This window comes from Diospyros lotus, chromosome 11 (genome assembly GCF_014633365.1).
Source record: "Diospyros lotus cultivar Yz01 chromosome 11, ASM1463336v1, whole genome shotgun sequence".
Classification (NCBI taxonomy): domain Eukaryota; kingdom Viridiplantae; phylum Streptophyta; class Magnoliopsida; order Ericales; family Ebenaceae; genus Diospyros; species Diospyros lotus.
Window position 1 is genome coordinate 18,153,874 of NC_068348.1, and position 144,179 is coordinate 18,298,052.

Below are 144,179 nucleotides of genomic sequence, written 5' to 3' on the forward strand. Positions count from 1 at the left end.
GTATTAAAACTTATTTTTTCATAATTCTTGCATTTTTTTTATTTTTCTCTCTATTTCTTCATATTTTTCATCAATAAAATCAAACTAAATATTTCTTAATTATTTTCTCAAATATCTCACTATAAAAATTCATAAAATAACATTTCTATTTTTTTTTTTAGAATTTCTAGAGAATTTTACTTACCTTAACTTAGCATCTCAGACTTTCTCGATATGTGTGCCCTGACCTCAAAACGCGTGACTGACCTCGATTGTCGAGCCTTGCTTCGATTTTCATACCCAACCTTGATTCTCGCACCCTACTTCGATTTTTGCACACCACATCAATTTTCGTGAGATATTTCAATTTTTCGTGCATCGCCTTGATTTTCATGCACCACCTCAAACAGCGTGCCCGAACCTTTTTTCTTACCAAAATTTTCAGAATATTAACGAAACATAGTTCCCTATTTTTCTAGGATTTTTCAGCATTTTTCAGAATTTTTTTTTATTTTCTTTCTTTTCTTTTCCTTTCTTTTCTTTTCTTTTCTTTTCGTTTTCGTTTTCGTTTTCGTTTTCTCCTCCTACTATTCATCTTCTTCTCCATCTTCTTCACGCGGCTGCCCCTGCAATTCCTTCTTCTTCTTCTTTTTTTCTTTTTCTTTTTTTTTTTCTTCTTTCTTCTTCTTCTTCTTCTTCTTCTTCTTCTTCTTCTTCTTCTTCTTCTTCTTCTTCTTCTTCTTCTTTTCCCTTATCCTTCTTCTCTTCCTCTTCTCCTTCCTCTGCTCTTCTTCTTCATGCGACCTGCGCGCAACCAGCCACACCGCCGCCTTGCCCAGCCGCCTCCCGCCTTCGTTGCCCGCCACCGGCCGCCCCAACGGCCACCACCATCGCCCCCGGCCTCCCGCGCACAGCAACGGTGCTGCTGGCCGCGCTCTGCCTCGCTGCAACGTCTCAGTAATGGCTGCCATGGCCGCCTGCAGCTCGCGGCTTATGGCCGCTTGCTGCTCGCTTCCTTCGGCCAGCCTCATCTCTCTTTCTATCCCTCATCCGATCTCTCACTCTCGGACTCTCCATCTCTTTCTTCCCCTCCTCTCGGCCATGCTCTCTCAATCCTCTCATATATATATATATATATATAGGCAAACCACCACGCTTGCAATTTGGCTGCCAGGAAGCTTCGTAGAAGCTTGCCACCATCACACCCGAACACACGACAATCGAATCCATCAAGCCGCAAATCTGCCCCCGACGCCTCCATTCGCATTCCCTTTCTGTGCACACATAGCACGCACACAGCACACACATAGTACACACACAGCACACACACAGCACACACACACACATATATATATATATATAATTTATATTATATTATAATAATAAAAGATTATACATTTAAATTTCACTTTTCGGCTCTATTTCACTTACCAATTTCCCTAATTGCACTTACATCCTCAAAGGACAAATTAATTTGTGTTACGATACATTAAATCTTAAATTAATAATTTTAAATTTATTTGATAAGGACAATTTCGTCCATGCGCCATTATCGAACCTTTATTTCATCTTAAAACCACTTAAAGTTGATCGATATGAAAAACTGGAGCCCCCAGGATTCCGTTGATTTTTCGAAAGTCTCTTATGATAATTCGGTATTTCAGCAAAAAACGAAACTGTAATTTAGCTGTACAGAAAATCATCTCAATTCCTATTTCTTTTACTTCCATAAATCCTATTTCGGAATGCTCGTCAAGACCATATTATTTTTCATAGCCAATTATACTCCGGGGCATTCCCTGCAGTTGATTCGATGATTTATTTTACTATCAAACCTATTTTTCGGTATTTTAATCTCACCAAAATTACGTGGCACCCTTATACTAAAACGGAATCTTACAATCCCGGGCCAGCTCATGGTCATTGGCACCAGATTGCCACTAGGCGACTTAACCTTCGGGAACGGTCTTATGCTAGAGCTATCCGGTGATCACTTCACTTCTTTTCCGCCTTCCTAGGGCCAGTCTACCTCAGGGAATCTGGGTTTGGCCAGTGGTCCAGCACGAAATTCCTACCAGACATCCGAGTTTGCCGAGAGACCTAGGCACCAGATCAACCAAGGGATCGAGTCTAGCCAAAAAGGCATAGCACCGAACTCAAACGAGGAATCTGGGTGAGTCTGCGGGTATAGGCATCGGATGTTCTGGTAATCCCGGGCCAACCCGTGGTCATCGACACCAGATTGCCGCTAGGTGACTTGACCTATTGGAAGCGAGCTGTGCTTGAGCGGCCATACCTACATGACACATACAAATAATCTGGGCTCATGCAGATTTTACGTGGTTCGGCTTATAGTTTTGCCTACTCCACGGGAATACATGGGATATATTCTTTTATTTATCGGGGGATGTTATTACAATAGAAAATTAAAGACAATTTCGGCCTCCAATCGGGTCGAGTAACGCTTCTGATGACAAGCTTGACTCTACGTCTCGTGCTCTGTCCCTTCCCCCGAGGCTAAAGCCGGGAAGTACCTCTCGAGGTGCACGGTGTTCCAAGCTTTTCCTTTCGCCTCGCTTCGTGGTGTCGGTAGTGTGCACTTGTTGGGATCTATTATCTTCTGGATTTTGTAAGGTCCTTCGCACTTCGGGTTGGGTTTCCCTTCCCCTTCTACTACCTTCCCCTGCGTCAAAAATTTCCATTTGGGTGACAAACTGTTCTGCTCGGTCGAACAACTCAATCATAGAATTTGACTCAGAGAAAGCTAAGGATCTTCTAAGGGGGGCATATGCCGTTCCGTTTAGTAGGGCTGACACCGCTAACCCGAATGGGAGTTCCCTTACTTCTTGTGTCGTGGCTCTGAATCGCTCGATGTATTGCTTTAGGGATTCGTTTGGCTTCTGCTGTAAGCTCATTAGATATATTGCACTCTTCTTCTTCAGGAGATAAACGGAGAATATATTTAGGAATTCTTTCTTTAACTATTCGAATGATCATATATGTCCTGCTGGTAATTCGGTGAACCACTGTTGAGCTTGTCCTATCAGGGAGAGTGGGAAAGCCCTACACCTCATGACCTCATTCCATCCATGTAGCACAGCTACTGCGACAAAATGTTGTAAATGCTTCTCGGGGTCCTCCCTTCCTGAGTATACTGAACGTTGTAGCAATTCAAACCCTGGTTGCACGAGTTGCCTCTAGAGTTCCTCTGATAGAGGGAACCCTTTTGAGAGAGTTATCTTTGACACCATCATTACCTGCTTTTGTTCTGACACCTTTTCTATGAGGCATTTGATGTCAGACACGCTGAGTGTTTCCTGTTTCACTTCATTTCAGCAAAGAGACGGGTCATAAGGGACTCTTGAGTGGATGCTTTCTGTTGCCTCTTTGTACATGGGAGGTTTCCTTACCCTTCTTCCATATTTCCTTCTCGAGTCTGTTACTTCCGGGACTTGTCTATTCCGCCCTAGAGTTCTGATTCTTATCCCCTGCCGAAGGGCCCTTGGAGGGTCATCTTGGGGTCTTCGATGTTCTGTTATCGTATCGATTTGTCCCATATGGGGAATGTGAATGCCCGGCATTAGTTCACGTAACAAAGCAGTGACTTCTTGTAGTCTTCTCATATTCTCCTCATTGGACATTTTGAGTTCATCATTCTGTTTCTTCAGTTCCTCAAAATTCTTCCGCAATAGTTCATAATCTGAGAGTAAAACCGTGGGTGGAACTATTCTTGAAGTCCCCACGAGGTTTTCATTTGGAATTGAAGATTGCCCATAGGAGTGTTGTTCCCGACTAGCGGGCGCTGCATGGGGGACTTGTTCCTCTCGTCCTATCGCGTATCTCCTCAATCCAGCTATGTGTGCTTCTCCTTGCTCTGAATGCTCCATGCCCCCCAGTTCGGTGGTATGGTTGCATTCGAGCACCAGGAAGTTCCCAGAATGCACTTCATTGTTAGGGTGATCTACTGAAAATTCTGGTACTGCGGAGTATGCCCGGTGGGGGCCTTTCGTGGCTCCTATCCAGGTACGAGCACTCTTTCGGGTGGGGTCAGGCGGGTTCGCCCAACTGGCTAATCTTGTCCCTCTCGGCATCTTGTGTTAAGATTGGCTTTTTGTTGCGTTTCCCACAGACAGCGCCAAATTGTTGTTGCCAAAATACAACAATTAAAATTTGTGATGTGGGGTCCACTCGAGCTTGTTGTCGGGTGAGGTTAGGTTTTCGTAAAAGATGTCACCTCAAGGGAGTTTGCCGCTAGGATGCTAGTCGCAAGGATTCGCCACTAACTCTTGCCACTAGCTCTTGCCACAAGTTCTTGCCACAAGCACTCGCCACTAGCTCTTGCCACTAGCTCTTGCCACAAGCTCTCGCCACTAGCTCTTGCCACAAGCTCTTTGCCTTCATCGCTAGGTCTCACCGCAAGCTATTTCCTTTGCCACGAGATCTCGCCACGAGGCTTTTTTCCTTCGTCGCTAGGTCTCGGCGCAAGCTTTTTTCTTTGCCTCTAGGTTTGCTGCAAGAATTTAACCCTGTTGATGCTCAAAAAATGGGTTAGAGGGCTCATGGGAATCTTCCCCCACGAAGACCCTCTGATGCCAAAGTCAATCTCAGATCCCAGTGAGTATTCACGAAAATAGTAAAAGTGTATTCAAAGTGACAAGATTTACCGACGTTGGAGGTCCCCATTAATGTCCTGTAGCTTGGTATTTATAGGGCATGATTCTCAAGAGTGGCTGGTGTCAACACGTTGGAGTTGCTAAACGGGTCAATGGCAAGCCAAAAAAGTGGGAGAGGTTGCTATGACACAGCCGTAGGGCAGTTGGGCCTCGCGGCAGTGTGCCTTGCGGCCAACACTGTAGCAAGACAGCTGCTCCTCACGGCATGCAGCCTCGAGGTTGCATCTCGCGGTGTGCAGCTGCGAGGCTGCTGCTCCTTGCGGCTACGAGGCAGCCACAAGGCTGCCAGCTGGCGACATCAGCCTTCTTCAATTTTTTTTTCTTTTTTTGATTTATTTTTATCCCCATTTTTTCCATGGCACCACAATATGTATTGAGGCATAAGCCTCTAGTAGCTTTTTTCAGTCTTTATTTTACAAAAGTTGTAAATGAAGATGGCGTCAAAGAGTTGATCGCAAAAGAAGCGGTGAAGCAGCAGTCCATCAAGGAGTTGATGTGTGGTGCATAGGTTAAACTCTAGAGGCTCGAGTTTATTTTATGATCAAGCCTTCGAGTTTATTCTATGAAGATGGCGTCAAAGAGTTTATTATTTATTTTATTATGTAATGGTTGTATGATGGAATGAATAATGGAATTTGATGAGACATTAAAATAAGAAGCCCAAAAATATTTCCATAAAATTAATATTAGATCTAAATGGTAAATTTGATTTATTGTGGTTTTCCACTGTTGTAAGGGTTTATCAGTCTGATTGGGTGTATCCAAAAACTAAAATGTGGGGTGCATTTCATGAAAGATTGTTTGATTTCTCCTATTAACCATGAGATGGGGCGGTGTTCAATAGGTCTTACTAAACCAAATAACTAAAATGTGAGGGAATGTGTTGTTCAACTCATTGCACTTAGCCAGATAATGGGTGGGATCTAACTAGTCCATCAGGCCAACAAACTGTAAATGTGAAGTTTATGATGAGTTAAAAGCCAAAGGTTGAAATCCACATATGATGTGGTGGAAAGTGTTGCCTACTCAATTATGAGAGTATTTCAAAAAACTAAAATGTGAGGGGTATTCTTATAAAAGAGAATTCAGCCACTCATTATTGGATTTTGTATAAGGATCACATTTTCTTCTTGAGAAGTGCAGGATTCAAAAAATTTAGTGGGAGTACCCATTTAATAAAAAATCCTTAATTAAATGGAGTTTTTACAAAGATGCAAGCTAATATATCTATTTATTTTTTGCAGATAAAATGTTAGGTTTAAATCCTTTAACTCGTATTCTAGAAATCAATAGAGTCATTGGTCCTAATTTTTCTAACTGGTTTCGAAGTCTAAAAATAGTGCTCAATATGGAAAAAATAGATGACACTTTGTCCTATATACTACCTACTGATATTCCTCTAACTACAACTGAGGAGGAGATTATCACTTGGAAGATTTTGAAAGAACATGATATGAGAGCCCGTAACTATATTCTCGCATCGATGTCTAACGATTTGCATCGTTAGGTTAAGCACTTCATGAGTGTTGCAAGCATGATACAGCATCTCAATGACCTCTTTGGCGAGCATAGTCGGACAACTCGGTATGAGATATCGAAGAAGTTGTTTCAGGCCTAGATGCTTGAGGGTTCAGATGTCGAAGACCATGTCATCAGCATAATCAATATGATTGGTCAGCTGGATGCCTTGGAATTCCTAATGAACACTCATCTCTGGACTGATCTTGTCCTACAATCATTGTCGAATTCTTTCTGCTCCTTTGTTACTTATTTCTATATGAATAAGATTGAGTGTTCTCTCCCTAAGTTATTAAATATGTTAATAACCGCCCAGTCATAAATGAAAGGAAAGGGTAAAGAAGGGGTTCTCGTTGTTACCTTGTTTTCTTCCCAGAAGAAACTTAAATCTAGGAAGAGGAAGATAAATGTTCTCTGAGCCAACAGGGGTGGTGGTCAAATAGAGACAAAGGGTAAGGAAGTTTAGGACAAGAGTAATTATTACTTTTGCGATAAAAAGAGACACTGGAAGATGAATTGTCTAGATTATCTAAGGAGCTTTAAGGGGAAACGCCCAGAGGGTCAAGGTATTTTTCGTTCTATGTGTGTTATTCAGACTAATCTTTCGATTGGTTGATACCCTACTTCTTATATTGTGGATTCTGGTGCTACTTCTCATATTTATTTGTCTGCGCAGGATCTCAGTTAAATTAGGGAGCTTGGGAAGCACAAAGTGGTTTTGCGTGTTGACAATGGGGCAAGCATTGTTGTATTAGCTATAGGAACTACGTCTGTTTCTTTACTTTCTAGGCATGTACAAGTTTTATATGACTGTTTACATATATCGAATGTGATTCGGAATATTGTTTCAATTCCACAGCTTGTAAGTCACGGTTATACATTTTCTTTTGCATATAATGAATGTTTGATTATATTTGATAACGTGTGTGTGGGAAAAGCTGTGATGATAAATAGTTTATATTTCTTGGAAACACATACATGTGAATATAGTCATCAAATAGTTGTCAGACCTAAAACCACATTAAAAGAGAAGCGTTATCGGGGTAATCAAATTAATTCCAAATAGTTGTGGCACCTTAAGCTGGGTCATATCAACGAGAGTAGGCTTATGAAGTTGGCTTATCAGGGTCTTATATGTGATTTGTGTGTTGAACCCAGGCCAACTTATGAATCATGTATTCTCAGGAAAATGACCAAGTCTCCGTTTGTTAGGCAAGAGGAAAGGGCTACTGAATTGTTAGGATTGGTACATTCAGATGTATGTGGGCTCATAAATATTATGGCCCAGGGTGGTTATGTCTACTTTGTAACTTTTACTGATGATTTGTCATGATATGGTTATATGTAGTTAATAAAGTACAAGTCTGAAGTACTTGAAAAGTTCAAAGAATTCAAGGCTAAAGTAGAAAACCAAACAAGAAAAAGTATCAAGATTCTTCGATCAAATCGAGGACATAGTTCGTTCAACCACACCATATGAGATATGAGTTGGGAAACCTCTGAGTCTTAAGCATGTTAGGATTTGGGGTTGCCTAGTTTTTCCGAAAAGGTTGAGAACAGAGAAGTTGGATTTTAAATCTGAGAAATGTCGTTTTATGGGATATCCTAAAGATAGTTTAGGGTATTATATTTATTTTCCACTTAACCCAAGAGTTGTGGTTTCCAGGCATGTTATCTTCTTAGAATAAGAGTTCATCCAGGAGGGTATAATGGGGAAGAAAATAGATCTAAAGAAAGAGGAGTTTTCTGTTCCACAAATACCTGATTGAATTATTAAGCAAGGAAAATCAAGTTAAGGAGATCATCCATAGGTTCCCCATAGGTTTAGTAGAGTGCTCCATCCTCTGAATAGATGGTATGGATTATCGGTAGAGGAGATACATGAATTGTTCTTGTATAGGGGCAGTGACAAGTTGGTTGACTCTACCACTTATGAAAAGGTGATATCTGATATGGATGTCTCAAAATGGCAGATAGCTATGGCATCTGAGATGGAGTCTATGTACTCCAAGTAAGTATGGGTCTTGGTAGATCTACCTGAGGGAATTTTTTATGTCGGGTGTAAATGGATCTTCAAGAGAAAGATCAGTTCAGATGGACATTTTTCGACCTATAAAGCTCGGTTGGTGGCAAAGGGTTATCATCAGCGTCAAGCCATTGACTATGATGATACTTTCTCACCTGTCGCTATGCTGAACTCCATTAAGATGATGTTAGCTATCATTGCACTATGACTATGAGATCTAGTAGATGGATGTCAAGATAGCTTTTTTGAATGAATTTCTTGAAGAATAGATAAATATGGAACAATCGAGTAAATTTGAGTTGTCGATCCATGTCATGTGTGTTTGCAGAAGAGATCAATATACGGTCTGAAGCAAGCATCAAGAAGTTAGAACATTCGTTTTGATCATGAGATCAAAGGGTTTGGTTTCGTGAGAAATCTGGATGGACCATGTGTATATAAGAAGGCTAGTGAGAGTAACATTGTGTTCCTAGTCTTGTATGTGGATGATATTTTAATTATGGGTAACTGTATGGACATGATGATGTCTACGAAAGTTTGGTTGTCTAGAGTATTCTCCATGAAGGATCTGGGAGATGTTACCTATATTTTGGGGATTAGACTTTATAGAGATAGAGTTAGGAAATTGATAGGTTTCTCCCAAAGCTTGTACATAGAGAAGATGCTAAAGAGGTTTAGCATGTTGAATTCCAAAAGGGGGTAGTTGTCTGTCCGGATTATAGTTTATCTCTTTAAGAAGATGTCCCCTAATACTTCTGAAAAGAGTGATCGTATGAGTAAGGTACCTTATGATTTGACGGTTGGGAGCCTTATGTATGCGATGATATGTACGAGGTCAGATATTGCATATGTTGTGAGTGTTGTAAGCCGATACCAGTTCGACCCTAGTGATAGTCACTGGATCGTAGTGAAGCATATTCTAAAGTACTTGCGAATGACTAAAAATATGCTACTGATTTATGGAGAGAGTGATTTCAATGTAAATGGATTCATTTATTCGAATTTTCAATCGGATGTTGATGATCACAAATCGACGTCTAGTTTTATATATCTCTTGACTGGTGGTGTTGTGAGTTGGAAAAGTTCCAAGCAGGAAATCACAACGGATTCAACCACAGAAGCTGAGTATGTTACGGCATGTAATGCTACTAAGGAAGTTGTTTGGATTTGGAAGTTTCTTTCGGAGGTTGATGTGGTTCCGACAATTTTGTCACCAGTACCTTTGTATTATGACAACAATGGAGTCATTGCGCAAGTAATGGAACCCAGGTCTCATTAGAAGTCCAAACACATTAAACGTCTGTTTCATTTAATTCGAGAGATTATAACACGTAGGGACGTGCAACTATAGAGAATAGATTCAGCAGATAATATAATTAACCCACTCACCAAGCCTCTGACTCAATCACAGCTGGATCGGCATATTGAGAATATGGGTATCTAATTCCTGCCAATGGTGAAGCACTAGATGTACATGTGATGTAAATTAACATTAGTGCAAGTGGGAGATTATTAGTGTTGTGTGCACTTATGCTAGATTTAGATGACATCTAGCGGGTTTGTTTTAATGCATTAATTATATTTTTGTATAAATCTAATAAAAGACAAGGTTTTCTTCAATCAATTATATGAATGAGTCTCTAGACACTACAAGAAAAAAGGGTATTGCCGACGAACTTTTCCCGGCGGTTTGAATAATCGTCAGGAAAACACTACAATCCCCGGCGGTTTGTAAATCAATGGTGATGTTGAGCCATCCCCTGCGGTTTTAATAAAACAGCCGGTGATGTTGATACATTACCGGCGGTTTTCTAAAACCGCCGATTATGTTGACACATCCCCGGCGGTTTTATTAAAACCGCCGGTGATGTTGATCCATTAGCGGTTTTAAAAATCACCGGTTATGTTGACACATCCCCGGCGGTTTTAATAAAATCGTCGGTGATGTTAATCCATTAACGGTAATGTTTGCCCATCCCCGGCGGTTTTTAAAATCGCCAGGGATATGATTTACATACGCACGGATATGATTTACATACGCACACGCCCCCGCCCCCGCCTAAATTAATCTTCCCCCCTCATATCTTCTCTTCCAAAATCCCCCCTGCAAACCTTAACCATCTCTCGCTCACCCTCGTTCGCTTGCCTTGCTCTCGCCCTCGCCAGTACTTGAAGGAGAACAGCTCCTTGGGCGATCTCAGTTTAGGTACGCTGCTGCTCCTTTTCATTTGTTCGGTTATCTCATTTTTTCGAGAAATCGCGTTATGTTTTCGGTTGAGATCCACAATTCTGAGTTCATTTTAAATCTTTGGATATCTTAATTCCTGATTTGTTGTTCAATTTTGGTCCGCATAATGTCTTCCAAACAGGCTCTTAGTTCAATTTTACCTTTGAAACTGATCCGTAATGTACCCTTTTTTGGCTTAATCTTCGAGTTCCTCTGGAATCTTTGGATACTTTCTTCCGGATTTATTCAATTTTGTTCTGCATTTTCTCCTCCAAACAGGCTCATAGTTGAATTTTTCCGTTGTAACTGATCCCAAATGTCTAGTTCCCTGCTTAATCTCCTAATTTTGTTACGGAATCGGTTTTACATATTCGAACTTCTACTTGTTATATATGCTCTGTTTTTGTTTTAGACATTAATTTGTTACTATGTGTCAATTAAGTTTGTTAGCAAAGTTATGGTGAAAGCAATGGATATGTGCATATCCAATTTAAATATATAGGGAATTTAAATGATGGATGGTATATGATCAGGGTCTTGCTATGCTAAAATTTGATTAAAAGTTGGGGCAGCCCTACATCCCATTTACCTCCAATTCCATGTTGTAGTAACTCTTATTTTTTTTATTCATTGTGAAACCTTTGAAATTTTGATAGGTCAAAACTATTAATCTAAACTAAAGTACAAAAGGAGAAAATTATATACTGTGTAATATTTGCAATTGTTCCTATACCATGTAATATTGGCACTGGAAACTTGTGTGTGTTGATAGTCCGTTCAACATTATACTTGCATACATTTAACCATTTCTGGTGGATGCTAGCCTTCAAATTAGAATCCAATGGTGCTTTTAGGTAATGCTGCCTTTAGTTGTTGCCTATTTCAGCTTGGATGCCACTTATTGTTGGTTATTTTGTCTTTGCCATGCAACAAAGAGCTTATCAAACCTGAATCTTATATATTCTCGAGTTTTAATTGTTGCAACTTATGATTTTTATGCAGATTATCAAGTTTCATTGCTTTGTGTTTGTTTCATATCTATTGCAACAGCATTATTGTTTGTGTGGTTGTGAACTAAATTCTTTTATTGCTTGCATTGAAGACTTTATGCACAATACTAACCTTCTAGCTGTACAGGACTGTTGTCTCTTTCATTTTACTTAATATCCTGATTTCATCTTGGATTCAGTTTGCCAACATGTTGTTTTAAGTGGCTTAACACTTTGTTACATGAGTGTGGCTACTTTTAATTTGATAGGTGTGCTGGTGAGACTGGATGCCAAAGCCTTCCTCCATATTTATGTTATCTTTCTTTATTTTGATAGATCACAACAACGTTCATATGATAGAACATAGGTATTGAATTGGCTTACTCTTAGGTACTCATTGGCCTTCAAATTTAACTATCATTTCATTCCTTTTCTGACTTTCACTAAAGTTATACTCGTGGGTGCGTGCACATATTTCAACTTTAGTTCTACTTAAACCTCTTGAGTCTGAAACTGCTCTTTGATGGTCTAATTTAGCATTTATCCCTTATTTTATTTCACCTAAAAAAATAATATTATCAATAATAATGTGCTCTATGGTTGTGGATTTATATCCAATTTGTTAGTTCAGCAATAGTTATTTCAGAAAGTTAATGGTTCAAAAAAGATTCTTCAAGGTTCACACCAAGAAAAAAAAATGATTCTTCACATAAACATACAGTAGTAGGAATATGTCTAGTCCCCATTTGGTGTTTCCTGTAGGTCATGGCTCTATCATCTATGCATCACTTTAATAGGTCTTTATGTGATGTACTTTGTTCCAAAATCCCACAATAGCTGATCTCTAGGTTTCCTGTTATACAATTTCCCAGTTTACATAAATTATAAGCTTTAGATCTATTGTTTTCCTGTGATCCCATTTTATGCAATTTCATAGTTAATGTGCATACTTAAATAGATCTATTGTTTTCCAATGCAGATCGAAAAACTATGATATGCAATTTTGGTTGGAGAATGGCATAGTGGCGTAATCAAGGATTGTTTGACGTTACTTGGACATTTTTTAGTTTAGGGTTGATTTGTATGTGCTTTTGAGTAGCATTGTGTAATGAGACGAGACAAGATCGATCTTTTTAAATGATCAAATGTATTGTACTTAAATAGATTTATTATATACAGTTGTTATATTTATTGTGTATAGCAGGTGAATCTTTTAAAATTGTTGATGGTTTTTTGTTATACAAGTTATTATTGATTGTTATATAGGTTATTATTAGTTATATAATTTTGAAAAATCTTGTTTTTTCAAATTGCCGGCGGTTTTTGATTTTTTGTCGGCGGTTGATCTTTGCCGGCGGTTTTCTCAACCAACTGCCGGCAATTATTTGACTTTGCCGGCGGTTTTTTAACCGCCGGCAATACTTTTCCCGGCGGTTTAATAACCGCCGAGAAAAGTAAAACCATTCCCGGCAGTTTAACAACCGCCGGGAAAAGTAAAACCTTTTCTGGCTATTTTTATAAACCGCCGGTAAATAGTCTTTTCTGGCGGTTTTAAACTGCCAGAAACCTTTTCCGACGAAGGTATTTCCAGCGGTTATAATTACCGCCGGTAAAACTTTTACCGACGGTTTTTCTACTTTTCCCGACGGTTTTCTCACCGCCGGAAAAAATCAGAACTCTTGTAGTGAGATATTATGTGTGAGAATCTTATTCTCAAGGTGTTAAGACTATGTGATAGGATTACCTGATAACAGAACTTCTTAAACTATTCATAATCTTTAGATTCTCTAGATGGGGACTCCAATTAATCGAGTATGGATTAACAAAAGAATTACTACCTTATTTGGTATAGGGATACCAATGGGAGAATGGTGTGTCACACGCTATATGACATGAGATGTCGCTAATAAACCTGTGGGTGATCGTTGGGGAACGATCAGCCGGATGTGACGTCGATTACTAACCACGTGGACTGGTAAGTAATGGTCATGTCATTAAGCTGTGATGGTGTGTTGATCCGTAAACTTGAACTGGCATGGTTGTTTTGTGTATTAGTGTGCAGGATTTACTAATAAGCCAAACTATCCAATTGGGAGGTGGAAACGTTCATTTATGTGGTTCTGTATTACTAATATATAGAGATAGGTATTAGGAATAGGATTCGTCACCCTTGTCGATATTTGATGGGGTGAACATCCTATATGATCTATTATTGATGTGACGGGGCAGTCCCTGGTTTGGGCAGATTGAAAGTGAAGAAAGGTGTTTCTTGATGTGTCATCTAGTCACATTAATGAGATTTGACACATAGTTACTGAGTTTGTGAGTTTGTCACTCCATGACTCTTGCTCAGTCAGGACGTTAGGTGATGGAAGTATTAAGCACGCAGTAATCGTCAATTGTAATAAGTTCACTTTAAGTGAGACTTCACTACCTCCTATACTGTCCTAAACTGCTTTTAGGTGCTATTCAGAAACTCTTGAAACGTCGTTGGGATTTAAAGAAATTCCAGTGATGGGTCAAGGGGTTGACCGATACCGAAAAAAGTTTCGGTGTTATCTGATTGCTAGCGGGTAGTGAATCTAGAAAGTCACACACCATATAATGTTGCGTTTGGTATCAACATCGTGTACTCAAAATGTCTCTGAAGTGATTGGTCAAAAGTTAACCCTTGGCCCTTGCCAACAATGCATAGTGCATAGTACATAGTAATAATGCATAGTAAAAATACATAGTGCATAGTGCATAATATAAGTGCATTGTAAAATTACATAGTAATCTCTGGATGATTGCAAAGAAATTATTGGATGTAGGGGAGGGTTGCGAGCATGAAAATTTATTAGAATTGAATTTGGGACAATGACGAAAAGAAAAGGGAAAATGAGGTTAGAAAAAAAGGCAAAGCCTTCTACTTTTTCTCTCTCACCCCCAGGTACTCTCTTATTTTTCTTTTTCTTTCTGCTTCCTTTGAAAATATCATAGAAATTACACGTATAATTTTCAGATATGGGCACCGGTGATACGCATATACTCTGTGTCTAGCACATGAAGAGATGACTGAAACAGTACCATTCAACATACTAGGTGTGGATCGACTAGAACCACCACATCTTGAGGTGGACTCTATCTCAATACATAAACCGATTTTGTATTTCATCCCTTCATCAGGCAGCAGATATACATTTATTTGTATTCAATTATTGAATATGCGTGTTGCTTAAATACTCAAACTATGTATGGCATATATATTATATTCCGCTACGTGTATCTGATATATGGTAAAAATAATTATTTTTGCTTGTACCACCGTACTAGTTATTCCTATCAGAAATGGCCATTTAATTTATTATAAAAATATAATACATGCATTTCTATTAGATACTAGATGTCATCGAATCCAACATTAAGGCGTACATCAGTAACAGAAACCAGATCAAGTCTTTAGGGGATGATTCTGCTTGCTAATATTTAGTCTCTCAAACACCTTAAGATAATACAATCCATCCTTCTCCTTAGCACGTCCAATCGTTATTCCCAAATCCTAGTCTTGAAATAAATAATGAGTTGGAAAAAATATGACTTTACAATTTAAATCACAAGAAATTTTGGTGATAGATACCAAGTTTATGGATAGTTTTGGAACATGATTTTTAATGGTGAGTTTTGGACTAATTTTTATGTCTCCTATTCTGGCTACTGTAGTTGGTGAACCATTTATAGTGGAAACTTTTATGTTACTAGGACAAGGAGTGTATGTGCTAAAGTTTTAAGAGGCATGGGCCATGTGATATGTGGCACTCGAATCAATAATCCATGAGTTTTTAAAGGACTTGTCTGAGGCATTTAAACCATGAGAGATTAGAAACTTACCTGAATATGCCAATGAACAGGTACTTGAAGGTTTCTCAAGAGTTTCCAAAAGGTTCCTCAGTTTCTTAATCTCCTCTTTGTTGAAGTCCTTTGGCTTTTCCCTCTCTCTGTTATGCTAATGCCTGGTGTGCTTACCCTTTTTGCTACTTATTCTATCCACCTTTGTTTCCCCACTCTTTGCTTGGTGGTTTCCCATGTAGCCTCTAGCACTTCTCTTGAGTATGTTTCGATTTGTTGTAGTAAGTGCACCACAAAGAATCCTTGTCATCTCCACTTGTAGACTTGGGTTCATTCTTCCTGTTTTCCTTACCTAAGTGCTCTTTTAGACCACGATTTGAAGCATTTGTCAGCATGGATGAAGCTTCCATTGGTTTTGGTTCCAACATCATTCCTATTTAACTCTCTTCGGCCAAAATGATTAACACCACCTCATTGAGTGATGACAAGTCATCCTTACCCAAGATTTGAATTCTCACATGTTCAAATTCTGCATTTAGTCGTACCAAAAAATTGTAGGTTCAATCCTTCTCAATAAATGCCTTCAACATGGATGCATCTTCATTATCTTTCATGGTTATCACTTGGTAGTGGTCCATCTCCTACCACAACCCCTTCAACAAATTAACATTCCCTACTTTGTTAACATTGTTTTGATCCTTAACTCATAAATTTGAGCTGCATCCTTTACTTTGGAGTAGGTTTTTCAAATTGATTCCCAAACCTTTATTGCAGTTGGTAGAAATATGCATGTGTCACTAATTTTAAGTGACATAGAGTTCTAGAGCCATGCCCTAATCATATAATCTTGCTCGTTCCATGAGATGAAATTTGGGTCTCCTTCCTTGGGTTTGATTCTAAGTATGTGATCGAGTTTACCTTTTCCCTTTAAAATGGTTTTGAGTAGTTGCGATCATTTTAAATAATTTTTTTCATTATGTCGATAGGCAGCACTAATTTGTTGTAGTTCTTTGAGTATTGAATTTGCTGGTGATTCTTTGGTGTTACGGGAGATGATTTTAGTAGAGGTGGAAGTAGTTGACATCCTTTATAAATAGGAATATGAAGGCAAGAAGGGAAAAAGAAAAAAAATGACTTCACAGGAAAAAAAAATGACTTTAATGGCAATGAAGGTCTTAATGGATGGCGGCGACAATGAAGACTGATGGAATAACGATGGCGACGAAGGCCGAAAAAAAAATTCCCATTGTTAGTATTCCTAGGGCTCTGATACCATATGACAGAATTTGAGAGGAAAATAATAATTTATTCATTCTTTACAATAATAGAAAAGGAAACCCTTTAATAATTAATGGAGAAAATCCCCCAAATGAGAGGTCCAGGAGAACTGGTAATTTCCATTAGTGGAGTACTGAATAAAAATCCCCAATCTGTGCATTAAATCTCTATACATTAGGAAACTAAAATATTATCCATAATCTTCGTTATTCATAGCATTCCCAAATTACTCGAGTAAGCCTGCTAATTACTCAAATCTCCCTATTTACTCAAGTAAGCTTTCTCATTACTCAAGTAATCTGTCCATTCTTACTCGAGTAAGCTTCCTCATTACTTGAGTAATCTATCTATTCTTACTCGAGTAAGCTATCTATTCTTCAACTTCAACATATCCTATTTTCTAACATTTTTTCATAAGTTGCTGGTTTGTTAGCTCCAGAATCTTTAACTACGGCTGCATTAGCATATCTTTGATTTGGTTTTTGTTATTTGCTTGATGTTCTCAATTATAGGTGAGGATTTTTTGAAAACTCCTTTAACTGACTTGGTTTTTCTCCTTCAGTAGATTGTGAATGCACCCTTGTTTTCCATTGACTATGTTCAATACATATTATAGAATTTCTTCATTATTCTCTTCCCTTGTTGACTCTAGAACTTCTTCTATTGTCTCTTGACTTAGCTAAACTTTATCAACCTCTTCTTGCTTTACCAATCTTTTTTTGTAGTTTTTCTTTAATCTCCCTTAAATCTAGTAATAACACTGATTGTGTTGACCACTATGATGATGCCTCATCAAACACCACATTTCAAGAAACATATAATCGTCTTGTTGTAGGATAGTTGCATTTCCATCCTTTCCTCTAGCTATTGTATCCCACAAAAATGTAGCAAATTGCCTTTTTATCAAACTTGCTCCACAAGTGATTTGGCACAAAAACACAGCATACACATCCACACACGGAAGTGGCTGATAGTTTGCTTGATCCCCCACAACTTTAAGAGTGATGAGACAAACCCAAGACTTGCTTATGGTAGCCTATTGATCAGATGGACTCTTGTTTTCATGCATTCAACCTAGAATCTTAGTGAGACATTATTTGCGTGCAGAATGCTCATGCATGTCTCTGCAAGGTGTCAATTATTTCTTTCTTCTATTCCATTTTGTTGTGGCTTCCTCACATGTTAGCTACCACTGTATCTTACTCTATTCTAAATATTGCATAAACTCTTTTAATGTATGTTCTTCTCCATTTTTTGTGAGCAAGCAGCATATCCTATGCCCTGTTTCCTTCTAAATTTGTTCCTTAAAATCTTTTAACCAAGATAATGCCTCTGACTTCTCCTTGAGAAAGTCTATCAAGGTGTATCTTTAAAAATCATCAATAAAGGTGATCATCATGTATTAAAAGTAGATAAGTGAAGGCTGTTTAACTAGCCTAAACATATATGAGTGTACTAACTCCAAGGGGTACTTAGCTCTGAATTTTGACACCTCATACTGTATTTGATGTGCTTTACCATACTGGCATATTGCACAAATAACCTCTTCTTAGACTAGTAGCTGGGAAAGACCTTTAACCAAAGACTTGATCATCATTACCTTTAGCTTATTATAACCTACATGCCCTAAATGAGCATGCCAGAGATCTACTGTCTCGTTTTTCCTTGTCTTATCTATGTATGCATCTTGAACTAACATCACATAAATAGACTCCAGTCACTTGCCTTCCAACATTGGTGCACTTATGGGTTTCAAGCTCCTATATACTTTGACATTCTCCAGACCAAACGACAAATAGTTTCCAACAAATGTTAGTTGGGACGCTGACAATAAATTCTTTTTCATCCCAAGCACATGAAGACATTCTACAGCTGCACTTTGTTAGGACTAAACTAAGGTTTTATCAATGCTTCACCAATATGAATGATTAGCAATGTTGAGTTGTTGGCAATCACCACAACTCGATTTCCACCATCTTTTCTTTGTCTCTAGTCATGTGGATGGAACATCCAGAGTCGACAATCCAGTCATCATTGTAATTGACTAAATTATCACTTATTGTGACAAGTGCTAATTCTTTTTCCATCTTTGAAACATTTGAAATCTCCTCTATGTCTTATTTTTGGATAAGGACTTGAATCTCCCCAGCATAGGAAGCTTGCAAATCCCATTCTAGCTGTAACATCCCAATAATTTGGGAGTAATTAGTAATTATTAAATTCTGTATTTAAAGTGATTTTTGATTTATTGGAATTGAATAATTTAGTGGACAATTGATAATTATTAATTATTGTACTTGTGGTGATTATTGAATATTTGTGGGTTAAATAGAAATATTAATTTATTTTGGTGTTAAAGAGATGGGCAAGTAATTGTTGAAAAATTCGGGGTATAGAGATTATTGTTAAGTTGGGTGTATGTGAGAATTTTTGGAAGTAGTGGGGTTTAAATGTAATTTCTAGAAACTATGTGACATTACTTTAAAATTAAATGTCTGCATATTAATGTTGAAGGAGCAGCTAAAACGGCTGGCGCACGTGCGCAAGGAGGAAAGCCCAGTCGCAAGTTTGAGGCTGGCTTGGTGCGCTCGCTGGAAGGAAATTTTGGCTGAGTTTTCAGCCAAAACCTCACCCAAAACGGCATCATTTTGGGTAAGGCGGTGGGGTGTGCTGGGCTGCCACGCGATAGCTTCTAGTAGCCTCTCCTTTGCCTTTTTAAATGCTAGTTTCAACGAGCTTCGACCGAAATTAAACAGCAAACAGAAAGGAGAAATTATAGAGAAGGAAATGGCATGCTGAGGCTATGAAAATGGGAGGAATTTGGGATTAAATGTGGTTTAATCGAGATTTAATTAGCCAGGTAAGTAAGGAAATATGTATTAATAATTCTATATGGTTTAAATTTAATTTTGGGTGCGATTTTGTTAATTTTTGGAGGTTATTTTAATTTGCAGCGTGTGTTGAAATAGTGGTGTATGGCATTGCAGTGCATGGGACTAGGTTTGCATTCATTGGGGATCATGCTTGTATGTATTGGGGGTGTGAGCATTGGCATGACACAGTTGGCCTGCTGAGTGCTGACTTATATATGTTTGGCGAGCATATGCATTTAGAGCATTCGCTTGTGTGAATTCCTACATGGGCGTAGCATGGCCTGATGCTTGGCTTATGGGGGCCTTATCATCATATTAATGCTACATAAGCCATTGCATTTATTACTTGTTGCATTACATGGTTACGATACTCTATATTTATGCCAGCCAGGGCCTCGGGCTCATTTATTTATGCTAGCTAGGGCCGCGGGCTCATCTATCTTTGCTAGCCAGGGCCTTGGGCTCATATATTTCTGCTAGCCAGGGCCTCGGGCTCATATGATTTATGCTAGGGCTTCAAACCCATATGGTGTGTGCTAGCTAGTTCATGGCAGCGACAGGTTTGTATGCGGACTTGGGTGCCAGGTTGTGCATTTCTTATGTGAGCCCCAAGGACTGCCACTGTGTGCATTGGTTTATTTATTTAGGTTGATGGCTGCATGTTATAATGCATGGCATGGCATGACATGGCACTTTGATTTCCATCACGACATTTGATGGGTGGTACTCAGTGTGAGAGATTTAGTCCCAACCATAGGGCTGAGCAAAATATCAATTTAACCAATTAAACCGAATCGAACCGGCCGGTTCGGTTGGTTCGGTTCGGTTCGATTATTAATGGTGGGCGGTTCGGGTTCGATTAGTGGTAGGCTAAATTTTCGGGTAATCGGTTCGGTTCGGTTATTTGGGTAAACATACCCAAAAAATCGAACCAACCCATGCTACTACCCGGCTACCCCCCAATCCCTCCCATTCTTTATGTCCATTCCTTTCTTCTTCAGTTCTTCCTTCTTGCGCATCATCACTCACTCACTTTCACTCTCACCCGATACCGATAGCCCGCCCAAGCCGAGAGAGACCGCCTCACCCATCGTCAACCTTCACCTCGCCCTCGTCGTCGGAGTCGCCGAACGCCTTCATCGTCGTTGGTTTCTTCCCCACCCAACCCAGCCAGCCCAGCCCAGCCCCCCCTCACTTGTCGTCGAAGCATTAACCCTAGGCCCCTAGCCCTAGATCATTGGCGGCTAACCCTCAGCTCGCCATCGGCCATCGTCGTCAAACGACTTAGACCCAAACGCCTTCAACTTCAAGGCTTCAAGCCCCTTCACAGCCGTCGACTTCTTCAATCTTCCCCACCCAACAACCAGCCCCCTTGGCCCCTGCACCCGACCAGATTGCCCGATACGGCGATACCTAGCCACCCTCCCCACGATCGTTGAAGCATATCGACCCTAGCCCTAGGTCACCGGGTAACCCTCACCTCGCCCTCAGACCCAAACACCTTCACCTGATAGTCCGAGACCCAGCCCACCCCCACCCTATTGAACACGATAGCAAACCCTAAGCCTATTTCTGTGATTTCTCACCCTCCTCAGTCCTCACCTCCTCACTATCAATGTCAAGGACTCAAGGTGTCAACAATCTGGTTTGGTTTTGGGCTTTCGGCAACTTAAGAGTGAACAATCTTGCGGGTATTTGAGAAGGTAAATGATTTCAACAACTTAATCGTCGTGTGGTTTTGATTGTAATGTCCGATCTGGTTGGTTTCCCTTGCTGTTTGTTTACTCTTTCGATGCTTTGACTTAGCTTTGCGAATTTGTTGTTTCTCTTTTGTGATTTGGTTTGTTGTTTCTGTTTTGTGTTTTATGTTTTATGTTTTGATTTCATCATTTCAGATGTGGTTCTGTTTTGTGATTTCATATCCTGATTGTTTAAGCTATAGATACATAATACATTCCATGTAATGTAATGTACATATTGGTTTTCTTTTGTTTTTTGTAATTAGAACAAAAAAACCCAAAAAAAAGATGTAATGATCGGGTATTGCTCTTCTTAAGCATTGTTCTTCGGTTGTGACTATGACGCTACGTTTTATTTTTCTAATATTATTGATTGTAATGTAACAGGACACTATGATTTCATTTAAAATGGCGTCAACGTCCTCATCTTGCAATGTAAGTAAATCAAATCATATAGGATTCCTATATGATTTGATTTTCTACAAGTTTGATTGGCAAACTGTAGTTTTTTAAAATGAAATAAAGGCTGAAAAGAATGTTACTTAATTGTTAAGATCTTACTTAGATTATCATATATGTTTTATTTATGATTGTGTTGTGTTTATTGTTTGGTTTTGTTTAAATTAGATTTGGATTTAAGACGAATTTGTTAGGTTTAACGACGACTTACATGCCCTTTCCAACTATATGTCATCACTCTTTAAATACAAAATTAATTACTTACAATTCTATTAAATTTAGATGGCTAGAGAAGAAGACACCGGTCCCACCACAAACATCCCTATGAATGATGATGATAGTTCAAGGCCTACACTAATAGTATCATCAAGCCAACCTCAAGATGATATAAGTGCAACATCACTAGGAAAATCTAAGAGAAAAGCAATAAGATCTAGGTCAGATGTATGGGATCACTTCACCAAATTTGTAAATGATGAGGGTCAGATTAAAGGAAAATGCAACTATTGTTCTAGGGAGTTCAATTGTGATCCCAAAAAAATGGGACAACAGCTTTAAGGAATCATATGGGAATTTGTAAGAAACACCCTCATGCTATAGAATCTCGTCAAATGGAATTAAATTTGCAATCATCTACAACAGGGGGTGAGAGAGAGGGTGGTGACAGTATTGGTGCAGTGGTGAATTGAAAATTTGATCAAGTGCTCACAAGAAAAGCTTTAGGTCGTATGCTGATAGTAGATGAGTTGCCTTTCAAGTTTGTTGAACGTGAGGGGTTTCGACACTTCGTGAATGTTATTTGTCCAAAATTTCAGTTTCCTTCACGTTGGACTATGGCTCGTGATTGTTGAGTTATTCAATAAAGAAAGGTTGAACATGATGAATGAGTTAAAAAATTCTTGTCAAAGAGTCTGCTTAACCACTGACACGTGGACCTCCATTCAAAGGATGAATTATATGTGTTTGAAGGCACATATATTGATAACACTTGGACGTTAAAGAAAAAAAATCATAAACTTTTGTCCAATATGTAGTCATAAGGGTGATGCCATTGCTATGGCAATTGAGAGATGTCTGATGGGATGGAAACTCGATAGAGTTTTTACTTTGACAATGGATAATGCTAGTTCAAATGATGTTCTGCGGGTAATTTCAAGAAAAAAATGGCAAAATGGGATGCTAGCATAATGAATGGACAATATTTGCATATGAGGTGTGTGGCTCACATAATAAATCTAGATGTACAACATGGGTTGAAAGATCTAAATGATTCAATAACAAGAGTTAGGGATGCAGTGAGATATGTTAGACAATCCCCAGCAAGATTGAGAAAATTCAAACAATGTGCTGAAGTAGAAAAAATTGAATATAAGGGCTTGTTATCCTTGGATGTTGCAACTAGATGGAATTCCACCTACTTGATGTTAGAAACTGCTCAAAAGTTTGAGAGGACTTTTGAGAGATTTGATGAGGAAGATCCTTGTTTTCAGCTTGATCTTAGTACAAGTAATTGGAATAATGATTTGTATCAAGTTATTACTATAGATGGGAGACCCAAGGCAGAAGATTGGACAAAGGTTAGAATGTTTGTCAAAGTGTTGAAACATTTTTATGAGCTAACTTTGCGAGTATCGAGTAACAAATATGTCACCTCCAAGACATTTTTCCATGAGCTTAGTAAAATGCGTTGTCTCTTACAGGGGTGGTTGGAGAGTGATGATTTTGAAATGGTGGAAATGGCTGTAAAAATGAAGAAAAAAATTCGATAAATATTGGGGGGATCCGCACAAAACAAATCACCTAATTTACATTGTTGTGGTGCTTGATCCTAGGTACAAGTTAGAGTATATGGAATATGTACTAAAAGAGATATATCTGGGTGAGAGAGGCGCAGGTGTAGTTTTGTTGTTAAAAAATACCCTACAAGCTTTATACGAGGAATATAAGAAACAGTTAGGACCTTAAGGTGATGCTGGAGAGTCATCTGGAGTGTCTACTCCAATTGTTGTGGCGGATGATGAGGACGACTCAGAAAACCCATTTTTTTATCGCTTCAAAAAGCATAAGTGTAGCAGTGGTAGTGGTTCTATAAATGTGCCTTCAGAATTGGATAAGTATTTCAGTGAAGTGTGTGAGCCTCCAAGTAAAGACTTTAAAATCTTAAAATGGTGGAAAGAAAATTGTCATCGGTTTCCTATCCTATCTTTTATGGCTCGAGATATATTGGCAATTTCAGTTTTCACTGTTGCATCCGAGTCTGCATTCAGCACTGGGGGTTGAGTACTTGATTCATTTAGGAGTTCTTTATCTCCTAAAGTGGTTGAAAGTTTGATTTATACGCAAGATAAGCTTCAGTCGTCTACCATGCCAATGAGTGTTGAAGATGATTTGGATCATGTTGAACAACTTGAAGAAGGTAAACTAAGTTGAGTTTTATTCTTTTTTTAAATTTACTTAAATTTTAGTTCAATACTTTGAAATTAACTAATTCATTTTGTGTATTGATTTTAGAATTGACAAAAATTATCTTAGACAACAGCAGTAGCACGACTTCCAAATCCAATATGGAAATATAGATTTTTGAAGATCCCGTGCATTTGTAAGTAATAAGTATTTATATTTTTTACTATCTAGTTTATGTTTTCAATTATTGTTTATGTTATTTTGCATTTTGGTTTGAATTATTGGATTGAATTCTTGTTTCAGCAGCACTATATCTTGGGGATGAGCTTCCAGTTTCAGGATTCAGGTTCCACTGACTAAACATTTGCTTGGCTACTGATGGAAAAAAACAGCTCGGATAGTAATATTATTTTATTCAAATCTGCCTTTGTCTTCTAATTGCAATATGATTGCAACTTTTGTGGTACACGAAAACAGAGATGTTGCATGAGACGTGCATAGGCCATGTAAGACCAAGTTTTTACTTATATTTTTGTTAAATAACAGTGACCTTTACAGTAGGAGTCATGGGTTAAGGGCTGCATAAAAATAACTAGTTGTTTTTCCCATTATTTCTAATTTTGTTAGTTGTGTTTGTTGTGGGAAATATCCACTTTTGATTCCTGTAATGCATGGCTGTTAAATAGCCACTTTTGAATTAAGGGAAATATCCACTTTTGTATGTTTTTGCTATACTGGTCCACTTGAGTGAATGAATAAATGAATTGTTAATTTTTTTTGTTGTGCAGCTCTAATTATGAGTGAATGCATGGTGATGTTTTTGTTGGTGTTATCTTTATTTGCTGGAATTTTTGTTCATGAATTGGTGTTAGCCTTTGTCGGTGTTAATTTGTTGGAATTTTCCTTCATGAATCACTGATTCATTATTAGATGAGTGTTATAATGTGAAACTATGAATTTGCTCCCAATTCCCATTATCAGGTGAGTGTATGAACTTTGTTGGTGTTATTAGTTTTGTTATAATGAATCTGCTCTCATAATTCCCAATCTATTGCCAATTCCCAATCTATTGCCAGGTTAGTAACTTAGTGTCAGTGTGTCACACGGACAATTTGATGTATTCAGTTTGGTTTTTTGTATTGTTTCTCGGTTTAATCACTGATTCGGTTAGTTTAAGTCAAAATCGGTTAATTCGGTTCGATTTTTTAGTTGTTTTATCGGTTCGGTTTACGGTTCGGTTAGCTACAACTCTAAATCGGTTAATTCGGTTTCGGTTATTTCGATTAGTGTATTTAGGCAGTTCGGTTCGATTAGGCAAAATGGGGCGATTCGGTTCGATTATAACCGAATGCACACCCCTACCCAGCCATACCATATTCCTTCTATTGTGCTTGCTGAGCCTTGTGGCTCACTTTGTTTTAGCATCATTCCAGGTTGAGAATAATGGTATTCGAGGAGGGTTATTATGGCGATTGTTATTATTTTTTTTGGATTCTGTGTGTACAAGGCAATCCCAGCCGAAAAGATCTTTGGGGTGAGTTGTGTTCAGGGGCTCTGATTATGTATATATGGTATTTGATTGATTGATACTTTATTGAGTAAAGAAGTGCCCCTGAGATGTATATTTATATTTAATTTGTTTTTGCTATTATATAATAATGGGACAAATTTTCAACCCATGCTTTTAAGTTATTACCCAGTTGTAAATAAAGATTCAAAAAATTCCGGGTCATTACACTAACTCTCTATCAACCTTTGTCGAGGTAGCAACATTTCCTTAAGTTCATTTGGACCAGCAATTTTGAGCAAAGTGACCCCTTCTTCCACAGTTGTAGCACTCGTTATTTTGTCGATGGTGCCTTTTGTCTCCCTTACTTGCTCTCATTTGCTATGAACCCCTACCTTATTGACCTTTTTACCACCCTCCTTGCTTTTTACCTGTATCTTCATTCTTTTATTTTCCCGTTGACACATCTCTTTGCTTGAAATTTTTATTTTTGTTAAAGAGGGCTCTCTCGTCATCCTTTATTGATGCTTCGGACATCTATTTAGCTAAAGCCTCTTGATTAGCTAATAGACTCTCCAACTTGGACAAAGTTGGTTCTTGAGTCCAGCCACAAGTAGTAGTCATGAGTGCGTTATATTCTAGTCTCAACCCATGAATAATAATTCTCCTCATCCTTGTTGCAATGATGGCGTTTTTGGATCTAGATTTGAAATTTCGAAACATAACATTTTAACTTTGTTGAAGTACTGACTAATTGTCAAATCACATTAAGAAACCATTCTTAACTCTTTCTAAAGCCACCGTAACTTTGCTTCGTTCGTTTTGGCGAACAATGTTGCTAGTGTCCTAAGCCTCCTTGGGTGTCTTAGCATCCTTGATATGTTGCAATAATTCATCCTCAACGGTTACTTAGAGGGGCCGGCCCAAGGCTTAATGGGCCCTAGGCCATATTAAATTTTGTAGCTCTCCAAAAAATAATAAAAATTATTAAAAATTTATTTTTCTTGTTTTTTCTTTTTGAGATGTAAAATCATTAATTAAATCAATGATCTGATGAGCTAATTAATTTTGCGACCCTTCAAAAAAATCGACGATTTTATGAGCTAATTAATTTATCCTCATTATTTTTCATTTCAAGCAAGAATAAATTTTGTTGTGTTTTGTCTTCTAAAATTAAATTATTAAAAGTTTATAATAGGAATTAGATACTATCAGCACAAGCAGAGAGACTTTGGCTCAAAGTTTCATCATTTGTTTCTTTTTCCAATTCTTTATTCTACTTTTCTCACTCTCTCTCTCTCTCTCTCTCTCACTCATGTTTTTCAAATGGTCAAACTTCAAATCACACCTCACAATTACATTTATTGCGCAACACTGTAGCGGAACGTTGCTTGTTGTCCATCTTGGTAAAGATGGCTACTGATGTACTTGTATTTTTTGAGGTCCCAACCAGCAATTGCCATATATTTTAGGGGCCCCAAAAATTTGGGGGCCCTAGGCATAGGCCTCGGTGGCCTATGCCTTGGGCCGGTGCGTGTACATGGCCTTGCCACATTTAATTTTAATTTTCTAAGCTCTTCCTAATCAATAGGTGGTGTAATTCCGCTGCCACCATTAACACTCTAAAGATCTTGCCCCCCAACAAGTAGCATTGCATACGAATGCTTTTGTTGCTATAGTCATTATGGTTGAGCTTTTTAATTAAACTAGATGAACTAGCAAGGTTCGCAATGATGACTTAGTCATTGGTCCTAGACCAACCAACTTTACAATCTTAGACTATTCACCAACACTACAGTCCTTAACTGCCTTTTTAAAATATCACACTTCAACCGCACAGACATCCCTACTCTGATACCACTTGTTGAAAACTAAACTTGGATTGAAGGCTTGGAAAATACCACAGACACTTTAGTTTATTATAATACTTAGTACAAGAGAATCATTCACTTGTTGATTACTTGGTACTCTCTCAAACACTCACACTAGTATTCCATACATCTATCTTCTTCTGTAATACTACTTTAACACCTCCAGAGCCATGTATTATGAGTACTCTCACAACCACAAAAATGGAAGTCCGCAGTTGAAGATGCTTGGGAGTATGTTGCAACTTGGGGTCAAATTTGGCCCTGAAAACTATGTGAATTTTATAGCCACAATTCGTAGCCGTCAGCTCCAAGTTCTTCTAGAATATGTTGGCTATGAATGCTTTTCTGCCAAGATGAGTAACCGTCAAGACATTCTAGAACAAGTCCTTCTGGAAGCTACCTATGTGGGCTTATTTTGGAATATTTTATTAGTGATCATGGCCTTGGGTTGGTGAACTTAATTTTAGACAAGAAATGGACACTAGTGTTGGGCTTTAACAGTTAGAATCACCAATTTCACCTTAATATATGAATCATATGACATGAGAGTATCAGAGCAAAAACGAGACTCGATACAACTCAAAGTCACAACTTTGAACTTACAAGGTGATGAGCTTGTTTTTCTTCACCAAGCACTGAACTATCATCTCTGAGTAGTCTTTCATCTTCTTCTTTTTTTTTCACACCTATATATTGTTTCTATGTTCATGACATCACTACATAATTCATAGATCAGCAAGTTTATACAGTCACAAAATGTCTACCAAAGATAAAATGTTAGAAAAGTTTATGTTGCCTAATCAAATCAAAGTAAAAATGCATCTCTATTGGAAGTAGCTGTAAAGAAACAGTTGGGTAAGGAGACCCTTTTTTTTTCCTTCTTTCTAGAGTGTCTCTGTACAAACAATTACACACTTACTCAATTTCATGAAGAGCACAGTCTTCTCTGGGTCTCTAGCACATCTTGAAGTCAAAATACTGTTACTTCTTTTCATCCACCTGCATCTGGAGAACATGAGTGAAGCCCCTGGGGAACAGAAAAACATAAGAAGGGGTGAATTTGTAAAACACTATTTATGCTATCACCACTTCTCTGATTGCACCACCATCATAATTAGATTGCTTCTCTTGAGTTTCAACCAGTTTCTAGTACTTACACATCAAATTTGGTAATCTTGCTAGAATTATGCAATTCTAGGCAATACAAGTAAGCAATCTACTGATACCTGCATCATCTTCATTGTTGTGGCTGCTCCCGTCTTCTATTAGATATGGAACCGTGTCTCAGTTCAGTAGGCACGAAGCTTACGGATACTATTGCATATTCCATAACCACATGGCACATGGTTGAGCAATGTCATAGGTATGGCTAATGTGGTTTCACTGGCATTCAAAGTAAGCTGTACTTCAAGGACTAATACAAAAGGAATCCCAAGAAGTTAGGATCGCTGTGGTAATTGGATCTGATTCAGCCTGGCATGCCAAATTGAATGCAAAATCATGTGGAACATATCGTATCTGATTGGTCTTGCGTTCCAATGGAAATGTTGCTGCAGCATCTTCACGTTAGTTTGCATCTTAATGTAACGGTTCAAAGGAATAGACAGAAGAATATCCTTCAGTTTGGGAATATCCTTCTCCTCAACAATCACAGAGAAAGAACTCCAATCTAGAACTTCATTCAATGGAGGGACAAAATTATCAGCAATAATCACTGGAACACACTCGTGATATATCGACTCCACAATCCTGGGACTGTTAACTTCATAACCCATAGGACAAATGCAATATTTGCTTGATTTCATATGCATAGGATAAGACATATTTCTGGAGACTCTATTGGGTAGAACCCTATAAATCCTCATATCTTCATCTTTGTCATTCCAGTACCTCAAAAGCGTTGGGCGGACCCTACCATGCATATGTCCAGCAAAAAAGGCAAGAATTGGGCGCTGTGATACTCTGTTCCCTCCGAGACCTCTAAGAGGTCTCTTGGGATTTCTTATGGTGGTTTCTGGAAGAGAAACATCCTTTCCCGCGACAAAAATTCCTTCAGAGGCATCTGCATTGCAGAGAGCTTTTATAGTGTTTTTGGTTAACTCCTCATGCTCAGTCAATGTGTAAGGGCCCTACAAAAATTGAGATTGAAATTGCGCACTAAGGTGACAATAAGAATATCTGATTAATTTAAATCTTTAACCCACAAAGATTCACTGTGTTTACGGGCTCATTTTTTAGGTAGCCGGTATCTTTGAAAAAGCAAAGGACTGCACAGAGTTCTGACTAGTCATGAAAGCGAGCTCCTCCAATAAAATAAATGATTTATATGTACAACAAATTTGGCTAATCCTCTTCTACTACACTCTTAAAACTTTAAAATGCTTGGTACTTCTCCTATTCTAAATAGACTCCACCGCTCATCTCTAAAGAATGGCGGCTTTAGTTCCTGACATATGAGAACTTCTTTGCCATGTAAATTTTTAAAGAGAAGGGAACGAAGCAAAGGAGATTTTCTTTTCTTTTCTATTTTGCGCCCCCCCCCCCCCCCCCCCCCCCCCCCCGGGGTGGGATGGAGCCTCAAGGAATAATGACTCCACTGGGTGGTCAAGAAGTTGCAATGAATCTTCTAGGACGAGATAATCGCGTAGGGGAGAGGAAATAAATTACCCATAGGTAGGTAGTTCACCTTGCAGTGAATATAATATGGCATAGCAGTGCACGAAGCAAGTTACTTCCATGACAAGGAACGGGGATCCTATTTCAAATGTTTCTCCCTAACACGGGATGCAGCATGCCTTTTCGTTTCTATATGTAACGTCATATATACCGCATTGACAGGAATCATCTATGCAATATTCTATTGACAACTTTCTGATCAGGTCTGAAATTTCTTTCTTTTGATATCTATTAAAAAATTAATTGATTTAATATGGTTTTCCAAGTGAATACAATGATATTCAACCTTAAAAAGCTGCAACCAACCTCACAAACCAAAGAAGCTTACTCAACATCTCAACATATATCCAAGTTAGTATCCACGGTCATTTCTAAGGTGTTAAATGGATGGGAGATGCAAAACTGAGAATAAGGAAAATCAAATTATAAAATGAAGGAATTTGAAAGGATTGGAGATTCACAACTATAAAAATTAGGATATTTACAATACCCACCCAATCATGGCAAGCAACTAGGAAGTGATCTGATCCACGAGTCCGGTTCCAAAATGGGTACTTTGCAGCAAGCATGTTCACGTGATCCCTCAGGAAGAATGATAATCGCCTTATATTATGTGAGTCGGGCACATAAAGTGCTGTCTGAAGTTGTTTTGCACTGTATGGAAGATAGAACAAGTGAGCTTTCTCAGGGTCCTGAGTTACAAATTGTCTGTTCTCCTCCATTAATTTCATAAACCATCCTTCGGATGAATAAATTCCTTGCAGGATGGGTACGTGGAAAATTGGTCTCTTCCCATCTTGGTAAATGTAAACTTTAAGCAAGAGTTCCATCAGCTCATAGCTCCTGGATATTAGAAATACTTAAAAATTTCAACACAATAGTCATGCTAGGAAATTGTCTATGATAGCATGTATGATGTGCATGATCTAATGTATGCAAGTACTTCATCAGCTAACATAAATAGCAAGCAAAAGAAGTGAGATCTTACATAGTGTAAATCTAACTACTAAAACTGCCTAGAATTTGTTGCTTCCTTCATCAGTGCTAATTGCTAAACCACAAGGAGTATCAATGCTTAACAAATAAATCAATTTGACAATGTTTTCCCATTTTGATCGCCATTATCTCTTACTTTCATTTCCCACGGAGAAAAATCTGTCAGAAGCAGAATGCAGTGGTGGGGAACTGACCACTCCCAAGCTGCAGTAGCAAACTTGCAATCTGTTAGACGCAACTTGGAAAACACCATGGATGGCAGGTTTAATGGACTCTTTTTATTTTTCTTTCTCTTGGTCTTCCAGCTGTTGAGTCATTAGGATAAGTTGCTTGATGAACAAATGTAAAACATAAAGAAACGTCCTTCAACTTTCACAGACATTGATGGATATTATAGTCTAAATTTTAGTAGGATATGCTCAGGACATTGACTGCTAAGAACTTTCCAGATTTTGATGATTAGTTACTGAATATGGATTACTTGGAAATATCATGGTTTCTCTCCCCCTATTTATCTGCTTTTCCCTCTGTTCTTTATCTTCCTTTTCCTTCTCCTTTTCCCCAAATATTCTCTCCCTATATTTAATTCAATACAGTGTATAAGTTACAAAAATTTTTTGCACATACTCCAGTAGTCACCATTTTTTCACTCCAATCAGAACTTCTTTTATGTTTCTCCTTCACTCAAAGGCTGGGATTTCTGCCTTCCGCAATACCCTGTGGTCTTTGCTGATTCTATGATTGTGTATATTCTGTCCCAATTTCTCTATTGTAGAAAGGCATCAGCTCATAATATTCCATAATGAAGTATTTTTCAGTTATCAATGCAACCTATATAAGTAAATAATAACACCAAGAGAAATGTTACTGATAATGTGTAGTAGATACAATGGACTTGAAGAATGGAAGAGTCTTACATTAATTACTTGATTCATTCACCTAGTTTCGTGTTCATTCATTATCTAAGTTCATGTATTTGATGAGTTAATGATAGGTATGTCAAGAGTAGTTGTGTAAGTCTATAAATTCAGATTGTAACAACTCAAAAAGGGTTAACACAAAAAATATGGATTGAAGTTTTATAAACATTTCTCTCCCCGTGGATCTGCTGCTAGTTTCCCAAGTTCTAGTTCATCTAACAAGAAACCTCCTATACCAACCTCAATAGTCTATACATCTAATCTTAGGCTGCTCCACAAGATTACTAGAAGTAAAACGAATCTCTAAATTGGCTTGTGAGTGGACATCATCAAATTTGGCATTAGAACCAGTGATAAATGAAACACTGCCTTTAAGACTCAATGAACTGTATGAATGGTCAGTTATGCCCTTTGGGAACTCTATTGCCCCTAGTACTTGTAGAAAAGTCATGAATCAAGTCCTATCTCGTTCCATAAAAAAAAACTTCCAATAGTCTATTTTGGTGATATCTTGATTCATACATAGTTCGTGGTTTGTCACTTTGGTCATCTTAGCCATATTCTTAAAACACTTAAAGCTAAGAAACTTAAACTCGATCTTAAGAAGTGTTCTTTTATACAAAATCAGGCGCTCTAACTAGAATCTATTAGGAGGTTTAATTCCATCACGGCTCCCATTTACTAGAGATGTCAAAAGGGCTGGGCCGACCCAGGTCAGCCCACGGGCTTCTTAAATGGGCTAGGCCGGCCCATTTACTAAAAGGGCCGGGCCCAGTCCAGCCCTTTTCCCGTGGGTAGGGCCCGGCCTAGCCCACGGCCCCCCTCCAGGCCCCTTTTTCTTTTTTTAAATAATTTTTTTTAAAAAATAATACATATATAAATATCAAAATAATGCATATATAAAAATTATTTTTTTTTCTTTTTAAACAATTTTCTATCTTAAGTTTTAAATATTATTTCATCATTTTATATTTCAAAATTCTATATGCCTTGTAAATTTTCTTGTGAATTGATATGAAAAATAATGCACATATAAAAAGAAGAATATTTATTTATAATTTAAATATATAAAAAATTTAGCTTAAAAACTTTAAATACATTGATGATTATTATTTATATATTGCGAAATGTAAATTTTCTTGTGAATTGATATGAAAAATAATGCACATATAAAAAGAAGAATATTTATTTATAATTTAAATATATAAAAAATTTAGCTTAAAAACTTTAAATATATTGATGATTATTATTTATATATTGCGAAATGTAAATTTTTTAGCATCCAATATCAATAATTAATAAAAAATAACATAGTTAAAAAAATAAATGAGCAAGGAACGTTGGGAATAACATAAGATCCCAACTGGTCGGGCCTAACTGGGCTGGCCCATAAGGTCCCAACGAGCTGGGCCCAGTGGGCCGGGCTGGGGCCTTAGACGGGCCGGGCTATGGGCCCAAATTTTTTGGCCCGGCCCATTTGAACAGTGACAGGTCGGGCCATAGCCCAGCCTATCCCGGGCTGGGCCGCTCGGCCCTTTTGACATCTCTACCATTTACTGATTGACTAAAATGGGGAATTCCAATGAACAAATGGTTGAAAACAATTATTGAGATCCATTTGTGCAACACCTAATTATTCTATAGTTTTTGAGGTTTCTGGTGATGCCTCAGAGGTAGGTATAAGATACCTTCATTGGCAAAGAAATTTTAATTCTATACATGCCAAGTGCATTGAATTCCAACAATAGTACATTTTTATTCTTTTTCTTTTCTTTGATAAAATATATATTTTTTTTTATCCTTTATCTTTGTACATGTGCTAAAAACTATTCTGCTGGTGCAATATGTAGAGTTGTTGCAATGCTACAGGTAGTCACTTTTAGAAAACACTTTTAAGAATTATTTGCAAGAAACTTGAATTTTTCTGCCTTTCATTGACAAACTAAGGTTATTAATCATCGTTTTGAGTGATTTATCTAGGAAAATCACTAGAAATGGATCTAGGAAAATGGATCTAGTTTACCAATAATATTCAGTCAATCAGTATACTGGAAAAAGTCCTTTTGAGATTGTCCATGGGTTTTGTCCTTCTTAGCCAATTAATTTTATTCCATTTCTCTTTTGACACTTAAATCTTTCACTCTGCTAAACTTTCCCAATATGTTCATGACCTACATGCGAATATTGAAAACTTTTCATTAAGTACTGAAAATTAAAGTCTTGGTACTAATGTGCATCATAGGAAACTCAATTTCAATGGAACAGAATATGTTTCGTGTGCATCATTGCTTTAAACATTCTTTCAAGAACTTTTGTTCCAGGCATTAGACATTTTCATGTTATCCAAAAACTTGGGAGTCAAAGTATATATAGGTACTTAATTGCCTTCAGATATGAATACTAATCATATTTTCAATGTAGAGGCACCTTTAAACCTCCTAGTCTGTCAACAGATTTTCCACAGGTGGAGATCCGTCTCCTTCATCCTCAGCACATGTTTCTCATCTCCTGTTTCTTCCTCCGCACATCATCTCTTTCATCTTTAGCACATGTTTCTCTTCTTCTACCTTTTTCTCCACTGCCTTGACTATCAGATGGATGAGGTTCTTGAGGAAGAAATTTCAATCCTTTTTGTTAAGGTTTAGTAATCATACAACTCTTAGCCTTTGACTTGAGAAAGATTGGCATCACTGGTAAAATTGAAGTAGAAAGCTAAATTCAAAAAGGGAAACACCCTTCAAGAATGGGGACTAGGAGCTTATTTATGTCTAGGTACTGGTTCTTTCCATAGGGATATTGTCACTTTCTTGTCGTTGGGGAAATCATCCCTGAGACAATTGGTTCTTGGATCACCCGAAATGAGCTTCACAATTTGGATCTCATATTTTTAGAGCAACATCTTATTCATCACTCTCTAAATGAAAGTTCTAAACCAAAGAGAATTGATAAGGATTAACAATATTGGAATCAGGAGGAAAAAGTTTTGGATCACTGAAAATAAGTTTCACTACTTGGAGCACAGCCTTGTTACTCTCAAGGAGAGAGTTCTTACAAGCCGAAGAGAATTGACAGGGATCAAGATTTTGCACTTATTTTAGGAGGAAAAGAATTGGAAGAGCAAAAACCTAAATAAATTAGGAATGTTTATTTGTATTTCCAGAATTTTAGTTATCTTATTTAGTTTTGAATTCTGTTTTCTTTTATTCCTAGTTGGATTATGACATCTTTGTGTGTGTGTGTGGGTGTGGGATACAAACATAGATTAGTTCATGCTGGATTACTTACATAAGTTACATTGGATATAAGACTCAGATTGATTTTCCTCTTTGTTTCTACTGGTCTAATATATTGTTTCTTCTTCTCCTCTTCTCTATTTCTTCTTCTTTTCTCCTCCTCCTCTTCTCCATGCTGTGCTTCATCAAAAAGCCTTTATTATATATTTGACAACTACTTAATGAACAAATGCTATGGACTGGTACGCCTTTCCCTCACATCCAATGGCATATGTTATTCTAGTTCTTTAAATAGTAAATAGCTGCCATGTGATATAATTTCCTTGCAACTGCCAGGAGAATGTAAAAACAAAAACAAAGAGAAAAGGTTAGTTCCCAAGGCACAAGGTTTTCTTTAAAAATAATATCTTAAATAGTGATGGGTTGTCCATGGTGTCCTTTCAACGTTCTGGCAACTGATGAAATCATATGCTCAGACCAACCAAAATAATATATCAAAATTCAGAATCCAAGCCTTCCGGCATAAGAAGGAAACTTACATATACTCCATAAACTTATCTTCTAGTGCATTTTTAAGATTATGAAGTTTGATCATATATTAATATAAAACTCAAACTAACAAAAAAAGTGCAGAATAATAAAAAGAGTGATTTAAAGGAAAAAGAATGAGATGAATTCATATTTTTATTAACTAATGGAGAACCTCAAACTTCTCTCTAATATTTGTCAAGCATGTATCAATCTTGTCTGTGGAACTAAAAAATAAGTCTAGACGTACCAATCATACATCTAAATCTCCTCTCTACTCTCTATTAAACTATAAATGCTACAATTTTTCATTTCCTACCATTTAATTGGTCAAGCTTGTCTCTAGCAACGGGCACGTACATATTGAAGAAACACAGAGATATTATGCCATATGACCTGGCTATTGATCAGCCATTAAAAAACAACTTCTATGGACCACTACTATAACTTTCTGGATCAAATTTGTACATGTAAAAAAAAAAAAAAAAACTAACTGCATGAGACCTAATAAGATTTTACCTTTGAAAAACAGAAACATTCCGGAATAAAGGAGCATAGAGTTCTGGATCTGGGTCGTTGATGACAGATGAGATGTTCTCCATCTCTTTCTTAGCATACACAAGCGCTTCATAAGGTGTCAATGACCGAACATACCTCTACAAAATTAAAAAGTGAAATGATAAAAAAGAAACGAGATTAGAAGAGAAAAAGATTAGGTAATAGTTGGCCAAAAAATTAGGTAAAAAGCTTTTCATATTACAAGTAGAGACTCAACAAACTTACCAGCAAGCGATGGGGCACAGGTCTAAGAGGAGGTGGAGGAGCAACTATATCCTCCGCCTTTCTATGCCGCTTTCTCCTTTTAGATGATTGACCTCTCTTCCTAGAGGATATAGGTCTCTCTTCCACAATTGACATTGATTGATTTAAGAAATTAGTAGAAGTATTTGTGGAGACAACATAATTAAAGACAGTAGGAGTATTTGTGGAGACAACGTGATTTAAGACAATAGAAGTATTTGTGGAGACAACATGATTAAAGACAGGAGGAGTATTTGTGGAGACAACATGATTTAAGACAGTAGAAGTATTTGTGGAGACAACATGATTTAAGACAGTTGAAGTATTTGTGGAGACAACATGATTTGAGACAGCAGAAGTATTCGTGGAGACAACAGGATCAACGAGATGGGTTTCAAACTGTTCAAGCCTCATCAAGCTATTCTTTTCATTCAAATGTACATTACTATTCATGGATTTGTACAACAGAGGCAAATCTGATGAAGAAAAGACCCATATGGTCAGTGGATAAGGAAGTGTAGAAATTTGAACAACAACGCCAACTATAGTAAAGATCGAACCAATAAGAAGCAGTTTTCTCCAATCAATCCTTAATATGAGGAAAATAATAATCTTCCTCAATAATTTCATCTTATTCACCAATCTGTGTACTTGCTTGCACTAAAAAAGTGGCAACCTCTCCAACCAAGATTGCAAATATCAAATCCAGTGGCTATAAATGTGAGCATATCTTCATTGCCTCTCCAAAAAGGAAGAAGCTTCTGAAATTATTACGAGTGCCTTCAATGCCTCTCCAAGAAGAACAGAACTTCAGAGATTAACATAATTTCACTCCATCCATGCTTTCCCGTGCTTCGTTCCTCCACACCTGCTTAGACCTAAAATATGAAACAGAAAAAAAAAAAGAAGGAAAAAACAGAATCACATAATTCATCTTTATGAAGCAAGTATGGTTCCTAGTTCCAAGTAATGGATGATGGCAAAATTGTGCAAATAATGGCCATGAAATTGGTACAGCTAGTCCACTACAAATTGGCAGGATGACACTCGTCAGTGGCCTGGTTTTTCTTTCTACATGCTATGGATGGTTATACGTGTTCATATACCAATCTGTATGTCATACTAATCGCCTATGTCAAGCCAGCCCCATGATTCAAAGACAGAATTAAGGAAATCAAGAATGCTCGGAAGAAAATAGCAACCAAGAAGGCCAACTATTATGGGTAAAAAACTACCCTCTGCTTGGTTGGCAGTATTACTCAGTAAATAAGAACAAATTATCCGAACTCCAACAACCAAAAAGACAAAACGGTCTAAACAGACCAAATTGGAGTTGTCATCACTGGATAAATTCGTCTATAAACAATATGAAAACAAAAACCACTTTCTTTTCCGTCTTTCCCGAAAACCGGACAACCGATGAGCTGAACTTCTACATAATCAAACGAATTAGTTAATTAAGTCTATTATCAATATTTTAGTCTTCCGTCCACAGTAGACACCAGCTGGACAACCTTCAAAAAGATGTACTCATTCAAGAATAGCACACCAAAAAGAAAAAAACAGGGCAAGAAAAAGATAATACGACATTCAAGTTGGGGGGCGACAAAATTGACCACAAAATAAACCAGAACCGCATCAAGCCATCAAGATAGATAAGATACTAAATTAATTATAATCAAGATAAAATCGTTAGACGGCCGGAAAGAAAAAACAAAAACAGAAAATTAGATGATACCTTCGCGTAAAGGAAGCTGGATATATAGTAAGATGAATTGGAGCGCTGCAAGAGACGGAGAAGAGCGGGAATTGAGTGTGAGGACGGTGAAGAATGAATAGAATCGAGACCGGTGCTAGATTCAGAGGTTAGAGAGAGAGAGAGAGAGAGATGAAGAAGGAAAAGAAGAGGAGAGAAGTAGAGAATGGAGGGAAGCAACAGGCTATCGCGACGGTGGCGCTAACTGATCCTATATTTATATACATAATTCTCTCTGTGCTGTTTCTGGCTTAAATTAAATTGATTGGACTTTTCTCTTCCCAACTGCTCCTTCGCTCTCTCTCTCTCTCTCTCTCTGCGCATGCTTGGGGCGTCACCTTCATCTTCATCAACATCGAATAAACAACCAGTTCCGCCGTCTTCGTCAACTTTTCGTTCTCATGGCCCTTAGTTTGATGGCGTGACTGTTTCCATGATTTCAATTTCCGTGCAATCCAAGTTAGGAAACGCCACCTGGACCTATATATAGATCCTACGCTCAGTTATTCAGAATTAAATATTTTTAGGATATGAGTGCGGAAAGTTTTAAGTTTGATTTATTTGATGTGTGTGATTTGTAGGTTATTATTATAAATAAAAAAATCATTATATTTATAAATAAATTTTCATAAATTGATAAAATTTTTAATTATTTAATTAATAATAATTTTATTTAAAATTAATAATAATTCATAACAAAAATCAAAAAAAAAATTAAATAAAATTATCATCACTTTTGTATATGATTTTCACACGTAAAAATTAGTAATTGTTAATTTCTCAAAAAAAGAAAACATAATAAGAGAGATAAGCTCATAATATAGACATACTAGTAAAAATTATAAGATTTTAAACAAAGGCTTACTTTGGAAGGGTGACACTTGGTGGCTATAATTTTGTTTTTATTTAGTATTTTTTATAAAGTTTAGATAAATATAAGTCTTGACATAATGCTAAGTTAAAAACATAATTATTATTTTGGCAATTGTGATTTTTAACAAAATATATAAATGGTATTTTGAGAAAGCGAGGACTTCAAACACCAAATTAAGTGTTTGTTTAAACAATAAGATCCATATTGAAATAGAAATTTAATTCAAAAATTTATTAATAGCTATAAATTAAGAAAAAGTTCATTTTAATAATTATGAATTATTAAACTATTATTAAGATCTTTTGATAGTATTTTTTAAGTAAATGATATATTTATTGAGGGGAGAGAATTTTAAGGTGTTGTACTAGTATGGTATGAATTATGGGCAAGTTATGGTTCAACGAAGAGAGCGACTTCTCTTCCTCTTCTTTACGAGGGCTTTTTTTAAAAAAATTAAAAAAGAAATTGTACATCTATATTTATATGTCTCTAACTTATGACAATATATATTATGTAAAATATAACTAATATAATGATCTCGTACAGTATTGTTCGGAGGACTCTTATATAATGAACTATTATTTTGGCCACTTTTGTTCAAGAATGACAATTCAACATTTATAGAAGTTGAATATGAATTATAAAATATAAACAAAATCGAGAAAATCTCTTTTAAAGTAAACGGATGTAATTATATTTATACGTCCTTTAAGTTAAAACAAATAATATGTGATGCAAAATTAACCTATATTTCGACCATGTCAATAATAAACAATAATGTGTTCATGCTTTGTAATTTGGCAAATTTGGTGATGAGAAATGGGCCAAACAAAAATAGAGGATCATTTAAATAAAAAATCATATATTGTCCTACAAATTTGATAAGAAAAAATATTTAAATAATCTATGTTTGTTAGCAAGAGTGGAGGATAAATCATACCAAATATCACCAAATTTTGCTGTCTTTTGCAATATGGTCATTAAATTTTAATTATTTGTAAAGTGATCATAAAAATTTGAAATATTTTGCAATTTGATCACATTTAAGATTTTCTAGTGTGTACTCACCGGACCTCTTGCCATGATGATGATGTGGTGCAAGCGTGACAATGACATGGCAAACAATCAAAGCCAAATGCTAAGTGTACAAAATTGTCAATAAAAATGTGCCACGTGACACAGCCCCCCAATCCCCACCAAACCCATTCTCCTTCTACTCTTTCTTTCTTTTTTATGCTTGACCAAAGCAGTTGGAAGTGGCGACGAAGCAATAGATGATCGGAGATGGCAACGAAGCAACGGTGATTAATAGATGAAGCAAAAGTGTTGATTTCAACGACAATGAACGAGGATAGAGGCGATGATGGTGGCTAATGGCAATGACCCTCTATCTCTTTCTTCTCCATGCATGCTCGAAGTAGTTAGAGGCAAAAGCGACAATGAAGCAACGCAAGATCAATGTGTGAAGCAACGACTGACAAAGCAGAAACAGTGACTCATGAGTCATGACCATTAAAAGTCATGCACCTTTTGCATCAATATATATATATATATATCACTTTTGTTTTTTTTTCCCACATATATACTTATCTTTTTGACCAATTTCTTGGTCAAGCACGCCACATCTTAATTTCTTATGTATATCTTTATATCTATATATTCAATCACTTAGTCAAATACACTACCATATTCAATAGTAACTTAATTTAATTTCATACTTAATCAAATAAATTTTGAAGTCTAATCGAATTTATCTTCGATCTAATATTTACTTAGAAAATAAATTTAAAAATGATTGCCCAAAAGAATTAATTTTCCAGACCACTCAATTATCAAAATTTTGAATAATCACACCAATACTTTGAATTGTCTAAATAATCATCAATCACGTCCATTTAATAATTTTTCCTAAAAAATTAATCGTCCAAAATTTTTATAAAATCTGATAATTACACTAGGGCCCAAATTTTCAAATATACCATTAGATCATTCATTTAATGATTTTTCCTCAAAATTTAATACTCAAAACCCCTAAAGAATTGTGGTAAATATCATTAGTATCATAATTTTCAGTTTATTTGTTCAATCAAACCTATTTCAATATTAGTTTATTCTCTTGCTTTATTTTATCTTGTCTTTTCTTTGCATTTGAGTGCTTTTTTGCTATTAGTTTATTCTCTCTAATAATTTACTTTTTTAAAATATTTATTAATTAAGTCCAACCAAAAGCCTTGACCCACCCGCCAATTACCGACCCAACAGCAACTCCGAGTCGAATTCAAAAGGGCTGAATTTATAATTGACCAAAGTCAAATGTATAAAATCATTTTTGTACTTTTCACAAAAAAAAAAAAACGTTTTTAACTATTCAAACAAACTAATTACATTCTATAGCCACTTTTATGTAAGATACCAAAAATACCCTTAATGAAATTTTAAAATAGAAAACTCTATTGTCCTTAGCCTCATTTACCAAAATACTCTTATCTCTTTCATATAACCTTTCTTCTCTCTCTTCTTCCCACATTCACGTTACTCTCTTTCTCTCCATTGTCAAACTATCCAAAATCAGTCATTCTTCATACATTCAATCTTTTTGCTTGTTGGGTCATTCAATCTTCTTTATCAATTGCAGCGACTTCACTGAAGTCCCATTCAACAATTTCTTTCTCTCCAACAAACAATTTCACCCCCACTAAGCCCGATTATGATTTTTGTTGCCCACAAACCCGATATGGTTTTTATATATATTATTTTTAAGATAATATGAGTATTTTGTTAAATAATTTAATATTATATATGAGTAAAATAATATAATTTAATATAATATATTTAATTTTATCATATTATTTAACAAAATTTGACTTCTTAAGCATTTGTGCCAAAATGTGTTATGTTAAAATCATCTAATTTTTTTCATAAAATTTTTAAATATTTTTCTTAAACTACATATGAAAAATAAAAATCATAACTTGGTTGTTGGTTTATAAGTAAAAAATCATGTTTAATTGTACAAATCATCTTTTTAGAAAAAGAAAATAAAATACAAATCTCAAAAAGCAAATAAACTTACTTACTTATAGTTATGACTTGGTTTAATGAGGAATTGAACCCGATTTGGGTGTGTGTGGGTCCGTTGCATCCATGGTAATGGTGAGTAATTTTTTCCTCCTTTCAATCTTGCAGCAATGGATTTAGTGCAGTTGGTCATCGTGTGGAACGAGGAATGGAATGATAATAAGTACATTGGGGGTAATAGGATGTGTGCGAGAATCTACAAAAATACGACTTTTACTCAATTGATTGAGATTGTGTACACGGTGACGGAAATTGATAAAACAATGTACGGCATCACTATTCATTTTATAACGGAACACTCAAGCGAACTTCCAGCTACCAAGTTCCCTATCAAGGATGACTATGGTGTCAGGTTTATTATGTGCGATGGCAGAAAATATAAAGTGATGTATGTTAATATGATTTGTAAAGATGTTGGAGTTTGTAACCTACGTAGTGGTGGTAATCAAGATTCAGGTGTTGCCATTCCATTTACATCCTCACATAGTCCACTGTAAAAATGATGATTTTGGTACATATGATATGGGTGGTATATCAGATGACGCTCCACACACGGATGATGATTGTGATAATGAAACTAATGATAATAGTGACGATAGCGATGGTGATAATAGTGATGGTGGTGGTGGTGGTGATGAAAGATGAGTCAGTCCGGAGTACCCAGAAGTAAGATTTTCAGGTTCACAATTTGAGGACAACCATTTACAAAGAAATTAGATTGTTCCTGGTGTAGAAAATTATGCAATTGAGAAAACAAGACCCGAAGTGTCGATTCCATACCAGGGTGATCTTTTACACATGGGTGCACTCTTTAAAAGTAAACAAGAACTAATTTTGCCATTTAGACAATATTGTGTTGATGTGAAGATGGACTATCGAGTCAGACGTTCGTGCACAATTCGATTTGAGGTTGGTTGCAAGGATGCGAACTGCAAATTTATGTTTCGTGCAAGATGCAGACCTGGTTGTGTTTTCGCATGTGGTAAAATTTATGTCGAGTCACACGTGTACTCCAGAACGTCTACGATTCACATTTTCAAAATGTGAAAGTTATTGTCATCGAAGTTTGTTCTTAGAAAAAGTGGCGAGTAGTGAATATACACCTAGAATGCTAATGGGGGAGTTACTAGAGCAACATGGTGTGCAGATTATGTATACTAAAGCTTGGAGGTCTTTACAACATGCAAAGAGACTTACTTATGGTAATGCGAATAAATCATATCAGCAACTACTCTCATATTTTCACATGTTAAAAGAAACAAATTCTGGCAGTATCACGGCAATAGAGACAAATGAAAATAATTGTTTTTTATATTCATTTTTTGCACTCGAGCTTGCCTTCATGGTTTCTTGCTGTTGATGCCACACATTTGAAAGGTGAACACAAATGGGTGATATTGGTTTCCACTTGCAAAGATAGGGAGGAAATGATTTATCTCATCGCTTTTGGATTTAGAGATGGTGAGTCTGATAGATCATGGATATGGTTTTTGACAAAATTGAGAGAGGCTATCGGAGTGCGAGAAGATTTAGTCATTGTTTCTAATCGTCACCAAAGCATTGCGAATGCGATGGGCCATATCTTCCCTTTTGCCCCACATGTCTTTTGTTTCTTCCACCTTAAGCAAAACTTGAAGAAACGTTGTAAACAACGAAAAGATGTGATGATTGTATTCTACCTTACAGCATACAGCTACACCACAATAGAGTGTGATACATACTTGGTAGAAATACAGTCGATGCATCCTCAGAGTCATTTGACATTGATGGAAGCAAAACCGAAAAAGTGGTCACGTGCATATTGTCCAAGAAGAAGACATTTCATGATGACCACCAACATTGCTGAGTCTTTCAATAAATGCATGATGAAAGCACGTTGATTGCCTATAACAAGTGCACATGAAATTTTGAGACATATACTTCAGAAATGGTTTAGTGATAGGCGTGTTGCAGCTGCCAGACTCGAAACCATTGTGACCTCCGCTGCAGTGGCACATGTCAACTTGGCCCATGCCAAAACATTAGACCGAGGATGTCGTGTAGTTCCTGTAATACAAGGGAACAAATACCTCGTGCAAGATGCAAAGGAAGATGATCGGATAGTTGACATTGTTGCGAGTACATGCAGTTGTCGCAAATGAGACATTGATCAAATGCCATGTCTTCATGCAATTGCTGCTAGCAGGTATCATGATTTGACTTTTATTAGTGTATTATGTTCGTAATTTAGTGTGATATGTTAACACTATGTGTTTCTTTGCCCTATGTGACAGTTTCATGAGGGTGCACTACCATATGCTTTGTCATTCATATTACATCACAGATTGGGTCAAACGTGCATATGCATTTCCATCAATCATCTCCCTAACAAGGTCGCTTGACTTCTTCCAGCGTACGTCAGACAGATGGTTATACTCCCACCTGTATAAAAAAGACAACTGGGTAGACCAAGAAATGGTCGGATTCCTTCTATAAGGGAAGCTCGTTGAAGAAAAAAATGTGAAAAATGCGGTGAACTAGGACACAATAGTCTTGGTTGCCCTAATGAATGGACTTCCTCCATTGGAGAGTCAAGTACAACCACTACTCCGAAATCTAGGGATGTTGCTGGGCCTTTGCAATGGCAAGTCGAAAATGTAGCATTTGCAAAGAGACTGGACACACTCGTTGTCGATGCCCTGTACAATTGTCAATTCTATGTGATGATAATATTGGCAATGATGAAAACAATCAATAGACATGAACCCATCAGGTATGATATAATGTTATCACATATGTTATCAATAGTTGTTAGATCATTTGTGCAAAAAAAAATATGTTTTTTACTCACAAAGTGTTAATGGAATTTTTACTGACCATGTATCCTCTGTGTTTTAACAGTGCTCAAAAATCACTGGCACGATACAAAAAGGATGACAACATCAATCAAATCTCTTTTTTGTCGGAGGTTCAGAAATGAATATTATTTTTTACATTAATCTTTGAATTGATATTTATTCATATTTGTAATCTTTCAGTTTCCTTCACCTAAACTCATAATTAATGATTGACAACTTGTGTTGTAGTATGTTGTTGAGCAAGGAACTGAGTATATAATGCAATTTTAATGGCCCAGAAACACGGGAGACTTTGCTAGAAATTTTTGAAATATAAATTACTAACAACATTAGACTAAGATGATGCAATGATAATACTCAAAAATTAGAGTGTAATTTCTTAATAATCATTATTATTTGAGACTACTAGTGGGAAACTTAAAAAAAAAAATCAATTGCAACAAAAAAAAAAAAAAAATCGGACTTTGTGGGCCACAAAACCCGATCGGGCTTTGTGGCCCACAAAGCCCAAAAATGATTTTTTTTAACTTTTCTTGATTTTTCTTCAAATTAGTGTGTTCCATTAGCACTAAAATAATGTCTTTTTATATTTCTTAGGTAAGCCCGAATGTATATATCACAACAACGTCATTATTTTTCACTTTGTATGAGGATATCCATCCACCATCAACACAACCAACACATGATCAATTGTTTTCTAGCTACTAATAATATTAAACAAAGTAAGATAATAACGCTATAATAATAAAGTTACTAAAAAATTAGAGTGTAATTTTTTAACAATCATTATTATTTGAGACTATTAGTGGGAAACTTCAAAAAAATTTGATTGCAAAAAAAAAAAAGAAAAAAAATTAGGCTTTGTGGGTCACAAAACCTGGCCATCGGGTTTTGTCGGCCACAAAACCCGGCCATCGGGACTTGTGGGCACAAAACCCGGCCATCGGGCTTTTGTAGCCCACAAAACCTGAAAATAAACTTTTTAATTTTTCTTGATTTTTCTTCAAATTAGTGTGTTCCATTAGCATTGAAATGATGTCTTTTTATATTTCTTGGGTAAGCCCGAAAGTATATATCACAACGTCATTATTTTTCACTTTATGTGAGGATGTCCATCCACCATCAACATAACTAACACATGATCAATTGTTTTCTAGCTACTAATAATATTGAACAAAACAAGATAATAACTCTATGATAATAAACTTGCTCAAAAATTAGAGTGTAATTTCTTAATAATCATTATTATTTGAGACTACTAGTGAGAAACTTCAAAAAAAAATTCAATTGCAAAAAAAAAAAAAAAAATCGGGTTTTGTGAACCACAAAACTCGGCCATCAGGTTTTGTAGGCCACAAAACTCGACCATTGGGCTTTGTGGCCCACAAAGCCCGAAAATGAGATTTTTTTAATTTTTTTTTATTTTTCTTCAAATTAGTGTGTTTCATTAGTACTAAAATGATGTATTTTTATGTTTCTTGGGTAAGCCCCGAATGTATATATCACAACGACGTCATTATTTTTCACTTTGTGTGAGGATGTCCATCCACCATCAATACAACCAACACACGATCAATTGTTTTCTAGCTACTAATAATATTGGACAAACCAAGATAATAACGTTATAATAATAAACTTGCTCAAAAATTAAAGTGTTATTTCTTAACAATCATTATTATTTGAGACTACTAGTGGAAAATTTAAAAAAAAAAATCAATTGCAAAAAAAAAAAAGAAATCGGGCTTTGTAGGCCACAAAGCTCGAAAATGAAATTTTTTAATTTTTCTTGATTTTTCTTCAAATTAATGTGTTCCATTAGCTCTAAAATGATGTATTTTTATGTTTCTTGGGTAAGCCCGAATATATATATCACAACAACGTCATTATTTTTTACTTTGTGTGAGGATGTCCATCCACCATCAACACAACCAACACATGATCAATTATTTTTTAGCTACTAATAATATTGGACAAACCAAGATAATAACGTTATGATAATAAACTTGCTCAAAAATTAAAGTGTTATTTCTTAACAATCATTATTATTTGAGACTACTAGTGGGAAATTTAAAAAAAAAATCAATTGCCAAAAAAAAAAAAAAAATCGGGCTTTGTGAACCACAAAGCCCGAAAATGAAATTTTTTAATTTTCTTGATTTCTTCAAATTAATGTGTTCCATTAGCACTAAAATGATGTCTTTTTATGTTTCTTGGATAAGCCCAAATGTATATAATGTCATCATTATTTTTCACTTTGTGTGATGAACAACTTCAAAAAATTCATTTGTCATTTCCAAGTTTTTCATTTTTTTCCTCTCAATCTATGGGTTCCACTAGCACTAAAATGATCTCTTGTTACGTTGTTTAGATTAGTTGAAGGTAGAATACACAACAAATACATGATGAATTGTTCTAACTACTAACATTGGACCAACATGATATAATAATCTTCAAATTACCCCACAAGTGTAATTTAAAATTTTCGACAGAGTCTCCCTTGTTTCTTGGACATTGAACCTGCATTAAAGATTCAGTCTCTATGTCCAACAACATACTATCATGACAATATTTACCATCACAGTAAGACTCAATCTCTCTTCCTAACAACATACTGCCACCACAACCACTTATCTATTACTCTCAACAATACTGCAAACCATATTTCATCAAGTGAGTAATACACAATTTTCTATTTGCTATACCTATACAAAAATATACAACATTTAAACTAGATGAAAATAAAAATACAAAACAAATAATCTTCTAATCTATTAATCTACAAGTATACTACCGTGTTATGTCTATACAAAACTATTCCAATCTGTCTCCAGAAGGTACGGACATCCAGAGTCGGGTGCATCTGCTAGTGATCCTCATTATGCCTCAGTATGTCCTCGACGTATTTAAGAACGTAGCACTCGCAACTGGTCCTGTATTAGACATAACACACATTGGCAGCATAACCATATTTTCATGAAAATTGACTCTATAATATAATTTAAATTAATTTATCCATTCGGTTGTTGAGGCAACTTCTGAGGATCAGTATTCTCCACTTCCCAATCTCTGTCTAGCGTCGCAGTTGCAGTTATATGTTCATAATATGCAGCTTTCTTTAGTAGAATAGGTAACAAGCTCACAAGTGGTTGTATAGATTCGGCCCTGCTCCTACGAATGTCTTCATTCATGGCATTGGAGTCATATATGACAACTCTCCTATCTTTCAAGCAAATCTTTAAGAGAAACCAGTAAGAATTTGTTATATTACAAGGGAGCAAAACATGCATTTTATTTTAATACGTCAGTCGTATGGAAATAAATAAATAAATCATTAAATGGAATGAATTAAGACTTACATATATATGCCCGTCAACGAAATCGGCCCACTCTTTCGGGACAGATGCGATATAAGGCGCAAAAACCCTTATATTGCCCCCGTACTCCTGTTCCCAAAATCTTACTATAGATGCCTGAAAAATAAAATAAAATAAAAATATTGGTCATAGACTAAATTAAGATGCAAAAAAAAGTAGTGGAAACTCACAAAAAGCGAGGTTGACATAATAGCGTAGTTTGTGTCATATTGACGCTGAGACTGTATACGTCTCAAGCAAAACATGTAACTATCGATATGGTAACCCTCCAACCAGTTAGCCTCATTCTCTATGTTTCAGAGGTCATCCGGTGTTAAGTTGAGAATGAAACTGATGTGAAGACTATAACAACCGAGAAAAATAAGAGTAAGAATATATTGTTGATGCAAATAGAAAAAAAATAAATATTGTTACTTACCTAATATTTTCGTTGGAACCTATGAACTCAATATCCTCAGGGGGGCATTGTCTCCATATCCGGCAGCATTGGGTCTAGTACCGGCGGCGTCGAGTCTATGTCCGACCCCTCCAAAGCGGTATCCTTTTTTCTCCTTCTATATTTTGTTGGATCGGTAAAGGGTGGCCGACGAAACTACGATGGCAATCTATCTTGCATATGTCGTCTGTCGACCCTAACCACTTCCTCCTCTTGTGGTTGAACAAAGCCTAACTGTTATAAAATAGTATTTTAGAATGAAGTAAAACGTATAAAAGTAAATTTGGAACTTACTCTAAATGTAGATGCCTACTCCTCATCGCCATGATCAGGATCTACCTGATCACCACCCTGAAACTGCTCATGAGCATGATTGTTGTGATCTGGGGAAATATGCGAGATGTGTAGATGAGCACATAGTGCTGCCTGCCCCCTCTATAGTGCTGCTTACCCCCTCTCTAGTGATTCTTGCGCCCTCTCTAGTCTCAACAACTGTGTCCTCACCTGACTCATTTCCCCATCTATTCTCCGCAACATATCTAGAGTTTGTTTCAGTATTTCGGTGATCTACAAAAGGTAAACAAAAAATATATAAACAATTACAAAAAATATAAATTAAAACCATTATTATAATAAAAATCATACCCCTACCTTGTATTGTCCGTAGTGTGAACTATCAATGAATATTGCATTCTCCTTATCCTTCTCCCCATTTCCCTCCTATAAAAAATATATAAATAATTATAAAAAATATAAATTAAAACTATTGTTATAATAAAAATCATACCCCTACCTTGTATTGTCCGTGGTGTAAACTATCAGGGAATCTTACCTCTTCCTTATCTTTCTCCTCATTTCTCTCTTATAAAAAATATATAAACAATTACAAAAAATATAAATTAAAATCATTATTATAATAAAAATCATACCTCTGTCTCGTATTGTCGTGGTGCGAACTATCAGGGAATTTTGCCTCCTTCTTATCCTTCTCCTCCCCATTCTCTTCCTTTCCCTCCTCATTTAAATGTATCCTACTCGTCTCGTCCTCATCCCCACCATTCTTTTCCTCCTCTTCACCCCCTCTGCCCCCCAAATTTATAGATGTCGACCTCAACCTAGTGTTGAGGGTTAAAAGACCTCCAAAAATTCGTTTCCCGCTCATCATCAGTGGGCTCAAGAGTCGGACTCAATCCTCATGCCTGCAAAATTGTATTATCTAGATAGATATGATTTGAAAATAAACAAAATTTAGAGGTAAGTTGCACACTTACTTTCTTCCTAAGACAGTCGTCGTAATTTTTTATCTGTGGCCTTTTTTTGGATAGCCATTTTCTGCATCTTGGAATGTCTACGTCGGACAGTCTGACAGCCCATTTATTCTGAATCTATGGGAACGTTTCGATCAACCACCACTGTAGAGAGCAAAAAAAAAAATGAAAATAAAAATTAAAAAACAAAACAAACATTTAGTTACTATAGACAAATCATATACAATAAGGAGAGAGTACATAAAACGCCCATACAAAACCATAAAGGTTTATTTTCTTCCCACCTTCACCAGTCAATTTCTTTCTTTCGTGACCAATTGGATGTAATGTTGACTCTTATTGTAGACATACGTACCCCAAGAGAACATCTCAAATGCATGTAAATCATCGGCTATAGTCCACAAGAAATCATCCACATGCTCGCGCTCATCATAGCCCAACAAGAACATGTCGACCATAGCAATGTAAATCAATTTCAAGGCATCCTCTGAAACCATGTCATCTCCTGTACTAATAAGTAATTCAATATCGTCTCCAGTCACCCCTTTCTTATGTTGTGGAAATAGTCGAGCATGTAAACTCTCCACCTCAACAGGTTTCGATTCAAGGCTTTCCCTATCAATAGCCCCAAATCGGAATCCACTAATAAGTATGAACTCCTGCCTCCCGTACCTATATGGTGTACCACCAATCTCGAACTACATCTCATCGTGGCGGGCACTCGAAAATGTCACCTCCCTAAGTAGAACATAATATATCAATTGTGGTGTAGTCAAATGAAGGGACAAATGCATCTTCAAGAAATGTCCTAATGGGCCCTGTAGGAATCTATCCAATAACTTGTATCAGTTTAGAGCATGACGTATCGCCTCAAGGTGTTTGATCCCACAATGAGTAGTAACTCGCATTCCGGGCTGTAATATCCGGTGAGCATGAACATAAGTAAATTTTATAGTTTATTGTTCAGCCATCTGTAAGAAAAAAAAAAACAAAAACAACAATTGTCTTAGCCAGTGACCATGTAAAAGCACAAGTAAAAGAAAAAGAAGCCCAATTGTTGCAGCTCGATCATCACAACCCAAACCTGATCGGGCTTCGTTGGGCAGCAATAATCGGGCTGCGTCACAGCCCAATAGTTGGGGGAGCCTGATTGGGCATCGAGGCTTGGTTGCGGCCCATCGAGCTTCGTTGCAGGAAGCCTTGGGCTTCGTTGTAGGGAGACGAAGCTCGAAAGCCCGATCGAGAAGGAAGCCTTTGCCACGAAGATGAAGCCCCATCGGCTTCCTTGGGGCTTCTTCCCCCAGCAGGTTTTGTCGCGAATGAAGCTCGATCGTGGGGCTTTGTTCGCGACGAAGCCCGGTCAGTCTCCATGGTCGCCGACGACGAAGCTTCGTCGGCGACCATTTCTAGCATCTTATTGTTCATATATTAAAATCAAGCAAAAAACTCTAACCTTGTTCAATCAAGATGAGATCGACGTTGGTGGTAACAGTGGTGGTTATGGCGGCGACAAATGGTTGTCACAGCGGCGACGGGCGATTGCTGTAGTGAGAAAGATGATGTGGGTGGGTGAAATGGGTAATGATGGAGTGAAGGTATTTTAGTATTTGACTATTATTGTGGTTATTTTTATTTTTTTTTTGATTTTTTAAATAAAATAATAGTCAAATCTAATAAAGTGGCTATATCATGTAATTAGTTTGTTTAAAAATACAAAAATATATATTTTTTAAAAAAGAATTAAAAACGAATTTTATATTTAAATAATTGTTACTTTTTGTCATTTCCACAATTGAAAAACTGTACAGCACCGCTCGGCAGCCACGTCCGGGCAGACGTCTAAACCAATAATGGCACGCCACGTCATACGCTGAGCTGACGTGTCTCAAACTGAGACGTCGAAACAAACTAACGAGTAATGAAAAGCAATATAGGTTTATCGAATTGGCAGAACTGCCATTTGGAAAATTGCCCAATTTCAATGCCGGGCGAAGAATACAGGGGAAACGAATTGTTCACCAGGGGCATTCGTGGAATCTTGCTCTCGCCTCCATGTAAGAACAACCCAAAAACCCTCGTGAATGAATAATCGAATATTTGTTTTATTTTTGTTTTCAAGGTCGAGTTCTGTGAGTGGCGAACTATGATCTGAAGATCCCGAGAATCCCGATCTATGTGACGGTGTCTTGATCTCACTGCTCTTTGATTTCTGTTCGAATCACCGTCTGTGTTCCGCCATGGCTGCTCCTTTCTTTTCAACTCCCTTCCAACCTTACGTTTATCAGGTTCTCTCCTCTCTCTCTCTCTCTCTCTCTCTCGGTAGAATTTAAAATTTTCCTCTAGCTTAGGATTTTTCATTCTCATTGCATCGGTGGTTTATTTATTATGTAGACTTGCTTGCGTTGGTATATGTTTGGTTTCTTAGAAAAGAAAAGAAAAACTGTGTAGAAAGAGGGAAATCAAATTTTTTTAATTTTGTTTTTTGGTTGGAACGGGAGAGAACGGAGGCTTTAGTTGCTTAATTCCGCGGATATACATTGTAATGGTATCCGATGGCTGGGACATTAGGTTTCTGAAGGACATTAGCTATTTGATATGATATGTGTTGTGTGCGTGCTTTGAGGTTTTTTGGTGTTGAGAGGTGATGGAATTCGCTAGGATGAGATGGCATGTTTCTCCCTTGTTTAGTTGATAGGAAATAATTACAGTGTGAAATGGATCCCTGCAGGGGTTGCTCCATTAATCACCTTTTAGTGATGTGCCTTTTTAGTTGTTCGAATTGTGATTTGGTAGTCCTCCATCATTATGGATTTGCATTACTTGTGATTGCCATAGTTATTTTTATGTAAATTACCTTGGCCTTGCAACAAACCTGTACGATTTTTTGAATTCATAAGGTAAAGTAGTAGTGTGTGTGTTTATTTATTACCTGGTTAGCTAAGAAGAGAGGCATACCTAAGTAGAAGTCATATGTGTTACGACCCAAGGGTAGATTAGACATTGGGGGTGAATTCTTGTAACCCACTGTAACAACAAGAGGTTAAGTGGTTGTAGGCGGTTGGAGTTAGGTGGTAGAATAGTTAGAAGTTAGAACAATTATAGCTCCTTCAGCTGACAGTTAGCTATCTAACTAAAAGGAGTAGCCTTTAAGAAGGCTGTTGCAGAAGAGTTAAAGCAATTTTCGGAATAATAGAACTCTCTTGCCCTCTTCCCTCTCAATCCCTCTCTCTAATTGTTGTCTAAGTTTGCATCGAGTAAGTCCTTAGAAGTTAGTGGAGGCAAGTCAAGTGTCACAGTGACAGTCAGTTCGTTGGTTAGGTCTTCTAATGGTAACTAAATATATTGGAGGTAAAACCGGTAATAACTTACCTGTTTAATTCCATTGTATCTTCCACCCTTTATGTCTATAAATAAGAGGTTAGGGGGTAGTTACTTAAGGCATGATTAGCTAGTGCAAGATTGTATGAGAGGGAAGGCATGTTCATGATAGTTCTTTGTAATCTCGGGTGATCAAGTTTGTACTCGTGAAAGAGGCTTATGTACTGATTCATTCAAATTAGTGAAGGAGACTGCTCTTGGGGATTTAAAGGCTGGATGTAGGGTCATCTCAAGGGATGATCCGAACCAGGATAAATTTGATGTTCTCTTGTGTGGTTTGGTTTCTGTTTCTTGTATATTTCAATACTTTATTATTGTTTGTTATCGTTTCTATTTCCATCCTATCAATCCGCACGTGCGTGTGTGTTTCCTATCCTAAATAGAGTGCATTCCAGTGCTCCCGAGTCAACACTAATTTTCTTTCTCGTTCTTCCTCTCTCTCTTTCTCATTCTATTTGTTTCTTCCTCAAATTCTATCCTATTTCTTGAAATTTCACCCAAATTCCCAGATTGCCTAACCCTCAACTCGAGGGTGTGACAATTTGGTATTAGGGCTAGGACATTCTAGCTGTGGGAGATTGGTGGGAACCCAACAAGGCCACCGACGAAAGATGTCAATTGCAACTGGTAGCGATTACATTCTGATTCAACACAAAATTGCGAAACGACCAACCATAGGGTGCAGGTCATGATCATTGGATAGTGGCAAATGGCAAAGGGCATGTCATGACCCAAGAATCTATAGAAGGACAATATAGTAATAGGTTGATAATAGTTGTTAGAAGATATTTTAGATATTTTAGCAATTGGTTAGAAGCACATGGGTGCTATTATGCAGTTAGTTAGGAGTAAATATGCCTATATAAGGCTATGTAAACGGATGGGATGGGATATGCTGAAATTGATACTGAATCTCTATTTTTCTCTCTAAATTTCTCTCCATTCTCCCTCTCATTTCTCTTAACTTTCTCTCTAATTTTGTTCAATCTCCCCCTTCATTTCTTCTTTGTTCTTCCCCAAATTCCTTCCAATTCCTTCTAAGACCCTAGCTAAATCCTAGGGTCATGACAAATGGTATCAGAGCAGTCCATCCTTGGCTGTGGTTTTGATTCGAGTTCCGATGGTGAATATCGGTGAGTTCCGACAATGGCTCCAAGAAGATTACAGCAGAGCCAGGGTTCTTCGGCCACATCGGTGATTGGGTGATTCGATTCTAGGCAATTTTTGGCTGAACCTTGGAATTTGATTCCGCGGCCTGAGAAGGAAACTGTGGCAGCAGGTTCGGCTTGAAGAGGAATAGCATTTGCAATTCGCCACTCCTAGAATCAGAGTTGAAGGCGAGTTCGGTTGCTGAAGACGACTTTGAAGGACAATTAGGTTAGTGAATTTTCATATTCGACCGTGATAGAGGAGGTGAGGTACGGCCACGATTCTCGGCAACCCAGGCAAATGCAAGGAGCTATTTGGTAGTGGTCCTCGGCCCAGAAGGTCATGATTGGAGTGGGATTCCAAGTATTAGCAGTTATGTGGGTGTCGTTATTTGAACTTGAGAGTGACGCAATACAGTGGGTTGGAATCGAGAGTGTCGCGGTACAGTGGGTGTAGCGATTGGAGTAGCAATGTAGCGATCGGCCTTACCCAGACCTCCGGGTGAACCCATTGAACATCAACCCGATTGGAAACACCAACCAATTGGGTTGGGAAGGATTTGAGTACTGGAAAGAAGCAACGGCTAGTTGGGACACGAACTGAGGAGCATTCGCGATTGGTGTGGGAGTCCGTCGAAGGCAGTGACGCGGACGACCAAGAGGTTCACGAGTGAGTCGGACGAGGAAGTAGGAGACGTGACCGTTGTCAATTGCGGTCGGTGGTTAGGCAGAGCAGGTTCGGCGACTCTAGTGACTTGGAAGGTGGTTGATGTTGGGAGATTAATCTCCAATAGTGATTTACGAAGGTGATCCAGCAACAGATTCGAAATGGGCGAGGCAAGATGTTGACGAACGACAGTGAATTTTAATAAGTCTTGCACGGAATTGGCATGCGAAGGAGGGTCAGACAGATTTCGGCTTGAATCCGGCAAATTGTGTCGACTGCATTAGAGTCGATCAGCATGCGCAATTGAGGATGAAGCAGAAATTCGATTCCGACACACAGAGATTGAGCTTGGGCTGATAGTTGAGGCCGAACTTGGAAGTGCAAAGCAGATTCCAGTGAGCTCCGGCAATTCCGACAGATCCGAGTTGAAGGCTGGGGCAATCAGTGAAGAGCGGTATGTATACAATCCCTATCCCTTGGTCTTCCAAGTGTCATGTCCATGAGATGTCGACCATGGGAAGCAGGGCACACGTGACACAAATGGGGTCTCAATTGTAGCCGAATGATGCTGCATTTTCAGTGGTTAATTTTCATGCAAGAGATTAGCCGAAGGGTGCTGCATTTTCAATGGAATGTCCTGCTCGTGAAGCCTTGGGAAGTGGTGCACGAAGGAGTCCAATGGAGTCTCAATTGCAGCAGGAGAAAGTTTCCTTTTCAACTGGAATGGAGCCTCAATGGCAGCCAAAGGAGGCTGCATTTTCAGTTGGCAACAACAGGGACAAAGGGACAAGCAATGAGATACATGATGCGAGCAAGGAATTTGGTCTTATGATACGCGAGAAGTTGCAAGAGTTTGCAATGATACTATCTAAGGAGTATCATTACAGTTTTCCTGCCGAATACTTTGATGACTATTACGGAAGTTTTAACAAGGAGGAGTTTCTTAAAAGGGAGTAGCCGAGGCAAGAGTTAATACACTTGAATGTGCCGAATGAGGGCTGGCAGGAAAGAAATGAAGGGTTAAGCCAGATTGCAGATTTCTCTTCCAGCCAAGGCAAGTTTCTTGCGAATTATGACCTTGATAGTAGCTCTATCCACCAACAATAGATTCAAAGTGGTGAGGAATTCTTGAAGCCGGTTTTAGCTGGGGAAAAGCTAAAGGAGGCAGTTGAAGAAGTCAAGGGTTTTGTCAAAGAGAACAAAACTCCCACTGCTGTATTGGTTCTTCCTCCAGTTGGCAAATCTGAATGCTTGTCTATTACATTGAAGGACGAACAGATGGCTGGAGAACTAGTTAGTCAACCCTCTGTATTCAAAACAACACACAACGAAGATGATGAAAAGGGGGAAACATATGTGGTAGCTGGTCGGTTGCGTGAGTTTTGGAATGATCGACATTTGAACGATGTAGGGTTGCAGATTTCAGCTGCTACCTGTGACAAGGAGTGGCTAAATTCATTGAAGGCATTTGATGTGGATACATTGACAGGTTTTGGCATTATATTGGATCCCCAGACTATGGTTACTAGCAACCTTAATTTGGTAGCTATTACAAACCCAAGGGAAATAGTGTTACTCTTTGGAGGAAGATGCAGCCTTGTCTGCAATGATTATCATTCTTGTTTCAATTGAGAACCTAAAAATAAAGAAGAAGAGACTTAGAATGAGGAAGAAGGAAAGAAGGATGAACCAAATAGAGAAGGTTGGAATTGGATGAAGAGCTATGGCTACTTGTTGCAAGTTCTTGGGGACAAGAACTCTCTTAAGAGGGGGGAATTGTCATGATCCAAGAATCTATAGAAGGGCAATATAGTAATAGGTTGATAATAGTTGTTAGAAGATATTTTAGATATTTTAGCAATTGGTTAGAAGCACATGGGTGCTATTATGCAGTTAGTTAGGAGCAAATATGCCAATATAAGGCTATGTAAACAGATGGGATAGGATATGCTGAAATTGATACTGAATCTCTATTTTCCTCTCTAAATTTCTCTCCATTCTCCCTCTCATTTCTCTTAACTTTCTCTCTAATTTTGTTCAATCTCCTCCTTCATTTCTTCTCTGTTCTTCCCCAAATTCCTTCCAATTCCTTCTAAGACCCTAGCTAAATCCTAGGGTCATGACAGGGCACCAAGATGAGACAACTGGAAGTGAGGATGGAGTCGCTAGAAGTTGGCATGGTGCAGACCCAAGAGGCCATGTGCCAAAGCAGGGAAGACATTTCGGTCATCAGGGATAGTGTGCAAGAATTGGAAAAGAACAAGGAGGTTGTGTAGTATGGCCAAAAAATTAACAGCATGTTCAACATGTTGGCATTGTTTCCCCAATTCCGACTGCCCTCCAAGGAAAAATTCCGACCTGATTTTGCCTCGTGAGGGCATCCTTCCTAGGCCCGATGAAGGGCTGGAAACAGAGGATCAACCTACATTATGGGGATCTTCCTCCCACATTCCTATCCACACACCAATTCCACGATTAGAGATTCCTGTGTTCGAGGGACTAAAACCAAGGTGGTGGATTCACTGTTGTGAAAAATTCTTTCAATTCTATCGAGTCGTTGAAGGGCAGAGGATTACCTTGGCCACAACCCATCTTAACAATATGGCTGACTTAGGGTACCAAGGGTGGACCCAATCCAAGGGAAATGAGGCTAGTTGGATAGAGTTTGCTGAGGAATTGTGTGATCGATTTGGTGAATAGAATATGGCGAATGTAGTTGAGGAATTCAACAAATTAAGACAAGAAGGTTCGGTGATGGAATATCAAATGAAATTTGAAGAACTAAGGTCTCTATTGTGGACTTCACAGCCCAACCTAACTGAACTATACTTTGTATCAAGTTTCATTAGTGGGTTAAAAGATGAGTTGAGATCTATGGTTAAGATGATGATGCCTACTATAGTGAAACATGAGGCTGAGAAGGCAAAGCTGTAGGAGCTTACATTGGAAGCAATTTTCAGTAAGTACACAATTGCAACGGAAATTCAGCATTCGTTCTATCCACCAGTGGAGGGGAATCAAGTGAATGCGAATTCTAAGGTCTATCCCAACCCTAATGTAGCCAAATCATCTACTATGAAGCAAAGACGAAAGTTAGGATTATGTTATAAGTGTGGAGATAAATTCAATCTGGCCACCGATGCCAAAAACAGTTACTTAATATGGAAGGAATAGAGGATGAAAATGAAGAAGAAGAATCGGTGGGAATTGGGTGACCAAAGAGGCATAGTTGCTCTAAATTCTTGTCTCCAAGAATTTTCTCATCGGGAGGGGAATTGCTATGACCCAAGGGTAGATTAGACATTGGGGGTGAATTCTTGTAACCCACTATAACAACAAGAGGTTAAGTGGTTGTAGGCAGTTGGAGATAGGTGGTAGAATAGTTAGAACAATTACAACTCCTTCAATTGATAGTTAGCTATCTAACTAAAAGGAGTAGCCTTTAAGAAGGCTGTTGCAGAGGAGTAAAGGTATTAATAGTATTCGGAATAACAGAACTCTCTCACTCTCTTCCCTCTCAATCCCTCTCTCTAATTTTCTCTCTTGTTCTTCCTCTCTCATTCTATCTGTTTCTTCCTCAACTTCTATTCTCTTTCTTGAAATTTCACCTGAATTCCTAGATTGCCCAACCCTCAACTCGAGGGTGTGACAAAAAGGAATGAAGAAATGAACTAGGAGGACTGTAAGAAGAAGAAACACACTGTGAAGAAGATGGAAATAGGGTAGGAAAAGGAAAATCGAAAGGATTAAACTGAACGTGTCTAGAAATGGAGACTTGACTTGTGGGATGTAAACATCTATACACAGCTTGCACATGACTATATCCAATGAAAACACATTTGGTGGAATGAAAAAAGCAAAGTTGTGTGTGTTGTAGGGTCTAAGGTAAGGAAAACAAGCACACCCTTTGAAGGGATAGATAATTGGGTTGTTTGTGATAAAGAAGTTCAAAAGGAGAGGCAAATTTGATAGGAGAAGCTGGTAAAAAGGTTAATTGTATAAACAGCTGTTTGAAAAGCTTCTACCCAGAATTTTGAAGGCATACGAGCTTGAGCTAGCAGTGTAAGACCCATTTCAGCAATTTGCCTATGCTTCCTCTCAACAAGCCCATTTTGTTGATGAGTATGAGGACAAGTCAAATGAGGTTGAATGCCATGTCATTTAAGATATGGCAAGAAGGCTTGAAATTCTCCTCCCTTATCAGATTATAGGGCCTTTATTTTAGAGTGATATTGTAATTCAGTAAATTTGGGAAAGGCAATGAAAGTAGAAAGAGCATCAGACTTTAGTTTCAATGGATATAACCATGCATACCTGGTATAAGCATCTACAAAGATGATATAGTATCTATAGCCTTCAGTAGATGCATTAGGAGTTGGACCCCAGAGATAGAAAGAAATAATTCTAAAGGTTTCTTGGCTGTAATTTCCCAAGTAGTAAAAGGAAGCTGATGTAGTTTGCCAAGTTTGCATGATTCACAAAAAGAAGAGAAGAATTAGAACAAGGAATATGAATTTTATTCAAGACCATTTTCAGTACAGAAAAATAATGATGTCCCAATTTGGCATGCCACTAATCTCACACAGTTTTATTTGTTACTGTGTTTTTATTCTGAGATGGGGCATGACAAGATGGGGAATGCGAAGCTGACATTTTAGACTTGGTAGATTTACAGTGCTCAGACAAACGAGACAAATAAGCTGAAGCAAAAGCAGAACTGGATGTGGTTGCCAATTGATAAAGTCTATCTTTAAGTAGCCATCAAAGTAGTACAATTCCTTTGTCCTTGTCCTTAAATCACACAAGAATCAGAATAAAATTCAGCTATCAAATTATTGTCTTTTGTAAGCTGAGAAACAGTTATAAGGTTTTCTGTCATGTGAGGAACATGAAGCACATTAGATAAAGAAAGAATAAAAACAGGTTTGGTTTGAGTATAATGTTGACTACGACCAAGAAATGGATAGTTTCTTACCATGGCCAACTGCAACTTTCTCAAGGCCTTGATAAGGAGAGTGAAGAGTGAGGTTATGAAGATTGGAGGTAATGTGGTTTGTTGCTCCAGAGTCAACAAACCAAGAAGGATCATTGCAAATTGTTGAAGAAGTAAATTGATTATCCAAAGAATTGCTATCATGAGAACCTTGAATAGAACAAGTCTCACTCAAAAATACTTCACTAGGATCTCTAGGAGCTACAAGATAAGCTCTTGAAGATTGAGATAATCCTCCTCTGCCAGAATTTTGACTGGGAAAACGTTGAAAATTTCTATCAAACCTATGGTAACATTTGTTAGCAAAATGATCTGGTCTCCCACACAATTGACAATATGTTTTTCTAGTGTTAGATCTATGTCGACCTCTACCTTTTCTGTTAGAAAAACCTCCTCTCCTGGTAATAGAACCACTGCCATTCTTTGATTAGTGAGATGCAACATTTGCATTCATCGGAGTTATGCCTTCCAAATTTAGGGCTGGAGATGAAGAAAAATTCTAAGTTAATATCATCCATTTGATAGGTAATTAGACTAACAATAGTTTCACAATCATTGTCCAGTCCACTCTAAATAGCAATAAAAGATCCTTATCACTGATTGGTTCACCAATTGCAGCTAGAGCATGTCCTCCTATTGTTTTTATCTTCAGGATATAGTCATTCACCGATAGAGAATTTTTCTTGATAGATCTTAATTGTTGTTTTAATTGAAAAGATTTGGCAATAGTTTGCCGAGAATAGTAGTTCTCAAGAACATACCATAACTCTGTTGAGGATTCACAATGAATCACCTGACCTAGAACTTCTTTGTCAATTGTAGAGAAAAGCCACCCTAGGAGTAACTGATCTGATTTGAGCTAGGCTAGATATTCTTCATTTTCTTTCTGTGCATTAGGATCATCAGAATCTGGATTTGGTAGATATTTGAGTGGAGATTTTTTTGATTTGTTGATGAAGAAGATCAAATCGAAAGCCCTAATTGTTGCCAAGATCTGAGCTTTCCAAAATAGATAGTTATTACTATCTAGTTTGATAGGACTGTAATTGAAATCTCACTATGAGGGAGAAATCATATTGCAAGGCAAAAGAAAAGGAGCAGGATTGACTTTGTGAAGAAGAATGTGATTATTCTTGATTTCTTGCCATTGACGTATGTTGTTTGCTCTGGTATATGAAGTGAGAGCTTCTATGAAGAAAAAGAAAGAAACTGAAAAGAGAACTAAAATTGAGTTTTGCTGAAAATGATTATTGACATTAGAAACAGAAAATCAGTTAAGCATTTATAGACTGTGAACACAACTAATTCTGTTAGGGATATAACTAACCTTGGTACAAGTCCTAACTAGCAAACTTAACTAAAATATAACTACGCTTAATAGAATTGCAGCTAATATTCCTTTGTACAGGACAAATAGAACTAGTTCTATCTACAAGAAGCACTCATAGGCATCACCTGATTGAAGCTGCTTCACCTAGAGATAGACAAGGCGCTTTGAGGCACCCGAGTGCCTAAGCAAGTGAGGTGCTCTGCTTGTGTTTGACCACGTTGGTGTTGAAGTTAGGAGTCTAGGAGGGATGAATTTGATGTAGACATGAATCATGGTTTTTCTTGCACAAAGGAGATGCTGCATAATGCGCATTGGTGTTTGCAAGCTTGAAGAGTTAGATTCTACTGCGGAACCCATACAATGATGCTACACGTGTGATGGTGTATAGATAGTAGACCTCATAAAGTTTCTTTTTCTGGTTTATTATTAAGAATATCTTCTCTTTTCCCTAAAGAAAATAATTTCCTTTTTAAAATGGATCTATTCTTGTGAATAATTTATTCTTGTCTCATTCTTTTCTTGAAAAGAAAAATTATTGAAGTCATGTTCTGGGAAAAATACATGTACAGTTTTTATTGACATTCTTTTTACATTTTTCTGGAGCTGGGAAATTTTGGTAATTCAACTTATTTGCAAATTGATGGCCTAAGCTATGTTATGTATTCTGATATTATGTTTTTTGGAGTATCACACATAATAGCCTGGAAAAAATCTCCATTTTTTGGGTGGTTCTCTTTCTGTAATATCCAACTTTTTGTTTGTAAAATAATTAAAAGAAACAAAATAGTCCAGAATCAGATTATCTCATTGTATATGGATAGCCCAGTAGCTGTTGCTCTTAGTTTTGAGATTTCCCTGTATTTCTTTCTTTTCTCTTTTTCACCCTATGGAGTATATAGGAGAAAATGAGGGCCTTTTTTTTTTGGTTCTCATTCCTGATCTTTATCCTGGGTTAACTCACGAGGATAAATGTATTTTAGAGTCCACAAGAAGCTGTGACACCTTTTCAGATTTTGGGTGGTGAAGCTCAGATTGTTCAGGTATTAATTGGATTTGTTAAGCATGCTCTCCTTCTTCAGAAGTAAAAGAAGAACTTTTGTTATTGTTTTTTGCCTAGTGCTTATTTTCATGTATTTTGGTTTTGCTGGTCTTATCTCCAGATTATGTTGAAGCCACAAGAAAAGGTTATTGCTAAGCCCGGTAAGTATATGTTGCATGATTTTTTTGGTTGATGTGATTTGTTTTTTTTGCTTTGTACTTGGATTACTCCATTCTTGGAGCTGCTACTACAATTTACTTGCCAAAACTAAAAATTGATGGCATTATTTCTGAAGAAGAACCAGTGTCAGGTTGCAAGTCCTGCATCTTTTCTGGTGTTTATTCTACATCTATATGACAATTACAAAGCAAAGTTCCTTTTTTTGTTGGGCAATAGCAAGCCTATTGACCAGATATGCTTGTTCAAAAGCGTTATTGGTGTGTTTGGAGTATCTTACCTTTTTGAGAAATGAACTACTCTACTTATTTAATCTGGTTATGCTTAGACTTGGTTGAAGTTTCCATAATGTGGACCGAAGAAGTTAAAAACATTGTTATTTGAAATAGCAATCCACATTGTTTAATATCATTTTTTCCACGATCTAGTTTGATTTGCAAATCTATACAAAAAAAAAAAAAAAAAATTCAACCATAATTTTTTGGATTACCTATAGTTGCACATTTATTAATCCAATGCATATATATATATATATACATATACCTTTTGCTCACAGAAAGGCATAAACAGGAAATGACTAGTGTAACCATTCATTAGGATGCGACTTGAGTAACTTCATTCCTACCTAACTGGGACCTAATGAACCATACTTGTGCATTTGACCCAACTGTAACGCCCCACTTTTCAAATATATCATGATGCTAAATACAAGCCAATATCACACACGGGCATTATGAAATCCTTACTAATGGAAGCGAAGGATCGAACTTGATAGCTAAAGCTAGATAATAAAGATTTCCACTATAAAATCTTTAACACAAGGACAATAGTACCATACGTCCTTTAACAAATAAACATTTGTTTATGTAACTGTGAAATATAAATTCCAAAGATCGGACAAATAACTTCTAGTATCATTGCAGCTTCCTTGTATAGCATCTGTCGCACATCATTAGGGATTTATACATAATGACTACTTGTATGACACACATTAAAGATAGACCCATATCGTCTAATATTAATGAAAATAATAGAAAAGCTCAAAGGTTACATTGGCTTCTCTTTATACAAGATCGTAGTACATGAACAGCAGAAAATCAAACTAAACTTCGGCTACCGCTTTGTCTTTCCTCTTACTTGTATTCGGGGTATCTGGCACATTTGATATACTTGGGACGTTGAATATCTCACGAGTATGAAATACCTAAGTTAGATAATGCCATCTAAGTGAAATGGTTCAGGAAAGAAAATACATGCGTGTGTATGCAAGTATGTCAAATGTCATGAAATCCTTCCCTTCTATGGAAACCGTGCCAGGATGTTGTCATGTTCGAACCCCTCGGCCCCCTTACACAGGCCACGTGATCAGCCCCCTTACACAGGCCCACGTGATAGCTCACACATGACAACCCACTAGCTAGCTACCAACGCCGAGATGCATGACGAATAGTGATGCAATGCTATTTTCAAAGAAACACATGTTAGACAAGCCACATATCACACACAAATGAAACCAAGGATGATTAAGATGAAGCAAGAAGCATGTAGGAACCACTCACCTTGAAGGTTTACCTTTGGAAGCTACTGTTCACAGCAAGCGGGTCTAGATTTCTGTAGAAAACACGAGTTTTGGTAAACCAAATACCAAATATTTTTATATGGGGTTGTAGGGAATTAAAAGAGGGGTAAAACTGAAAAATTGCAGGTCATTTGGAGCATCCACACTCCCTTATGCACTGAGAGAAGGGGCCTCACATGCTACCACAAGCAGCCCCTGCCAGCGCGTGTATTGCACGTGTCGGTCTTCTCTGGCGACCACGTTCTGGAATCTCGATTTTTCTGCCATATCTCTCTCGTTTTAGTTTTGATTCGACCCCTGTTCGAACCCATGTGTCCTTCTCTTCCCCCTCTATAGGAATATAACAAGAAACCGGACTTACCTATCGGTTTTTTTGATTGTTTGGCACGAACTTTAGTGAAGACCTAAAAACTCCGACAAGGCCCATTCTCCCTCGTTTCTCGATCCTTTTTCCTCATTCTTTTTGCAAAATTCTCCCCTCTCTCTCAAGAACAAGATCCTCCCATTTGATTCTCTCAATTTGGCATAAATTTGCCTCATAATCACTTAGAATGCTTTGTGAATAACTCCGTGGCCCTATTTATAGACTTTCCCGATCAACCACGTGTCGCCGCCTTGGGGGGGGGGGGGGTTGTCATTATGAGGCTTCAATGTTATCCCCAAACGACCAATGATTGCTTGCCACATGTCCCCAAATTTGATTTAAATAGGATTTGGAATCCAAAATGATCCAACACTGTATTTGAATAGGTTTTGGAATCCAAAGTGATCCAAAGCTATATTGAAATAAGTTTTGAAATCCGCAATCATGACTTCTAATTGTTAGTTGGTTCAATTCGCTGCTCCATATGTCGAACTGAACCAACTAACTAACCAAGAGCAGCGAACTGAGCCAACTAACAATTAGAAGTCATGATTGCGGATTTCAAAACTTATTTCAATATAGCTTTGGATCACTTTGGATTCCAAAACCTATTCAAATATAGTTTTGGATTATTTTAGATTCCAAATCCTATTTAAATCTAATATGGGGACATGTGGCAAGCAACCATTAGCTGTTTGGGGATAAGATTAAAGCCTTATAATGACCCCCTCCCCCCCCCCCCCCGACGTGGCGACATGTGGTTGGCCGAGAAAGTCTACAAATAGGGCCACAGGGTTATTCACAAAGCATTACAAGTAATTTTGAGGCGAATTTATGCCAAATTGAGGGAATCAAATGGGAGGATCTTGTTCTTGAGAGAGGGGAGAATTTTACAAAAAGGAGGAGAACGGGCCTCGCTGGAGTTTTCTAGTCTTCACTGGAATTCGTGCCAAATAGTCAGAAAAATCACTAGGTAAGTTCGCTTTCTTGTATGTTCTTGTAGAGGTGGAAGAGATGGATCTGTATGTTCAAACGAGGGTTGAATCGGAGCTAAAACGAGGGAGATATGACTGAAAAATCAAGGTTGCAGAACGTGGTCACCAAAGAAGACAGGCACGTGCAATACACGCACCGGCAGGGGCTGCACGTGGGGCCCCTTCTCTCGACACGTGAGGGCGGGTGGATGCCCCAAATGACTTGTAAGTTTTCAGTTTTACCCCTCTTTTAATTTCCTACAACTCCATGTAAAAATATTTAGTGTTTGATTTATCGAAACTCATATTTTCTGCAGAAATTTATACCCGCTTGCTGTGAACAGTAACTTCCAAAGGTAAATCTTCAAGGTGAGTGGTTCCTACATGCTTCATCTTAATCATTCTTGGTTTCAGTTGGTATGTGGCTTGCATAACATGTGTTTCTTTGAAAATTGCATTGTATCACTATTTGTCACGCATCTCGACGTTGGTGGCTAGCTGGTGGGTTGTCATGTGTGAACTATGACGTGGGCCTATGTAAGGGGGCTGATCATGTGGCCTATGTAAGGGGGATACCTCGTGTCTGTGTAGGGGGGCCAGAGGGGTTCGGACATGACAACATCCTGGCATGGTTTCCATAGAAGGGAAGGATTTCATGACATACTTGCATACACACGCATGTATTTTCTTTCTTGAACCATTTCACTTAGATTTCATTATTTAATTTAGATGTTTCATACCTTGGGATATTCAATGTGCCAAGTACCCTGAAGACATGTAAGAGGAAAGGCAAAGCGGTAGTCGAAGTTTAGTTTGATTTTTTGTTGTTCATGTACTATGATCTTGTATAAAGAGAAGATAATGTAACCTTTGGGCTTTTTGTTATTTTCATTAATATTAGACGGATATGGGTCTATCTTTATTGTGTGTCATACAAGTAGTCATTATGTATAAATCCCTAATGATGCGCGACAGATGCTATATAAGGAAGTTGCGATAGTACTAAAAGTTATTTGTTGGATCTTTGGAATTTATGTTTCACAGTTGTATAAATGGAGGTTTATTTGTTAAGGGACGTATGATACTATTGTACTTGTGTTAAAGATTTTATAGCGGAAATCTTTATTATCTAGCTTTAGTTAGCTATCAGGTTCGATCCTTCGCTTCTGTTGGTACGGATTTTCATAACACCCATGTGTGATCTTAACTTGTATTTAACATCATTGTATATTTGAAAAGTGAGGCGTTACAATTGATACCAACTGCAATGCCTTGTATCTTAGATATGCTAAGATACTAAAGTCAAGCTATTTACAACACATGGGCGTTATTGGAAATCCTTCATTAGCAGAAGTAAGGATCGAACTTGAGTAGCTAAACGGTTAGGATTTTCGCTAGTTCAATATAATTCAAACCTGTCATATACCAAAATATCCAAAAACATTCTACAAAACCATAATAGTCTTACAAATACGTGAATTTTAGTGATACAACTGTAAGAACGCACACATACATTGTACATCTTTAAGTATCATAGCCATTATTTGCAATCCAACATTTGAAACACAAGTTTATACAACATTCTTACAAAACTTAAAACTATATTTCTATCACTTCCTTGCCTTTGCTGGACCTTGCACCTAGAGTGCTTGACACGTTTGATATATCTGGGACGTTGAATATCTCAGGAGTATAAAACACCCAAGTTAGATAATTACATCTAAGTGAGATGGTTCAGGAAAGAAATTTTTTATGAATACAAATACAATAAATGCAGGTATGTAATCTCCCCTTTGTGGAAGTCATGTCAGGATGTTGCAATCATCCCCACACACATCATGTCCAACTCCATAACCCCACCGCATCGGGCTTGTGACCCCACAAGATTGCACATGATGACTATCAGCTTGCCACAACTCCATAAGACATGATGCATGGACAAATGGAAACAATATGCTTTGCCAAAGTAATACATGATATGCAAGCACAATCCACGCACAAATGAAATAACATATGATCAAGACGAAGAAAAGTATGGGAGAACCACTCACTCTTTAAGTTTCACTTGACATAGTATTGTTCACGACTCACCGGGACTGATTTTTTGCAAAAACACGAATTTTCATAAATCAAACACTTAATATTTTTTACATAGGGATGTGCTAATTGAAGTAAGGAAGGAAACTGGCCTCACGTGCCGCCGGAAGGGCGACCATGCGCAGCCCCTTGCCGGTGCATGAGGTGCTGTGTCACGCTTAAAACTTCGGGCAACTTTCATTTTTCGGCCTTTTCTCCTCCGTTTTAGATCCGATTCGACTTCTATTTTTTTCTATAGCTCCCTCTCTCTATTCTCTACGAGAATATAAACTTAGATTGAGCTTACCTTGCAGTTTCGGTAGGTTTGGCGCGCTTTTCAATGAAGACCTGAAAATTCTGGCAAAGCGGTTTTCACCTTTGATTTTGGTAGTCTCCTCTTTTTTTTTCCAGAATACTTCTCTCAGAAATTCTCTCTCAAAGTATCCTCGCTTCCCTCATTTTCAAATGCTTTAAAACCTTTCCTCCAAAGCCTTTATTTATATAACTCCCTAGCAAATCATCTTGTGCCATGTGTTGCCTCGAGATTTGAGCCTATCATTGCTTTCGGCACTTGTTAAGCCACTTGGGCCTTTGGGATGCGTGCACAACCAATAGTTTTTTGCCACGTTAGGGGCTATTTATGAGGTTTCATCATGACTTTTTAAATAGCCAATAGTTTTATAACACTTAAGCACCCTTATTATGACTTCACATGTGCAATGAATCAAAAGCTTCCAAATATGCACCCTTATCATGACTTCCCATGTGTAACCAATCAAAAGCTTCCCAATATTATGCCAACTCACGCCTTGGTTTGTGTGCCTAATCATTACCTTTCAAATGGCCAATAGCTTGATGCCAAGTGTCCCACCAATTTGCATGCCAACTTGCACCTTGGATTATGTGACTTATCTTTAACTAACTATTCATTCTTCCAGTTCGTTACTCTATTGGTCTAGTTTTGTGGTTTCAAGAATTACATATTGATCCAAGCTTTTCGGGTAACTACACTTAGACCTCTTGCCACTTGGTCCCTGACAGTGTTATTAAAGGCGCAAGGCGCACTAAGGCGCACAAGGGCCTTGGAGCCTGAGGCGCAAGGCGCAAGGTGAGGCGCGAGCTTGGTGGAACTAGGCGCAAATTAATAAAAAAAAATAAAAAATATATATATGTCCTAGTTAAAGAAAAATGTATAAAATAAGTCTTAACTTCTAATAATATTTTAACAAGCATGTTATAAAAAAAATAAAAAATTCAACATATGCCCCCTAGAGAAAGGATTTATTACGTCAATACCCTAGGATTCTAACCAATTACACTTGTGCCTTGTGTTTTCTTTAAACTGTTCCTCACCTTGATATGACGTGGCCTAGGAAAGTTACCTAGGTTAGCTAAAATTTACTTTTTGAAAAATTGGCATATAATTGATGCTCCCCATTGTATCCCCAAAACAATCCTTAACTATTGCTCATGTTCTTCCTGCCTTTCGAATAAATCATAATAAACACAATCATAAACTAATCCAAGCATAATTTTAACACCTTATTCATCAGATCCATAATGGTCACAGGAGCGTTAGTTAACTCAAATGGCATCAGTAAGTATTCGTAATGTCTATACCAAGATCTAAAACAGTCTTTGCCACATTCTCGTTTTTATTTCTCAATTTATAATATCCTCAATCTCAAATCAATCTTTGAAAATAATTTAGCACCCTACAATTGATCAAATAATTTGCCGATTCTAGGGAGCGGTTATTTATTTTTAATGGTCACCTGATTCATTGGCGGTAGTCTCAAGCTCCCACCCTTTTTTCTTTTCAAATGATGTAATACCCAAGAATTTTATAAATATATGCACTTGAAATTATTTCGAAGGTTGTGAAATACATTGGGGTGGAAGTGCAGTTTTCGAGAAACTTTGGGAGTAAATGCAATTAACTAGAAGTATTGGGGGACGATTTGCAATATATATCTTTCCTAGGGATGTTTGGGAAATTCAAGGATAGTCCAGGGACCTAAATGATATGGATTTTAAATCTCATTCAAATTTAGCTTTGGATTTCAAATGATATCCCAATCTAATTTGAGACAACTGGTGAGTCATGATAAGGGTGCAAATTTGGAAGCTTTTGATTGGTTGCACATGGGAAGTCATGATAAGGGTGCATATTTGGAAGCTTTTGATTCATTGCACATGGAAAGTCATAATGAGGGTGCTTAGGTGTCATAAAACTATTGGCCATTTGAAAAAGTCATGATGAAACCTCATAAATAACCCCCAACGTGGCAAAAAACTATTGGCCGTGCACATATCCCAAAGGCCCAAGTGGCTTAACAGGTGGCGAAAGCAATGTAGGGTTCAAATCTCGAGAGACATGTGGCACAAGATGATTCGCCGGGGAGTTTTATAAATAATGGCTTTGGGGGAAAGGTTTTAAAGCATTCGAAAAGAGGAAGGTGGGGAATTTCTGAGAGAAGTATTCTGGAAAAAAAAAAAGAGGAGACTGCCAAAATTAAAGGTGAAAACCGTTTTGCTGGAATTTTCGGGTCTTCACCTAAAAGCACACCAAACTTGCCAAAACTGCGAGGGAAGCTCAATCTAAGTTTATATTCTCATAGAGAATAGAGATAGAGAGCTATAGGAAAAAATGGAAGTCGAATTAGAGCTAAAATGGAGGAGAAAAGGCCGAAAAATGGAAGCTACCCAAAGTTTAAGGGTGGCACGTGCACCTCACGCATTAGTAAGGGGCTGCGTGTGTGCGTGCGTGAGGCCTTGTTTTTCCCTACAAATTTTTAGTTTTCTTCCTTACTTCAATGAGCACGTCCATATGTAAAAATATTGAGTGTTTGATTTACGAAAATTCGTGTTGTGGCAGAAAATCAGTCCCGGTGAGTCATGAGGATTACTGTGTTAGGTGAAACTTGAATGTGAGTGGTTCTTGCACATTTTTGTTACATCTTGGATGTTCTTGACTTCATTTGTGTGTGGTTTGTGGCTTACATCTCATGTTCCTTTATTCCGAGCATATTCTTTCTATTTTCCATGTATCATAACATTTGTGGTTGTGGCAAGCTTGTGGGCTAATGTGTGTGGTCGGGGACTATGTGGTCGGGCGGTGGGTCGAGGTGTGTGGACATGTTGGCGCGAGGGTGATTGGAACACCCTGGCTAGGGCTTCCACAAAGGAGAAGGATTTCATGACATTTGGCATACTTGCATACACACGTATGCATCATCTTTCTAAACCATCTCACTTAGATGCAATTATCTAATTTGGGTGTTTCATACCTCTAAAATATTCAACATTCTAGGTATATCCGACATGCCAGGTACCCCAAGTTCAAGTTCAAGTTCAAGAAAAGGCAAAGAGGTGGTAGACGTTTAGACTTTATATTTTTCAAAATTGTTGTAAGAGTTGTAATTTAAATATTGTATTGTAAATAGCAGCTAAGTTACCTGAATCAAAGTATGTACAAGGCTTTTATATTATGGTTGTATTGTAAGCTATGTGTGAATGTTGTTCTTAAGGTGCCATAGGAATGTTTGGTAAGTGTTTTGGAGGCATGTCCAGGTATGTGATTTATAATAAACTCATGGAATCCTAAACACTTCAGGTTCGACCCTAGCTTTCGTATCTCAGGATTTCTTTAACACCTCGTATATGTTTTTAGTGCTTTCATGTTTAAGAAAATAGGGGTGTTACAGTTAACTGAAGGATGTATATTGGTTGAGTGTCCCTAACATGGTCTTTCGGTAAAAAAAATTACGAAGCGAGTTCACCTCCTTGACCATGTGTGAGAGAGCAAGTGTAGGCTTGTAAATGGGGTGAATTCAAGTTGGAACTATCAAATCTGGACTTGGTTTTGATTGTCTCAAGGACCTAATATCTAATCCTATTACCTAATGAGTCTCAATATGTAGATCCATCTCTAAATCTATCTAATACTCAAATTGCCATTCATTTACTTAGAATTGATTAGTTGTAATATATATTTCTATTTATGTAATATGTGATACATTATATAAATATATTTCAACTTAGTAAAAAAAAAAATTATATTCCATCAATATATTTATATGATATATATAAATAATATAGAGTTAATTCTAAATGGGCCTGAGCCCTAATATTGTCAAAATTGATAGATCCATATTTGGATCATTTATTATATTTGTAACTGAATTTCGAATCGAGTCTAAATAATCGAATATATGTTTAGTAGCAGATCTAGTTAAATGGATCTTAACTAGACCAAATCTAGGTGTAGACTTGGTTTGTTAGCAAGCATAATCAAGCGTGAGTCAAACTCATGACCTCTTATAAGTGGTGTTCTTTTTACTTGCTCCCATTTCACCATCCTTCCATCCTCAGTGGTGAACACACACATATATATATATATATATATATTTAACTTTCAATATGATTTGCTTTATGTGATGTCGCACATGATATATTTGATGTATTAACCATTTTATATGCCATTTTATTAATGTGGGTATCCATTCGTTGTTGGCCTTGTGGCCCTTGAGGAAGCCCCATGTGACTCACAACATGTAGCATGTAAATCCATTTGGCGCCCATAAATCGTCAAAAACATACTTAGGATGGTATTCATGCCACTACCTCTTGGAGTTGTCAAACCACTTCTATGTTGGTTATATGGAGTCTTTTTTTGCTTTGCCTTTGGGGAGTCTAGCCCTCCTTATGACAAGTTCCATAATATTTACTTCTAGGATGAAGACTCAATTTGGTGAGTTGGCTCACTCAATATGCACCATTGTTGCTTGTGGCATTTCATGGTGCCATCAATGGAACTTTTCAATCATGTGCTCTACTCAGTACTCACAATGTGTTCTTGTCCACCATGTAAATGCAAGCCATGTGCATTTCCTCTACTAATTTGTTGAATTGCCCATCAAAAGCCTATTACGACAACCTAGGTTGAGGCAAGGTGCTACGTGAGATTTTGAAGGATTTGTAGATTAAAAGATACTTGTACAGGTTGGTTTTGCAATATCAACTATGTGATGGAATATGACTGTTAGAACTCAATTTTGACAAAGGAAATTCTTTCGTAATTTAGTGGGAATTGAGGGCTCGAATGAGAGAATGGAAGAATGGAGGGAGAGAATTAAGAGAGAGAGAGAGAGAAGTTTGGAGGGAAAACAGAATCAATGTTTTTCCATTCATACCTCATTTTGGTTGCGGGACTTGGTTTATATACCAAGCCTTGGTGCCACATTTGAATTGCAATCACCATTTGAATTATTCTCTAACTACCTTTTGATCTTATTACAATAATACCATTCTCTAACTACCTCCTGATTTAATTACAAGAATACCTTCCTCTACTCCCACCTTAATGTTCCTAACTACGGAACCATGACAATTGCCCTCTTGCTTGAATTGCTACTTGTCCTCAAGTAGGTCAAAGTAGCCCGATTACCTGGGGAAACTACTATAGGAAATCCGACAAGTACTCCCATGTATTGTTCTCTGGATGGAGGTTGGATCAGCGCACAAACACTTGTGTGATTGGTGCCTTTTGTTTGTAGATAACTCTTCTCCCAACAATAACGGTAGGTTCTGCCACCTGTTGACTATATTGGGCTATTGGAGGTAGGGTGGGACTCACCAGATTGGTGCTAGGAGAGGGTTTAAGGAGGGACACATGGAATACAGGATGAATGGAGGACCCCTTTGGAAGCTGTAACCTGTAGGCAGCCTTTCCCACCTGTTCAATCACTTCATAGGGACCATAGAACTTTGGACTGAGCTTGTTTACCTTGTGGGGCGATATGGTTTTTAGTTTTGCTTGCCTCAATTTCAAGTACACCTTGTCCCCAACAGAGAAAATCCTCTCACTCCTATTCTTATCAGCGAACTGTTTCATCTGGTTCTATGCACTGGCTAACTCATTCTTTAGAGTTTGCATTATCTATAGCCGTTGGACCAAGTAGTCATCCACTGTGGCTACTAGGTTATGGCCACTTTCTAGTGGTAAAATAGGTGGTTGGTTCCGAAAGAGTGCTTTGAATGGTGTCATTTTCAGGGATGAATGATAACTGGTGTTGTACCACTATTGTGCTAGAGGAAGCCATTTATGCCACCCGGTCGGGTACATTAAGCACACACACCTGAGATAGGTTTCTAAGCATTGGTTTACTCACTCTGTTTTCCTGTCGGTCTCCGGGTGATAGGAGGAAGGCATATGTAGATGGGTTCCTAGGGACTTCATGAGCTCCTTCCACAACAAGCTTGTGAATATCTTATCTCGGTCTGAGACAATCACCTAAGGCAGCCCATGTAGCTTACCCACCTAGTCTAGAAACACCCTAGCCACTTCTTGTGAAGTAAATGGGTGAGTTAGGCTCAAGATATGAGCGTACTTCGTGAATCTGTCAACCATAACCAACACACAATCCTTACCCTTTGACTTTGGCAGCCCTTCCACAAAGTCCATGCTGTGTTAGTCCATGCTTGATCTAGTATAGGTAGGGGTTGTAGCAATCCGGGAGGGTGAATGTTTTCATGTTTGCATTTATTGCAAATATCACATGCCTTCACATAATCTTTCACTTTCTTCTTCAGCCTTGGCCAATAGAACAATTGTTAACCCTCTTATAGGTATTTAGCCCCCTCAAATGCCCACCCACGGGAGAGTCATGTAGAGTCTTCAACACTCTTCTCTTGAGGGTTTCTTCCTCCCCAATCACCAATCTTTCTTTGTATCTTAGCAACCCATTTTTGAGAGTGAAGCCTGGTTTGCTATCAGGGTCAATAGTGAGCTACTCCATCAGCGTTTTAGTCCACTCCCCTTGATTGTAACTGGAAGTTACTTTCGAAAACCAATCAGGTGTTAAAGTAGTGATAGCAACTATTCCCCCATCCTCCAAGCACCGAGAGAGAGCATCTGTAGTCTTATTCTCATAGCCTTTTCGGTATTAAATGACATAATCCAGCCCCATTAATTTTGACATACCCTTTCTTTGGAGGTGGGTATGGAGTTTTTGTTGCAACAAAAATTTGAGGCTCTCATGATCTGTCCTTATGGTGAATCGGCCCCCTTCTAGATAATGTCTCAACTTCTCTATTGCTATTAGGACAACCAGGAGCTCCTTGTCATATGTACTTAGACCCAAATGTTTAGGGGCTAAGGCCTGGCTGATGAAAGCTAGGGGTCTGTCCCCTTGCATCAACACTACTCCCACTCTAAAATCACTTGCATCTGTCTCCAATACAAATGGCTGACTGAAGTTAAGGAGACCTAGCGTGGGTACCTCACTCCTGGCTGTTTTCAACTTCCCAAAGGTTTCTTCAGCTTTACCATTCCAATGAAATCCATCTTTCTTTAGCAAATCTATCAATGGCTTGCTAATGAGGCCATAGTCCTTCACAAATCGCCTATAGTACCCAGTAAGGCCCAATAATCCCCTTGGGGCTTTCACATTGACAGGTCTTGGCCAAGCAGTCATGGTTGCTACTTTTTGGGGGTTTGTACTCATACCTGCACCAGAAATAATGTGGCCAAGATACTCTACTTCGAGTTGTGCAAATGCACATTTAGACTTCTTAATGTACAACTTATTGAGCTTGAGGACTTGTAGAATGGTCCTTAAGTGCTCTCTGAGTTGGGACAAGATAGGGTTGTACACAAAAATGTTATCAAAGAATACCAAAATGAATTGACAGAGGTAAGGCTCAAATATTTGGTTCATAAGGGCTTGAAAGGTTGTGGGTGCATTGGTTAATCCAAAAGGCATTACCAAAAATTTGTAATGCCCTTGGTGGGTTCTAAATGCAGTTTTGTGGATGTCATTAGGGTGCATACGAATCTAGTGATATCTAGATTTGAGGTCAAGCTTAGAAAAACCTTGGCTCCATGTAATTCATCCAACAAATCTTCAATAATTGGTATACATAATTTGTTCTTGATGGTAAGGGAGTTGAGTTGGTAGTAATCAATGCAAAATTGCCAATTGCCATTTTTCTTTTTTACTAGGAGCAAGGGTGAGGCATAGGGGCTGGTGCTTGGCCGAATGGTAGAGGAGTGTAACATTTCTTTAACCATTTGTTCAATTTCCGCCTTTTGTTTTAGGGGGTATCTATAAGAGCGGAGGTTGACTGGCTCAACATTGGGTTTCAAATTGATGGCGTGGTCTATAAGTCTCAGGGGTGGTAGAGCCTTAGGTTCCTCAAACAAATCCCCAAACTCATCTAAGAGTAAATTAAGAGAGTCTATTTGAGTTACCTCCTGAGGAATATGCGCTGCATCCATGGAATTAAGTAAGAATGGTTCCCCTTTTTTTTTGTCTCCTTCCAATTCCCAAGCATGTATGGAGAAAAGTTGTGCCACTTGTGTCCATTTGTTCTTAAGCAGCTTATGCAACCTCTTGTCTGTAATCATCTTACAGGTCCTTGTCTTCATTTTTCCTGTAAGAGTCATTTTCCTTCCCCCTTTATCGAATGTAACTTCCATCTTATTAAAATCAAAATAGGTGGGACTGACTTCCCTTATCCAATTAACGCCTAAGACCATGTCACATCCTCCCAATTTAAGACGGCGTAAGTCAGCCTCAAATTCTTCCTCTTGCATCTGCCAACAAAAACCCACACACGCTGATTTGCACAACACCTTCTGCCCATTAACCATGATGACTGATAAGGGATGGGTCCTTGTGAGGCTGCACTTTAGCTTTTTGGTTGTTCCCTCATCCAGGAAGCTATGGGTGCTTCCGCTGTCAATGAGGATTATCAAACTATTTCCCCTTGTTTTGCCTTCCACCTTGACGATCTTATTGGTGGTCACTCCCCTTAGAGCATACAGGGAGATCTGCTCCTTCTCCTCCCCTTAACTGCCTTCCTCCTCTTCCTCCTCAACATCTTCTTCAGTGCCATCCAATAGTAGTAGCTATCGTTTACATTGATGGCTAGGTGTATACTTATGTTTGCTTCTGAAGCAAAGTCCGACCAACCTCCTCTGTTCTCTCAAATTTCTCGCAAATGATTGGGAGGGGTTAGAAGAGCCAACCCCTTATTGCTCTGTCCCCATGTGCCTCCCTCCTTAGTCCATCCATGGTTGCTTTGTTGTTGGGACACATCCTGCCACCCTTTGTTCATCCCCTTTTGCTTCTTAGCCAATGCTTCCACTATCATCTCCTACAACCTAGCACACTTAGTGGCTTGTTGGACTGTCATTGGCCGGAACATCTTAATGGTGGGACGGATTTCTTCGTTCAAGCCATTGATGAAGCTTGACACGAAGTACCCCTCGGTGAGAGTGGGGTTTGAGATCAACATGAGGGCCTTCAACTCCTCGAACCTGTACTGATAAGCTTGCACGGTTCCCCTTTACCGAAGCTTATTGAATTCCTCCATGACGTCCAACGTCCCTTTCTCCTCGAATCTTCCACACAAACCTTCCATGAATTCCTCCCACATGCACTCCTCGCTAACACCCCTCCAACTCTAGTACCATGCATCGTCCACGTCGTTCATGTAGGCGGTTGCCAATGACATTTTTTGTTGTTCAACCACATTGTAAAGGCTGAACACCCTCTTGCAATGCCTCACCCACCACCTGGGATTATGACCCTTGAATAGAGGGATCTCCATCTTAGGCATCAGCGAACCGATCGGATTTGATCGGTTGCGATGCCTTGCCTCCTTACCCCCACATTCTCCTCCATCACTGGCTGCTCCGTCTCCAAATCCATCGATCCCTCTGATCTAAGATTTCCTCCCTAGCCATTGAGAATTGGCTTAGATCGTTCCCGAGGAGGAAACTCAAGTGAGATTCTTACTTGAGTTTGGTGCAAAAGCATCAGCATGAACTGATGCATTTGATCCCTGAGAGTCTGACTTTGCTCTCTCATTTGGTCCTCCAATTGAGTGGCCTATGCTCTACTCTCCTCGCGCCACACACTCACCGCCCCGTTGATCCTCCTTTCCACCAAATTCTCAAACATCTCCATACGATTCTGCATCTCGGACGCCATGGACGTAACTTGCTGGAGCTATGCCTCCATCTGCTTTATCCTCATTCCGTTAGCCATGGCCCAATTCAATTGCTCAAAAACTGCTCTGATACCAAATTGTCAAAACACAATTCTAACAAAGGAAATTCTCTCGCAATTCAGTGGGAATTGCGCGGGAATTGAGGGCTTGAATGAGAGAATGGAAGAATGGAGGGAGAGAATTAAGAGAGAGAGAGAGAGAGAGAGAGAGAGATTGAGAGAAGTTTGGAGGGAAAACATAATCAATGTTTTTCCATTCATACCTCATTTTGGTTGTGGGAGTTGGTTTATATACCAAGCCTTGGCGCCACATTTGAATTATTCTCTAACTACTTTTTGATCTTATTACAATAATACCATTCTTTAACTACCTCTTGATTTTATTACAAGAATACCCTCCTCTACTCCCACCTTAATGTTCCTAACTACGGAACCATGACAATGAATTTCACTACCATCTCATGGAACTTTGTTAGGACCCTGGTCCTAACTTCTTATTTTCTTTATAATAGAATTGAAAGGGTAGGAGAATTAGATAGAAAGTAAAGAGAAACATAGAGAAAGCAAGAGAGAAATGCAAAGAGGTGTATAGCTTTATATATAAGCTATCCGTAGTTTCTACAGAGCAGTTACCACTCCTCCACTATAAGTAATTGCTCCTAAATTACTCCATAATCGATAATAATTTGAAAATAAAGGCAATAACTAACTCTTCTGTAAAATAATACAATCTGCAAAAAATAAAAATAACTAGCTCAGTCATGACACTCCCCCCCCCCCCCAAAAAAAAAAGATTCCTTGTCCTCAAGAAATCTCAGCATCTCACTTCTTCATCTGATCCTTTCAGCATCTTTCCCTTCTTCTCCTATCCTTTCATCCAATTCTTCCATATACAGTAATTGTCTTGTGCACTAGTGGCCTGGACTAAATTTTTCCCCACACCTGTAGCACAAGTTGTCACCTCAGATCCATAGAAAGGGATTTGATTGAGGTATTAGCCCTAGTATTCAATCCTGATGTTGCAGTCCCCGAATTTCGTTCCGACTGCTGGCTTGTTGAAGGTTGAATTTCCGCTAGGATCTGGTGTCTTTTGGGAAGTGCTTCCAAAGCCATTTCTTGTAATCTTGCCTTCTCAACAGCCTGCTTGACAGTTGCAGGCTGCATCATCTTAACAATTGGCCTTAATTCATCATTTAATCCGTGATAAAGCTAGAAACAAAATAATATAACCAACCCCTCCTGCTTCAATTCTTCAAAACGGAATTGGTATTCTATAACCAACCCCTCCTGCTTCAACTTATTAAACTCCTCAATTATATGTCATAACGGAATTGGTATTCTATAACCAACCCTTCTTGCTTCAACTTATTAAACTCCTCAATTATATCTGTCATAGATTTCTCGCCAAACCTAACACAAAAGTCTTCCACAAATTCTGTCCAATTGGTCTCAACCCTCGCTTTATCCCAACCTTGAAACCATGCATCAGCCATGTCATGGAAGTAGGCTGTGGCAAGGTTTATTTTCTGATTTTCAGCCACATTGTAGTATTAGAAAAATCTTTCATACCTCCTAACCCACCACCTTGGTTTAACACCTTCAAACATAGGGATTTCCAGCCTAGGCATAGGCGTGTCTTGGTGATTTTGATAAAATCCCCTTACTTGGACTGCTTGATCTAGTTTAGGTCTTTCCTCAACTTCTTGTGACATAGAAGCATGAGGAGGGATGCTTGCTCTTGTCAAGATCGGCTCTGAAGTGCCTACTCTCGTCCAGATCGACTTTGAAGTGGTTCTTGGAGGAAAGTCCTCCTGTATGTTGGCCTGAGGCATCGTAGAAAACATCTTCAGAAGTCCATCCAACCTTTGGCTAAGTCCATCCATCCTCTGGCTGACATTAGCAACCTCTTTTTACAATGATTGCACAGCATCTTTGGTGGCAGTATTCTCTTCCAGGCAACAACTCATATCCTCTTGTGTCTGCCGCAAACCCAACTCCATGGCATCCAACCTAGCCTCCATCTGCTTCATGCGGGTCCCTTTTTGCCATTTCCTCAATCAAATTCTTCTAACTTCACTTAAAAAAGCGACTGTAATTGTTTTCAATAACTGATAACTGCTTCTAGAAACCGCCTTGTTATTCTCATTTTCAAATCTGATCGGAATTGCCTAGATCACAGCCACGAACCGGTGGCTCTAATATCAATTTGTCAAGACCTTGGTCAAAACTTCTAATTTTCTTGAGAATAGAATTGAAAGAGTAGGAAAATTAGACAGAAAATAGGGAGAAACAGAGAGAATTCAAGAGAAAGTAAGGGAGAATTGTAGAGAAAAGGAATATCTTCTAATTCACAACATCAATAACCTCGACATAGAGGTGTATAACTTTATATATAAGCTATCCATAGTTTTTACAGAACAGTTACCACTCCTTCGATAGAGGTAATTGCTCCTAAATTACTCCATAACCGACAATAATCTGAAAATAAAGGCAATAACTAACTCTTTTACAAAATAATACAAACTACAAAAAATAAAAATAACTAGTTAAGTTGTGACATTTTTTCATATGAAGATGGTATTGGAGCTTTTATCTCATTGTTCCCTCTCTAGAGGTTGTGTCAAGAAGGGCATCTGACATAAAATTTTGCCACATTGGTCTTTCACACGGATTTGTATTTTTGATGTGACTTTTAGAAGTCTATTGACATTATTAATATTGTGTCACCAACCCAAATTTGTTAGGATAAGGTGCAATAATGTTGATGATGATGTGGATTAAAAGCTAGAGTTATGGATGCCTTGTCCATCACAACAAATAGGCCAAGTAGAATTTGTTGTTTGGCTCCTAGAAAGCAAGGATGCTTCACCTTGAGTTTTGTACCATAGCCTAACATGTATGGAGCATATATATTACCTGACATATCAAGATACATGTCAAACATGCCCCTCATTTTTTATTGGTGTTTTCAATTTTGGACACATCTAGAAAACGTGGACATGTGTCAATTGTCAAAAACACTCATCCGTGGGGATACAATGGACTTTTGAACAACGCTTATATTACCATTAATATGGATTAAATGATAGATTATGTTGTCTTGGAGTTATTTTTTTTACCACTTTTCTAAATATTATTATTTTTATACACTGAATGATATCTTTCTATTGGGTCAGTGGTATCTGTTCAACTTATTCATTGTTTTTGGATATTAGGTTCATAGACATCTATTAAAAAATCTGAAAGACTTTTTATCTTTTATTTTTTCACATGCTTATGTATCCAAATACTTCTAAAAAAAAATCCCGTTTCCCTTGTTTATTTTAATATCCTTATCCAAATTAGTGCTTCTTAGTAGCAACATTCCTATATTCGGAGATGATGGTGTCACTAAGGAGTGCTAGGCCATAATGAATTGTCCATGCCCTTTGGGCATTAATTGTCGTTGGAGGGCACATCAAAAAACAATCACTCTCTTCTATCTTCTTGTAAATTTAGAAGCTCTCTCTTTCTTTCTCTTGACTACTCAGCTCTTTCCTTTCTTATCTTTGGTGGTTCCCTTATGTGATGCCTATTGTAGTTACCAGCATATGTTATTTGCTAGCTTGTATCCATGTCAACCTCATTTGGAGGCATCGTTTCCCCATAATGTGTTCTTGATAAACAACATGATAAAACCTCTTTGCCCTGGCACTCAACCTTGTTTTTGCTATCAAACATAGACAAGGCCTCCCTACTATTCTGCTAAAGTATGCCAATATCACGGGGTCATCACTTCCAAGGTAACCCTTCATTTTTGTGGACCTGACTGCTGATGCAGCACAAATTCCATGGTAACCTTTGGTTTTGAGGTAGAATCCAGAAGAGTCACTCTTTACTTGTGGCACAGTGCAGTATGGCCCTTGTCTTTATGTTATTTCAATTATGAGAGGGAGGATACCTCTCTTGCTCGTGGGTGTCCTTCTAGCAGAGCCCAAGCAAAACAACATTAGCCAGCTGTTACTTCAAACACATGCCCTTCACTACTAGACAAGTGGAGGAATGTGCATGTGGCCTACTATTCCCTTATAAATACTGGACATTTGGACTAATAATGAGGCATGTGAGATCCCTTCTTGAGTCAAAATTTTACGTAAATTTCCTCTATTCTACCTCACACTTCTGTAGCTCCTTCAATTTGGTTCCAATCATTATCCCTGGTCCCAGACCCTCGACGAGTGTTCAATTCATCCATGTTGGATTCTCTGGTAAACAGCTGGTACAACTGTGTGTAGGTGGCTATTATAGAAAGGTTGACTTGGTGGTGCAAGGCTGTAAATGGAAGATCTTATGGCATAAATCAGGGAAGACGAAAAGGAAGATAGCAAGCAATCTAAATGGCAATTATTGTATATAAGCTGTGATTAGGAGAATGTTTTTATGTGTATTCTTTCCTTTTCTAGATTTCTAAACTGTAAATTATAGAGTTACAGATAAAGGGAAAGCTGAAGAGGTAGGTGTCTTTGTCTACCCTTTCAAAAGCCTAATTGCCTACTGATTTTTACAATCCATTATGAATAATTGACATTTGGATGTCACTGCTGATGCATCCAATTGTAGATATCATTTTTGTGTTTTTCCTTTCCATTAACAATGCATCATGCATTATGTGCCCCATTATTTGAAACTTGTTTTTATAATATTTTCTGGGTCTATATATATTGTCCAGTCCTTAGTTACAAAAAAATGCTGAAAACATACTGAACTGCAAATTGGTATACATGTTCTAAGATATGGTATATTTTCATTTGGAAACAAGTGAATTTAGCAAGATCCCGGTGATCGCAAATTTCTTTCTTTGGTGTTTATTTTCTTTAATGTTTTGTTCAACTAGGAAAATATTGGTTTTGATAAAAAAAAGGTAAATATATTAGAGCTTTGGGAGGACAAAGTAAATTTAAATTTGTTTTCTTATTCCTAGAAATGTGCTTTTATATAATTGATCAGAAGAAATAATGTGTCATGGTTCGGGTCTTATTACAACAATTTTTGTTTTTCTTAGTGGCTGTAACTCCTTTTATATTCCCTTTGTATTTACTTTACTATTTGTACTTTCTGTAATTCCTTTTCTTTTACTGCTGTAATTGGGGAATATTTCTGTTAGAGAGATAGAAGAGAGAGAGACCACATGCTTGGGTTAGAATAGGACAAAGAAGACGGTTACAACCGTTTTGGGGAGTGATCTGCTGTGGCACCATCATCCTAAGGTCCTGTAAATACTCCCCAAGGCCCTCGGGGAAGGATTATTGAAAATCAAGAAAGATATCATACTTCTCTCTCAATTTCTCTCTTCTCTCTTCCCTCTGTTCAACTCCTTTCTCCCAATTCTTCTTCCTATTTTCCTACTGTGGACTACTGATTCACACCAAACCGGGAAGTCCGCCATTGTCTCTGCTTGGCAGTGACATAATGTACTAGATTTTATTATTCAAGAGTATATCCAATAAGTAGAAAGAAAGTAGTTTCAAAAGTATGTGGGATTCTAAGAATGATATGAACTAGTATAGAGTATCACATTATAGAAGCATGTGCCATATACCATGTTTCCATTTCCATTCCATGTGGCAGAACAATCCTCATTTTAGATAAAAATACCTCAGGCTTGCCATGTAAGTATTTTTTATTGGTTTAACCATCTTATTGTTGTCTAATCTTCATGACTTCACAAGTTGTTTATTATCCTGTTTATGCAGTTCAGACATGATTTACGCCTTTATATAGGTAGTTGATTGTTTCTTATCGTACTGGTTTCACCCCCTTTGGGGTAGTTCTCTTTGGCATAATTTATTTATTTTATCGGAAAAAAGAGGTTGTTTATATCTGTCATTAATGTAATGTGACAGTGAATCTTTTCCCATGTTAATTTCCCCCTTGAGAAAGAGAAGTTAGGAGATCCATGTGTGTTTTCTCCTCAACTTGGAATTCTTCTTCATTAGGTTCTTCAAATTTTAGTTCAGCTGGCTAAATTGATTTTGTTGCAAGCAATGCTTACTCTAGATCTTGTACATCCAAAATTAAGATTTTTATGCTTTGCTTGTGCTCTGGCTTTTATACTGCTTGTTGAGATTGCATTTTACGGAAGTGCTGTATGGTTGAAGGGTTGAATCTCTATCAACAGACATGGATAAGGTTACACAGGTTCGCGACATTGCCTTTTATAGTCACCAATCTCTCTTTTTTTTACTAGAAAAAGTTAGAATTAACTTTAGGTATGTTCTTTTGGAGTCTATAGCATGAGTGGATCAGAGTGGAGCTGTCAGGTTGCTTATTACATTCACTTGGATGGCCAATGCTAGTCAGATTTGAGTTCCACTTGCAGAAACTTGTTCAGCTGAACTCCTCATTTTGTGAGACTTGAAGCATGTGTAGGCCTTCCTTTTGTTGGTTTGGAAAGACATTAACTGAATTGGTGATCAAGACTCTAAACTATATTTTAAATCTTGAATTGGCTTAATTAGGAATAATTAACTACTTAGTCTATGAATTGAAGCTTGGATTGCTTTCCAAGGATTAATATGTTCTTACAAGAGGTTGGCGGTAGTGGAAATGCAAATGATTGTATGCTATTTGTGTTTTACATGACACTGCTCTGTTTTCCGTTCTATCCTTTTCACTGCAATCACATAGAAAAGATTTGATGGGCTTGCAGGTTCCATGTGTTACATGTCTGGGTCCATACAAATGGAAAATGTTTTCATCCCCGAAAATGAAGCAGGTTTATGGCAGTGGCTATTCGGCAAGAGTGTGACTAGTATAGTTCTTCACAATACTGGTTCAAGTGATGGATTTGTTGGAATTGCTGCTCCTTCATTAGCCAGAATTCTTCCAGTCTGTATCATGTCAAATTTTGAGTTTTTCTCATTTATATGCCTAATATTGGCTGACTAGTTTTGGATGTGGTTCAGCCCAGCAACTCTGAAGCACCTATCCATTTTGTTGATCTTGATTATGTATTCATGGTCGTATGTCTTTACAACTTGTGTTCCTTGTTATGTGCTTTTGCAGATTGATTTAGCAATGTTTGGCGGTGAACTTCTATGTCAGGTAAAGCTGCTTTATTGAAAGTTCTGTTTTGTTATATTCAATTCTGCTTATCTAAATTGTCACTTCCTTTCCTTAATTTCAGTCTACTAAGTTCTTATTAACTTTAATAATATTGTTATAGCCAGATGCATTCCTCTGCTCAATCAATGATGTGAAAGTCGCTAATACAGTTGATCAGAGGGCTCGCAATGTGATTGCTGGTGCAGAGGTGAGCTGATGGACTGACTTGAAATTGTGCCTTTTTGTTACTCATCAGTCACATTTATTATGCATGATTCTTTTATAGGGAGTGTTGAGACAGAAACTATCTGGTCAGGGGCTTGCGTTCATAGTTGCTGGGGGATCTGGTAAGTTTTTTCGTGACTGCATTTATGTCTAACCCTTCTTTAGGGATTTCAACAACTTGACTCCAGCTTGTATTTATGTTTCTTTTTCTTGTTTGGAGTGGGGAAGTGTCATCATAGTTACCATAAAATGTGCAGAGGATGTAATTAAGACAGAATCCTGACCTTGAGGGTTCATGCGATCTTATTGTTATAGCACTATCTGATTCTATGGCTAGTTTAGTTTTATTTTTGTTTTTTTAGTCATCATTATCCCTAGTTTACTGCTACCATCTGTTAAATTGTGCAAGTTTTAAGCACCAATGATTCTCGTTTCTTTTTTCTCATCTTTTTTTGTTTCTTGGCCTCTTTTTTTGAGTTGTTTCATAACTTTAGAGCTACCTTGTGGACATCATATTGTTACTTACAATTGATAATTTGTGCCGATGTTTTGCATTACACTTTCTTTTGGTTTGATTCACTTGGTGGGAAAATTATATTTTGAGTGACAACATGAGTTTAATGTAAATTTGAACTATATCTGAGGTATGCTCATTTTCAGATATTCAGTAGAAGATTTTCATACCTGTGAATGTGATGAGTAAGCCAAAAATGAGGTGTATACTAGGAAGCATGGATGTGTCATTTCAGCTGTTGTACCTGTGTCTGATGCACGAGACACTGCTTGTTTTTTGGACACTCTGGGATATGGATATGTACGTGTCAGACATGATTGGTGAATCCTATTTTTTTTTTTACTTTTTCTGGGACATGTTTGGATACATGATAGACATGTGTATTTATGGGTTAGACATGATATTTGAGGATACAATTTGGGGGGGAGGGGGGGGGGGGGGGGGGGGTATTAGTGTTTTTACAACTCTTTTTGGTGTAAAATTAAGAATTCAATAAAATAATTTTGATAAACCATAATAATAATAATAATCGAGCCTGTGACAACTTAGACAAAAATAGCTACTTTTTCCTTCATCATGTTGAATGAGGTTTATATTATGATTATTAATATATTTAATGGTATGTTAGCATAGTGTTATTATTTTAATAATTTTGTAAACCATCATATTTATAGAATGATTGGTAGCTTCACATTGGTTTGGTGATTCCTTTTCAATATTTAAGTTATTATGTTCATGAATGCTATTAATAATAATTATGGAGTATTAATATTATTATTTGCTGCATCCTTTCTGTAGTGGTATACTTACTTTTCTTCAGATTTCCATAATTTGTTTGTATCCATATCCATCTCTACTTGTTCCCACAGACATACTTGTATCAGTGCTTCTTAGGGCGCATGTTATCATGAGCCACTTTCTCCTAGATTGGATGGTCTAATTAAGCTGGGCCCGGTTATGAAGGAACAGTTAATATGGCATCTCTTGATTCATACTTGGTTTGCTAAAATAGAGAGGAATGTTTTAGCTTTACCATCTTTTACTGCTCCCAGGAGCGGTTGTTGGATTCTCTCCAGGAGAGAACCATAAGATGAAGGGTGCTTTCACAATAAAATTAGACTATCATCAAGTAATCTTGAGATGGGAGCTGTTGTTTTCTACTCTATCTAGGCGAACCACAGGATCATAGGATGCCTTTACAATAAGGATCATCCTCAAGTAATGTCGAGAGGTCTCGCCTTATATGCACAGAAATCTCACACTACCTACCCGGATATCTTGAGGCTGTCTCTTTTGTAAATGTACAGGCCTTTCTTACTATTATTCGAGAAGAATTCTTTATAAAAAAATGCAAGAATACTATTTTTGATCTTTCGTCTGGCAGTCTTACCACTACAATTTTTTTTTTCCTTGCTTTTTGCCTGGATTCCAAATAGCAGATTGTTTAGGCATGCCCCCTTCTATATTTGTTGACATTATGTGCCTGTAAAATGAAACTTTACTCTCTCTTGAGAACTATTTGCTATGCAATTGCACTGAGTTAATGAGTTTTTAGTCCATTCAAAGAACTAATCAAGGCATGTCTATGCGACATTTTCATTTCCTTTTGGCTAGTTGTACAGAAAAATCTCGAGGTGGGTGAAGTACTTGCTGTAGATGTCTCTTGCATTGTTGCCTTATCATCAGCTGTTAATGTTCAAGTTAAATATAACAGTCCTATGAGAAGGGTGGTGTTTGGGGTGAGTACCTTCTCTTTAAGAACTGCTTCATGCTTCTCTGGTTTCCTTTGGTTCTCGCTTCTTTATTACCTGATTCATATCGTTGCCTTACAAGAAATATTTCAGTTAGTTCATCATCGTCATTATCATGAGCTTTACAATTACACCTACCCTGTTTTGAATTAATGAATTCTACAAATTCCAATTCCAAATTTGTGTTTGGAATGAAAAAAAAGAAAAAAAGAAAAAATGTTCATTTCAATTCTAAGAATTCAATTCCATTGAATTGAAGATTGCTAAACCAAATTCCACCAAAATAAGTGGAATTTGCAGATGAATTCCACATTTTGTCCACAAACAATTCTATGGACAAAAATACCCCTCAACAACATTTATTATTATTTTTTTTTTTTTCAAAATAGGTTATTATATCAAGGGAATGAAACTTAATTTCTGGATTTATTCGAAACATAAGTAGTGGTATTCAATTGAATTCTATATTAAGGGAGTGAAACTTAAATTCTGGATTTATTATGCATGAGCCTATGGATAAATGAATTCCTCATTTCAAATTCCTTCATTCATGTGTTCGGAACATATTGTTAATCCTTTGGAGAGTAGATCATTTTACGAATCTGTTGTGCTTTGTTACCGATCAGAAGCCATGTTCTTTTTACTGAACAGTGGACGCCTCAACTCCAATTCTGAATTCGGTTATCTTCTTTCTTGGAACCTTGCGATTAACTTTCGTGGTCTGGAAATTGCAGGGAGATAATCTGGCGACAGCTGTTCTAACAGGACCGGGCATAGTCTTCATTCAGAGTTTACCCTTCCATAGGCTCTCTCAACGCATCGCCCGGTAATTTAATTTGTGAAGCTTTATGAGTGTGAGGAATATCATTTAAACACATCAAATCAAATATTGTTCCTTTCTGATCTTGCTTTCTAGTTAGTGGGTTTGACCAAAATTAGGTGGTTTCTGATTTGCAGGGCCGTGACATCCCCAAACATGAGGGAAAATCCGAAGTTGTTCATTCAAATAGCCATGTTCTTCTTTTTAGCTTATGTCGTGATTGTGTCGTCACTTATCTTGACTGATGTATAATTATTATTTCTTTTTTTCTTTTTCATATAATATTCTTTCTTAAGGTGTAATATTTTGCAGTTTTCGCTTTTGATTTAGAATTAGATGGCTTCACGTTTTTTTTTTTTTTTTCATTTTTTTGGTATTTGGATGACAAAAATATGTGAAAACTAAGTGGCACTCTTTCATCCCTTGCAAAAGAAGCATCAACAGGGCACAAAGGACTTTTTGTCTTCATACTTCTCGTGAGAATTATCCCCCACCTTTGGACGAGTAGGTTTTTGAAGAGCTCTTGGACTTCCCTTTTTGTACTCAATCAAGGACCATAGTACTTTAACAATTTAGTTCTTAGTCTTCGTGTTCTCTCTCTCTCTCTCTCTCTCTCTCTCTCTCTCTTGTTTGGCCTAGTTCTTAAGCCCATTAGTGAAGGAATATTCAACATGATATATGTGAACTTCGTTATGTAACCTTAGATGGTCGATCATCTTGTGATCCAAGTTCTTTATTTTCTTTTGGGCCTCATATTCGAAATTCTCTTGGTAAAATTACTTTTTCAACCCTTTTGAAGGTTTGTAATGCATCGGTACCGTTACTTCTTTCCTTCTTGACATTGGTATGTTTCTTATGCCTCCACAATGCAACGGTACCAATAAACAAATATGTATTGGCACGTACCTTCGTTGACTTCACTAGCCTTATCCCCTGTACATACCTTCGTTGACTCCAATCTGTCGAATAGGTAGCTTTACATTTTGGTGGCATCTTGGAGGCTCTTTAAACTCCTTGGGTTTTGACAAGTCAATTCTTGGGGTATCAAAAGTCCGACTGAAGCTTGAACTAGGACCTTAACCAGATCTATTGGGACATCTCTGAAGGCTCTGTATCTTTGGCCTCAACATGTTGATGGCCTCACTTCTTGTGCAGTTGCTTGAAGAGAGTTAATGGCCCCCTTCATCTACTCAAATCAAGCCATGGAATTGTTCTCCGACATGTCCGTTGTGTTCCATCCACTCGACTTTCTGAGTCAAACCATCTACTCAAATCTAGTATGGCTTTTGTAATACCTTAAAAGTTTTTCACGAAATTTATATTTTAGAAAATATATATAAAAAAAGAAATATGTGTGAAATATATATGTATAATAAAGAATGGCATCTTGGTAATTCTGTTAAAGAAAAACTCAAAATTGAAAATCAAAATAAAAGGCAGAGGGAATCCGTAAAATTTGAGGACTATAGAAAAACAAACTTTTGACAAGGGTCAAAATGTAATTTTGAAACATAAAAGAAAGAAAAGGAGGGGCTCAACATAATTTGTGGAGATAGGTCAAAGTGAGAAAATGAAAATTTTTAATGGTGGATTCACAGCACCATCAATCAACAATGGCGCACTCCCCTCATGGCAAGCTACAGCGAGGGTACTTGAGTACCTATTGTTGTGTGTGAGTGTATGTGTTAAGTGTGTGGGAATGTTTGTTGTCTTACATTGCTTGGTGAGGAGATTTAAAGTGGATATAAATAGCCTAAATCTTGATATTGGGTTTAGGCTCTCAAGGGTACCCAAATTTTGTGAGCAGGAAAACCCATACCCACACCCGCACGTCGCCCTCTGTCCGATCAGATCGGATCAATAAGAATAAAATAATATATTTTTAGTAAAAATTTATTTAATATATTATTTTAATTATAATTTTTCTTATTATCCGGACATCTTTCCAAAAATTGCTAACCTTCTAGATGACTGTTGTCACGGTCCCAACCTAGCACCTTTTATGGATTTCATGTAGTGTTTTCCTGTTTTGCCTCTTTCATGTCGTGGTCCCAACTTCTTTTCCTGATTTCATGCGTGGATGTTGTTTTGTCCAGCTCTATGTTTATATATATAAGCTTCCAGTTCAAAGCTATTTTCTCTTTCTCTCTTCTTGATATGGAAATTTTGAATTTCCTCCCCATCCCACTGTTCACTAGTGAGTTTTAAGTTCATTTCCAATCTTTCTTCAATCCAAAATAGAGAGCAAAATACCTCTTTGAGTTCTACTAGCTCCAGCAATTCTTGGCTGCTATTCTACCAGTGAGATCGTTTTATCCTGCTAAGACTATCGTCGTAGTCTGCTAGCTACCGGTGCAGAGCGATTCTGTCTTCAGGACAACGCCTTTGTGCGACTCGATTTGTATTAAATTTCCTTGCTCGTTGCAATGCCATCTACTTTGGCCATTATTTGCATCTTTCTTGTACCGATTTTTAAATTAAAATTGTTGTTTACCCCAACAATCTGAAGATAAAATTTTTTATAAGCTGCCATGGCCACCAACACTAATGTTCCCGACACTGCCTCATTTGCTGCCTCGGTCGCTACTCCAAACATAACTCCGGCCACCGTGCTTGGTGCCGCCTCTACCACTGTTGTTGGGCTTACTGTTGCCATGACGACTCCTCATGTTGAAAAGCCACAACAATTTAATGGCGAAGATTTTAAAAGATAGCAAAAGAAAATGGTGTTTTACCTCACCACGCTAAATCTGGCTTATATCTTTAAGGATGATTGCCCGGTTACTACCAAAGAAAACAAGACTCTCGAAACTGAAGTTTCCAAATAAGCCTGGTTGTATTCTGACTTCCTGTGTCGGAATTATATTTTGAGTGGATTGACAGATTCACTATACAATGTCTATTGCAATGCCTATCGGACGTCTAGGCAACTATGAGAAGCTTTAGACAATAAATATAAGCTGGAAGATGCTGGCACCAAGAAATTTCTTGTGGGGAAGTTCTTAGACTTCAAATTGGTAGTCAACTAGATAAAAGAATTGCAAATCATTATTAGTGATTTGTGTAGTGAGGGAATGGTTATTAATGAACCATTCCAAGTCGCTGCTATGATTGAGAAATTGCCATCTTCGTGGAAAGATTTCAAGAATTATCTCAAGCACAAGCGAAAGGAGTTGTCTATGGAGGATCTAGCCCTTAGACTCCGTATTCAAGAAGACAACAGAAAATGAGACAAAATATCTCATAAGTTTGAAGCAATGGCCAATATTGTTGAGGCTCCGGCTCCACGGTCCCAACGCAAAAAGCAACAAGCTAAGAAGAAGAATAGGCACCTGAGTTCTAAAAATAATGCTGCTAACAAACACATCTAAGGCAGTTGTTGGGTGTGTGGCAAGACTGGTCATAGAGCTATTGACTACCGTCACAAGAAGTGACAGACCTTTGGCAACAACCAACGCAAAACCAAGGCTAGTCAGGCCAATGTGATGAAAGATGACAATCTTGTTGCAATCGCTTCTGATGTTTGCATGGTTACTGATAACAAGGGCTAGTGGATTGACACAGGGGCCACGAGGCACATTTGTGGGGACAAGTCTGTTCACCACTTATGAAAAATTAGACTGCACTGAGAAGCTGTATATGGGAAATGCTTCAGCTTCTACTATGGAAGGAAAAGGCAAGGTCATGCCGAAATGGACCTCTAGAAAAATACTTACCCTCTCTGATGTCTGGCATGTGCCTGAAATTCGAAAGAATTTAGTTTCTGGAACTATGTTGAACAAATATGGGTTTAGGCTTGTATTTGAGTCAAATAAATTTACTCTGACTAAAAGGGGTTTGTATGTGGGAAGGGGTTATTTGCATGATGGCATGTTTAAACTCAATGTATTAGCCCAAGTTCCTAAGAATAATAATAAGAATAACTCTTTTGTTTATATTGTTGAGTTGTGTGATGTTTGGCATTCAAGGTTATGGCATATCAATTATTGTTCTCTACAAAGAATGGTAAATTTAGGACTATTGCCTAACTTTAACATTGATAAAAGACATAAATGTGAAGTTTGTGTTGAATCAAAGTTTGCAAGAAAGCCATTTCCACCAGTGGAAAGAAACAGTGAATTACTTAATTTAATTCACAGTGATGTTTGTGATATGAAAAGTACTCTTACAAGAGGTGGTAAAAAATATTTTGTCACATTTATTGATGACTGTAGTAAATATTGCTATGTTTATTTACTGCATAGTAAAGATGAGACCTTAGATGTTTTTATAACATATAAGGCAGAAATTGAAAATCAATTTGGAAAGAAATTAAAGGTGTTAAGATCAGATAGAAGTGGTGAGTATGAATCATTGTCTCTTTCTGAGTTCTGTGAAGTTCATGGTATAATCCATCAAATCACAACACCTTATACACCACAACAAAATGTTGTAGCTGAAAGGAAAAATCGAACATTAAAAGACATGGTTAATTGCATGTTAAATAGTTCGAGATTACCTCATAATTTGAGGGGGGGAGATTTGCTTACTACAAATTTAATATTGAAAAAATCCCACATAAGAAGACTGATAAGTCTCTTTATGAAGTGTGGAATGGGAAGCAACTCTCTTACAAAATCCTGAAAGTGTGGGGGTGTTTAGCAAATGTACAAGTGCCTTTACCAAAAAGGACTAAACTTGGATCCAAAACTATTAATTGTGTCTTTATAAGCTATGCTTTGTATAGTGCAACCTATAGATTCCTAGTTATAAAATTAGAAATTCCTGATATTAATGACAACACAATTATGAAATCTATTGAAATTGAATTCTTTGAGAATATATTTCCTTTTAAGAAAGACGCAATGATAGTGGTACCAAAAGGTATTATGAGGCAAGTTCTTCGAAAGGTCAAGATGATCAGGAAACTGAATTTGAACTTAGAAGAAGCAAAAGAGTCAAGAAAGCTAGCTCTTTTGGACAAAATTTTGTAACCTATATGTTGGAAGATGAGCCTCAAACCTATGATGAAACTATGTCTTCATCTGATGCTCCATATTGGAAAGAAGCTATCAATAGTGAAATAAAATCCATTATGCAAAATAACACGTGGGTATTGGTGAACTTACCTCTTGGAAGTAAACTAATTGGATGCAAATGGATCTTCAAAATAAAATTGAAGGCTGATGGCACTATTGATAAATATAAGGCTCGCTTAGTAACCAAAGGATATCATCAAAAAGAAGGGCTAGATTTCTTTGATACCTACTCCCCAGTGACGAGAATCACGTCTATAAGAATATTGATTGTTGTTACAGCTTTACATAATTTAGAAATTCATTAAATGGATGTAAAGACTGCATTCTTAAATGGAGACTTAGAAAAAGAAGTCTATCTAGAACAACCTAAAGGGTTTGTTGTAAAGGGACATGAAAAGAAAATTTGTAAACTGTTAAAGTCTCTTTATGGGCTGAAAAATTTGATCACACTATGTTATCAAATAGGTTTAAGATAAATGAGTGTGATAAATGTGTTTATGTTAAAAACACAAATCATGAATGTGTCATTGTGTGCTTATATGTAGATGATATGTTGATAGTGGGTACTAATAGAAATATCATAGAATCTACAAAGAAGATGTTGAATTATAATTTTGACATGAAAGACCTTGGTTTTGCCGATGTCATTTTTGAAATTTGAATAATCAGAAATTTTGAAGGATATGTGCTTTCTCAATCACACTATATAGGAAAAGTATTGAGAAAATATGATCATTATGAGAGTAAGCTAGCAGTGACTCCATTTGATCCAAATTCTAAGTTAATGAAGAATAATGATGAAGGTGTATCTCCTCTAAAATACTCAAGGGTCATTGAAAGTTTGATGTACATAATGAATTGTACAAGACCTGATATTACCTACTCAGTAGGTATGATCATTGGGTTGCACTAGTCAGGGTACTTAGATACTTAAAGTACACATTTGACTATGGACTAACTTATACAAGGTATCCATCTGTACTATAAGGATTTAGTGATGCTAATTGGATATCTGATAGCTCTGAGACTAAATCAACCAGTGGGTATGTCTTTACCTTAGGTGGTGCTATTGTGTCATGAAAATCTTCAAAATAGACATGTATAGCATGATCTATAATGGGATCAGAGTTTATAGCTCTTGATAAAGCAGGTGAAGAAGCATAATGGCTTCGACATTTCCTTGAAGACATTCTATTGTGGCCAAAGCCTGTAAACGCTATATGTATATATTGTGACAACTTAGCTATTTTGATGAGAGTTAAGAACAATGTTTATAATGGAAATTCAAGACATATAAGGTGTAGGCATAATACAATAAGGCAACTGCTCACCAATGGAATAATTTCCATTGACCATGTGAAGTCGAAAGAAAATATAGCATATCTTTTGACAAAAGGAGTGACCAAAGAGCAGGTCACATATATAACCAAAGGAATGGGGCTAAAGCCAATGAAATGAATTATCTGGTGGTAACCCAACCTAGTTGACTAGAGATCCCAAGATCTAGGTTAAATAGGAAAACTGACTGGATGAATTCATAGTTAACACACTGAGAAACTTATAGTTTCTTCCCATTTCTGAGGTGTAATTAGAGTGTGTGTTATGTTAGTGTTTAAGGTAATATTGATATCTTGCTAAAGAGGAGTAGTGATAGAGTACTTCTAATTAGTATTTACCTATATGAGAGTATAAGTGGGTCGCTTTTATGAGAACTGTTCAAATGGCTTGGGTTCTCTAGAGTTTTCATGAATTCAGGATGCTATCTAGGACCAAAATGGATGAACTTAATGGTATAAGATGAGTTGTGTGTGATGTCTATTGCCTAGATTTACCACGAGAATGATAGTTCAAGAGCTAGTCTCACTATTTCTTTGATAAGTTCGATAGATACTCACTAAGAGTCTAAAAGACACTTTACCTGATGCATAACTTATCTGTTTGTTCTCTGTAACTTCGTGTCACTTTGTTCTGTTTTGTCTCAGCACACTTACACTTATGTGGGGGATTGTTGTGTGTGAGTGTATGTGCTAAGTGTGTGGGAATGTTTGTTGTCCCACATTGCTTGGTAAAGAGATTCAAAGTGGGTATAAATAGCCCAAATCTTGATATTGGGTTTGGGCCCTAAGGGGCACCCAAATTTTGTGAGCGGACAAACCCATACTCACACACGCGTGTCTCCGTTGCCGCCGTCCGTTCGGTCGGATCGGATCGGATCAATAAGAATAAAATAATATATTTTTAGTAAAAATTTATTTAATATATTATTTTAATTATAATTTTTCTTATTATTCAGACACTTTTCCGAAAATTGCTGGCCTCCCATATGAGTGATGTACCGGTCCCAACCCAGCACCCTTTACGGATTTCATGCAGTGTTTTTCGATTTTGTCTCTTCCATGTCGCGGTCCCAGCTTCTTTTCCTGATTTCATGCATGGATGTTGTTTTGTCCAGCTTTATGTTTATATATATGAGCTTCCAGTTCGAAGCTCTTCTCTCTCTCTTTTTGAAATAGAAATTCTGAATATCCTCCCCATTCCATTGTTCACTAATGAGTTTTAAGTTTATTTCCAATCTTTCTTTAATCCAAAACAAAGAGCAAAATACCTTTTTGAGTTCTGCTAGCTTTGGCAGTTTTTGGTTGTTGTTCTGCCAGTGAGATCGTTTCATCCTGCTAAGACTATCATCGTAATCTGCTAGATGTCGGTGTAGGGTGATTCTGTCTTCAGGATAGCGCGTTTGCGCGACTTGGTCTATATTAAATTTCCTTACTCGTTGTAGTGCTATCTATTTTGGCCATTATTTGTAGCTTTCTTGTACCAGTTTTTATATTAAAATTGTTGTTTACCCACCTATGACCTTGGGTGGGTTGTTGGCCTTACATTAGTCTATTTGGTAGGAGGCTGGGTAGTTAGAAACAATGTATAAAAGGGTTTTTGCTCTAAGAGAAATGGGCAATCAAATATCATCATATGTAAAAGAAAAAGAGCTTTGGTCATTTTCATAGCATTTTGGGGATAAGAGATGATATAATAGGAAGGCAAAAAAAAAAAAAAAGCCCAAAAAACCTTAGAAAATCAATGCCCTTTTAGCAATCCTACGACAAACATGAAAAGAACGAGGATGACCAACGCATGGTGTGGTAGCAACAAATGCTTGCAATGCATTGCACAGTAAGCCAATGATTTTTTTTAAAGAAAAAATAATAGTAATATTATTATTATTAATTAAATATATACATGTAATAAATAATATTAATGCGACTTAATCCTCATTTAATTTTCAATGATAAGAAAATTTTTGTGACATCTAGATTTGGGACACCTATACTTGTACTTAAATAATCAGACAAAAAATTCGTAAAGAGTGAATGGTTCTCCTCTCTTAAAGTATTTCTTTCATTTTGTTTAAGTATGTGCTAATATGTTCATGATGTGAAATCTACATACATGGCATTGTAATAGGATAATTATCCATGTTCATGTAATCTTTGGCATGCATTCGATGGTAAATGACATAATAGATTGGTTGTTATTTATTTGGATGAAATTAGTGTTATACATCTTGACCCGAGTTAAAAAATATATATATTTGACTTTTGATATTGACTTGCTTTTATATGGTCATTATACAAGTCTTATTACATTTGTCACATATGAAATACCTTTTGAACTCTCATTAAATGATTCAATATTTAATTCGACATATTTAATATTGTGAGATACTCTTGAATCTAGCAAAGAAAAGGATGTGTAATATTAATTTTGTTTAATTGAGGGGTTTTTATATCGTTTTAGTAATTCAACGGCAATTTAGTCATTTTATCAACTCAAGATGATTTTTCTTTCTATAATGTAATGTGTCCATTATATGAGTTTATCTCTCTTATGTTCTCACTCATTTATCAAACATATTGTTGATATTAATTGCAATATTCTAGTGTGAAAAAAAATTTCAAAAATAATCACAACCCTTTTTATAGCAACATAGATTGTTACAACTTCAATGGAGTTAACTTATCTCAATCGAGTTATCATCGTCCCTTTGAGAGTTATTAAAATTGCAAGGCTTCTTTCCACCTTAAGATATTGGAATGGATATTATACCCTCAAGGCCTCCTTTTAGGAGTCTTTTTTGTGATGTTCAAAATGACATTTGTAACATTAATTGTATGAGTTTGCTCAAACTACTATAATATTAAGTCATCACAACCTTGGCTCAAGTTCATTGTGGTGAGACACTTAATCCTAAATCACACTCCTAATGATGATTAAGTCAACCTTTTCTTCAACACACATGAATTAAGACTTTCACGTCACAAAAACTAGAGAACGTGAGAAAGAAAGGAATGAGAGAGAGACTCTAAAACTTTATTGAGAATCAAATGATTTACACCTAAGGGGTCACCCTATTTATAGTTCTCTACCTAGTATGCATGGGCAGATCTAGGAGGGGCAGACACAAGTTACAGCCCATGCCAATCTCAGCCCTCCCTCAAATTTTTCTTAGAATTTGGACTATTTAGGAGGAGAAGAGGGCTAAAATTATCGATAGATTGGGGGCAATCCTTCCCAAGATCCATCCCTAGATCCGCCCGTGTTAGTATGAAAATGTCTATCCTCATACATTTCAAAGTAGCTAGCCTAGTTGCCTTCAAGTCACCCTGAGCTCACCTTATTTATTTTAAGTGTGCTCAATCTTTGATTTGAGATTTGTAAATAAGAATAATATTTGAGCTATATTCATTAACATTTTTTCATGTTCAAACACTATTTATTTATGTTCATAAACAAACTCTTTTACTCCTTATTAAAAGTTCGTTTATATATTAAAATATATAATATTATTATATTTATATTATATATCTTAAACACACAATAAACAGATAATAAACAAGTAACGAATTAATTCATGGAATAATAGAGAACCTAATCATATCCTAATCGTATTCCTAACATCCTGAAAGTGCACTTGGCATTGAGTTTAAAAGATGTGAGTTTACTACCAAACAAATTTTGTGTTTGATGAACTCAAATTTACTCAACTCTACCCAAAATCAGGTGAGTTTCAAGATCAAAACTCAAACTCACATTTGATAGAATATTTTTTTTGTACACTTCAATTTTACTCCTTTATAATAAGTGAAACAAATTTTATTTGGCTAAATCCATATTTTTGCTCCTATATTTTTATGTTTTTTTCGTGTGGTCACTCGAATTTTTCATTGTTTCAATTACACGTTTGAACCTAATTTTTGAATTAATTTAATTCTTGTACTTTGATCTTTTTTCGTATAGTAACTCAAATTTTTCATTATTTCGATTATATCTCTGAACTTACATTTTCGAGTCAATTTAATTTATGTACTTTTATGTGTAAAAATAAAAAAATAAATAAAGTGAGATGATAAAGTACACGTCACACTCTATTCTTGTCAAAGTATAAATGTTAAATTAACTTGAAAATGCAAATCTAGTGATGTAATCGAAATAATAAAAAGTTTAAGTTACCACATGAAAAAAAAAATAAAGTACAAAGGTTAAATTGACTTGAAAATGCAAGTATTAGAGTATAATCAAAATAATAAAAAGTTCGAGTGATGACACGAAAAAAATGTGAAAGTACATGGACGAAAATATAGGTTTAGCCAATTTTATTTCCTCATATGTTCCTATAAAACCCATTTATACTTTTCCTTACTTTATATTTATATTTAAAAAATATTTCTAAACAAATATATTTATTTTCATATTACTTTTAAATATCTTCATAAAATAAATTCGTTAAAACTATATTATACACAAATTTATTAAAATATACTTTATAAGTGATAATAAAATGCATATATAATTCAGCTAATACATATTTATATATAATTATAATTTTTATATCTTTTTTAGTCACTTAATATTTTAACTCTTTTCAACTTTAATGTCTTACCAAATACTCTTATAACTTGAACTCATCTCAATTTAATTACTTTACCAAATACCATTATCTAATCAAATTCCTTTAATCTTATCTTCACCATATTTCACCTCACAGCCAAATCAAGACCTTCCCGAGTGTGTGTGTGTATAAGGCTCCTCCTATTAACCACTCCACTCCGTGAAATATCCTCTAATTCAGTGGGCCAAGACAATGGGCCACTCCCCTACTTGTGTTAAATTAAGTATGCTATGCTATGCTATGTTCTTGCAACATACATTTTGGAAATACCATGAAATCTTTCATATCATATCACCCAAATAACATGATTGGCAAGCTAACAATTGGGTTGTAATTGAACCAAGTTAAGCCAAGTTTCATTGAATTTAGGCTCAACTCGACAAATCATCTTCCAAACTCAAGCTCAACTCATCAAAAAGTTGATGATTCAAGCTCGAGCTCCCTAGAAACCTGTGCGACGACATCAACCAATGGCAAAGAAGGAAGGTGGTGTGTTGCGACAACAAAAAAGGAGGGAGGTGTGCAACAACGAGCGGTGCTTTAGAGAAACGACGGTAAAAAGGGATGAGGGTGTATAGTGATAGGCGACAACAATGAGCGATGCTTGAGGGAAAAGGGCGTGTACAGCGACAGAGAACAACTGTAGAAAAAGAAAATGAGTGCGACGACAAAATGGAAGGGGGTTGCGAGCAATGGTAGGCAGTAGCAGCAAATGGTAGCAACTAGTAGTAGTTCAACCCGAGATGGAGGCTTGCAACACTGGCAACGATAAGTAGTGACTATGAGCATGGTGTCTTCTTTGTTCATTTCCTCTTCAACCTTCAATTCACAATTTTTTTAGGTTTGTAATTCAACTATTTATATGATGCATTTGACTAAACTTAATTTGATATTTTACTTTGTTATCTGTATATTATATTATGTTAAATGATTAAATTAATATATATAATAATTTTAAATATATTAAATGTAATGATATTATTATAATAATTTAAAATTTGATAATTTTATATTAAATAACATATTTATAAAATTAGAAATAAATTTATTAATGTATTTACAAACAAATATGTTCACGAGACTTGTCAAACATGTTTTCAAAGTTTAACGAACCGACCTTTATTAAGTTCAAGTTTACGAATTGAGATTTAAAATTAAACTAAATTTTTCTTGTTTATTTTAACAAGTAAATTCGAACGAATTTTTTTCAAGCTGAACACTAAACCATTCAGGAATAACTTGACTCATATGTGACCTTAACTAACAACCATATAACCAACCGAGTGCAATTTTGTTCACCCCTTTTAACGGGGGTGACCATCACCCTCACAAAAATTGTGAGGGTAAAAAATAACGGAACGACAATTTTATTCACCCCATGCCATTCCGTTATTTTTCACCCTCACACAAATTATGAGGGTGATGGTCACCCCATTAAAGGGGGTGAACAAAATCGCACTCTAACCAACCCGACCGTAGTACCATTCTTTTGAATTAAATAGTGTCTTGTTGTAAGGGCATGTGTGGCTAAGCTTTCTTTTGAGAGCTTTTAAGCTACTCAATTTTTAAGTGGTTTAAAACTTTTAAGTTATGTAACGTTCAAATTGATAACATATTTGAATAAATATGATTTTAAATTCTCAGTTAATAGTTATGTATTTAATTTAAAAAAACTAATAAGTTATCAAATCTTGACCAGTACTGTTTCAAGTTAATAGTTATGATTTTAAATTTTCGTCTTTTTGTCAAAATTTGATAACTTAAAAGAATCATGCATAACTTAAAAGTACTGGTCAAGAAACCGTACTGTTCAAAATATTAACCCATGTAATATCGGTCTCAAAAAACCAATACTCTTTCGGTAATATTTTATTTAATGCTGCTTAGTTTAACTTGAAAGAACCCAAGCTTAAACCTCATCATCTTCAAAAACAGGAAACTAATAGTAGCAACTGCCATTGTTTTTGCCAATTTACTGCCATTCTACTTCACACTTCTAAAGCTTCATACCTTGAGGAGATAGAAAATTTTATGCTAATCCAAAAATGAGAACAAAATCATCGAATCACTGCTTCATGAATATATTTCAAGCATCAGATTCAGAATGTTTATCCTCCTTGGGTGGTGCAAATTGCCTGCTAAGCTGGGATTTTGTCCAGGGATCCAAAGGTACTCTCTGTGGTGGTTGTGGAGTCGGTGGTTTTGATTGTCTCAGCTCATTTTCTCTGTCTATAAACCTGTTGCAAAATCAAAATGCATAGTAAGTCCAAAAAACATTCGAAGGAATAAAAGAATGCATTTACGTATACATATATATAAATATATATCTTTATATAGTGCCCAATTCCAAGGAATGGTTTATGTAGTAAGAGCTTTAACTGTGATCTTTCGAGGAAAAATTGTGCATCAAGCTGCTAACTACCTTCGATATTCCTGACAATATTCAACAATACTTCTGACCTAATTTGGGCACACAACCAATCCTTGCCTTACTCATCACCAAGATTGCCTACCTTTTAAAAACTGAAACTCCACACCAACCCCCATGAAAAACGAAAAAAAAAAAAAAGAAAGATAATAAAAGGATGGATGGATGGACAATCAGATGGGTATCATATGCCACATGAGGGTCACTAAGCAAACATCCAATGACGCATCAATATCGAAAAACAGTACTACTGCAAAAAGAAATCAGAGTAATACATGCAACTCTTCTACACCTGCATAAATTATTTACTATCTCTATGTCACACCTAGTAAGTGTTTTCCTTGTCAAAATTTTACATTACTTTGTACACACGTCTAAACAATCTTTGTGCTCCTTGTGGTAGACTGAAGGTGGAGTTGCTCATCCAAGGACTATATCATTGATTCATTATCATTTTCTTCTCTCAAGCTTTTTTTCCCCTGCTAGATAAGATTTCTCAAGCTTTTATCAAATCAAACATTCTTCAAGAAAGTTTCCTTGTAGGTCAAAATCATTTGGTAAAAAATCAACTACAATTACATATCAAGACTTGATCCCACTATGTGGAGATGGCTACATAAACTTTAACTCACCAATCATTTTTATATCCAGTCTTATCTTTTGTAAGGACTTCATGACTCATATCATATCTAAGAGTCCTACCTTCCTCTCTTGCTAAAATTTTGTTTCATTCTATCCACTCTCCTCACGTAAGTCTCCGTGATCTTTTTTTGCCCCTTACATAACCAAATCATTTTAATCATATGTCATGCATCTTATTTAAAATAAAAGTCACTAACACCTTATTATGAATGACTCATTCCTAATTTTATCTTTTCTTGTATGGTTGCACACCCATCATTTCATAACATCATCATCTTTGCTACGCTCATATTTTGCATATTTTGGTGGTTTTATTCACCACAAGATAAACTCAAACCAAAAAAATAGCAGACTGCAGCCTAACTTTCAGTTTGGGTGTTTCAAACAAAAACAAATAAATAAAAAAAGAATATTAGATTTGACAAACAAAAGTTTCTGACTTGTAAGGCTAGCAAGAAAGTAGAAGGCAGTAATCTTACTCAATGTAAGCCATAGGTGCTGCATCACCAACCCGTATTCGAGTTCGAAGTAGTCTTGTGTATCCACCTGCCCTATCTCTGCAAGAAAGAGATCCACCAAATTACATCATACAAAACAAGAACAGGAAAGCTTGAGATATAAGCCTCACTTATATCGGTAAGCAAGTTCTGTAAATAGCTTATGAAGGACATCATCTCCTCGTACAAATCCACCAGCACGCCTTGCAGCACTAAGAGTACCCTGTAATAAATCCAGAAGGATATTTTAAAATAGAATGATACAATATTGCTAAGCCTAAAGATTCAAGAACTTGCAGTACTAATTCATAATAGTGATCAGCATATGTGTGGAATAGTTCACCATAACTTGTCTGAGCTTCTTAGCAACTCTTTAGTACTATTTCAGACTAGCAGTACGGAAAAATTTATGGAACAGTTATAATAATTTATCTCACCACTCAACAATCTGTGAAAGAGCTAATAATCAGCAACAATCAACTTGGATCCAATCCATGAAGGTGACAATGCCATCCTCACATGCTAAAATGCATTTTAGATATTTGTAGCAAAGAACAAGTCTGATAACCTTTTAAAGATGCACATAAAAGACATCAAACCCTGCACTTAAAGCAGGATATACTTATATTAATATCCAACCTTTCATTTCAGCAGACAACTAAAGAATTATCAAGTCTCACTCTGGTATCATAAAATCACATGCCAAGATTATCAAAAGCCCATTTCTTCTGTTAAACAACATGTAAGACTGCTCATCCATGCATAGGTTATTGAAATTAACCTCCTACAAATCAAACACTGAACTTCAGATGGCCCCTTGATTCAATACTTTGCTTTTCTTTATTTAGGGCTACAGAAAAATGGCTGAAATCTGTTTCCTAGAAAGATGCAACAATTGCAAGATTTCCAGACATTGGTGACTTCATGACCTCAAAAGCCAAAGACATAATCCCGACAGCAAGAATAGAGGCCCAAGGAGAAAAAGAGGAATCAAGGACAAATAATGCTAAAGCATATTCAAATGATAGAAAATTGTGGCTTAGAAGCATGATCAGCAATTTTTTTGACAAATTGTTCAATAATTCAATGTTGTTCTTCCATGGAGTGGATACCAAAGATTGATGAAATTTGTCAAGCTATTGTATTTGTGGGAAAGAATGAGGAATGGTCAAGAAGCAACAAAGATGACAAGAATATTTTGTTGAGCCAAAATGCATCATTACATTATTAAAGACCCTTAATTTAATATTTTCATGATTAACAAAACTTGTAAATTTCATTTAACAATATTGCAATTTTTTCTAGGTATTTTGAAACACCTAAAAACTCTTGGAAACCAGAAAATGGACTGAAAGTCAGTTGCCAGCATGAAAGTCTAAGTTTCTGGTTTTCATAGTCAACCTAGCAGTCAATTGTTGACAGTACAGTCAACCATTTTTGGTTATTGGCTGCTCCCAGTCAACAGACTGCATGGCAGGCAATCACTCATGGTATATGAAATTTGCAGTCAACCCAACAGTCAACTCTCAAATCCCCAGTCGATTATGGCTGGTCACTTGGCAGACAGCAATCAACTTGGAAAGCGCCAGTCAACCAAACTTTGATTATGGAATTGTTGCAGTCAACCTCACAGTCAACTTTCACACAAGTGGCCATCCTGTTTTGATTTTGATTTTTATAAGTTGACTATTATACCTGGCAGTCAATCTCACTCAGACATTGCCTTCAATTCAAATGTAAATTTCATGTCAGAGTCAACCCTGAAGTTGAGTATCCTGAATGGCAGTCAATCCCACAATGAACTGTCAGACATTACAACTGTACATTTTGTTGCATGTGTCATTTTTTAAGCATTCAATTGTTCATATAGGACAACAGAAGGAACATTTTGGACTATTAATAACCTCTTATAAAGATAAGAAGAGGTTACCGGAAGTGCATTCAAGTCTCATACTCAGGCTGAAGCTCAAAAGACAAGTTTCACCTACAACAAAGCAATTGAGGGCTGACCCAATGTTCTTCAAAGTTTATTTACTCTTGAAGCCATCATTTATGGCACTGTATAGCATTTGCTTATTGTTGCTTTGTATTTGTTTGCTCTTCATTTCTCTATTTGGTCCAAGTGCTGTAACTTATTTAAAAAATTGTTGTTGAATTGTTTGGCTACCTAAAACCTAATCAATTCTAGGAGCATTGTAGACCAACTTCCTGAGTGAACTTGTGAGAAAACTTCAATGAGTTGCTTGATAGTGGAACACAAGATTGGTTAGCCTTCTAGAGTGGATGTAGGTGTGAGAGACAACAAACCATTATAAACTGTTTCTTGTGTTCATTTCCTATCGTTGTCTAACTGTTGAGACAAAAAAATCAAATATAACTACTAATATAAATCAAATCAAAAGGAATCAACAAAAGTTAGAATTTGTTAAAATTTATATAGACTTAATTCACTGCCCTCAGATAACTACAGGTAGGGGACCAGTAGAATCCCCCCTTCTATGGAGGAAACCAAAAGGAAATTGACAGAAAAATCCAGAATCAAAAGCTTACAAGATAAAAAACTTTTGCAGGTCTTTTTACTATGTCAAGGAAACATGCGTACCAGAAAAGGTAGCAGGATTTGATTAATTATTATTCCCACTATATCTCAAGTGATTATATCACAGGCTGTGAGAGAATTCCCATTCAAACTAGGATTCTTCACTTGTTTTCCACTTTGGTTGCATAACCACGTGGTCTTCCTTCTTGCCACTAAACCTTTTGCTACTCTTTCTTTTCTCTGTAAAGTCTTGCTTGTTTTCACTCCCTTCTTTCTTCTTCTTCTATCTCTCAAAACTTCTGCTTCTTGTCCCCGCAAGTTGCTTTTCTTATTAATCTGTTCTTCAACTCTTCCTCTCATCTTCAGCAAAAACTATTGTTAGGACCCAAGGGTATTATTGAAATTTTTGTAATAAAAGTAGCCACATGGCCACTTGCATGTAAGTAGTTGTAGACGCACCTCACGGTTATGATCATATTCCATGGGAAGGGCCTATATAAGGCCATGTATTGGAGGATAGGAGTTATCCGGTTTGAATGATAATCTCTTTCCCTCTTAATTCATTCTCTCTCTCTCTCCCGACTTCTAATTCACGGTAACTTCAAGTCTCTTCTCGAAGACTTGACATTTGGTATTAGAGCTGATCATTCTCGGTTGTGGTTCCAAGAGTAGGAGTAGTACAGTTGGTTGGATTGAGGCGAAGCGATCAGAGATACGAATGGCAGAAGGAACTCGATTGAAACAACTGGAGAATCACATGGAAGCGATGGAGTATGGGATGACTCAAACGCAAGAAGCAGTGACGCAAAGCAGAGAAGAGGTCAAGGCGATCCGAGATGAATTAAGGGAGGATATGGCGTCATCCTGAGAAGGAATCCAAAGGGAATTGGCGAGGCAAAGCAAGACGTTAGATCAGTTCAAGCAGTGGACGGGCGCTGTCGTCTAACATGTTGTCCACTCTCCCTCAATTTCGACTACCGCCAAAATTTCCTCCCGAGTCAGTTCCGGAAGCTAGTATAGTGGGAGCAGGAATTCTTCCTCGACCTCAAGGAGTGGCAGAAATGGGGAATTCATCATATGAGGACACTACAAAACTGGTAAGGGAATTCAATTCTCCTCAATCTCATCAAGGCTCTATCCAAAGATTGTAGATCCCTCTATTCGAAGGATCTAAGCCTAGGTGGTGGATCCGTAGGTGTGAGACGTTCTTTCAGTTCTACCAAATCGTTGAGAATTAGCAGATCAACCTTGCCACAACCTATATAAATGATATAGCTGATGCTTGGTTTCAAGGATGGTATAGATCAAGGGGAATGGATGCTAGATGAATTGATTTTGCAGAGGAACTGTGTATATGCTTCGGGGAACAAAATATGGCGAATGTGATAGAGGAGTTTAATAAACTCAAACAGGAAGGATCAGTGACCGAATACCAGGAGAGGTTTGAGGAGTTAGCAGCATTGGTGTGGAATGCTCAATCAACCCTCACTAACCAGTACTTTGTATCCAGTTTCATTAGTGGCTTCAAGGATGACTTGAGGTCCATGGTAAAAATGATGATGCTAACGACGGTTAGGTAGGCGGCGGAAAAGTCTAGGCTGCAAGAATTGACACTAGAAGTGATATTCAAAAGGAATAGGGTGGTTGCTAAGCTAATGCCAGTCCCCAATTACCTTGCAGGAGGGAATAGCAAGGCATTAGTATTGGGAGGGCCATCTGGGGGTCCTAAAGTTAACCATCTACCTCCCCAATCTACAACTATGGAGTAGAGGCGACTTATGGGGTTGTGTTTCAAATGTGGGGAGAAGTATAATGCAGGGCATCAGTGCAGGATTGGAAGAGGACTCCAGGGCATTATTGAAATTTTTGTAATAAAAGTAGCCACATGGCCACTTGCATGTAAGTAGTTGTAAACGCAACTCACGGTTATGATCATATTCCATGGGAAGGGCCTATACAAGGCCATGTATTGGAGGATGGGAGTTATCCGATTTGAATGATAATCTCTTTTCCTCTTAATTCATTCTCTCTCTCTTTTCCTTTTCCCTCCAAATTCTTTTCTCTCTCTCTCTATCTCTCTCTCTCGACTTCTAATTCACGGTAACTTCAAGTCTCTTCCCAGAGACTTGACAACTACTTCTTCATGTTCTTCACTTCTCTCTTTGGTTTCTACCATATCAACATCTCATGTGTGCCTTGCAGAGTCTTCTTCAACTATGTTGCCTTTTGTTAATCCTAATAGTCTTTCAATTGTGAAAATTGTCAAGTTAGATGTTAAGTTTTCTACGAGAAGACATTGGTGCCATCAAGATGGTTGAGACCACATTATGTGAAAGAAAGTCAATAATTTATGTATTAAGCATATAAATATAGCTTAGTCATGTATGAAATTAGGGTTTTGAAGATGAATGACAACCAAATTTCATAAAAGCTTTAAGCTCTCTCCCTCCCCTTCTTCTTTTTCCTCCTTCCCTCTCCTATACTATCTTCTCTGTTTCTACAGTTTCTCTTTTTTGCTTTCCTGCTATTTTGCAGGTTCTCTATTTCTTGAAACCTCTCTTCTTGGTCCTGACCTTCACTACTACTTTGGCCTCTTCTGTACAGAATCTCCCTTGTCTCTGGGGCTGTTTGGTTGTGGAATATGATTTCCAGTTTTCTATCTCCAATTTCTATCAAATCTCTAGTTTTCATTTTCCATAGAAAATTTGGAAAACTCAATTCAAACATTAGAAGTACAAAAAACTAATTTCCAAGCTAGAAAATTGGAAAGAGAGATATTCTTTTGTGTAACTTTTGTTAGACAAAGAGGTAGAGATGATTTGAGAAAAATTTTGTACACAATCATGTTTTCCAGATCTCCAAATTAGTAAGAAAAATTTAGAAAACTCATTTTAAGAGTTTTACAAATACAGATCAATTTTGGAAACCACATTTTCCTAATCTCTATTTTCTATTTGGAAAATTTTTGTAGTTGACCAAGTTTTATAATTTTATATTTTTTGTGGAGTAATTTTACAGAAAACTAGGGCTGTTTTCCACAACTGAACAGCCCCTTTATGTCTTTTTTATTCTCCCTCTCTCAAACATTCAGCATAAATTCTGTTCCCCATCCAGCTGTCCCTACAGATTGTTATTCCTTCTTGTTATCCTTTTTTACTCTTCTTCTCGTCATCAACAACTACTTCCTCCTCCTGCTTCCTGGTATGCTCTTATTTTTCCAGACTCTTCTTCTTTTCCTTAACTTCTCCATCCTCTAGTTTCTTCCATTAAATGATTTAAATCTATAATCATAATATAAATATCATTAAATATGAAAATAAAAATAATTGTATTGTTGAGGTTGAAATCAGGCTCAATTTTTTAAGTTTTTTTCTTTACTCAAAAACTTCTTGTATTTGTATATTTTACCCTAGAAAAGGCTTTTAAAAACTCTCTCTAAAAAGACCACCTAATTTTATTATCAAAAAGAAAAAAACTATCCCCAAGCATGTTCAATATGTGTCCAGACAATGGAAAAAAAAGTGCATTAGGCATCCTAGAGTGATAAGAACGCAGACATTAATAATAAAAAATAATGACACACCATTTGATGCATCCAAAATGCATCCCATTATCTCACGAGAATTTCAAACAGTTATATGACCTCAAAAATAAAGTTTCACATTTCTAGGTGACGAATAAAGGGAATCTGATGTTATAGCCATTCATATGACACATTAGATTGTTGTAAATGTTATAGCCATCCATATGACATATTAGATTTTTTTACAACAAAGCGAAGAAAGTTATTGTTGGGTGGCCAACTAGCTACTTTATTCTTCTGAAAGTAAATAAATAAATTATAAGGAATATCCTGAAATAATTGAAAACATTTACAGACGTATAAACCAAAATGATAAAAGTCATCAATTGTTTATTTCCCCCAAAGAAAGTGAGTGTTCTAAATTTAAGTTCCTAGGAATAAGTGAACAAATAATATGTAAAAAGAAAATTGCAATTAAAGAATAAATATATGTGGTGTACAAACCTCTTTCCCAAGCTGTACCATGTTATCAGCAAGCCGGCGGATTTCTTTAGCCTACAAATGGGTGTATATAAAGAAGAACAAAATTAAAGTGATATAAATTTAATTTGCCAATTTTGTAAGTTTCCAGATTCCAGGGATTTTTGAAATTTGTAGAAGAAAGGGCAAAAATTGAAACCATGTAACTGATAATAATACAGTAGAAAGCTAATTATCATCTACTGGATATTAATATGTAATATATATTATTAGAGAAAAAGGAAAGCTAATATATTGGCATTGGGCAATGCAATGTTAAGAAACTTCAACTTGAATGGCATCGTATTTCACTCAGATCACGCTTTCTCTATTAAGATTATGCAAAAATATATTTTCCATTAGGATTTGGGGAATGCTTAATGCTCTAGATCCAAAGAAAATGCTAATGTTCTCTAAAATAAACAAATCAGTGGGCACAAATGTTTCTAAAAGAGGAATACAATCAGCTTAATTTATTCAAACGACAAAGCCCTACAGGAGCGCTGATGCAGAAGATTTGAATGAGTAACCTTGGCAACGGTAGTTTCAATCCTCTCGTGTCTCACCAACTGCGAAACCATCGTTCTGCAAGCAAAACAAATGGATATCACAAACAAACAATTACACACAAAATCAGATGGACTAAATACGAACCTGAGCATGGAAATCCGGTGGCCCGTCGGACGATTGAGTTTTCTCATCTTCGTCATGGCGAATGAATGTCCACAAGGGGGGTAGGGATTCGAGAGAACTGATGAACCCTAAAGTCGGGTTGAAAAACGAATAGGAATAGAATATAGAAAGCCGTTATCACAGCCCCTGTTATGTGTTATACCTCAAAAAACCAACGCAATCAGCCTAACACTGAACCACAAACAACAAACTTAATTAACACAAACCCCAAATTATCGGAAAAAAAAATTAAAAAACTTTTTGACCAAATTTTAAAAATTATTAACAATATGTTCAAATTTTAAATATGTATTGATTTTATAATAGCAATAGATAAAATTAATAGTATCAATGTTTAGTTGACCGAGTGTCTCGATTAGTTACACGAAAATAAAAACAAGAAATGGATATGAAACAGAAATAAAAAAATGACATTTAAAAAAAAATAAGAAATGAAAATATGGCAGAAACGGGTAATAAAAAAAATAGAGAGATTTTTTTATAAATATAATTTTTAATATAAAAAATTATAAAAAAATAGTTATTCAAACTAAAAATAAATATAAATTTCATAATGTATTTAAACAAACATAAACATAAATTCTATTATTCATGAACCATGACTTGCTAATTAAAAATAAATAATAAATTTAAAAAAATAATCAAACATAATACAATTTATAAAAGTTCATCCACTTCATCATTCTCTTTTTCTATGGTTTCTTGGATATCAACCAAGTCCAATATTATTTAATCAACTGATTAATCAAGTTCACACTTTAATTCGTTCCCAGACCAAAGCGTAACAACTTGAATCAGTATAATTAAGAGGAATGGAGAAGATAGAGAGATGACAGAGTCGTTAAAAACATAGTAGTTGGCGGGTTGGGTTAGATAATAGAGTCATCTCTGCTAAATACTAAGCATCATATTTGGTTGAAATGAGAGTGGGCACATTCCTTTAACTATCACCATACAAATTTTAATTTCTAATTTTAAAAAACCAACAATAATTCAGTTTGTAGTTTATTTGATCAAATAGAAACAACCTCAAAATTAGGATGACACGAATCAACAACCCTAGCAAGAAAGGTTCCCATCACTTTGAAAGATTATAACAACACAATCAAATTATCACAATGAGAGTAAAATCATTAGCTTACGGACAAGAATCAAACCCTTTCAAGTCAAAACGAAGCAGTACAAGAATCACCCAAAATAAGACCAAGAAATAGATAAAAGAAATCATACCCCTTTAAGCTGAATCAACAGCGACACCAAGTAATCGGAGTAGCGAAAATTTGTGTTGCACAGAAACGACGGCACTAAGCAATCAAAGTTGTGAAGCGATTCGTGTTGCACGAAAATGGTGACACCGAGCACAAAAACGTCGATTCGTGTTTGTAAATTGACAGTAGCGTCGAGCACTAAGCAACCAAGCGACAAGGGGGAACGATGATAAAGGGACGGTCAGAGAGATAGAAACTAGGGCAACCCTCGAATCAATGGATTTTTTTGGTTAGAGACCTCAAACCCAAGTCAGCTAATAAGCTCTATCTTCTATATATTTCAATGACTAGTCGATGCCCTATCAGCTATGACTATGTCATCACCAAAGATGGCATATAGAAATTTTTTATTTCTAACCTCTCAAATCAAGTACGAAAAATTTTCTAATCGAAAAATGTTATTTTTCTAATATAATTAAAATAATAAGAATATCCCTCTTTCAAGATGGTGAAATAGTGTAAGACACATAACTAAAATACCTTTTACCTAAGGTAGTGAGGCACGAGGGATATTTTAATCATTTGTACTCACTCAGGTGTAACCTTTGATGTACAAGTAATATTATCTTTTCTAATCTATTTATGAGGAGGGTTTCTATTTTTAATATTATTAAATGGCCCAAAATATTTTTGAAATTACAAAAATGATCTAATTTTTTTTTGACTTTTCAAAAATCCTGAAACAGCACCTCTGAGGCATTTCGTGCATCATGGTTGCTCGATCACCAAAATGGATTGAATAAGAAACCAGAATTCCAAACCAAATGAATTAGAAATTAGGATTTCATTACATTGGGAGATCACAAATCTATTACAAATGAATATAATATTAAGAAAATAGAGAGAGCATGGGAGAAAATTGCAATATTTGGTTGACTTGAAAAGCAACAGAAAACAAGCATGTCAAAGAAAACAAATCTAAAAATCAATTTCTCATTCATTTTACAAACTAAAAATCAATTTCTAAGGAAACAAACAGAGAAAATAGGTGGGTAGTTATGACTAGTGTTTTTCTCAATCCATAGAATTCACAACTAAAAATCATTTGCTAATCGAGATATTTAAGGCCTTAAAGCATACACAATGAGAAACATACCAAGAAAAAATAACAATATATATATATAGCACTTCAAATACCTAAATCAACATTAGTTGAAGTAAAAACATAAAATTATAGAATTCAAAGAACAAAGTTCAACAAGAAGATAGATAGAATTAGAAAAAAAAATATACTTGCAAAAAAAAAAAGGGAACAACAATGGCAAAAGGGGATAACAGTGCAAACAAGATAGATGGCTAAGGCGATGGCAGAGAAAGAATGTGAAGGCGACCAATGACATTGACAATGAGGGGGATGGATGGCGACGACAACATTGAAGGCGAAAAAGACAACTAAGATTTGAAACTAAAAAAGATTGGGGTTAATCCCTATGTTCGTCTTAGATATGGATTTTCTACTTAAGAAATGAAAAAAAAATTCACCTCTAAACCTAGTTTTATTCAAAAATAATATTTTGAATAGAGATAGACGAAATTATGTCTCTACAAAAAAAAATAATATCAAAATAATAAAAAAAATTGCCTTTAACAATGGAATATATTTCGTCTCTGTTGAAAATATAAATATTTTGAAAAGACTAGATTTCATCTCTATTCAAAGAATAATATTAAAATAATAAAAAAATTTACCTTTACAAATGCAAATTTTTCTATCTCTAATCATTTTTTTTTTCATTTTGTGACAGCATAGAATTTCCTCTATTTTTATTTACAGCTAGCTAATAACTCAAATATATGGGCTGAGATTTTGCCCCATAATTATACGATAGTGAAAGCAAATTAATTATAAATACACATTTTAGGGGTGTTTCCCCACATAACAAAACATCAATCAATCAAATATAACAATTACAATATCTAAACCCCTGACCACAACACACCCAAAGATCTTTTCAATTGGAATTGCCCTGTACACATAACTACCTAAGATTGACATGCCAAATGATCCAGTCTCGACATCAACTCCTATACCTGGAATGATGTTAAAAACAATGTGAACCACAAGGCTTAGCAAGCGTAATAGGCAAAATAACGATAAGATTGGAATAAATCTCTCACCCAGAATACGGCCCATAAAATATAATGCTGCAAATGATAATGTCACATCACCCTAAGCCAGGCATCAGGTCACGCTCCACCCACATAGGAATACACACCCAATGCAATACTTATGCACCTAATCATTCTAAAATGTATGTGTCCAATCAATCACAACTTATGTACCCACAATGATGCAAGCCCAATCCCATGCACTGCAATGCCATGCAATATGTCACATAATGGCAGAGTGAGTTAATAGTGACCAGGTACCGATTGACAGCCCGTGACTAAGAGCAACTGGTTGACAACCATTCTTGGTCCGGTCGACAGTTCGCTCCAACGTCATCAAACAATTAACATGTCACCTCACTAGTCAACAACTCCTACACCGTGCCTCAATGACTCACACTTGTGAAAAATCATAACCACAACCAAACCCCATAAATCTTCTACAAACCTAGCCCACACTGGTTTGGCATCATTCCCAAGGAATAGGGGCGGTACAAACCCCATAAGCGGTTAGAAATAAATCTATTTTTTAATTTAATTTAATTTACACCAAAAAAGTCTACAATCCGTATAAATAATACTTGGAACTGAATCGGATTAAGGGTGGGAATGAAACTCGTAAATCAAAGGGTACTTACAAAGGAAATTGAGAGCTTGCCTTTAAATAGCAGATTTCAGTGTTTTTCTGCCCACACGTCGCTAAATTAATACACGCTTCATGATAATATAATTTTACTATAAAATTAATAAAATTGCATTCTAAATTAAATTCCAATCGTACAATATTCTTAATATATTTTTTCACTTACCTGGTTACTTCAAACTTCGATTAAACCGAATTTTCCTCCAATTTCTTCTCATTTTTTCCAACCCTATGCATGCCTTCTGATGAGATATACCAACTATTGGAGTATTAATGCAAGGGTTTAACCGGATTTTCAAAACTTTTTCAAAAAACCAACAAAATGGCAGCGAAAACATAAACCAAAAATGCCTTTGCAAGACTCGTTTTGATGTCCATATGCTATCAAAATCCAAACCATGCCATAGGGGGTTTAGTTATTTTACCTTTCAACTGTTGAAGGCTGATGTAGGGTTGAAATCCACTTGAGGCAGTAACACTTGCTCCAAAAGACGGCTCTCGAACTCTTTTTCAATTAGATCAAAACCGTCCCCAAAAATACGAGGGGCCTATCGGGTCCATGCTCCGATGAGATAGTGAATCCCATTACTCTCTCTTTGTGCTAGATAGAGAGAGTAAGGGAGATTAAGGCTGGGATTCGAAATAGGTTCAAAATGAAAGACCCAAGAACCAAAACAGTCTCACTGTTTTGCTTAGGTTGCTACTATAACAATGGAGGAATAAGGAGCTATGGAATAAGCGAAATTAGAGAGTGTTTAAGCTCTGAAATAGGGAGGAGAAAATGAGCCAGAGGTTGTGAGAGTTCAATGCAATAGTCGCATTCTCTTATTTGGCTTATATATTAAATACATAAACCCTAGATGCCCAAAAGCCACCCAATCAGACAAAATTGATTAGGAAAAAGAGAGGGAACCAAGGGACAACAAGAAGGACACATGCCTTTGAGCCTTTTATCTTCTCATCGTCCTCCCATGCCACGTGCCCCCAAATCCGTTGCACAAATGACAAACGGATCTTGGAATCGTGACCCTTTGTAACAGGAATGGTCAACCGCTCGCAAGGAGCTATTGACCGTTTATCTTGAAATTGGTTGACAGCTTCCCAAGGTTGTCGATCGTTTTGGCCCCTTATTCAAAACTTCTAGAAATTTCATCAAGGCCGGCTATTAACTCTTAATAGCACTTTCATTATCTCATAACAACACTAAGACCCCTGTTAACTCTTAATAGCATGTATGTCAACTCTTGACAATTACTCCTTATTAATTAATCATTTAACCCGATTCGTTAGCTTTTAACAGCAATGTCATTAACTCTTAATGACAGTTTCAGCCTTAATTGCTTAATCAACCATCACACTCGGATATGCGTGTGACCTTCTAGGTGTTGAGATTACATAGATCTTATCATATGCGTAGCGAAATAAAAATTTAGTTTGTAGGTATCCCGTTTTTCAAAAAATGTGGTTTAAGAAATTGAAGGCATAAATGAAAAATTACCTTTTAGATGAAATCCTATTTCACCATTAGGTTTCCCGCCGTATAATCCTCCAAGAGTAGGATGCCGAGTCGGTCCACTTGAAACCACTTCTATCCAAAAATACCAAGAGAAAGATAAGTAGAATAAATTTTTCACAAAAAATTCTAACTTACCTTTTGGATTCACACACAATTCTTCAAACTCTCTCAACATTCAAAATGTTTCAAGAGAAAGAAATGAAGGGTTAATGGAGCTATTTATAGAGTTCCATTAACCTTAGTCCTTTAATGGGTTGGGATTCCCGAGCCCATTCCATTTAATACTATTGGGTTAAGCCTAATCAAATGGAGTTTAATTTAAATTAAATCCAATAGTGCAATTGGTCCAAGCCTAATGTGCTAGCAAAAGGCCCGATCAAATTAATGATTAAATAATTATATTCATAATATAATCATTTAATTATTCTTATTTATCCAATAAATAAATGCATTATTATTAGTAATTATAAAATTACTAATTTATCCATCTTCCATTGAAAGTGATTTCTTTTAGGTGGGACTTTCTGGGTTCACAAATAAATTGGCAATGAGAATAATCAACGATTAATTCTTGTAAATCATGAGTGACATCTAGTAATATATCATGATTATCCAATTTATTGGGAAACGCGTATTGTGAACATTTTACTACGTTACCATACAATACGGTCCTTCTATCATCCTATATCCCGACAAGATATGAGATCATGGTCAGCAGGTCGAATCTCTTAATCTTGTCATATGATCAAATCCAAAATCAATCTTGACTAATTATGACACAACCCTTTTGGAACAAATTCCATCGTCGTATTACCTCGGCCAAGGATTTATCATCAAGTGATTATTGGGTCACATATGATATCCTCCTCATAAATCTCAAGATGATAGATTCTATGTCTAATGCACACATACCTCATGTATGACTGAATTAGGCTCATAGATACATATGATTATTCTTGATTAAAACAACCATATAATATCGTTGATAACCTAATTCGCCAATACATAGATATCTATGTCATCTCATGTCTAAAGACTAGTTGCACCTCTGCAGCTAACATTGAATCATTGATCTGTGAGAAATAACCCATGTGATTCAATGTTAACAGTCCCGTTCAGTGAACTCGTTCTTGTAATGAGCATCCACTAATCTTTATTCTATATTTCATATAGAATGACATGAGACTTACCAACCTTATATTTCAATATCTCATACTGAACAAGGAGGAAGACGATGTGCTAGTCTTTATGAGTTGCTATTATCCAGATTAGGAACTCTATGATCAGGAACTTGTTTATAGTATAAGGAATTATGGATTATTTGTAACTCGTATTCTTAACTCTTAAGAATGATATCCACTCCTTATTATACTAATGGATATATGTTTTTTTAATTTAAACCATATTGCAATTTAAATAAAAACATAAACTTGCTATTTAAATAATATTTGAAGAATTACAAGATCAAGTCCCTTTGTGTCACTAGAATCGGTCTTTAGGGCTCATATCTAACAATCTCCCACTAGCACTAAGACCATTCTACGTGGTATCTTATACCCCACCTATCTAGATGGAAATCTAGTTGCTTTTGATTCATGGCCTTACTCAGTGGATCTGCTGCATTCTCTGATGTATCTATTCTTTATACATTAACATCTCCTCTACCAATGATCTCTCTAATAAGATGGAAGCGTATTTTAATATGTTTGGAATTTTGGTGAGACCTCAATTCCTTAGCTTGCACTATGGCTCCATTGTTGTTGCAAAACAAAGGCACTATAGACTCTATAAAAGGAACCACTCCAAGTTCTGTCACAAACTTTTTAACCTAGATTGCTTCCTTTGCAGCATTCGATACTGCAATATACTCGGCTTCTATAGTAAAATCGATAGTTGTATCTTGTTTGGAACTTTTCCAACTGAATACTTCTCCATTACAAGTAAACACATATCCAGAGATAGACTTTCTATCATCAACATTTGATTGAAAATCAGAATATATGTAACCTTCCACTTTAAGTTCTCATTCACCATAAGTGAGAATCAAATTCTTAGTTCTTTTCAAGTACTTAGGAATATTCTTAACGAAAATCTAGTGTTGCTCACCTAGATGAGACTAATATTTACTTGTAACACTTACAGTATAAGTAATATTAGGCCTAGTACATAGCATCACATACATTAGGCTTCCTATTGCTAAAGCATAAGGAATCCTAGACATGCGTTATCTCTCTTCTTGTGTCTTGGGGCACATATCATGAGAGAGGTGGATTCCATGTCTAAAGGGCAACGATCCTCTTTTGGAATCCTCCATGTTGAATCTCTTTAACACTCTTTCTATGTATTTATTTTAGGAGAGTCCTATTAATCTCTTGGTTCTATCTCTATAGATCTGTATACCAAGAATATAGCTTGCTTCTCCCAAATCTTTCATTGAGAACTTACTTGACAACTATACCTTTATCGGATTGAAAATTTGAATCAGTAGACTTTTTATCATCCATACATCAGTAACAAATTCTTAGTCCTTCTTAAGTACTAAAGGATGCACTTTACTACTGTCTAGTGTTCCATACCTTGATTGAACTGATATCCGCTCGTGACACTCACAGCATATGCGACATCAGGTCTTGTATATAGCATATCATACATAAGACTCCCCACAACTGAGGCATAAGAAATCTTTTGCATGCTTTCTATCTCTTCGGGTGTCTTGGGAATCCCTTTTGAGAGATGTATTCCATGCCTGAAAGGTATAAAACCTTTCTTGAAATTCTCCATGTTAAATCTCTTTAGCATCTTTTCTATGTACAGATTTTGGGAGAGACCTATTAATCTCCTCGCTTTATCTCTATATTCCCAAGATATAGGTCACATCCCCTAGATCTTTCATAGAGAACTTATTGGACAACCACAATTTAATTGACATCAACATGCCAAGGTCATTCCCCATTAAGAGGATGTCTGTTATCCACATACATGATCAGAAAGGCTTGTGCGCTCCCACTAACTTTCTTGTATATACACGGTTCATCTGGATTTCTAATAAAACCAAACTCTCTGATCTCATTATCGAAACTAATGTTCCAAGATCTTGAGGCTTACTTAAGACCATAAATGGATCTCTTATGCTTGCACACTTGATTTGCATTGGAAGACTCAAAACCACGTGGTTGTTCCATGAATATATATTTCTCAAAGTAACCATTTAGGAAAGCCATTTTGACATCAATTTGCTAAATTTCATAATTGCAGTGTGTTGTTATACTTAGCATCATTTTGATGGATTTAAGCATCATGACCGGCAAAAACATCTCCTCATAATCAATACCATATTTCTAACGATATCCTTTCGCCACCAGTCATGCATTGAAGGTTTACACCTTCCCATCAGGACCAATTTTTCTCTTGTAGATCCATTTTCACCTTATAAGAACTATTCCTTCAGGTGGATCTACTAGAGTCCAGACTTGGTTGGAATACATAGATTTCTTTTCTAATTGCATAGCCTCTAGCCATTTCTTAGAGTCGATGTCTGACACTACCTCTTCATAGTTAGTAGGGTCAATGTCTTGACCACTATCTCCATACATAAACTTTTCATATATCTCCTCAATCAAGAAACCATATCATTCTGGAGGACGAGATACTCTACTAGATCTATGTGCCTCATGTGGAATGACAGAACTAGGATCCGTTACATTTAGATTGACTTCTTCATTGGGCTCGATTTGTGGTTCAGAAGATACTTCTTCTAATTCTATTTTCTTCCCGATGCCACTCCCTTGAAGAAACTTTTTCTCCAAGAACGTGGCATCCCTATTGATTAACACTCTTTGGTCACTGGGAAAATAGAAGTAGTACCCTTTGCAATGCTCAGGGTATCCCACAAATCTTCCTTTGCTAGAACGAGATTTTAGCTTATCTGTTTTGAGCTTCTTTACATAGTTAGGATAACCCTATATCCTAACATGCTTAAGACTGGGTTATCTTTCGGTCCATATTCTCATATGGCGTACTCTCGACAGACTTACTAGGAGCCTTGTTATGGAGATAAATAGTTGTGCATATAGTATAGCCCCACAGTGATAAGGGTAGATTGACAAAAGCGATCATTGTGTTGGTTCCTAATGATGGCAAATATATCCCAAGAGGGGGGTGAATTGGGATTTGTATAAATTATAGGTAATTTAAAACTTTGATTGATAGCAAAACACTATGTTTCGAAATATATGGGATATGTTTCGAAATAAGACTTTCTGCTAAGTAGGTTTCGAAACCTACTATATATGTTTCGAAATACACTTTTTTGTTTTGCTTGATTTGAAATCTTTTACCTTGTATTTCAAACTAATGATCTTTGGAAAAGATGATTTACATAAGTAAGAGTATACCAAAGATGTTTGTATATCAAAGATAGGTTTTCTATGTGTATGTATAAGTTTATGCACAAGAAAACTATTTTAACCTTTGATAACAAATCTAATGATAACATGTGCAATAGGCAATAATGATAAGCAAAAAGCTAAAGAACAATTGCACACAAGATATATAGTGGTTTGGCACCCGCCTACTCCACTACCTTCAAGCTTACCTACTCGAAGGATTTGCAATCCCAATCACTTTTTACTAGTGATCACCACAACAAGGGTTTTACCACGGTTCACCCTAAAACCTTACAATGTGAGTTTTTACGGGCTCAACTCAAACCTAGCACCAAGTGAGTTTTTACGGGCTTAACTCAAACCTTACACCAAGTGAGTTTTAAGGCTAAACTCAAACCTTTGACACAATGAGTTTTAGGCTCAACTCAATCCTTTACACCAAATGAGTTTTTAGGCTAAACTCAAACCGTTACACCAAATGAGTTTTTAGGCTAAACTCAAACCTTACAACAATCAAGATAAATGAAGTTTATCTTTACAACCCAATGGAATGTATAGCAATGAATATCTTACCAATGTGGTTGTACAAACCTCTTAACTTAAGGTGAGAAGAGCTGGAGAGATGGGACTCTTTGTTTGCACTTTGCTTCTCCTTTTTCACATCACAATGCACATCTATGAATGAATGGATCTTCCTTGAAAACTTGTCAAACGGATTTAGATCATTTGTGCTTGTGTGTGTGTGCTCACTTGTGGTTTCGAAACATGATGCATATAGGTTTTGAAACATATCTCTCTGGAAATGAGATTTCGAAACATAGACATATAGGTTTCGAAACATGGTTCAAAACCTAAATTGAAAACACATGCATAACAGAGATGTTTCAAAATAGCATACACTGAAAACATTGAAAACCATTTCAAAGGGGTTTCGAAACATGCATGGAAACATTACAGATATTTAGAAACATTTGCATGAAAGCACAATCCACAGCATGTATACATCACAGCTTATTTACATTTCTTTAGTTTAAGTAAATGCATTTACTTTAATACATAAATGTAAATAACAAAGTACCCCCTATTTGGATTCAATAAAAATATCTAAAAAATCAAAATTCAAATCAATAAGAAATTAGATTTTGGGTTTTAGTACAAACTCAAGTTTTAGCAATAATACCACCGCCAAAATATATACTTTCTATTTAATGAAAAATTCATTAAAAATCATTTTAGCACTAATGAATGTTAGATATCAAATTATCGGGAGATAGTTTTCTAAAAAGAAAACTCTTTCTTATATGTCTCCTTATAAGGTGCTAACCTTCCAAACTTAGTCAAAATAGGGTTTTCATTTTCACAAAGTGAAACTTGATATTGAAATTGATATATATTGAAAATCACATACTTGACTCATGACTTAGGGATTAAACTAATATATGTTTTTCATCATCAAAACTAATGTACAAAAGTACAACAACACATTGAACGTACCATATCCAACAAGGTATGGTTTCTTCTTTTAGAAACACCATTCAACTGTGGAGTTGCAAAATGGGTAAAACTGGGATACAATGACATTGGCCTTGAAGTACTAATTGGATTTCGTACTTAAGTATTCACCATCTCGATTTGATTGAAGTATCTTGATACTCTTTCCGATCCGGTATTCTACTTCAGCCTTAAACTCCTTAAACTTTTCAAAAGATTCAGACTTGTACTTTATTAAGTACACATAACCATACCGTGATAAGTCATCAGTAAAGGTTATGAAATAGTGATAATCACCTATTGCCATTACAGAGAATGACCCACCTACATCTGTGTGGATTAACCCTAACAACTCACTTGCTCTCCCACTTTGTCCAACAAAGGGTGACTTAGCCATTTTTTCGAGGAGACATGATTCACAAGTTGGCCCCAGTTCAAGACCTACTAAATCAATTAATTTTCTTTTTGCCAATTCGCTAATCCTTCTCTCATTTATGTGGCCTAGTTTAAGATGCCATAAGTGTTTAAGGTCAACACCATCATCACGAGAATGCTTCCCGCTGCTAGTGGATGCAACATTTATATCCCTCTGTCTGACACTTTCATGCAACTCTAAAATGTAAAGACCATTCACCATAATGCCCATTCCAACCACATCATTACCATAATGAATATGACATACATTAGAAGTAAAAGATAGTTCATAACCATCCCTCACAAGTCTAGGAATGGACACTACGTTCCGGAAAGCATTAGGTAAATATAAGGAGTCTTTAAGAGTTAATACATGCCTATAATTAAGAGTAACAAAAGTTGTCCATATTGCTAATGGCTCTACAAGAGCTCCATTTCCCACACAAAGGACAACTTCCTGCTTTTCAAGTCTCCACGAGATCCTACATACAAACACAAATATGAGAAGTTGCACCTGAATCAAGAATCCAAAAAATATGAGAATAACCAATTGCATTGATCATCTCAATGACATATAAGGAAGATATACCTGATCCCTAATTCTCTGATCACTTGACCTTCAAGCTAGCGAGATACTATGGGTAGTTCCTCTTCCAATGCCCATCTTTCTGGCAGGGGAAACATTTTCCCCTTGATCCCTTCTCTTTGTGCTTGCTCTTGGAAACTTCTCTTTTCAGCAGAAGCTTCTTATTCTTAGAAGAAAAACTCTTCTTCTTCTTAGAAGATCTTGAAGATGAAGCTATCACAAAGACTCATTCTTGCATCTTTCCTTTAATCTTGGCTTGGGTAGTTGTCAACATGTTTAACAACTTTAGAAGCGGGCACTCAAGCTTGTTCATATTAAAGTTGAGAATAAATGGAGCAAAAGATTCTAGGAGCGACTAGAGGATAAGGTCAATCTGTAGCTCAGTATCCATTTAGAAGTCTAACACTTCAAATTGACCAATCAAATTGATCATCTTGAGCACGTGGTCTCCCACATCAATGCCTTTTTACCATCTTGGCCTTAAACAGTTGCTTAGATATCTCATATTTAATTGTTCAGCTATGTTCCCAGTAGAGCTCTTACAGATTTATAATCATGCTATGAGCATCAGTCATGTGCTCATGCTGACGTTGAAGCACATTGGTCATAAATGCCAAAATATAAGTCCTAGCCTCAAGTCTTGATCTCTCATTTCTTCCCATGTAACCCATTCCTCCTTACTAAAGATCTCAGGAAGATATTCAGGGACATGTTGTTCCAAGACATCAAGAATTTTCTCCATTTTCCCCAAACTAGTTTTAGGTTACGAAGCCAATCTTTATAGTTAGGTCCAGTTAAAGTGTTTTGTCCAAAAATTGCATGATAGAGTTTGTAAGAACCATTTTGAAAATGATGCATAAATAAATAAAAAATTGTTAGATTTATTTATCTTGCAAAAAATCCATTTAGTTTTGGTCTCAAACCAAATGGAACCTCCCACTCAATTTTTCGAATCCCACACTTCCCATAGAGAAAAACGCGAATTTTCGAGGGGACTCATGGCGTGTGATCGAGTTCTCTCCTACATGAATACCCCTCAACACTTTGGTGGTATGTTGGGATACCCACATATTTGAGTAGGCAACTCTTGTTTATCACGTCTCATGTGAGGTTCGATCCACTGACCCATATTGTAATATCCCAAAATTTTGGAAATGATTAATGATTATTAATTCTGGTATTTAAAGCCATTATGGAATATTTGGGGAATTAGGTAATTAAGGTAGTTAATTATCTTATTTTAAAGTATCTATGAAATTATTAAATTGGGGTGTAATTGGGATTTTCAAAAGTTTTAGGGTGATAGTGTAATTATTAAATGGGGTGTGTGTGTGTGTGAATTTTGAAAGTTTTGGGGTGCTGGTGTAAAATTCGGAAATGGGCTTAGGGCCAACTTAAATTTAATGAAGGGCGTATATGGATTGAAGGTGAGTGCGGTGTGAGCGGTTGCATGTGAGGACGCCAGGCAGAGGACGCAGGTTTGATTCCGCAGAAGGTGCGTGCGCTGGAGGAGGAAAATGCTGATTTTAATCAGCAAGGGCGCCCCAAAACGATGTCGTTTTGGGCTGGAAGGGGGTAGCCGAGGAACACGCCACGTGGTGGCCCCTGGGCCACCCAATCGGCCTTGCACTCCAAGCAGCTTTTTGTTGCATTTTTAAAGGCCAAATTTGGCCATTTTTCAGGCCAAAACCGAGAAAAAAGAGAGAGAAATTATGGGAGAAGAGGATGATGCACGGCCAACAGGGAAATGAAGGGAAAATGGGAGAAATTAAGGAGTTTTGGGGGATAATTGATGCTAAAAATATTCAGGTAAGTGGGTAAAATTAGTCTAAATATTATATGTTTAAATTATAAATTTTATATGGTTAGATTATGCGGGTTACGTGGTTAGATTGGATTATTTTGAGCCGTGAACTTGTTATTCTCTATAGAACATTTTACTTCTCAGCAGGAGCGCAAGAAAGGCAGAATCAACCAAATAAAGGCAAGATCCTAACGCACACCCTATGTTCTTTAGTTCTTACTTAGTCTTCGTGGTTTCTCGTATTTTATTCCTCTCATCACTATGACTCGGTTCCACGCATAAATAACAATAATCCACGTGGTAACTACCCTATGACTTATATTTTATTAATGAGTTTATTGTTAATGGAATGAGTTAAGTAGTGATGTCTTAGTGTCTTTCATTTCGAGCGTCACGAAGCTTTGTATTGCTCTGGTTCCTTTGAGAATGATGTCGAACCCATTGGGGCTAGCTTCTTAAAAGAGTTGTCTTTGGGTTGATGGGGCTATTTTAAGAGTCTTAGTGTGAAAAGCATAATGATCGATAAAATATGTAATGAGACAGTTTCTTATGTTTGAGAAGAGGCGAGAATGAGAACGATATCATGAGGTCTATGTGGCTGTGTACATGAAGAGTTATGAAGAAATGTTATGTAATGTTAAGTCTAGAATATATAAACTTGATGGTGTCTATATGTGTCTTAAGGGTATGGGGTACAAAGCCATTGATTGTCGATTGTGGGTCATGGTAGTTGATGATTGGATGTATGGGCACCAGTCATCAGCTGTTACGATAAGCGCTAGATGGGCCAAAAGAGCTAGTACTGTCAGATTCCCGCCTCGGCTTGTGCATATCATGATGTGTGTGTTGCATGGGGTTGGGTTGCATTCATTTGGGGGACATGCTTTGTGTGTGAAGGGATGTATGAGCATTTGCATGACCTGGTTGGTCTAAGAGCCAACTTGGGTACTCTAAGTGAGCTGGTGCATTTAGAGCATATTGCATGTGTGAATTTCTATGTGGGCGTAGCATGGCCTAATGCTTAGTTTATGATGGCCTTGTCATCACGTTTATGCTGCAAAATCCATTGCATTTCCTATTTGTTACATTGCATGGTGAGAATGTGATGCTATGGATGATAAGTATGGGTGATGAGTGGCGCCCACCACGGATTGTCTGCCATGGTAGTGGACCACGATAGGGGTGGGGAATGATTTGGTGGATACTCCACAGATGTTCTTCGAGACTTCGAGGAATGATATGGTGTATGCCTTAGAGGTCTTGGGTTATTGAGGTTGTTTGGGCTCGGTAGAGAATGATTTGGTGTATACTCCATGGGTGTTCTTTGGGACTCTGCAGAATGATTTGGTGGATACCTCGGAAGTCTATGGTAGCCTAAGTTGGGCTGCCCACAGGTTTGTATGTTGGACTTAGGCGCCAGTGTGTGTTTGATGTGGGCCCTAATGACCGTCTATGTGCAGTTTATCTTACGGTTATGCATTTAGAGTTAAGGCAGGTATTGTACATGATATGGTGTGATGTTGCATTGGCATGAATTGCATGGGGTGTTAGGGAAAAATTTTATCCTTAACCTACAGTCATTCTTTCCTAAGCTTGCTGAGTCTCGTGACTCACATTTGCTTTCTATCATTCCAGGTGAGAGGATAGCCTGGGTTGGTAGGTACGGTCAATGGGGTTGGGTCCAGATCGCTCAGTCATGGTAGCAAGTGCAGAGTTCTCTTGAAACTAGATCCTGGGTGTCATGATGCATGTGTTAAGGTTAATGCTCTATGTTTTGAGATGGATGTATGTTATGTAAGCCCAGGTGGGCTCAAGTTGTGAACGATTATGTAAAGACGGTTATGAAATGTTATGTGATGTAAAAAGTTATGGTTTTAAAAAGGGTTATGAGTGAGTTTTAGTCTAGGTTATTGTTCGATATCATTCAGATAATAACCCTCTCACGGATCCTCTATGCTCGTGGAAGCTCCAGGAGGCGGGCCGTTACACATATGCCACCTATTCCTCAATGCTTTGGTGGTATGTTGGAGAGTAACATAAATAGACAAGACCCATCGTCTCAGCCAACGATCCACTTGAAACGTCTATGGCCTCAACACTTTGGTGGTATGTTAGCCATATTCGTGTGGGGTAATCAGCAACATCTTATGCTTAGATAGGAAATTCAATCAACTCTTATGGAATGCACTCTCAACACTTTGGTGGTATGTTGGGTACACTCAATCGAGTGACGAATTCCTATTACGGTGGAGGGTCACAATAAATCTTATTTATTGTATCTAATATTAGTTTGCACATTTGAAAAGATTTCGGTCTTTATTTTAAAGGTCTCACTTTGCACATGCATTTAAATTTTCCCTTTATGTATCTCATACATAAATAAGCTCATGCATGCAAGAAAAAAATTCATAATATATTTTCAAATAATTTTTGCTTTGAGCATGCATTTAACTTTTCCCTTTATGTATCTCATACACAAATAAACTTTATGCATTCAAAATAAATTCATAATTTATTTTTGAGGTTTCACTTTGCACATGCATTAAATTTTTCCTTTATGTATCTCATACACAAATAAATTTAAGCATACAAAGTGGCGTGATCATGGACTTTTAACTAGTTGATTAAATTCGAACCTCTGGACTTAATCAATAGCATCATTAGGGAATCAAGCACAAAACAAGCAACACCCATCTCATGGGAAATCTCCTTGTGGCCTTCTTGCTCCTTGGATTACACACTCTTGATGGCTCATTCATTTTACAAGAAATTTGTACTATACATTTTTCCTACTAAAATGGAAATACAAGGAGACTTATGTCTCATTACATTCCCAAAACAAAATGAAATATATTACTTTACAGACCATTGAATACCTGCAACATACATCCATTCATTCATACAATCACATTGTATAAGTCCATGATCACCCTTCCAATTCAATTTCATTGAATATTATGGCAACATTAATAAACATTCTTGTTAATGTAATATGCATTATTTTTCGGGTCATAGATTTCTCATATCTCTAGCATTAATCGGTTTTGTACCATAGCAATCATATTACATCAAAATAGAAATCGAAAAAACCAAACAACATTCTGATAATGCCCAAAATGGTCGACAGTTTGAAGAAGTTGTCGACTGGTTTAAGACAAGCTGCTTGTCAACCATTTATGGGTTTTGCTCAAAATGGTCAATAGCTTCTGTAACCTGTCGACAGCTTTTCAAGGGTAATGCTTAGAGCTATCAATCAATTCTTCAAGGTTGTCGACCAACAGAAGCTGCAACTTACAAAATAGTGAGCAAACCAACCCGAAGCACATACATATCACAAAAACAACTGCATTGAACATGAAAATGAATCGAGGCTCTGATACCACTAATGAGAAACGCCAACTATTGGTGTATCAATGCAAGAGTTTAATTGGATTTTCAATTTTTTTCGAAAAACCAACAAAATGGCAGCGAAAACATAAACCAAAAATGCCATTGCAAGACTCATTTTGATGTCCATATGCTATCCAAATCAAAACCATGCCATAGGGGGTTTAGTTATTTTACCTTTCAATTATTGAAGGCTGATGTAGGGTTGAAATCCACTTTAGGCAACAACATTTGCTCCAAAGATAGCTCCCAAACTCTTTTTCAGTTAAACTGAAATTATCTTTGAAATCATGAGGGGCCTATTGGGTCCACGCTCCAATGAGATAATGAATCCCATTACTCTCTTTTGTGCTAAAAGAAGAAAGTGGGGGAGATTAAGGTTAGGATTCAAAATGGGTTCAAAATAAGAACCAAAACAATTTCACTATTTTTCTTGGGTTGCTACTATTGCAATTGAGGAATAAGGAGCTGTGGAAGAAGGGCAATCAGAGAGTGTTTAGCTCTGAAATAGGGAAAAGAAAATGAGCCAGAGATTGTGAGAGCTCAATGCAACAGTTGCATTCTCTTCTTTGGCTTATATATCAAATACATAAACGCTAGATGCCCAAAACCCACCCAATTGGATAAAACTGATTAGAAGAGAGAGAGGGAATCAAGGGACGACAAGAAGGACACATGCCTTCGAGACTCTCATCCTCCCGTCGTCTTCCCATGTCATGTAACACCCCAGATTTTCAAAATAAAAAATGAGGTAATACCTGAGATTGTTAGGTTCTAATACTTGAGGAAATAGGTCGTTTCAAGAGATTATAGAAGCCTTGAGACAGAGGTTCAGTTTTTGAGCTAGTGGCAAAATCGTAAATATTGAAGTTCGGGTAAAAGTGTAATTTACCTAAAATCTTGGGGTGTTAAGTGTAATTTATCTATTTTTCAGGGACTAAAAAGTGCAATTAAAAATGGCCCAGGGACCAAGTTGCAAGTGTCTAAGTGCAAATTATCCGAAAAGTTTGGGCTAAGGTGTAGTTCTTGAAACCTTAAAAATATCTCTTCAAGGTATCATGGATTTCAAATTCAAATCAAATAAAGCTTTGTATTCCAAACCCTATTAAATTCAATTAAGAGACGAGTAGTGCATTTGGGTTGGATGCACATGGGAGAAATGATGAAGCCTTATCTTCAATGACACATGGCAATCAACCATTGACCACTTGGAAGATAATATAAGGTCACATGATGGCTCATAATGACCCTTTGAGATGGCATTGCATGATTGGCTAAGGAAAAGCTTACTTAGCTTCCAAGTTTGCAAAAGTCTCCAAACCTTATCCCTAAGGACATATGGCAAGCATTCATTGGCCACTTGGAGATAGGATTTGAAGTGTAATGATGAGAAATGTGAAAAATGCAATTAACCGTGTGGGATGTAGTTGTAATGATGGGAAATATAGAAAATGTAATTTACCGTGTGGCATGTAATGATGGGGAATCTTGAAAATCTAATTAAACATATGGAGGCACAAATCCCTAGGGACACGTGGCATATTTTAATTGGATGCTCATGGATGGAATGATGATGCGACACATGGCGCGATTTGGTTCGCCGAAGTTTCCTATAAATAAGGGCTTTGGGGTTATTCATTTTGGGCACCAAGTAAGGAGGAAAAGGAAAGGAGTTTGAGAGAGAAAATGCTATCAAAAAGAAGGGAGAAAGTCGAGGGAGAATGGGCCTTGATGAAGTTTTCGAGTCCTTCTCGAAGTTCATGCCAAGCAGTAATAAAAATTGTGAGAAAACCTATCCCGCTCGTTGTGAACCGTGCTTCCTAAAGTAATCGGTCAAGGTGAGTGATTCTTGCATGTTTGTGACACTTTGAGCATTTGTTGCTTCACTTGTGTATGGATGTTGCTTGCATATCATGCCTTTGTGGCTTGTATGTCATATTTTCCCTTGGTTATGCATATTCCTTCTTCTTTGTCATATATCATGTTTGTGTTGGTGACTGTGGCTAGTTGTTGGGTCATCATGGAAGAACTCGTGCTCTTACGGTAAGCCAATAGTGACTATGATGACCGTGGGGGTGATTGCAACACCTTGGCATTGCTATCACAAGCATGGATGGCCCAAGGCATAGACCATCGAGGCCTATGCCTAGGGCCCCTAAAAAATTGGGCCCTAAAAAATACAGCCATCCCCTTCCCCCACAAAATAAAATATAGTAGCCAAAATTTGGGGGCCCGAAAAAATACAGCAGCCAAAATTTGGGGCCCCTAAAAAATACATCCCCCTAAGTAAAATACAGCAGCCAAAATTTGGGCCCCCCAAAAAATACACTCCCCCACCCCCCCACACACAATAAAATACAGTAGTCACTTAAGAGAACAAACCACCTCCCCTCCCCTAAAAAAAAATAATAAATTGGGAGCCTCCAAAAAATACAACGCCCCACCCTCCCAAGAAAAAATTATTTTTGCCTAGGGCCCCACTGGGCCTTGGGCCGGCCCTGATCACAGGGGTGGATTTTATAATGGCATTATTGCATTTGCACGCATGTACTCTCATTTTCTGAGTCACTCACTTAGATGTTATTATCTAACTCGGGTGTTTCATACCCCTAGGACATTCAACGTCCTAGGTTTCTCAAAAGTGCTAGGTGTTCCAAGTTCTAGTTCGAGCAAGGGCAAAAGGGTGGTGCTTGGCTAGCTTTGGGCTTTGCATCTAGCTTGGGGTTTTATTTCATTATGTAATTCAAGTGATGTATTGTAATAGCAGGTAGGATGATCGATCTTGTATTAAATGTGTGGGTGTCCTACAGTTGTACTAAGGGTTGTGTGGGTGTAATATCTCAATTGGTGCACTTCAAATATTGTATGGGGAAGTTGCCATGATGAGGGTTTGTTCACTAGCTTGGGCATGTGTTGTAGTTATAACTACAAGTAGTGAGTTGTGTCTTTTGGGTTTATTGAAAGCTGTATGCGTTTCCTATTCATATAAAGGAATCTAGTGGAAACCCTTTTATTTAGCTTTCGTTAAGCTTTCAGGTTCGATCCAAATGCTTCCGTTGGTAAGGGTTTCCATAACGCCCATAGGTGATGTTTGCTAATATTTTATGTTGTTGTGTATTTGGAAAAGTGGGACGTTACATGTCACTTGCCCCTAAATCCATTGCACAAACTACAAACGGATTATGGAATTGTTACCCTCTGTAACAGGAATGGTCGACCGCTCACAAAGAGCTATTGACCATTTATCTTGAAACCGGTTGACAGCTTTCCAAGGTTGTGGATCGTTTTGACCCCTTATTAAATTTTCTTAGAAATTTCATCTAGGCCCACTATTAACTCTTAATAGCACTTTTATTATCTCATAAGGACACAAAGGCCCCTGTTAACTCTTAACGACATGCATGCCAACCCTTGACGATTGCTCCTTATTAATTAATCATTTAACCCGATCCGTTAACTCTTAATGATAACGTCATTAACTCTTAATGACGGTTTCAACCTTAATTGCTTAGTTAACCATCACACTCGGATATGTATTCTAGAATTTTATTGACTTGTTCTGTTTGACCATCTATCTGGGGGTGATAGGTTATACTAAAGTTCAGTTGGGTTCCCAATTCCTCTTGCACAGCTTTCCAAAATTTAGACACAAACTTGTTATCTCAATCTGATACAATACTTACCAGAACTTTATGCAACCAAACAATTTCTTGAATATAGAGTCGGGCAAGTTGCTCAGCACCTATAGTACTTTTCACAAGTAGGAAATGTGCTAACTTTGTTAACCGATCCACAACCACCCAAATGGCGTCAACCTTCTTTAGAGTTCGGGGTAAACCCATGATAAAGTCTGTCGTTACATGTTCCCATTTTCATTCAAAAATTTCTAAGGGTTACAAACTCTCTAACGGCTTTTGATGCTCGACTTTTATCCGCTGACAAGTGTCACATTTTCTTACGAACTCAGCCACGTCTTTCTTAATTCCTGGCCACCAATACACTTCTCGTAGGTCACGATACATCTTGGTGGCTCCAGGGTGTACCGTATATGGTGTTCGATGTGCCTTGTTTAGAATTTCCTATTGTACCTTGCCAAGGGCTGTCACATACACTCGCCCATTCATTTAGAATATTTTATTATGATACTCAAATAGTGGTTGCTTGGGTTGCCCAATCCCATCTATCCACTATTCCAAATTCCCTTCTTGAGCTACAACCTATTTAATTTTGTCCCACAGACTTACTTGTAATCGCATATGTGCTACAATCGTCGTCTCATCATACGGTTTCACGTTAAGAGTTAGAGTTTGTAAACGAATAGCCTAACATGCTCCAAACATAAAACTCTTTCGACTTAGTGCATCTACCACCACATTTGCTCGCCCAGGTTTGTACTGGATGACACATTCATAATCCTTTAGAAGTTTTATCCACCGACGCTGACAAAGATTTAAATCCCGTTGAGAGAAGATATACTTTAAACTCTGATGATCCATATATATCACAAAGTTCTCCCTGTATAGATAATGTCGCCATAGCTTCAGGGTATGTACCACAACTGCTAATTCTAAGTCATGCACTGGATAATTCTTTTCATGAGGGCATAGTTGTCTAGACCCGTAGGCGATCACCTTCCCATGTTGCATTAGCACGCATCCTAACCCTATTCCCGAGGCATCTGTGTATACCTCATATGCTCCGAAACCTTCAGGTAACCCTAGAATCATTGTTGTTGTCAAACTAAATTTTAGCTCTTGAAATCTCTTTTCATAATGCTCATCCCAAACAAACTTGACCCCCTTTTGAGTCCATTGAGTCAGAGAAGCGGCAATGCTTGAGAATTTTTTGATGAACTTGCAATAATATCTTGCCAATCCAAGGAAACTTCTTACCTCAGGAATAGTAGTGGGTTGTGGCTACTTTTTTACTGCCTTCACCTTTGCAAGATCCACTGATATGCCTTACCCTGAGATTATATGCCCCAAAAAGGCAACTTGCTTCAACTAAAAGTCACACTTACTAAATTTTGCATACAACTTATGGTTCCTTAGAGTGGATAGAGTAATTCTCAAATATTCCTAATGAGCTTCCTCATTTGGTGAGTATACCAACATATCATCAATAAACACAATGATAAATTTGTCTAGGTACGGTCAAAACATCTAGTTCATCAAATCCATAAATGTCATCTACGCATTGGTTAAACCAAATGGCATCACTAAATACTTATAGTGATCGTATCGTAATCGAAACGTTATCTTAGGAATATCCTTTCTTTTATCTTTAATTGGTAATACCTTGATCGCAAATCAATCTTAGAGAATATTCGGGCCCCTTGTAATTGGTCAAACAAGTCATCTATCTTGGGTAACTAATACTTGTTTTTAATCATCATTTTTTTATGCACAAATAACACAAGCGCACCCCAAGACGACATACTAGGGTGAATAAAACCTTTGTCCAATAAGTCTTGTAACTGAATCTAGAGCTCATGTAACTTAGCTAGGGCCATTCTGTAGGATGGGATGGATATAGGATTGAGATGGGCTTCGGGGAGTAAATTAATGGTAAATTTGATTTCTTTACTTGGAGGCAAACTTGGTAAGTCTTTTGGAAACACATCCGGGTATGCTCTTACAACTTCCACGGCCTCCACATTTTTCTGGAGCTTTTCATTAGCTGCCACTTACACTGCATAACCTAGAGCTCTCTTATTCAAACATTTCTTAGCTCCCAAAGGTGATATAATCTTTAAAGGTCGCCTTACTTGAGCTCTAACAAATTTCACAGCCTGCCCATCATGCCCTATCAATTTAGCTACCTGCTTTCCATAGTCCAACTAAGCTTGATACCGGAACAAGAAGTTCATGCCCAATATGATATCAAAATCCCAAATCTCCAACAAATTCAAATCCATTGGAAACATAGTTTCTCCTATTAAAACTAGGCATTCCGGCACCACCCGGTGTGAATGAGACCAAGTCCCCATTGGAGTTTGCACACTTATAGGCACACATGACTCCTTGGTACTTAAATTTGCACAATCTACTACGACGTATGATATAAAGGAGTGCGTAGCCCCTGAGTCTATCAATGCATGCATGCATGCATTTTGAACCGAGAGCGTACCTTCAATTGCTCGCGGGTCTGCTGCTATGTCAGTCTATGTTAGGTTGACCACCCTTCCAGCAGCCATCAGTACATTTCCTCTAGTCTACTTCACCTGCTCGACCCTGTCATGCAGCATGATTGGGAAGCGATGTGCCCTGGTGCATTGCAATTGAAGCATACCACTAGCTTTCTTTAAGCACCACTGGTCGGCGGAGTAGGCATGGTCATAGTAATTTTTTTCTTTTTCAGGCAATTTCTTGTAATGTGTCCCATCTCCCCACAATGATAGCATCCCTTCACAACTCTGGCAGCCTTACACGGAGAATTCCATTGGCAAGGTTTGTGGCAATATGGGCATACTTTCAATTCCTTCTTGAATTTATTTGCCCTTGGATGACTGAACCAATATCCTTGCTTTGATTCCGTCTTCTTTTGAGCCTCACTTAGCGATTCCTTAACTCGACTGATCTCCCTATAATTCATCAGCTTCTTTTTTATGCTCACAACTTTGGCCACCGCCTCTCGAAAGGTATTTGTCTCCGGGTAACTCATCTCTCGACGCACCTTAGGGCACAACCTTTGAATAAATCGTTCCATCTTATCATTTTTACTCAACATGTATGTCAAGATGTACTTCAATAACTTCGTAAATACATCCTCATACTGGGACACTGTCAAATGGGATGATTGCTTCAACTCTATAAAGTTCCACTTCTTCTGGAATTGCCAATCGTGTGGATAATACTTCTTATTAAAGGCCTCCTTGAACTGCTCCCAACTAATCAGACGTACTTGCTCCCCAACCACCTTCGACATAACATTTTGTTCTTGTAACATCTCAGCCGTTGATCGCCACCATACCTTAAACTGTTCAGTTAGCACCAAAGTGGAGCATCTCACCCATTGGTCCATGGGGCAATCCATGTATTCTAACAGTTGATGGATGTCTTCTATCCTACATTTTCCTATGCTTGGGTCAGCCTCGAGCTGTCTTTTAAGCATTGGGGGTCGTAAATCCATAAATGCTTTTAGCCAACCGGTTGCTTTTGAGTCTACATGTTGGTCACTGGGTGGCTTTCTTTCCACTTGGTGGCTTTAAACTTCCTCAGTGTTCTGACATCCTTGTGGGGGCCTTTAGGTGACGTTTCCCGACCGAGAGGCATCTAACATACGAGTATTTTATCTTGTAACTGGTGTCAACTGCACACCACAACTACCTTTCTTAAACACATATCATCAAAGTGTCACAACAAAGATTTATTAATCTCAAAAGAAAGAAATTCGTAGTTTATTTCACATAGGTACGTAAATTTAAATCTATTAACACATCATTAACTAAATTGGTACAAGTACACATAACTACTGGTACCCTTAACATCTTAGCACCACCTACCACCCTAAAACTAGTTTGGTATAGCTTAACTAAATGTACTCCCTTCATTTCCCACGGCCTGAGATGTAGCCTCGTCTGCCAAGTATGAGAGGTTCTCATTGTCCCCCACACTTGAACGAGACCTAGTTGACTCTTCCTTTAGATGCACTAGTCCCTACATTCTGGCCTCAGACGAAAGTGCCGCAGGGAATGCCCCGATCCCCGTCGGATCATTAAGTGGTACACATGGATCCCACTATTTTCCTGTCGCTCAATTGTATGAATGAAATTACCGTAGTTGAAGCGAAGAGTCATGTCCCACATTAGAACTTCGATAAGCTATTTCCATACGCCATTCATGTATTTTCTCATGAACAGGACTTGCTTTTCTAACAATCCCCATAGATTTGCTCGTATGGTATTTCGAAATACTTAGTTTACTTGACCTAAGAAACTGATAATTCCTTCATCCCTATGTTGACCGCCCCTCATTAGGGTAAGCAACTCGTGCTCCCATTGCATAAAAAAAAGGTCTACAAGTTGGGTAAAAGGTTCTGGATTTAGCATTCCAATACTTGATCATTCGGGTTCCATTAGGGTATTCTATTATCCACATGCAAATCAAGGGTCAAATCAATAATTAACATAATCACTTTCCCCACAAGGCTCAAATTCAGGGATCCACACATCCCTCTGCTCGTTATCCTGGGAAAATACATTTTGTAAGCAAGCCCAAATCATGCCCAACTGGGAAAGCATTTTAGTCCCGGTTACAACCTACCCCGTCTCACACAAGCACACACAATTCCATCACCCTTATCTCAAAACCCTTGAACCTCCCCATCCTAGAGGCACCCTCTATCAGCTGAAAACCTTGCTCTGATATCACCTTGTGACACCCAGGCCCTACTACCGGGTGTCACCGTAACCCAAGGTTACATCAAGAGGTCTTACTCCGGATGTTGACTATGCCTTAATAACAAGGGAATAAAATAATGTGGGTGCCATGGGTGGGGTCCAAACTTCACCACCTTTGGCCATTGAGAACTCAAGATCTAAGACTCATAAGCAACGGGAGGATACTTGAGTCTCGTATTTGAACTGTTCCCTATAGGTAGATTAATAAGCTGTAAATTAGATATATTTTAGCTCACATACACAAAGTGTCCATTATTATATGTAGAAAAAGTCCAACCAACAAGCACATATTGTGTTCTACATGACTATTAAATAAAATAATTACAAGCCACTTGACTCACACCCATATCATGGATTGCCACTCTTATCATCTGGCTGCCCATCAACACACACCGTCTTTCCCTTACTAGATCTCGAGTCATCTGTGTGGTTTGGGAATGAAAGGGTGAGTATTGAGACTCAATAAAGGTAATATGCAATGCAGTAAATTAATAAGCATGACATTATAGATAAATATGAAGTGTTGCATGCATGCTAACTCGTCCACCTCACCTATCTCACGCTCTTAGTGGCCCCTAGTGGTTCATTCTGAGACCCTATCTCGAGACTTCCATTGTCAGAAATCCACTGCCCCATGCCTAGACACTCCTTTAACATCTTATGTAAGCCATGACAAAAGTAATTTACACGTAAAACATGTTAAACCCTTACCTTGAAATATGTGTCGCCTGATGATTCATTAGATGTATCTTTGACGCACCCAAATTTTCTTAAAAAATATGTAATACCCCGAGAGCCCAGAGAAGTTAGAATATATCGAGGATAGTGTAAGAAAGGAAACAACACCAGCTGGATACCTTTTGGGCTGAATGTTGGCAAAGAACTCCCAAGTTAAGTGTGCTTGACCTGGGGCAATCCAATGATGGGTGACCCCCTGGGAAGTTCGTGTAGGCCCATCAGGGTAAGTTGTTCCGGTTCTTCCTATCGCTCGAGTGGGATGTTACAAAATATTTATAACGTAAGGTCAAGGAACTAATTTAACAAAACATAAACTAAATCCACTAAACTGCTTTGCTGCCAAATCCACTAAATTAGCTAATTTATTAATTGACTAATTCCCTAAATTAACTAATTTAAACCTAATCCGCTAAATTAACTAATTTAAATAAACAATTTCCATGAAATTCACCTTTCTACAAGCTGTTGAATCCCCTACAATTCCTTTTTGCCTTTCCTTTTACTTGCCTTCAATTCTTCATTATCGGGCTCCTCCTATTTATACTCAATTTGTAACTCAGATCATTGCAAACTTCACCTAGTTTATTCACTTCAAAGCAAATGATAGCCTATTTAATTGACAGCATCATTCAACTTCACATATCAATTGCATCAAAAAATGAGAAAGGAAATAGGCTTTGGCGGACAAGGCAGAGGTAGCCCCAGCGGCTGCCATGTGGCACGACCAGGGCTGCACGCGTGCCCAAGTGGAGCGATAAGGCCTCATGCATGGGCGTCATCTGGCACCTTTAAACGGCACCGTTTGGCGCCTTGAAATGACACCGTCTGGCACTTGGCCGGGTTTAGAAACCTAGCCATTTTTCTTACTTGGCCGCGAGTTCGATTCCGCGACCCCCCAGCCAACATTCTTTGCGCCCGACCGCCTGCTTTACCTCACCCCTCAATTATTTTTGCACATATTTTATAGTTAAGGTGATATTACCCCTAGTTTCCATTATTCCACTTACACCCCAAAACTTTTCAAAAACTCCTCCAATTCCCTTCATTTATAAACTTTATATTTCCCATTAAATTCACCAAAATTACTTTTTATTGTATATATATATATGTTTTTTTTTCCTCCAACAAACTCCATAAATTCACAAGTAAATTTAAATACTTGGATTAATTACTATTATTCCAAAATACAAGACGTTACACACATATCCTTACAGCAACATCTTCCTTGCGATAGTCATATTCCTTCACTACAACGTCCTTGCAATAACACATTCTCGTGGAAGCACTTGAAAATAATCCCGCGTGTTGCCGCCCACTAACTGCGCAAGCTCCTACGCACACTCGCGAGACTGCTCCAATTGCAAGACTCCTCACTATTACATGCGCATGAGTTATTCTTATAGCAATCTTACTCCAAGTTTTCGAAATTACACTTAGACCCTAAAACTTCCCAAAGGCTCTTAATCACCTCCCCATTCGCATATTACAACCCACATACATACAATCCCACGTAGGCCCTATCGGCTAAGCCTCATGGCTACCCCCAAGCTTACATCTTTTCAATAAAATTATGCGGGGAAACCCCCAACAATACATAGCGTTTTACAATCTTTAATGGGAATAATCCTTTCATGAAGTGACATGTTAAATTCAAAATGATAAGCAACACCTGAAGGCATCCTCTTAGAACCTAAAATTTTACCCAAACATGTCACTTAGAGGCCAATAACCTATTTTTATAGCTCGTCGTATGACCTGCCTTCTCCTGGAGGACTCTCTAGGCTATTCAGTCTTTCGGGTGTGATTCCTCTTAAGCCCATCCAAATTAGACTAAGGACCATAGTCCTTATGTTCGTTGTGTGCACGTTCACCCTTGATACCTAGTAAAAAACAATATAGACGGTCCATCTCTCATCAGTAAATGTATCTCTTTATATTCATTAATTGCATCATTTTATTTATTGCAACTATTTTCCTTCATGTATTGAGTTAAGCACCAGAGGGTATAAGCGGGTGAAGAATCCCCGTGTGCTTTCTAAGTTATTTTTGTGAGCACAGTTATACCCCAAACACATAGGAGGCTACTCCCAGATGGATTAATCCACTATTGAAAATACCCCTGAGGGCTTATTCGAGACTCTTAATCGGATAATTGAAGACTAGAGTTACCCGATGTACATTTCTACAAGCAGATACCTGCTAGCTCTTCACCTCAATCTGCCATAACTCTAGTATTCCCGCATCATAAATTCTAATTGTTATATTTTTTACAATAATAGTTGTAATTGTGTTTTAAAAACAACTAAACAATTAATTTGATTTTCTTATTTTAAGTGAATGATATTATGTTCATTATAATATGAAATTATTATTAGTTTATTATCATGTTGATATTATATTTATTGATTATTAAGTTTAATTTAAAGTTATTTTTTTGTTAATTATTTATATATCAAGTTCTTAAAAAATATTTCTAGCAAATTCGAGCTCGGGCTCTCTAGAAGGTTGTCGAGCCCAAACTCAATTTGCCAATCTTTTGACTAGTTGAGCTCAAGTTTTAAGCCTTGGGTCAACCTCAAGCCTGGAAGCCAATTTGTCAAGTTGAACTTGACCTCGTCAAAACTTGATTCGATTGTAACTCTAACAATAATATTGACAAATTAATCAAAATTGAGGGTCATCAGGTTTCATGATTTAAATTTTTCATCGTACTCTGGGGCTAATAGGTGAGGACGCTCGTGATAGAGCGTTACAAAAAAAAAAAAATTAATAATTGAATAATTTATTGTAAATTTGATGAGATTAAGGAAAGAAAGGACTGTCTTTTATACAATCTGACCAGTTTTCAATTTGCAGGATTTCCCATCGGGAATCCCAACAATTGAACATTTTGCACTGTAGTATTTAATTTATTGGTCCAAAAGGTGAAATCGCTCACCCCGGGCGCCCCCCACACCTGGTCCGATAGGACGTGGGAGGAGATTAATCATGGTGACCCAGCCGGACGCAGTGGCTAGACCCGGGCTCACCGCGCACAAGGAGCTTTCCCTCACTTTGGAGAGAGATACCCCTACACTACCGCTTGCGAGACTCGATTCTTAGTCTTGGTCCAAGATTCACCACGGAAGACACTTTGTGCCCCCTTCTTGACCAATTAGGCTGCTTATGCGGGCATAGTATTCAATTTATTGTACATGTGAAGAAGAGGTTGAAGAAATAAATGGTTGTATTGTATATAACTTGAATTTGCAGTGGCAGTGGGTGATTCCCTACAATTGAAAGAAGTGTACGTTTGAAAATATTGAACAAAGAATGAATGGGATTAAATATATATTTATATTAGGCATTATTCACATCTCTTATTATTTCTTTTATATGTCAATATTTTAACATTAACATTCCATGTACTCTTATCATTCATTAATTTTTTTTTTACCTTTAATTTGTGTCTAATTTATCATTCATGTTGACTATAAGGTACGGATTAGTTGTGTAGTTTATTTCAACAAAACACATGCATATTTGTAGGGATAAAAATATTATGTTATTCACGTTAGACAACACAATATTTATCTGACACGAACAAATTAAGAGGAGAAGGCGTGAAACCCACACATCCACCCCTACAAGCTCGCCCACGTTAGACAACATAACAAACTTGCTTGTAGGGATTTTTTTTGGTTGCTTTCTAAAAGTTTTGACTTGTCTTGAATATGGTAATTAATTGTTAGGAAGAAGATGTGAAATCATGTATAGATAATCAATTTTGAAAATTTGATTATTATAATTTATATAATTAATTGATTATTTAAATTATATTTATTATATATATAATTTAAATTTATTTTTTTTATTTTAAATGTTATAATTTTATAGATAACTTAAATGTTATAATTTTATTTTTAACTTCTTTTTTTTGTTGATTTTTAAAAAAATTGATAGTTTTGAATGTGATAATTGATTATTAGGAGGAATATGTGAAGTCATGTATCGATAATCAATTTTGAAAATTTGATTATTATCATTTATATAATTAATTAATTATTTAAATTATCTTTATTTTATATATAGTTTAATTAATTTAAATTTAGTTTTTTATAATTTTAAATGTTATAATTTTATATATAACTAAATGTTATAATTTTATTTTTTAATATTATTTTTTTTTCTTTCTTACAAATTTGACCTATCTTGAATGTGGTAATTGATTGACAGGAGGAATATGTGAAGTGATAACCAACTTTGAAAATTTGATTATTATCATTTATATAATTAATTGATTTTTTAAATTATCTTTATTTTATATATAGCTTAATTAATTTAAATTTATTTTTTATAATTTTAAATGTTATAATTTTATATATAGCTTAAATGTTATAATTTTATTTTTTAACTTTATTTGCAAACATAGTGAAGTTTTTAGTGTGATGAAGTTAGTAATTAACCCTAATTTGATCTTTAAATGTATGTGTATGCTAGAAACAAGTCAGGTTAGTATAGTATTTAAGATCTTAAGGTTTGCAATATGTTAAGAATGACTATGTGCTAAAACATGTTCTAACATGTTATACCCACATTTCTTAACAGCAAGAGTCTGCTCTTTATTGAAAAATTGAAAAGATCAAAATTGAGGTGGAAAATGTACTTCATCAATTTTTAGAATTTAATATTTATATTTGTAAAATAAGTTTGGGGGTTCCTAATATGTATGACATAAGTACTAATTAATGACATTATACTCTATATTTCTTCATCTAATGATGAAGTTACTACGTCGTCAAAGTCGGGTTGTGAGTTATACATACATTGAAAAACTATGAAGGGTGTTTTGTCAAAAAGGTTCTCCTTAACGATTTGTTAACTAATGCAACTAAGAAGATTCAATCGATGATCAAGAAGGAGGATAACTGAAAAAAGTTTATCTGATTGGTTTCGGATTAAAATATATATATTTTTTTGGTTATTACCTATTCCTATAAAACTTTTCAAGTTGTTTTGTTAATTGCTACTAAATTTTATTTGTTGGCTTTTGTTATAATTTCTTATACAAGGTAAACTTGGTTTGCTAATTTTTTATTTTTATATTTTTTGTTGTTGCTGGATTTATATCTAGGCAATTTGTTTGATTTACATGTTTTTTGTTTTCTTTTATTATTTAATTTTTTTTACTGATTCACACTTATATATTTGCTCATTTTTTATATTCTTTCATTTCTATTTATTTGTATAATTTTTTAGTCCACTAATATATAGTGGATGTTTAACGTTCCTACATTCTTACTTGCATTCTTTTTTTTTTTTTTCATTGCACAAATTATTTTTTTCAGCATATTGCACAAGAATTTATCATAATTAAGTTATAATTTAATAACATACACAATATTGAAATCATAACAAACGAGAAACATCTTCAATCAAATGATTAATAAAATAAATCGAGAAATCACCATTTATACTAAGTAATCAACTACCTTGCTATTGAGAGTTCATAATAAAATATGCCACATTTTTAGTGTTTCGTGCATCAAAGTGAAAATAATGTGTTAAAAATAGTAGACGTTAATCTTACTCTAACAAGTCACGAATACTATAGACGTAGGATACAATCTTTTGTTAAAGACACACATATGCGTTAGTAGAAAGACTATAATAAAAGCATAAAAAATGTCAAAAAATAAAAAAAAAAATCAAACAAAAAGGGACATACATATTTAACAATAATTGAATAACTAATTTTGTTGTATGTTTGTTCATTTCTCATGATTGCAATATGATTATTTTGTTTATTTTATACTTCTTTATTATGATGTTAATTTGTTATAACTACTAAATTATGTAATTTTCGTTTTAAAGATTATTTTTTTTTCTTGCAATATCCGTGCATCCCACGGGTGATGCACTAGTGTTGACTATAAGGTACGGATGAGTTGTGTAGTTTATTTCAACAAAACACATGCATATTTGTAGGGATAAAAATATTATGTTATTCACGTTAGACAACACAAAATTCATCCGACACAAACAAATTAAGAGGAGAAGACATGAAACCCACACATCCACCGCTACAAGCCCGCGTCAGATAACATAACAAACTTGCTTGTAGGGAATTTTGTCCTTGGCAATACGTTTATATATTTTGGATATGTAAAAATATTAATTTTTTATTTTTGTATTTTTAAATAATTCAATATTTATTTAATTTTTTTGTAAAATTTTATTATCATGAGAGGTTTTTAGCAAAAATATATTTGAACAAAAAATATTTTTTTGTTACTTCTCGCAACAAGAAATATAATTGGATGCATATAGAAATGTATTATTTATTTGTTTATTAGGTAAATAATAGTAAATTGATTAAAGGCCACTTTAAATTTAAAAAAAATTAAAAAAAGTATTATGTTTAACTTATTTAATATGAGTTAATTTTATCTTTTATTTGTATTTTTTTAATTGAACTAATAAATTTTATAATAAATAATTATTTGAATATTAATAAAATTAAAATTTAAACCCATAACCAACTTGTATTTTTAAGTCTCACAAACAACCTAAAAATAAGATCAATGATAATTTTTCACTTTCTTTCTATTTTTATAATCTCATTAAATTTAACAACGATTCAACTTGTGTTATGCGGTGGCGTGTTTCTTAATAATGATTTTTAATTTTTTTTAATTGATATATTTATATTATATATATTAAAATATTATTATTTATACGATTAAGAAATATATTTTTAAAAATTATATTTATATTGTATAATTTTTGTTTGCATATTTTTAGCATATATATTTTCGTAATTATAAAAAATAATTTTTGTTAATTTGATAATGGTGGAATAATAATATAATTGGAAACTTAAAACTTAGATTTTATCTCTTTTACAATTCTCTCTATGAAAACTTAAATAGCTCTCCTCGGTGCGCCGCGAATGTATTTCTCTTTCCACCCCTCTCTCTTTATCCCCCCCCCCCCCCCCTCCCCTCTCTCTCTCTCTCTCTCTCTCTTCATCTGGGAGATTCTAAACGCAAACCCTAGAGATACGCTCGCTTCTTCGAATTCTTCGATTGCGAGACTGAAAGCCTCTGGAGTTCGAGGTCAATTTCGATCTGTCGATTGCTACGTACTCCATCGAGCTGCTGAATTCGTATCCGGAGAATTTGTCGACCGATTCGAGGTTTCCTCTCTGAGACTTTCATCGGGCTGAAGATTTGCTCGTCCTCGTCGTGTCTGATCGTTGTCCGTGAAGCTTCAAGGCGGCGTGGATTTTCCGATTCAGCGATTCATGGCGGTTCGGCATCTGAAGAAGGGGTTTTCTCGATCGTCGATCTGATCTTCCGCACCTGA

The 144,179-nt window shown here is 36.8% G+C and overlaps 4 protein-coding genes and 1 long non-coding RNA gene across 7 annotated transcripts in view; 3 read left to right on the top strand and 2 right to left on the bottom strand.

The window, feature by feature from the left end:
- Positions 1–27,388: 27,388 nt before the first annotated feature.
- Positions 27,389–38,673, bottom strand: LOC127813386 (probable glycosyltransferase At5g03795). Of its 3 annotated transcripts, XM_052354334.1 has the most exons (8): positions 38,263–38,673; positions 36,507–37,402; positions 36,243–36,379; positions 30,541–30,889; positions 28,597–29,499; positions 28,290–28,397; positions 27,974–28,086; positions 27,389–27,715 (listed from the first exon to the last, which is right to left on the bottom strand). In XM_052354334.1, the coding sequence occupies exons 2-5, from the start codon at positions 37,152–37,154 to the stop codon at positions 28,810–28,812; spliced, it is 1,824 nt and encodes a 607-aa protein (XP_052210294.1). In that variant the 5' UTR covers positions 37,155–37,402; positions 38,263–38,673; the 3' UTR covers positions 27,389–27,715; positions 27,974–28,086; positions 28,290–28,397; positions 28,597–28,809. The 3 variants fall into 3 exon arrangements, with proteins under 3 accessions (XP_052210294.1, XP_052210295.1, XP_052210293.1); XM_052354335.1 differs by lacking the exon at positions 27,974–28,086 and having other exon boundaries at positions 27,390–27,715; XM_052354333.1 differs by lacking the exons at positions 27,389–27,715; positions 27,974–28,086 and having other exon boundaries at positions 28,209–28,397.
- Positions 38,674–52,119: 13,446 nt separating this feature from the next.
- Positions 52,120–88,633, top strand: LOC127812652 (uncharacterized). The gene is made up of 10 exons (XM_052353140.1): positions 52,120–52,432; positions 62,644–62,703; positions 62,824–62,863; positions 84,580–84,758; positions 84,936–84,974; positions 85,096–85,182; positions 85,261–85,321; positions 87,328–87,452; positions 88,199–88,290; positions 88,422–88,633. Exons 1-10 carry the CDS (start codon positions 52,385–52,387, stop codon positions 88,534–88,536), a joined length of 846 nt encoding a protein of 281 aa, XP_052209100.1. The 5' UTR covers positions 52,120–52,384; the 3' UTR covers positions 88,537–88,633.
- LOC127812653 (uncharacterized) lies at positions 66,189–71,381 on the top strand. The gene is made up of 2 exons (XR_008025974.1): positions 66,189–71,099; positions 71,186–71,381. It is a non-coding gene; the product is annotated as an uncharacterized LOC127812653 (long non-coding RNA).
- A 12,455-nt stretch (positions 88,634–101,088) lies between the features above and the next one.
- On the bottom strand, positions 101,089–110,219 carry LOC127813683 (uncharacterized). The gene is made up of 6 exons (XM_052354789.1): positions 110,052–110,219; positions 109,928–109,982; positions 109,383–109,433; positions 102,948–103,039; positions 102,799–102,876; positions 101,089–101,486 (listed from the first exon to the last, which is right to left on the bottom strand). The coding sequence occupies exons 1-6, from the start codon at positions 110,105–110,107 to the stop codon at positions 101,336–101,338; spliced, it is 483 nt and encodes a 160-aa protein (XP_052210749.1). The 5' UTR covers positions 110,108–110,219; the 3' UTR covers positions 101,089–101,335.
- Positions 110,220–143,804: 33,585 nt separating this feature from the next.
- LOC127813219 (E3 ubiquitin ligase PARAQUAT TOLERANCE 3-like) overlaps positions 143,805–144,179 on the top strand; it is an 8,520-nt gene continuing 8,145 nt past the window's right edge. Inside the window, exon 1 of the mRNA XM_052354082.1 lies at positions 143,805–144,179. This exon is cut by the window's right edge and continues 545 nt beyond it. The gene's annotated coding sequence lies outside the window, so the exon portion shown is untranslated.

Excerpts from the sequence above, each read along its gene's own strand:
- LOC127812652 (XM_052353140.1), top strand. The coding sequence starts at position 52,385 with ATGGCTGCTCCTTTCTTTTCAACTCCCTTCCAACCTTACGTTTATCAG. Across the intron at positions 52,433-62,643 it reads TCCAACCTTACGTTTATCAG|AGTCCACAAGAAGCTGTGAC; the intron begins GTTCTCTCCTCT and ends AATGTATTTTAG. Across the intron at positions 84,975-85,095 it reads GCGGTGAACTTCTATGTCAG|CCAGATGCATTCCTCTGCTC; the intron begins GTAAAGCTGCTT and ends ATATTGTTATAG.
- LOC127813683 (XM_052354789.1), bottom strand. The coding sequence starts at position 110,107 with ATGACGAAGATGAGAAAACTCAATCGTCCGACGGGCCACCGGATTTCC. Across the intron at positions 109,983-110,051 it reads CACCGGATTTCCATGCTCAG|AACGATGGTTTCGCAGTTGG; the intron begins GTTCGTATTTAG and ends TTTTGCTTGCAG. Across the intron at positions 102,877-102,947 it reads GAACTTGCTTACCGATATAA|AGATAGGGCAGGTGGATACA; the intron begins GTGAGGCTTATA and ends TCTTTCTTGCAG.
- LOC127813386 (XM_052354334.1), bottom strand. The coding sequence starts at position 37,154 with ATGAAATTATTGAGGAAGATTATTATTTTCCTCATATTAAGGATTGAT. Across the intron at positions 36,380-36,506 it reads CTGTGCCCCATCGCTTGCTG|AGGTATGTTCGGTCATTGAC; the intron begins GTAAGTTTGTTG and ends TTAATTTTGTAG. Across the intron at positions 29,500-30,540 it reads TAGTTGCTTGCCATGATTGG|GGCCCTTACACATTGACTGA; the intron begins GTGGGTATTGTA and ends CAATTTTTGTAG.